The 144,179-nt window shown below is 33.4% G+C and overlaps 1 protein-coding gene across 1 annotated transcript; it reads right to left on the bottom strand.

The window, feature by feature from the left end:
* Nucleotides 1-29,111: 29,111 nt before the first annotated feature.
* LOC123655399 (tachykinin-like peptides receptor 86C) lies at nucleotides 29,112-115,214 on the bottom strand. Its single transcript, XM_045591213.1, has 10 exons — nucleotides 115,118-115,214; nucleotides 111,517-111,628; nucleotides 103,032-103,133; nucleotides 94,477-94,611; nucleotides 77,951-78,028; nucleotides 61,546-61,696; nucleotides 54,818-55,014; nucleotides 46,739-46,879; nucleotides 37,234-37,374; nucleotides 29,112-29,196 (listed from the first exon to the last, which is right to left on the bottom strand). The coding sequence occupies exons 1-9, from the start codon at nucleotides 115,212-115,214 to the stop codon at nucleotides 37,269-37,271; spliced, it is 1,119 nt and encodes a 372-aa protein (XP_045447169.1). The 3' UTR covers nucleotides 29,112-29,196; nucleotides 37,234-37,268.
* Between the last annotated feature and the right edge of the window lie 28,965 nt (nucleotides 115,215-144,179).

Raw genomic sequence — 144,179 nt, 5'->3', positions numbered from 1 at the left:
TAGAATATCACAAAATTATTATTTATTTTTTGGGACACACATGTAACGAAAATAAAATTTAGACTAGACTTTGACACATTTTTGTCACTATACACAACATTATTATATTCATTAATTAGTATAAGTAAAGCTAAATAAAGTTTTAAAAAAGTAAGGTAAAGTTTGAAATATTTATTTTTAAAAACTTTGTCAAATTGATCGAAATTCTAGTAGAAATTCTGTCTTAGTTAGATTGGCTGTTATTGAGAAATGTTACATAATCACGGTCTAATCAACAGAAGCAGAGTAGTAGCTTACATGTCAATTAATCTGATTGCATGACAAATTGAAGGCAATCATCGAAGCAGGAATGGAAGGATGGACGAATTAACCTAGCCTATTATTATAATTATATTTATGTTATAGTACTACATGATGAAACTGTATCGTTAGCTTTTTTACTTATTTGATAAACACTATGGTGCAGTGTTGCGGGGAAGCGCCTAAAAACTGGCGGTAGCAGGTCTAATTTTGGGTGAATATCTGTTTAAAAAAAAATATATATATAAATATATATTGTCCGGAAGTCTGTCCTTGAAGGTCTTTACCTAAGTTCAGCAATGAAACGTTACAAGCCAAATCAAACAGTCTATTAATTTGAAAATATTAATGCCAAAACCCATAAAAATAGATTCTTTTTGTATGAGACAATATGCTTGTAGCAAACTTTAAGGAAAAAAAGACAGCGCAACTTATACTCGATACTATAAGTATTCGATACTCAAGCCGGTAATGTTGCACGTGTCGAATATATAAAAAGAAAAGGTTTTATTAAGAAATAAAAACAATTTTCTGTACGCCCGAACAAAATGATACAAGTAAATTGATTTCAGGAATACATGCCCCAAGCTTTTTTTTTTGCAAAATACATTGTATCTCGGTCTATAAAAAAAATATCTTAGCTACTACCACGTATTTTATATAACATTATTTTTTATCATAGTCGCAAAAAGGATTTTGTGGTAAAGTAAGACGTGCAGTGATCGTTAAATGTTAAAGATATTTTTAAATCTTAATATAACGAAGTAAGTTCTCCGGAGTAAATTTCTTAAAAAAATTCGTCAGATACCCGTAATAAAACTGTTTCCAATACAAAACAATAATTTTAATTTTACGATACACTCGTTTTAATGTTTCAATATAATTAGCAGTCAATAGAACAATAAAGTTAATAGCGTATTAATTCTGTAACATCTCAGTGCTGGCAATAGGCCTCTTTCTCCGTATAGGAGAAGTATTGGAGCTTAATCCACCAACGCTACTCCGCTGACGGGTTGGCGGACATGCTCATGCTATGAGTAACTATCGCTATCAGGTATTTATGATAACAACCGGGATCGAAGGCTTTACGTGCTCTCCGAGGCACGGTGGTGAGACCCATAAGGACAAACATCCAAACCGCACAGAAATATTTGTATATCCATCCCGAGCAGGAATCAAACCCGCAAACCATCGGTATTTTAGGCGACTACTCGCACCACAACGCCAGAGTGGTTGTCACTAACCGTACCGATACTAAAATAAGAATAATGCCATCATGACCGTTGCACTATTTAAATCAACTGTCGCTTTACAATGAAACGTACAACATAGAACGAAACATATGCACGTATCACTCTTTTTGCTACTGGAGGAACATCATAGCCAAAAGTATACGTAAAAATGAAGCACTAGTAATTACAGGTCATTACTTCGTAATTTTAATATCAACATTTGAAAACAAACATTTAAAAAAAAATGTTATGAAGACATGGGACAGAGGCTATAAATAACCAACTTAACTTTAAAACTTGGGTAACCCGGTCATTGAGAATACACTAACATTGTGTGTATGTTAATGTATCGTAGTGTACTGTAATTTTATGAATAATTATTTGATTTTCAATTTTATTACATTTATCGAAACGTTAAAGCAAGTAAGTTGCATATTCTGGTTATATTAGGAAGAATGTCAGTTAAAAAACACGTTGTATATATAATAACTATCTGTGTCCGTCCGCGCGACTTCGTCCGAGTGGAATTTAACAATAAAGTTATTTTTCAGTTCGCAGAGTTATAAAATAAATAAAGTTCTGAAATAAAAGTAGCCTAAGTTACTGCTTATAACATCAGCTATCTGCCAGTGGAAGTCCCGTCAAAATCGGTCCAGCCGTTTCAGAGATTAGCCGATACAAACAGAGAGACAGACAAAAATTGTAAAAAATGTTATTTTGGTTTATATACCGTGTACACATCAGTATGCATTCAATAAAAATCGGTTATTTCAATATTCCAAACAGACACTACAATTTAATTTATTTGTACAGATGCCAACATTTTCATGCAATTGAAATCACGGACGCCATCTACCATACTCATGGGCATTATGTTTGCCGATATGCCTTTAAAGGCCTTTTTTCCCATCTCCTCAGGAAATATATGTATATTATATTATGTTACATAGTAATTTGTTTTGGGTTTAATTTTTATATGTATCTTACAGTTAAAAAAAAGCCAAATCCGAATAAGTAAACAATTTAGTAATAAACATTAAACAAACTGTCGTACATTAGAGTTATTTACTGAAAAATGTGATGATCGTTAATGTAATTAGGAATCCTGTATGAGGTTGCTAGGCGCTTAAGAGAATTGTAACATTTTATTACAGCGAATAAAATGTTTATACTACTTGGCTTCATTAATTGTATGTTCTTCCGAGTTCTTTAACAGCTGTTACAAGATTGTATTTGTATTTAAGTTAACAGAAATTGAACGTTTTGAAGTTTTGTGAATCGTTGAATGAGTGTCGTGTTCAAATTGCCAAAAGGATGTATTTTGAAAAATACGAATCATAGTCGTTACCGTGTTACTTGAAAATTAAAATGATCTTTTAAATGAATAAAATTATATTTGTTTAAAATAATAATACTATAAAATAAAGACATAAAGTGACGCTTGCTCAGCTGTATACTATGTTGTTTTTGTTATTGTTATTGGACACGGGCTGTTCTCTCGCAACTCGACGTCTTTATGCGCCTATTTTGTGTGACTGGCTGTGGACACTATTCGTGCCAGCCTAGCTCCTTAAGGAACCCTAGCAGACCCTTCGCGTTGCCGACGACTTCCTGGAGCGGCCTCGATGTCCCGAGGTGTAGTGGCCTGTAGTTCGCCACACTACCGCATTCCAGCAGGATATGTGAGGCCGTTTCATCTGCCTACATGCACGCTCTGCATAGGGGGCTATTTGTAACACCTAAACTGCGTACGTGTTTGTTAAGCAATGCATGTCCGGTAAGAGCCCCGACCAGTAGTCGGAGCTGGGCTCTCCCATAACCGCGAAGTTTGCGAAACAATCCTGGGTTGATCGGAAGAGCTTCCTTGGTCTGCCTGCAGGTAATTAGGTTTGTACCATATTTTTGGTTCATTACCTTGGTGTTAGCTGTATACTATTATACCTATACCTCTCATAAACAGCCAAATAATTGTGTTTGCTCGCAAACGAAAAAAAAACCGACTTCAATTACATCGAAGAGTAATACAACGTAGATCGACGAAAAAATAGTAATACTTTGTTCGTATTCCATATAACGCGACATTATAAAATTGTAGAATTATATAATGTTCTACTGTTATTTCTAACATTTTGTTAGCGATTGTAGGCAGAAATTTCATAAAAGGCCCGTCGTCGATTCGCGCGAAGCGCTGACATCGCTTATTACGGCGGGTTTTTTAGTTGAAGCGGATTTATATTGAATTACGGTTTATGTCTTTTTTATTAAAAATATGTAATGTTCATGTTTTCACACAGCTCCGATGCACGACTGGAGTTTACCCCTTCAGATCAACTGTCTAAATAGGCACAAAAAGGCTTACTAGTCTAAGAAATATATTATTACTATATCAAATTGTAAATAAATGAATGCAATAACGCCATCTATCGGAACCTAATTGCGTTATTAGAAAACGTCTGAACGCCATCTCTAACAAGGTCATTCGTTCAGTAGATTTTACTGTTCAATTTTTTCATTCCGGGGCCTTAAATGAAAATCGATTACTAAGGAGAAAACTCCAAAAACAGTCAAGTAAATACGCCATATCAGATATAGTTCAAAAAGTTCGAGTCAAATCTCGATTATATTTAAATGGGACCACATGACAAGCACCACCTATCGATTAAAAAAAGAATCATCGATATCGGTCCACCCAGTAAAATAGTAATGAGGTTAATATAACGTTGGTCGACGTAAAATAGCCAAGTAAATACCCAGTATTAGCGATAACTCAAAAATTAATAGCTCAAATATATTTATAACGAATAAACTGCTACTCTCTACTCTAGTGGAATATTGTAATTTGATCGATAGTGAACGAAGTAATTTCATAACATTTTGATAGATGGCGTTGTAGCAAAGTATTGAACATGACCACAGTCGTCTTAACATCGTCATGTAAATACGTGTCATCAAAGATTACTCAAAAATTGCTCATTATATCTCAATCATATTTAAAACGGACGACATGACAAGTATTAGCTTTTGATTTATACAAAAAAGATCAAAATCAGTGCACCCAGTAAAAAGATATAACGTATAATACAACGTAGGGTGACGAAAAAACCGTCAAGTAAATACGCAATATTAGATATAACTCACAAATTACGAATCAAATCTCAATTAAATTTGAATGGGACCACGTGACGAATAGTAGCTTTTAATTTATATAAGAAACGTCAAAATCGGTGCACCCAGTAAAAAGTTATGAGGTATAATACAACGTAAGGTGACGAAAATAATGTCAAGTAAATACGCGTTATCAAAGATTAATCAAAAAGTAGTTATCAGATCTCGATAAAATTTATATGTGACCACATGATAAACATCAGCTTTCGATTAAAGTAAAAATTATCAAAATCGATACACCCAGTAAAAAGTTATTGTGGATTTTCAAGAGTTTCTCTCGATTTCTCTGGGATCCCATCATCAGATCCTGATTTCCTTATCATGGTACCAAACTAGGGATATCCCCTTTCCAACAAAAAAAGAATTATCAAAATCGGTACACCCAGTAGAAAGTTATGTGGTATAATACAACGTAGGTCGACGAAAAAAGCGTCAAGTAAAAACGCATTATTAGATATAATTCGAAAAGTAGTTGTTAGATCTCAAATAAATTTAAATGGGACCAATCGGCACACACCACCTTTCGATTAAAACAAAATTTGTCGAAATCGGTCTACCTGGTCAAAAGTTCTGATGTAACATACATAAAAAAAAAAAAAAAAAAAAAAAAATACAGTCGAATTGAGAACCTCCTCCTTTTTTGGAAGTCGGTTAAAAAACACTGTAAAACATCACTCGCAGCGTTACTAAGCCTCAGAATCACTCAACGACAGCGTCAGTTGTATCTATTACTCGTTTCGCTCCCCGTGTTTTTTAATACCAATACCACAGACCTTATATCAACTTTTAAGGAGTAAAACGTTAATAATGAATTATAATTAGTGAAAAAAATTTATGCGAGGACGTAGAATAAGTGATATGTATAATAACTATTTTAACTATTTAATACATTTGTAGCTCATAGCAATGCGTAGCATTACGACGTATGCTGTGTAATGTGTGTGTGTGTATGACGTGTAAATATAGGAAGTTTAAATTCTAATTCAAATCATTCTATTTCATTTAATATTGTTTTAGAATCTCTTTTTAGCAAGTATAAATAAATTTAAAAAAAAGTTATGAAGAAAAGTGTACGTTTTGTTGTATACTACATCATACATTACTCAAACTTTTATAAGGACAGAATTATTTGAATGTAAGTATTAGCTTTTCATTGCAAAAAAATAGTAAAGACAGGCTTACATTGGTTAAAAGTTAGAAATGAGTTACCTTAGTTCTAATGCCAACCAAGCCGGTGTCATTTTAATGATCTGAATTTTAAATTTGCGAAAAATTTTCACAAGTTTGTAAAACAGTTTTATAATAATTTTTAGGTGTACTACGCACCGGAAAAATATTAATAGGGTAACGTTTACGAAATATGTAAGTTGTGCTAAAGTAACGAATACATATATTCAATTCAACACAATTGACAAAGCCGCTTGGAACTTTATTACCATACTACTATATTGACATGGTCGCCAGGTTTGGTTTTACATTTGGGTTGTGTTCTAGTTTTGATAGATTATTTTTAACACACATCACCAGCAAAATCACCAATAAACAAAGTTAACAAATGATATAAAACATTATAGAAGTACACTATATGTTGTCTCCTTTTGGAACAATGTTAGCAAATCGATAACACTGGAGCAAGGTGTGAATTTGACCGTCTAGTTTCGTTAACGCCACGCGGTAAGGGTAGTAACTGCGGCTAGCTTGAGTGAATTTTTCCTGATCACATACATTTCTATTGCCGTATTGTATCAATCATAGTACTGATTTATTGCTGACACAATCAAACGAGTAACATCTCCAATAACTTTTTTTAGCTTTCTTTTAACATACATATACATATAATAAATTATGCATAAAAAGTACATTCAATCAATAAAAAAAAAAACATTACACACACTACCATGTATTTGACACACACACACGCTTATTATACTTTTTTGTCGATTGTCAAAGTCTGTAGTCAACTTGAAAATTTAAAAAAAAAGGTTCTCTATTTTCATTATATTTTGGTTTTCTTTAATTAAATTTTTAATTATGGTCGAATTTCCACCTCTGGGTGACCACTAGTAATAATAAATGCTTTCTCTCTCTACTACTATATTACTCTTTTCTCCTGTTTCTGGTCCAAAATTACACGATAAAGAGGCACAAAACCCCTTAAAAAATAATTAATAAACCTAATTCTAGGACGTGTTGGTATCCTTCAGAACGTGTGGCTTAAAATATTATCCAGTTCACTATAGATATTAAAAAAGAGAAAGTTTTTAATGACGAATGGCAAGGTCATTATTGCTACATCTCAGGCTACATTTAGTACAATTTCTTACTTTTTTTTCAATATCAACAGTTGAATATTTAGTTTGACATGAAAAAAAAGTTACCACCAAACTACCATAACATAGTGTTTTGAATGGTTTTAATATTCAGGATTGTTACTAACGTGTATTGAACACAGAAGTAAAGGTCTCTCGAAGTGCATATTAAAGTGATAAAATATGCAAACAAGACACGTTGCTACAATTATATATTCAAATGGAATTGAAAATATCAAAAACTCGTAATTATTTTATTATTAAATTTAAATTATAAATTCTGTTTATATTAATTACACAATACTAAATTTAAATTAAATCACCACGACTAACGACGACTAGTTTTGTTTTATTATTGTATGCTACATGCTAATTCAATACATGTCATTACTCTGTGATCACGTGTATTAACAATCAACAAGAAATAGAATGAAAATCAAGAATTACGTAAATATATGTTTAATAACTTGTTTTTGCTTCAGTTGAGTTTTGTGTGCTTTAGTTGATTTAACGTTAATAGAGATCCAGTAATAATAGAAGTAAAATTCTATTGTATCAAAGTTCAATAAACCGAGAATAAAAGGGAACACTTTCAGTTAAAATATATGAAAATGTTATTTTAAACTAAAATCTGGCTTGAATGCCGTTTGTCGAATATAATATAGCCTAGTTGAGGATTGTCCAGCCAGCCAGCGATTTATTTTTAACATACCAAAGTAGATATAAAATAATTTTTAGCCATTAAGCAGATGAGTGAAGGTTATGTCTAGTCTTAGACTATAATAGTGTACTAAAACACAGTTTACATATTATTTTCAAAAGAGTAACTGCGGAGTCTCTTGCCGATTTTTCTCTGCAGAATCTACATTCCGAATCGGTGCTAACTTCACTTTTACAAAAATAATAATTTATTTTTAAAGTTTTAATTTGTAAAATGACGATTCGAAAGTGCTCATGGCCTATTTGAACAAGGTTGTTTTTGATTTTATTTTAAATAAATAAATAAATATCTACACGTGTTAAAGATAAGAAGAACGTTTTCTTCATACTTCATGCTTGATAAATAAAAACATACTTAAGAAACATTGCTTTTTTCTGATATCGTTCAATTTCAAATTCATTATAGCGTCACGTAAGTTGAGGTGATATTTTCAGTCTCGTCAACATTTTTTTTTTTCACTAGAGGAAAGAAGTAGATATTCAAAAACCATTTTCACTAAATTTTTTCAAAGATGTTTCCAATTTATATTTTGACAAAAATATCTCTTAAAACGTTCTTTAAATTTCATATTGAATTAATTTTAAATATTTACCCAAAAATTGTAGTTTATTATAAATGGTTAACGCTTGAAATTAATTAAACAAATTCGGCTTATTTATTTAGGAAAATTCAATTCGTAGATCATTTGAATAACAATTTATGAGCTTATTTCGTTCCTTTATTCTCTTTTAATAAGCTTTTGTAAAGGTGCCCTTTGTAGAGTTATTTTATTTTATACGATTTTTCTTTTGTTATATTTTTATTTTTATATTTTAAGTTTTTATTTTTATCTTTTAAGTTTTTATTGTATACATAGCTACATGTAATGACAGTAATGGCATAAAATGTTGATAGTGTGTTATGAGTTATGATGAATAATCGTTTAATGATAACTATATTATTATTCTACGTGACATTGGCGAAATCATCTGTGGTCATTTGGCACAATTGAAAGCCATTAACCCTGAAGAAGAAGAAAAAAAGAACTATATTATTTACTTATTATTTATTAGGGTAAGAAACAGCAGGATATAATATCCTGCTCAAAATTTGTACACCTGGGGAATTACTTAAGCCTTAAAGAAGGTTACAGCTAGATAATACTGCTCTCTTGCTCTCGCTTGGTATACAAAGAGGTGAAACACTAACTTCATACTTTAATCAGGTAATATATTTAAGAAACTCTTTGTAATATAATTGATAGTTCACAAGCAAAGATGCGGGCAACAGCTGGTATCGTAAATTTAATGTGTCACTAATCACGTACTAGCTAAGATATTTTTGGCTCTAACTTTAAACGACTACGCAAGATTGCTACCGTTAATTATTATACGCCACAATTTCGCCAAATGGTCAATAAATAATCCACTTATTTTGTTAGTCGTTAAATTCGATAGACTTCTGGGATCGTAAATTTAGCAGCATTTACGTTTTAGATTCTATAACCGTTATAAATAACATCTGGCTACAACTTACGAGGCTCTATCGGCTTACCACGTAAACCATTAATTTTTCAGAAGTGCCTGTTTCTAGTGTTATATGAAAACCATTGACGACGCGTTGGCACAACGGGCACAGCAGTGGTTTGCGGCTGTTGCGCTGGCGGTTGCTGGTTCGATTCCCGCACATGAAGATTTGTATCGGCCATCCAATGTTTGCCGTAGTCTGGGTGTTTGTGCAGTCCTTGTGCCTCGGAGAGCACGTTAAGCCATTGGTTCTGGTTGTTATTATGTACATCTGATAGCGATTGTTACTCATAGTAGGGAATATATCCGCCAACCTGCACTGGAGCAGCGTGGTAGATTAAGCTCTGGTCCTTCTCCTACATGGGGGCGCCTCTCCCAGCAGTGGTATATTAGAGGCTGAAGCAATAACGCTAGCGATGAAGACTATTATTATTATTGCAAAGCGACAAACAAGCGTACGGTCTGTACTACCTGGTAATTGGTTACATTATAAGCGCGTTTTTGACCCTCACACGACCTCCTTCCTTACTCACCACAAGACAACAATATTAATTGAAATCAGTACTATGTAGCTAAAGTATATTACAAAAAGTTTTTAATACAATGAATAACACCATAAAATTCTTATAATAAAATATATATAAATTAAATCCTATAAATCGAAAAATTTAGTTTAAAGTGATAATTGTTTTATTATGTGATACTAAGACGAAATGTAAATGACAAATAAATAAATAAATATTCCAACAAAATGCGTAAAAAGAAAGAAATGAAAATTACCCGTTCATCACGTAGTTGGTGATCCCGGTATAGTGACTCCAAAATTCTATAATTCGTAGTCGCATGGCTATTGTAAAACCGTGATAGTTAATATAATGCTCCTGCGATCTGCGCAGAGAACCATCGCGGTGGGATGATCCGCGGGTACCGTACGGTATCGTGGGCTGCAGCTACTGCTCTAGCCGGCGACCCCGTGGGAGCTCGTGGCGGAGGTCCTTGCCGAGACCTAGACTTAAAAAAAAGCTAATATAATGCTCGAAACGGCGAAAAAAATTGTCCAAAATAAAACAAATATTTGTTGAATCACCCGATTTTCAGACCCATTTAAGAAACTACAGGGTAATTATCATTTTATAGTTTCAAGCAATCGTTTTTGATGATAAAAATTGTAATGGTTTGAGAAGTATAAATAAGATGGGTAATAAAAATCGGAATCAAAGGTTGTAGCCTCGAAAACTTTAGCAAGGCTTAATTTTATCAAAAAATGTTACAATAAACTTATCTGAATAAAATGTGAAAAATCTTAACCATTTTTAGTAATTTTAGTATACCTATTGTTTTTTTTTTTTTTTTTTTTTTGACTGAAGACGTTTTTAGTATAGGTACATAATAAGAATATGTCGGCGGCAGCGATGGCTGAGCGAAAGAGCCGTTCTCGCCTATGTTCGGTGATACGGGATCCATCGCGATGCTGTATCCAAAAAAAATATGTGGTGTCATGGGACGCCAGGTAGGAACGAAGTTCCTTCGGATAGTATAGAAGCAACACAAGTTGGAAAAAAAATGTTGAATTTTATATATATTTTTCTAGTTCTTGATTTTTTTTTTGTTGATTGGTTTTTAATTAATAAAAGTATTTAGGAAATTTAGTATTTTAGAAAATAACAAATACCGTAAAATAAAATAAATCAAAAACAAAATAATAATAATAATAATAATTCAAACTAAGTGAAATAAAAAACAACATGTCTTTATTTTTGTTGATCGTATAAAATTACATAAATAATTTAAATAAAAGTTTACTAGTAATATTTTAGTTTTACAAACGTCATATGATACAGTCTTATGACTGATATTACGTCACTTCCGTTATATATTTTTCTTACGGTTTTAGTATCACATTTTTTTCAGTTCGGTCGCCCAGCCAAATGTCAAGCCTGCCGTAAGGAATTCGTTCCAAAAAAATAAATTCAATGTAGGTAATACAAAGATTTATTAATATAATGTGCTAGGTAAGTAAACCTTGGAGTTTCGCCTTGGAGGTGTAGACTGCTCGGCTGCTCAAACACAAGTGTCGGTTACTCGAGCGCAAGTGTTTTTTATACAGTCACCCCACTCTCCAACATGACTCTGTCCACGTAACTTCAACAAATGACGTCACCGCGATTACCCGTTACTACTGCGAGTATAATCAATTCAGCTGTTTTTAATTAAAATTCCTGTTTTTCCACGACAAATATATTTGTTAAGAAACGATACATTCGCGTATTTGAATAACAACATAATTTACTGTACAATATAATATAGGCATTATTATTAAAGTAAAAAGAAATGGAATAATTCCTTTGTTTCTTAACTTTCTCCTTTATTTTATATTTGATGACATCTTAAATAATTATACAGCCCTGTAACAAACACGTACTTTGCCTTGTTCATTTATCGGATTCTCTCCGAACAAAATACTGACTACAAATTATTAATTAACATCTTAAGTAAAATTGTTTAGATATGCCTACCGTTTTCATGCTTGTAACGCTCTGTACCAATTAGCTAATTAAACAACTCTTACTCTACGAAACATCAAAGCTATCGTGTTAAAACAATTAGCTGTAGCTCTATTTTAGCTAATTGTTTTACAATTTATAATATATAACGGAATTATTATTTGAAATTTCGCTACATTTTTGTAATGTTTTATTTATTGGATTTTCAACGTATCAGATGTATGTATGAATAAACCTAATAAAAATGTATATCTCATTTAAACTTGTAGTAGGTAGCCTTATTATGTTTGTTTCTTGTATTAATTAAGAAAACTGTAATTTTTTATTTTGTTTGGTTAAAATTTTACTTCGTCAAATACCCGACTAGAAAAAAGGTCAGGCTCAACCAGATCATGTATCTGGACCGGATCAGGATAAAATGAGGCATGCCAGCAGGGCTATTCTGTAAATAACCATTTCGATATCGAGCTTCACCTGAGTGACAGCGCTCACTTCGAAAGCGAACCCACTTGACCTTGGTTTGGAATTCTGTAAACATTCCGTACGCACAAGCGATGTGAAGTGAGTGTCGAATCGAAGAGCGGCAATTTAGAGCTGTGTTTATTTTATCGATATTCTTTTCTTATGACTTTATTTTAGAATATGTGCATGAAGTCAAGTGTCGAATCAAGTCTCGAATACCCCTTACAGAATACCGAATTCATACTATTAAATGTCAACGTTCTCACGCAACAGGGTTCGACTCGTCGCCGCACTCACAAGCGTGGCGCTACGGGACTGTCGAGTTTTAATGAATACGAATTTGATATCTTACCGCGGATTCCGCTGCGAGATACGAAAATGTTCATACAGAATAGCACTACTGATCCGGCAAGCTCTATCAGGACCAGGTCTGGTCCTGACAAGGATAGCCTGATGTTAAATATAATCAAGTATGGTAAGGCATACTGGATCAGGACCCGGTCCGGTCAGATCAGGATAGCCTGAAAGAAATTACGCGAGCTGAGCCTGAATCGCGCTATTAATGTTTTTAAGCGCACTTATAGGGAGTCCATATCTACACAGTGGAGCAGTCGTAAGTAATAGGAAATTGTTACTTAGTAGTTAATTATTAGAAGTTAATAAATAAAATTTAATTAATAATAATAATAATTAATTAATAACATAAAAATAAATAAAAATAATTAATATTTAAAGTAAAAGCATAAATAAATAATACATTGGAAAAAATAAACGGAAATAAATATCATAATAATTATGTAAAGTATCATATTTATAATATCAATTCGCTTTTTTTTTTGTTAAACAATTTTTTCAAGAATATACATTTGTGGTTTTTAAAAGACCTAACCGGCTGATCTGGATGAGATGAGATTTCCTGATCTGAACCCGATCAGGAAATCTCATCTCATCCTGATCAGGTCCAGGCCAATCATCTGCGTTACATGCCTTATCTAGTCCTGGTCAGGCATTCCTGGTCCGGTCCTTCTAAGGAAGACGAAAAAATTTCTACTCGGGTAAGCGATTCAACGGGGAAATGCTACCAGTATCCTTGGCATATTTCCACGAGGATATGATTTTTACCAAAACTCTATAAATATTTAGTTCTTAAGTTGTTAATTGTAAATATGTATAATGTTTAGTAAAATTTTGTCACTCCTTACTTCTCTAAAAATATAATTGATGATAGTTGGATATTAACAATAGTGGTAACACAATGTCGGTGATATTAGATATATATGACTTTCTCTCGTGGATTTTGTCCTGAACAATTTATCGGCGGAAAATACTTTTTTCATGCGCTGATAATAAATCACTCATTCCGTTAAGTGTTTTGGTAATTTTATGTCTCTCTAGTTGTACTGAAATAAAAAAAATAGTTATATTACTAGTAGACTAGGGTATATTAGTAATATATAGTTTTAGTTTCTTTATTTATTCCGGTACAACTATTTCAATTTTAGAATCAAATAAAATGAAATAATTTTAAAAATGTTTTTGAGTCAAATTTAAAGTTATAAGTATAGACAATAATATAAATTTAAAACCTTACTCCATGGGTAAAAATAGGTTAGTGATCGTTCGATTACTCTGGATTATTTTTCCTCAGTAAAGGGAGATCAATGCATCACACGAAATTTTTGTAAATATATCCTCGTTACGTTCTTTCGTCATTTGAGATTAAGCCCACAAAAATACGAGTATATTTTGAACGTTGACATTTATTAAATCACTCTCGTTCATTCATTCATTCAGATTAAAGGCTTACAAAAGTCGATGTTACTATTTTAACAATTAGGAAAAAAAATCCAGAGCCATAAAGATTTTTCGTTAGTATACCGTTTTTTTTTTCTTTTATATAAACTTTGTCCTGACAGGAATAAAAAATTATAATAAATAATTACCACAACTAGCAAGTTCATTTGGCAGTTATGCGTGTACATTCACTTGGGCTTTTTTTTAAAATAATTATGTTGTTGGCCCAGCCTTTTAGCAGCGTCACCAGTTAGGTTATGGAGACTCATCCAAGAAAAAGCGAGCCCTTTTAAGAGGAATCACAAAGTGGTATATTTTGGCGATGCATTTTTATTTATTCGCTTTACTAACTTACTTGAATTCAAAATTAGACAACCCAACAAAATTTTAGCCTATAATTTCTGAATACAAAGGTTTTTTCTTTAGTATACGACAGCAGCGTCTTCGGTGCGACAAAGCCAGCCCTGCGGTCACCAACCCGCCTGCCCAGCGTGGTGACTATGGGCAAAATAAATGAATTCACGCTATTTTTGGCGTGAACTTTTGAAGGCCTATGTCCAGCTGTAGACTGTGATAGACTGAAATGATGATGATGATACGACAAGGGCTAGAACTCCATCAGCTTTACTGCCACGTAGACAGATAGCTTTATTGTCAAGAACAACGACCATCTAATAATCCTTTTCAAGTTTTTATGATAATGGAGACAGCTACGGATGCGCGTTCAGGCAGTGATCGGGAGACTCATGAGGACAAATAATCAAACCGGATATAAATACTTACACGAAAATAAAAATCTGCTAAAGTGATCGAACTATACTGAAATCAAATTCTTGAAAGTTGCCCGTAAATAAATTACGACTTTGTCAATGATTATCAAAACACTGAGACTATTGTCAAAGATATTTAAAGTCTACATTATGGCGGTAGTGAACGCAGTATTAATCCGACACAACTATATTGGATTAGTTTTGTTTGAGCCGGCAGTTATTATTACAGATGAACATTTTTTTCGATGGCAAACATTCATTTTTATTAAACAATAGCTGTACCATGCACGCGTTGGTACGTTTTTTAATATTTTTTTTTGGTCCTACTAACTCAGAAACCTTTGTGGTGTCATGCACAACACTTTGCTGAAGATCATGACATGATCAAATGCATAGTTTACGATTTATAAAGGACATACAGACAAACATTTATTTGTATATATAATATAGACTTTGTTGACATATACATTGGTCGTTTAATAAAAGAGAGTATTGTGGAAATATTTGACGTTGAATATGTATTGTGGGAATATTGACGCTCACGTGCCTTATCGATGGATAGCCGATGGATTAAAATTCAATGAATAATCAATGAACCTCTACTAATTAATCGTTTCAAAAAAAAAGGTTTAGGCTTAGATTAATTATTTGAATAAATCAATATGTTCCCCATGTTGTATTTTTTTGTATTATCATTCAATTTTTGATATTTTTCCTATGATTCTACTTAAAGATTATCGCCTGTCCCTATGAAAACATGGAACTTTATGTCAAAGTTATCTTATAATGTTCTGAAGTTATGTTTTATTTCAGACACAAGCTACAACAAATATAACGACAGGATAAATTTGAATCTCAATAATGATTTAACCTAGGTAAATCGTGTTTTTTATTTTGGAAATTTGAAAATTTGAAGTGATGAAATATGAATAATATTATTCAATCTTACCGACATAATAAAAAATATGAACTGATTAATTAAATAAAAAATCACGTGTGCAATTAGATGGAAAAAAATATAATGAATATGGAGACATGTGACCGCCCGATTTCCCAACTGAGCTTTTATAAACTCAAAGATCGTGACGAAACTTACCCTCCTATTCTTATAACATTGTGCCTTTCCTTGCCTGAAAACACGGATAAATCAACATTTTCTAAAAATGAATACTAGCTAGATCGGTCTTTGTCCCCCTAAACCCCCTACTAAATTTCATAAAAGTCGTTGGAGCCGTTTCCGAGATTCAGATTATACTCGTATATACAAGAATTGCTTCTTTAAAGGTCAGATTAATCAAGGTTTTTGCAGGGTTTTGTAAGATTTTTGTATTGATCTCAGAAGTACAAAAATTTATACACTTACGAGTTAATGACGAATCTGCAAGAAGTTATTCTGATGGCAATGTATGAACCATTTTTTATTATTAAGAAGTAAGGAGGTTGTTTGAGATGAACTTTTTTTTTTAAAAATGAAATGTATCATGTAGTCTTAATTTTTTTTTTTTTTTTTTAAATTTATTTAAGGTCGTTTTCTAACAACTAAGGTCATTAACGACCACAATTTATAACAAACAAAATATTATATTATACTAAGTTATAAACATTAATCATTTTTAAGAATTTTAATGTTTGGTTACAACCATCTTCATTCAAGCAATCTTTAAGACAATTGGGTAAGTTACATACTTGTTTTTCATTATTATATGCTGTGCATTCTATTAAAAGATGAGTGACACTTATATCCTGCCCACACTTGCATTTATTTTTTGGAGTTTTAGTTATCAAATGTATGTGTGATAAGTTAGTGTGTCCAATGCGTAGTCTCGTTATTATAACTTGATCTTTTCTGTTACTGAATGAAATTGGGGATTTATCGAAAATAGAATTTCTTACATGGATTAATTTACTTGTATTACCTGTTTTCCAATATTGATCCCAAAAACTTTTAATTTTATGTTTGCAATATTTTTGAATTTCTGACGGGGGTGATTTTATTGTTGTGCAAATATCATTTTCATAAGTTGCATTTCTAGCTTCTAGATCAGCTTTTTCGTTTCCAGATATCCCTTGATGACTTGGGATCCATATTATTTGAAAGTTATAGTTATTACTTAGGAGGTCTAACATTTTTTGTTTAATTTCAATAATTAAGGGATTTGTATTATTTCTATTTTGCAAGGCTGTAAGACATGATTTTGAGTCTGTATATATTAAATACATTATCGTATTAGGTTCATTACATATAATTTCTAATGTTTTAAGTATAGCTAATGATTCACAACTAAAAATAGAGTGGTAGTCGCCAAGTCTGTATCGATAACTACTATTACTTGAGACAACTGAAAAACCTGATCTTCCATTCATAACTGACCCATCAGTAAAGAAAAGCTTACAATTATTATACCTACTATTTATTTCATGATATAAGTTTTTGTAAAGTTCTCGAGGGGTGTCATCTTTTAAGTTATTAGCTAGTTCTAAATTTATAGGAAATTCTTGGTTTTCCCAAGGACCACATGACAGCAATTTCTTATTTAAGATAGATGGTATGCTAACGTTAATTTCCTCGAGATATTTAGCAGCTCTTATTCGTAAAGGTTGAGGAAGTGTAGTTCTGGAATCATACTGTGCATTTAAGAATGTTATTTTAGTAAAATAGTTAAAAATAGGATTTTGAGGTTGAGATAGTATGTTAACAATGTATACGATTACCAGTTGCTTCCGTCTAATTTCTAAAGGTATTTCTCCCGCTTCAGCTAAAATACTTTTTGTAGGACTAGTCTTAAATGCACCTATACTAAGGCGAAGTGCAGTATTTTGGATACTTTCTAGGGAATTCAAGGTTCTCTTTTTTGCAGAATCATATATAATAGAGACGTAATCTAGTTTTTGTCGAATTAACGCATGATATATATTAATGAGACATTTTCGGTCAGATCCCCAAGTAATTGATGATAAAACCTTAATTATGTTCAGTCTTTTATAACATTCAGATTTTAGTTGATTTATATGAGTTATCCATGTCATTTTTCTATCGAATGTTAAACCTAATATTTTTAAGTTATTGACTTCTTTGATTTTCGTATTATGTAAAGTTAATTGTAAATTTCTTGCTTTATTTCTCTTTTTAGTTAAAATTAAGAATTCAGATTTAGTTTTTGAAAATTTAAAACCAGATTTGTCAGCCCATTGTTGAAGACTATCTAACGTTTTTTGGATTAATGTAAATATGGGTTTCAGTGTTCTACCACTACATGTTATTGTCAAGTCATCAGCAAATAAAAATCCTTTTACTGGCTTGTCAATACAAGAGAAAACATCATTAATAACTATTAAAAATAATATTACACTGAGCACTGAGCCTTGCGGGAGACCATTTTCTATAGAAACAGAGTTTGATAATGTGTCATTGATTCTTACTTTTATTGATCTTGCTGTCAGAAAGTTTTTAACAAATGCTAAGGCATTTCCTTTAATATTAATATTTTGTAAAGATTTTAAAACTTTATGCTTCCAAACCATTTCATAAGCCTTCTCAATATCAAGAGCTACTATTACTGTGAAATAATCATTGGCAAAACTGTCAAGTACTTCACTCTCAATATTCATTAAATGGTCTGTAGTTGACCGAAATTGACGAAATCCATATTGAAATGGAGATAAATAGTTCTTTTTTTCAACGTACCATCTAATTCTTTTACTTATAATTTTTTCCAATATTTTACACATATTACATGTTAGGGATATTGGTCTATAACTAGTTTGTAAATTTGGGATTTTTCCAGGTTTTAATATTGGCACTACTAAGGCTTCTTTCCAGCTATCTGGGAAAACCTGCTTTTGCCAAATAAAATTATATAAATGAAGTAAAAAATTAAGGGCACTTGTTGGGAGGTGTTTTATTATAATATTTGAAATATTATCTGGCCCTGGACTTGAATTCCCTATTTGAGATAGAACCATTGTCATTTCGTTCATTAATATTTTACCATTTATTGGGTTGGAATTGTCAAATATTTCAAAATTTTGTATAGTTTCCTCAGTATTTTTGTAGTGAATAAAATTATCATCATAGTTATTAGAGCTAGAGTTATTAGCGAAAGTCTTTGCTAATATATAGGATGTTTCTTTTGGGTCAGATGCAAATGAACCATCAGGTTTCTCAAGTACAATTTTGTCAAGTCTAATGTTACGGTGATTAAGATGATGTATTTTTTTCCATAGGTCCCCAATAAGAGTGTGATTGTTAATAGTGGATACCCAACTCTCCCAATATCTTTTCCTATTTTCTTTTAGAAGTCTTCTATGATAAGCTCTCTTTTTTTTATAGTCAATTTTATACATCGAATTGGGATCATTTCTCGCATACTTTTTAAAAAGTTTAAAGGCTTTTCTTGTTGCCCTAATTGCGACATTACAGTCATCGTTCCACCATGGTAGATTATTTTTCCTCATATGACCTGTAGTTTTTGGTATGGATAAATTTGCTGCTTGTAAAATTATTCCAGTAAATTTTTCAATAATATCATTTATAGGGTAATCGGGTAGGGAAAGTGGAGATGGTAATTCAAGAATATTTTGATTAACCAATTCAGAAAACATTAACCAATCAGCTTTGTCATACTTCCATTTTTTTGGTAAACATATATTATTATTTTGTAAATTTTGGCTTATTAATGTTTTAATAAAAATTGGGAAATGATCACTGTCATATAAATCGTCTAAGACGTTCCATTCAAAATATGATGATATATTTTGAGAAGCCAAAGTTAAATCTATATTGCTCGTGTTACCCGTATTACCATTAAAATGTGTAGGTTGTCCGTTATTTAATAATAATATATCACTATGATTATCGAGCCATTCAGCAATTAATTTACCTCTGGTGTCGCATTTAGTAGATCCCCAGTAAAAATGGTGGCTATTAAAATCACCCATAATTATAAAAGGTGATGGCAGTTGACATATCAAATTATTTAAATCACTAATATTAAGTGCACTGCTATTTGGAAGGTAAATATTGCATATAGTAACAGTAAAAGGATATTTGATTTTAATTATTATTGTTTCTAAATTGGTGTTTACATTTATAATTTCTGGAATAGTATATGGTTTGATAAAGATTGCTACGCCTCCACTAGCCCTATCACATTGTAAACGGTTTTTAAAAAAGTGTACATACCCCTTAATTGAAGCACAGTAATTAGAAGTGAAATTCGTTTCCTGTAAACAAATGCAAGTTGGACTAAGTCGATTAATCAACAATTTTATGTTTTCTAATCTTTTAAAATACCCATTAACATTCCACTGTAACACATCCATGAAATAAATTGATAAATATGTATTATATTTATATTAATTAAGTATAAAGAAGTAACATACTATTAATTCTCTTTTTAAGTAGGTACAATTGCATCAGTAATTAATATTTCATTTAATTTTTTTGACAAACGCGAACATCTGTTTTTTAAACTCTTATTTAACTTACTATGTATTTTATTGCACATTATGATTAAACCCCTAATATTATCTGTATAAGTATATGTTAATTCTTTCACATTTTGTTTTCCTTTTGCATTATCCAATAAGCTAATAAATTGATCTAAATTAATAGGGAATAAGTTGTCACTGTTTATTTCTGCCATATTATGTTCAATATCTTTCCAAACTTCTTCTTCAGTTCTCATGTCATCTTTCTTCAATTTCTTTTTTGTTTTTGGTTTAACGACGATATATTCCATTGAAACATTACTTTCTGTTCCATCTGTTTCCGATTCAATTATATCAGATTCATGCCCTTTTACATATTGTCTTAACTGTATATCTGGTACTGATAGTTCACTAGTTGTTGGGGAATGGATACGTTTCTTTCCTTTCGAATTTAATGGAATCGGTTGTGAGGGTGGTTCTTGTACAGTCTGCGGTGTGTTGGGTGGGTCCAATATACGATCATCGTTTCTTTCAAAAATTTGCTTAATTACCTCTTCAAAATGATTATCAGATTCCTTGATATCAGAAACAGCTGCTTGGGGTACTGTTCTATTCTGTGGACAATTTTTCGCTAAATGCCCTATTGTGTTGCAGGAAAAACATTTTAAGGCATCATTTGAAATGTATATCCAATAGTTTGTCCCTTCATAGGATAGTTGAATTGATTCTGGGAGGCGCGATTCATCATCAGGGCTAACATATAGCTGTCTTCTAAAGCTTAAAATATGAGAGAAACCTGGGTCGCTCACCCCGATTTTCATAAAGGAGATAGGAGACATTATTTTAATCTTCATCTCTTCAAATTTTTCTTCAATAACCTTATTTGGTATAACTGGGCAAACATTTGAAAGAACTATTCTTTTATTTCTAGAAATCAAAGATTTAATTTCAAATAATTTTTTATTTATAGTGACGTTTTTCTTTTCTTCAATAAGGTAATCAGCTGTTTTCTTACTATCTAAATATATACATATTCGAGCATTCGATATGCGAGATATAAACCGTATAGTTGAAGCTGGAGTTATAGATGACAGCGCAATAAGGTACTCCCTGAGAGTTATACCTTCGATTGAGTCCAAAATGATGGCTTGATCCTTTTTGGGGAAACATGTTGTGGATGTCACGTTGGCGTAACTTGATACATTTGGACCTTTAGACATTTGAGACTGAGTGGGTAATTGCGACATTGGGGGATTTTGACACGTTTGGGGGGAAAACATTTTAAAATAAAGGGCCTCCTGTTGCCAGGAGATACCCCGTTCTCGTTATTTTAATCTTTTAGTATTACGTAAATGATCACGCGTAAATGAAACACGACGGTTCGATCGACCTAAGAACGGCACGCGCATCCGCTGTGACTGCTCGCGCAATACTGGTAGTCTTAATTGTTTAAAGGAAAGTATAAAAGAAACAATAATACAATTCGGATTTTTAATGGTCAATAATAAAATATTCACATGTCAATATTTTACAAAAATAATTTAACCTGATATTATAATAACATTTTATTTACAAATAACGAATAAACAAAGTCAGTACAATAATATTTACATTTAAAGATAACACCTAACATTCGTTAAAATTTATATTTAATATATAGGTTATATGTAATAATAGGCTATATAATTATAATTATTATCATCAAAAATACCCAATAGATTTTGAAATTTGTAATTTATATATAAATATAAAATAAATTTAGTTTTAATGTTGAGCTTTGCGTTTATATTAAAAAAAAAACTCTAAATAAGATTAATTTTATAACAATGTTAAAAAATATCAATTTGAACATTAAACTTATATAAATTTGAATGAACCCCTACATGCATAACTGTAATGAAATATTTAAAATTGACAGCGATACCGATATAAATATTGATATATTCATCCATCCATTCATCATTATCCATCTTTCATCATTCATCCATTATCCATCTTGGACCATGGCGTTACATATGTTAATAGATATCTTAAAAAAAAACTTTAATATACTAATACATTTTTTGGAAAATTAAATATGTGAAGTATTCATATCACGACACATTCGTATTTTCATTTTCGAATAATACAATAACAAACATTAAAATAATAAAACATATTGAAATAAGTTATAATAATGTTTGTTCACAAACTAAAAAATTTGATTTCAATTTACATCAACAAGTAATACTAAATATACATTATTAACCAAGAAACTGCTCATCAGATTTCGCACAAATACTGAAAATAAATATAACAAAACAAGGTGCTAAAGGTGGTTACCTTTAGGATAAAACATAATCATCAAAATCGATACACCGAATAAAGTTATAAATAAACACATTAAAAAATTCAATTGAATTGAAAACGTCTTCCTTTTTTATACTTGTTTAAAAAGAGCATATGTATATAACTATCTTTGCCTACTAGATGTCAAACAAAGCCGTTTCAATCGAATAATTGTGTTCAATACTACCTTTCCGCCCCAATACATTGTAATATTATGATATAACATACCTTAAAATATATCTTAATATTAAACATAACATAAACATAAATGCCTCACATCCAACGACCCCCACTTGGATTAATTCCAGTGTCGAGGGTCCAGAAGCACGCACAATACACAAGTACTAAAGCCTTTATGGCTAATATAAATGTATGCCAATAAAATGAGCGCGGGGAACCAGCAACCGCCAATGCAACAGCCGTAATCCAGCGCTATGACCGCTAATGCCTTGTCATACGATATACTTTTGGCTAACGTTATAACATTTCAATTGGGTTCGGAAAATAGGTTAATACGTTAGCACAAACAGAATTTAGTCAAATACTAGTTCTACTAATGTACGGGTTACCTTACATTCAGCAATGTGATTGGCTTGCAAACTAATAACCTCCTTTAATTTAGGTTATTTCTTACGAAATTGCTTTTAGCCTAATGCGGGTGGTACCTGTACTTCTTCCTGTCTATATATACTCAAAATATTCTTATTAACTTGGTTTCCCTTATGACCTTCCCTCACGTGTAATCTCACTCAGCCATATACTGTACCATCATCATCATCATCATCATCATCATCATCATCATCATCATCTCCATCATCATCATCATCATCATCATCATCATCATCATTTCAGCCTATCGCAGTCCACTACTGGACAAAGGCCTCCACAAGTTCGAGCCAAAAATGGCGTGAACTCTTGTGTTTTCCCATAGTCACTACGCTGGGCAGGCGGGTTGATGACCGCAGAGCTGGCTTTGTCGCACCGAAGACGCTGCTGCCCGTCCTTTGCCTGTGTATTTCAAAGCCAGCAGTTGGATGGTTATCCCATCATCAGTCGTCTTTATAAGTTCCAAGGTGGTAGTGGAACTGTATTATCCCTTAGTCGCCTCTTACGACACCCACGGGAAGAAAGGGGTGGTCATATTCTTTAATGCCGTAGCCACACAGCTACCGACTTAACCATACAACTAATAATTCTTTAGAGCAAAAGCAAAGAGAAGATTAAGTTTAACCGTACCTATTTTTTGATTGTACACTTGTATTGTGTATCTGTATTGTTTTTGTTTTGAAACGTTTTGTTCGATTCAAAAGGAACCACCGTAATATGACAAATCGCACAAGCTTTAAATTGGACCATCTAATATATACATTACAGTAATAATGGCTACACAGACTGAATTCAATCTTAACTTACTATCAACATTGTACCATTTGTCAACTTGATTGACCGGGAACTAATGGAATAAATTTCCAACATCTGGTGATTGGTTGAATGTGATACAATGAATATCTTATCCAGTGAACGTATTTATCACTCACGTTCATTAGGGACGCTACATACTGAACATGGTTACTCGTGCAGCGAGTTTCATAGAAAATCGTTCCCCATTATGTTTAGATAGATACTTCTTAACGAGACGTACATACGATAACACCATTTATACCCAGTATCTGTACAGACTGTAATATACTAACTGAACTACTGAACAAAGCTGCAATATACTAACGAAAAAAAATATATATAATAAAATATAAAATGACTAAAATTATAATAAATCGTTGGTTTTCAATTGAAAAACGGTGTAAAATTATTAATATTTACTATGATATCATTACATAGTATAAAACAAAGTCCCGCTGTCTCTATGCTTAGATCTTTAAAATTACGCAACGGATTTTGAAGCGGTTTTCTTTAGTAAAAGGAATGATTCCAGAGAGACATAGTAGAGGAACACTGATCGTTTTAAAGGTTTCTCATGTGATGACGTAAATAAACACATTTTTGCGCTTAAATTGCAAATATTTATTTTATATTTTATATTTCAGCACTGCACCCCTGCGACGCCGGGGCGAATCGCTAGTATAAAATATATTTAAACAAAAGTTTTTATAGATGATGGCAATGTACAAAAATAGCGCCAATCGTTTTGTTAAAACCTTTTAGCTTATGTGAGGTTACCTTCAGGAAAAAACAACTTATGTTGATGATTTATGATGTTTTTACATTAACGTCTTGACTATTAACTGACAGAAGGTACTTATTTTAATATATATTTATGTTTTACGATGTTTAAGCAAACATTTCTAAAATTATTTTGACCAATATTAGATTTGCAAGACCAATTAAGTTTAAATCATCGTCTCAATCCGTTAATGCCATCACGTGTAATAAATGTTTCAAGAATATAACATTAATAACAATTATGAGAAAGAACAGATGGCAATAGTTTATTAACATAATTAATTTTCGCTTTGAAATTAAATTCTGTTTAGCAAAATTAAGTCTGAATAAATTATTTGATTTAATGGCAAAGCATATTATATGTGAATTGGATTTGACATAAGTTAGGTATGTGACAGTAAAAGAGGAAAGCAACTGGCCCTGACAAATTAAACAAGGTATGTCGGAATCTGTTGGAAATATTTCCGGAACTTGCTTTAATAAATTAGTTTCCTAGTAAGAATATCCTGATTATTATTGGCATCAAAGCTATACTAAAACTCCCTAGAGATTTATATTTGTGTTTAAACAACCCACGGAACAATCAACCGTATACATAACGTATGATAAATTTGTAATTAAATGTAAGAACATATTTTAGATCTAACGAAAGGGTATTTAAAAAAAAAAATACCAGGCATTTTGCAGTCTTCACGTATCCGATGCCACATAAAAATCATAAAAAAAAGATACACTATTTCCATATATTTAATCTAATTCTTGTAAAGCCGAAGGATAAAATATAAGATAGAATATGGCCTAATAATAAATAGCTTTTTATTCCTAATATGCTAATTTTAGGGCTGGTGACCTGATTTGTATATTAAAAATACATTTATACGAGCGTAAGAACAGAAAGCTGTTCCCCTTCTTTTTTTCTGGCAGTTACAGTTTTTTTTTAATGACCATTTAGACGAAAACGTTACGAATCACAAGAAATGTTAAGAATTATTTTTTGTCAATTTTCAAATTTGATAATAAATAATTTCTTACAACGGCACAACTTCGGGAAGAAAGCTGATAAGAAGATTCGGTTGAGCTGAGCGACTTTTGGCAGGTTTCGCTAAGTCCTCGCTTCGAAGATTCTACAATGCTTAAAGATAAAATTCTTCGAGCAATGTGTACTGCTTATGTTGACCTATGGTGTCCATGTAAGAACACTGACGAAAGGACTAGTTCGTAAAATGAAATTCACTAAAACACAAAACAGGTCTTCTGTCACTTTCAAAGGTTGTACATTTAGCAGGAAAAAAATTTGTATCATAAACCCGGTGCGTGACACCGGTGTCACCCACTACGCAAATAAAATTCATCAGTGTTGACGTATGATTAACCACACTTTTTCTGCGATTTTTATCTATGAATACAACGTTACACAATATCTTCAAAAATCGGACGCATAGTAAATACGATCAAATCTTAAACATATTAAAATTCAATATTATATAAGTGTTAAGATACAATGCATATAATGAAAATATTCAATTAATTATTAAGAATATAATAATCTTTGATATTCGGAGTTTACTTTTTAAGAAAAGCCCGTGGTATTTAAAATGATATTGGCAGTGAAACCGTGTGAAACACTAACGCTGAGCAGTGTAGCGACTTTCCCCGAGAGTGACGTTTTATCGCACAACGTTTCTTACGGGACAGAGATAAATATATTTTTAAATATCACGACAACCGTCAATAAATAGTAAAACCCTGGTTACGTTTCAAAACTGACAAAAAACACACACACACACACACTTTTTATGAAACACTAAGTAGGCATTACATTGCATTGGCATTACAGTATCGCGCCAAATTTAAAAACGAAGATACGATGACATTAACATAACTTAAATTCGAGTTTCATGTTCTCACTTCAAAAGTTTTTACATCAGCTCTCCAGAATTTCTGAAGAATATTAAAGTGTATCAGTATTCAGCACAACCAACTCGATTTTTTAAAAGCATCGAGCAGATATTTGACATTTGGCAAACCTATTTTTATTTTCTAAATCAATATATAAATACATATACGAAACTGAAAGTTAATAACAAGAGATTCAAAAATGTTAACAAGAGATTCATTTAATCTTTATAGGATCATAATGATATTGCATTTTTATCTTTTCCATTATACAATTTTTAGGGTTCGTTTTTAAAGTTTGATGTGAGATTACGAATACGAGTATATCTAAAGACATGTTATTAACCTATAAGTTTTGTAGAAATGAATTAAATGAAATAAGAATATTCATACAATAATTATTTAAAAAAAATCAATTATTTAATAAAATTTAAAGCGATTGTGTCTTTAATGTTACACTAAAATGACAATAATATTACAAGAATGTAAAATTGTATTAACTATTATAGATAAATACCTCGCTTCAAACTATCGCAGTCCACTGCTGGCCATATGCCTCTCCAATCGGCAAAAATCCCGTTTCTCTGCAGTCCTCATCATGTATATACACAATTTTTTTAAAACTACAATGCTTATTTGATATTGACAGACTTATTCATACAACATGGAAATTTTAATTATACTAACATCAACGCTTAAATTATCATCTGACCTACAACTACAAATATATTAAACCACAAATTAGGGTTTGCTAGTGAAATGTGCCCATAAAATTGACATAAATTGAAATGTCATAATTTTCAAGTTATCGACTCGACACTGTTCACTAGCCCATTTAAACATATAAATGTACATAACAACATCGACAATAGTGTAAACAGTGAGTCTATTAATCTTTACATACAGATAATATAACCGCCAGTCTCGTACATTTTTCTACTGAACCCTTTTTTTACACATCAATAACAATCCATCACAGTAAACCGGTCCACAGATGTATCTATTTTTTAGGCAGAAAATATTTTTTTATTTTTAATATATAGACTAGCGCTTGACTGCGATCTCTCCTGATGATCGTCATCATACAAAAAACATGTTTATGAACACCTTGATAAGAGACTCATACTTCGCTGTTGCTTTGCTATTTAAGCTATTCTTCAAGTTATAGAAATAGCAAAGTATTGGTGGTAGGTAAGATGCGTCATGGCAAAATGTTCAGACCTACTTTTTAGTACAATGTCTTTACGAATTAGTAAATTATTTACAAGTTGCTTTAATTAACTACAAAATGTATGCAACAACATTCAAACTTTGTTTCACTGGATTTTTAAGTTAAAATTACATATTTGTTTCACATTGCACTTGTGCATTTCAACGTTATTCTTAATACAATATTTACATAGCAATAAAAATTCAGTGCGAATATTTACACTGTTTTTATCAACTTTCATAATAGATATTAATACACTGACGTTAAAATTACTCATTCATAACTTTGATACATTTCACAACTTCATTATAACAAACTTATAAATATTTTTCCTGTAAAATAATTATTTATGTGACCACGTTTGAACAGTAAACGTAGTAATAATAATAATGGGGCCGTTTATAAAATACGTCATCATAAATTTTAATTATTATGACCGTTTCCCCCCACCCTTGTCACTATCTGCAAAATATAATGTAACAAAAGCTCCTACCCCTTCCCCACAACTCTCTTTCACCCCCTTCCTTACACTGGTTCCTTTTCATGTACATATTTCGTTTCCATAACAAAATCAAATTATGAAAAAAGAAAATGTAATATGTAATATAAATAAATACATCAAAAATCAACGGTTTCGGTCGCGTTAAGTTTAAAAAAAAACCTCTTTTCTTTCAAAATTATATTATCATTGCTTTGTTATTGTCAGTTGTAGAGTTGTATGATACAAATAATTTCCTTCAAAAAAAAAAAACAAATACTCTTCCGATTTAAAGCATTCGGAATAAGCCTTTGAAAACACTTTATTGAAATGTGTCATGTAAAAAATACAGTCGAATTGACAGCCTGTTTTTTGAAGTTATAGTCGAATCGTCTTGAACAAATTATAATTTTTTTAAATACAATAATTTTACAATTACATATATCCGATTGTGACGACTTTGTATCCTAATTAAAATATGAAATAACAGTAGCATGAAAGATATAAAATTAAAATCTCTGATAAACCGTGAATATCGATTTTCATAAGTTTGAATTTCGATTACATTTTTTTACAGCAAAACACTTACTTTGATGTATTTTATAAACGACCTTCTTGTAATGTATTTTAGTGTACTATTTAAGCATTTTTTTTACTTATTTACTTAAAAATTAAGTAATTACTGTATGATTATTAGATACAACCATTTTCTTAATATAACAACTAAATCATTAATTCATTTATAATCACATTTAGTCACATTCATTATAAATTTTTAAGACCCTTTTTGTATATGTACATAATGTAGTAGTCTATTACTATATACTAGACACCAATAATTATTTTATTTTCAGTATTTTTTTTAAGTTGAAGTTTTATTTCTCCTTAAACTTTACGTCCGTGGATAAAGGCTGAAACAAATGAAGATTTTTTTAATAATACGTATAAATATTTGAATTTATTCATTATTATTACATATTTATCATCTTTAGTTATAAATCATGTAAAATATGCCTGTAGTAATTTATAAGAAAACATTAAAAAAATATTATTAAAAACAAAAAACAAAAAACTGACTGCAACAAATAACCACTAAAAGGGGAAAAACAAGCTTTACAAAGTATATACAGTACACTGTGTATTATAATTGAATATCTATTTCATACATACACAAATGACAGATATTTTAATATATTAATGATATAATTATATACCTTAAACAATTGTTCGCTAGAACGAAAAGGTTCTACAAAACACAGATTCTACTATTAATCGAACATTAATAAACCATGAGTAAACTACTACCAATTGCCTTTATTTGGGTTATATTGGGTTAGTATATCAATAAATATTATCATAACTTTTCGTCATTAGATATAAAAGTGACACATTTCATTAAGATAAGATAAAAATTAAGATAAAATAGATAGCAATATTAATATGCGTAAATTTTATTCTAGATAATAATTTTAGTGAAAAGGAAAAAGGAACACCTTATATTGCCAATAAATATTTTGTACCAAAAAAAAAACAATATAATTGCTAATAAATTCTTATCTATCTAATATCACGGAAAGCAGGAAAAGTACTGCAATGATATAAAAAGATACGATACGATACAACTCACTGCTGGGCCTATGCCCAGCAGTGAGTTGTTGAGTATACCTCTTTCTCAGTGTACGAAAATGTTCGGAGCTTAATCTACCTGCTCCACCGCGGGTTGACGGATATATTTCCTACTATAAGTATGTATATGATACTATAAGTATATACATAACTACTATAAGTATACTACACACATACACATACAGTACTACTATAAGTATATACATAAGTATATGTATATGATAAAAACAAGGACCGATAGCTAACGTGCTATCCAGGGCACAGTGGGGAGACCCACTAGGACAGATGTCCAAACTAGAAAGATATATTTCTACATATACAAATGGTCATCCTGAGTGGCATTCGAACGCGCACCGTCGATGTTTAGTCGCTTATATGGCGCAACGACCACTACACCAGAGAGGACGTTAAAAATAAAAATAAAAAATAAGTAGAAAATATTCGAAAAGATTCGTTTAGAAACGAAATAAATAATAATGTTAAACAGGTCAAGAAAACGTGGTATCGACTCCTTAGTTTTGTTCTTACAAAACTATAGAAGTAACGGTCTTCACAAATACTACTAGACACAGTCATGGATCTTAATTATGATGACGTAAAAACTTGTAAAAGTTGGCGTATGGATCGATGGGTGTCTGATTAATACATCTGAGAGTTGTTCAGGATTTATTTAGCTGAAACCAAAGTTGACGTAATTTATGACAGCCAATAATCCAAAATAATAAAGAAGTTAGTCGAGATACAATTTTAGCCAAAACTTCAAATAGCAAAAATTCTATTAGTATTTTTTTTTTTTTGTAACATTCAGCTGTTTTTGTTTATATAGTCCATTAGTGCTAAGGAAATTGTGATTAATTGGTTAGCACCTTGCACAAATAAATCTTTGAACGTCATTCTCTGATTTACCAGTTGATGTAAACCATTCAGAGTTTTAATTCACAACGATTGAATTGATCTAAGGGCATGGCTAAGCTAAGTGACAGCAATGATTCATAATTTCCTTAACGCGATTGAACCATAGTTACAGTGCTCCGAGATTTTGGTGACCCAAATAAACACATTATCCTTATAACAAATGAAATTTCTGATGTCACATAAATTCAAGGGAAAATACCGCATTCTTGTAAATAGTAGGTCAAACTATTTTTTTTTTAATATTGGCAAGAAAAAATAAAAATAAAAGAAATTGAATAGACGTACATAATCTTGTTTTTTTTTTTTATAACTTGGTATATTTTGTTTGTTACGATCAAAAAGGGCTTCCATTAAAATTAGAATGAAAAGAAAACGCTATACAATAGTGACCTTTAAAAATTACATGTTTATTTCTTGAATGGTCATGTCAAGTAACGCTATTTAAAATACAAAATTCAGATCATATGAGATTTTGTCATAAGTTACACTAGCAACATAATCCTAACTAATAATAGAACATTACACTTTTAATAATAGACTACTAAATATTTAATATGTAAATATTTTTACGCTTTTGGTTGTTAGACATTAGAGTCAATAGCATTCGTGTAAACGTTATAACGTTTTGAAATGGCTTTTGGTTAGGATGAACATCTTAAATTTATTTATGACTAGATCGCCGTAGCCTATAAATGCTTGCAAGACCAGAAGCATATCAAGCGCGTTGCCGACCCTACCCAGAGAGCAGTGTTGTCTCTTGTATATCGTTACAAAGACTAATGACCTTTAATGTTGTTATTTCACGCCGCCAAGGACGACGCGCCTTATTCTCATAAAATGAAAAAAGGAAAGTGCTTATACTTAAACCTCTATATTTTTATAATAAAGCGTTAATATGCTATAAAATACACACTTTTATACATATTACATTTAAACTATATATTAAATATAATTTGTCTTTTTTATCACTTGTCTTTTTTAATACTATTAAAGCAAAAAGAATAGGTCAAAAAATTATGTTAGATATTATGTTATGTGGATGATTGTAAAATAATGCGAAGACCACTTGACGAAGTAAGCTGTTTTTTTTAATCTGTAAGAAATCTATTAACTAAAAAGCCTATTGAATATGAAACTAGCCTAACCTAAAGTAACTAACAAAATAAATTATCAAAGACAAATATATTTATAATTTCTAAAATGACGGTTTAAAAGTAGTTTTGAAGCTTACAATTACTAAAGAAAAAAAATTTCATTCATTGAAAATTCGCCTATTTAATTTAATAATATAAAGCTCGCTTATTTTTATACGTCAAATCTAAATCTAAAAACAATTTACCGTCTATTCCACCTTTCAACAGAAATCTTTCGCTTTACAAACTCCCCAGGAGTACGGTACTTGAATATCAAATATGACGTTTTAAGTAAAACAATTCAACAAAGGCCCTATTTTAAAGTGGGTTTTAAAAGTACTAACTAGAACATTAAAATTTTTTGAAATGGAAATTATTACAAGTGGAATAAGATTTAGAGGTAAATTTTCCTTTCTTTAAATGACGTAAACTTAGGAGAGATCATAATTTATTATGGGAACTTTCCAGTGTGACAGGCCGAAAAATCGCTGTTTTTCGCGATTTTTTTTAAAGAAAAAATAATCTAACCCGTCTGGTTTTTTTTTGTATATTAATTGGGTATTGAAGAATACAAAACAATTTTTTAAAGATCGATTTATTTATTAATTAATATCTATAAAAATGATGAAACAATTGTTGCAGAAAATGCACTTGGATGTGGTGTCCACGTTGGGGGTCACAATTTTGATCTGAAACAAAAAACACAATAGGATTATTGATCGGTATATAATTGGCTTTCGTGCTATGGAGGCTTTTTTTTTGCAAAAATGGCGCCGGTTTGAACAAAAAGTATCGATTTGAGCATTTTTTTGGCAGTTTTTTTTTTTACAAAAAAATACGAAGATGTCAAAAAAAAAAGCTTCCATAGCACGTTAAACAATGACGTTAAGAATTTTGTGTAAAAAATTCAACTCAATAGCTTTAAAACTCTGCCCTCCAAGTTGGACACCGTTTTGAAAAATGCTGTTTCGAGAAAAACGCGTTCAAAGTTTCAAGTGAGGAAATTTTAGGTAAATCGTTTACTTACGGTCAATCAGCGATGCCAGGTCCATACAATATCCCTTCTGCTTCTTCGAAAAGATCGTGCTCAATAGATTGTTCAGTCCGACGAGCTGTCCTCGCCTCTTTGCTATCCAGGGACGCCCGACGGTTTGCTTGGGTGATGCGCGCATTCTCGTACTTAGCGGCGAAATCTGCGGCGCTCGGCCCTATCGTGCATCCCATAGTCTCCAAAATTTTTAAAATTGGGTCGTAACCTTCATTGAAGGTGCACACAGCACACTGCGTAGCGATTTCTACTATCTGCTTGCCGCAGAATACTAATAATTGGGGCTAGTTGCCACACACAGTGATTGAAGCTCTCGTTATTGTTTTGAGTGTTCGCGCCCGTACATCGTTCTAAGAGATCCTCCGTTGTTAGATCATCGTAAATCGGCTTTAAAACTTGTTGTACGTCTTCGTCGAGTGCTGGTGGATGGTGTACTCCTTTCCTGTGGCCTCGGCCTTGCGCCATTCGCACCACGAATCTTCTCCCGGAGGGCAATACTCATGCTGAGGATTTTCATCAGTTGAGCTTTTGTGATAAAATGTAGTCCATATGGCTTTCCTCATATTTTCCACGGAATTGGAATTTCGACGAACTGCCAAGCCATAATATTCGGAGAGATTTGTCAATAATTTTAACGTCAATTGCGCTCTTTTCGGTTCAACAGCAGTTTTTTTTTAGTTTTCGGAGTACTCGAACGAGATCCTTTTTTTTTCGGTTCACTCTCCATTGCTTTGTCTTCGATTTGCTTTTTGGCCTTTTTTAGTTGAACTAACCTTTTTATTGCTTCGTTTCCCCTTTTATATACTCGTTTTTTCACGTGCAAAACGCATTCCTTTTTTTTTACTGACAAATCGTCACCGTACGGCTTGGCTTCTAATAACATCTTGAATGTTTTTGTATCGCCGTTCCCTATATAGAAACCGTATTTCGCGTTGTGCAATTCTTCTGATCTCTTGAATATTTCGATTATACCGTCGACTTCCATTTTTCCCGCGCTGCCTTCGTGATTGACGTTGCATTCGGATTCATGCGTCTCAAACCACGCCTCGTACTCGGGTGTTCCCTCTTGTCCTTTCCAGAATGCACAAGCCTTGCAGAAGCTTGATTTGACAGCAACATCCAAAACTTTGTTGGTATATTTTCCAATCACGGACACGATACCCATGCGCGACGTGAAACCGCGTTTCGACCACGATCCATCACCGGACACCGTCAGAATATCGCCCCGATTTTCTGCTTCCAAAGTTTTTTCCTTCTCTTCGGTACCTACTTTTTTCACGACGGCCTCGTATATTGATTTCGCTGCAATCTGCATGATTTTCACGATTCCATAATAGGTGTTAGTGTTGAAGTTTGCAGTTAAATCCATCAAGGCGATAAAATTTCTAATGCCATTTATGCCGATGCCGACCATTCGCATGGCAAAGCAGAAACGACGATTAATTTCATAAGCATTTTTTATCAAAGGACAAAAATCTATCTCGGCCGGATCTGGACACGAACACTGAACACAAATTTTAAATATGTACGATTTTTTATTTTTGTGTTACCCACAATTAGGAATTCTAAACATTTTTGAATATCATATCAAAAATTGACCGCTCCAGCGGGATTCGAACCCGCGTCTTCGACATACCGTGTCGACGCTCTAGCCAATTAAGCTATGGAACGATATACTCGCCAGAGCGAAACTTTTTGATATGATGATTTTTACTTTCGGTTTAAGCGAACCGTGGCGCCGTCTATAGTGAGTTCTTTACAGAGACTCGTAACTATTCAAAGTTTCATATTACAATGAAAATCTTTGACAGGAGACGACACCATGCTATTTTTAATATGTACGATTTTTTATTTTTGTGTTACCCACAATTAGGAATTCTAAACATTTTTGAATATCATATCAAAAATTGACCGCTCCAGCGGGATTCGAACCCGCGTCTTCGACATACCGTGTCGACGCTCTAGCCAATTAAGCTATGGAACGATATACTCGCCAGAGCGAAACTTTTTGATATGATGATTTTTACTTTCGGTTTAAGCGAACCGTGGCGCCGTCTATAGTGAGTTCTTTACAGAGACTCGTAACTATTCAAAGTTTCATATTACAATGAAAATCTTTGACAGGAGACGACACCATGCTATTTTTAATATGTACGATTTTTTATTTTTGTGTTACCCACAATTAGGAATTCTAAACATTTTTGAATATCATATCAAAAATTGACCGCTCCAGCGGGATTCGAACCCGCGTCTTCGACATACCGTGTCGACGCTCTAGCCAATTAAGCTATGGAACGATATACTCGCCAGAGCGAAACTTTTTGATATGATGATTTTTACTTTCGGTTTAAGCGAACCGTGGCGACACGGTATGTCGAAGACGCGGGTTCGAATCCCGCTGGAGCGGTCAATTTTTGATATGATATTCAAAAATGTTTAGAATTCCTAATTGTGGGTAACACAAAAATAAAAAATCGTACATATTAAAAATAGCATGGTGTCGTCTCCTGTCAAAGATTTTCATTGTAATATGAAACTTTGAATAGTTACGAGTCTCTGTAAAGAACTCACTATAGACGGCGCCACGGTTCGCTTAAACCGAAAGTAAAAATCATCATATCAAAAAGTTTCGCTCTGGCGAGTATATCGTTCCATAGCTTAATTGGCTAGAGCGTCGACACGGTATGTCGAAGACGCGGGTTCGAATCCCGCTGGAGCGGTCAATTTTTGATATGATATTCAAAAATGTTTACAAATTTTAAAGCCCAATCCGCGAATCGATTTTTTAAAAAACTTCACGTCGCTATTACACTTTTTGCACTTCAACAGTTCCTGAAGAGCGCCGAAAACCAAAAAGAACTCCAAAATCACATAGCTTAACGTTTGATCGATTCGGACTTCAAATTCTGGACTCTTTTTCAAGATTTTTGCTGCCGAAGTGCTCGCAAACGTTAGATCCGTTTCGATATCGTGTCGATTTGTTCCCTTGAAACCCGCGGATCTTTTTCGTTCATTTCGCGGATGTCCGCTTCTCAAGCCTTTTCTATCCTGCCACGCACGTTTCTCTTTCGTAGATCTATCCATTTTTAATGTCAAAACCGAACTGAAAGACGAAGCGGACGCACGTAGGTACACGAGCAGGTAGGAACGAGACAATAGAAATAACGGTCGCGTCTGCCTGTCTGGCCGACGCGGCAGCTGTAACGCTCCGTTGCCTTCTTCCAAGAAATACTGTACAGTAACCGAAATAATCTGAATTTTGGCATGAAAATTTCAGGGAATATTAGGAAGAGTGTATACTATTCGATAAAGCAAAAAAAAATCCGATGCTTTGAAAATTTCACACTGGAAAGCTCCCTTATAAAACTTAAGCGTCATATTTTTGAAGCATGTCTGTTTGTTCACCTATACTAATAAAAACCATTATTTGTTGATATCTTTTAGCTTCTAATTATATTAAATACTGCTTAAGAGATTTTGTACTGCAAAAATATTCTTCAGAATACAGTCGTAGACATTAAGTTTTTACAGTTGAAGCAAAAAAACATGAGAATAGAACGATTATCTCGTCATCATTAAGATACCACTCTGATGTACAGAGTGCCTAGTGCGAGTTTTATTCACAGAAACATGAGAGAAACGCGTTTACACGGGAAGATTATTTTGCATGGGAATTTAAAGAGTGCAGCCTAGACGATAAATAATAGTATACGATGCAATCGATACAGAGTCATCTAGCGGCAAACGCGAGAACTAGGTTGAAATGCCGAATTTCCCATACAAAATGAAGTTAAAATTTACGCCCGTTATTGCGAGACGGATTAAACAAAACTCGCACTAGGCACTCTGGTGAGTGTGCATGCGCGTCGCCAATAACAATGGTTGCGGGCTCGCTTCCCGCTTGAATGAGATCTCTGTATTTATGCCACCAGCCCACAGTGGGACAGCATGGTGTATTAAGCGCCAAGAGAAGAAGGACCTCTTACTTGGAGAAAGAGGCCTATGTCCGGCAGTGGGATGTTATAGGCTGAATCAATTAAATCTCGTCGTCACAGGTATAGTACTTCAAGACGTTTCATGGAAAAATAATTATATAAATATAATAATATAAAAATAATATATTAATATACAACTAGTATAATAATATACAACTAATAAAATAATGTATGAATAATATTAGTCTCAAATTTTTCAGGCAGTGTCAAGTAAGTATAACGTTTTCTCACCATCGTAATAAGTCCGATGTGGGCACCGTGGACAGCTAGCAAACGAAGGCGGTCTCTGCAACCGCGGGCCGGGTTCTTGACACGACGAGCGCGGCCATGCGACTACTGCACTTTCTCTTGAATTTCTTGGCTTCTCTGCGGCTATGGACATAATTGAATTTAGTATGTTTAATTTTTACTAGATTTGACATCTCTAATTTATACGATACATAATTTTTATTTTTTTTGTAGGTACTTTCAATAAAATTTGTATTATCCATCCTAATATTATAAATGTGAAAATGACTTTCTTTGTTTGTTTGTTCCACTTCCACGGCTCAATAGCTTGACCGATTTGCATGAAATTTGGCACGCACGCATAGAGGTCCAGAAAGGATAAAGGCTACCTTTAATTTCGGAAAAATACGTAGTTCTCGTGGAATTGCGAAATGTCATCTCAGGCTTAACAGTAACTTGGGTGACACTTTTATGGACATAATTCAACAAAGATTAGTGAAATAATCGCTAAAGTATCTCAATAATTAAGTTACGGAGTTTTGAAAAATCGTGAAAATGGACAAGCATCTGCCCCAGTGATTCTTGTGCAACAATACGTGTGGTCCGGTTTTCAATTTTATCGCCTTTGTTCTTTCACTTTAGTGTTGAAGTCTCCCATTACAAAGATTGGCAACAATGGTGAGTCTATGCATTTTCAAGCCAGCCGATAAAAGGTTATCATGCGGTCCGTCGGGTTCAACAGTTTCAAGGTACTTAGTTAAGTTACAAGATAGTGGAACTTTGCTATCCCTTAGTCACGTCTTATGACGTTCATGGGAAGGGAGGGGGTAGCTATATTCTATTATATATATATTTGTAACTATTGTGTAAGTTTTGAATTAAGGTGTATAGTATTTTGATAGGATCAAGGAGAATAGACTTTCAGTAAGAACTAAATAAACTTTAGATATTTATTTAGCTCTCTCATATATGAATATATATAATTAAATAATTATTCAAAAACATCTGTCTAATATTAATAATAAAACGATACAAAAATGTTACAATTGAACTAGAAATGTAATCCCTAATTCCTTAATTAATAATACTAGAGGTCGCCCAGTAGTCGAAATTCGGTCATAATTAATTTAAATTATTACTTTGAACATTATTAAGGTTTTAATGAATTTATTATGATTATGTTTGACATTCAGTATAGACAAACAATATTAATCTATAATCTATTTTCAATTTGACGTCAGACAGTATAATATGCGCGTGTGTGTAATGTTTTTTTTTATTATTATTAAATTGCTGTATATTTTATGTATAATAAATTTAAAAAAAAATTAGCACACTGCACTCTTTTTCTATATTAACTATAAGTGTGCGAAATTTCATACTTCTCCGTCCGCGCAATTTCCGTAAAAAGGGGTACAAGGTTTTTGCCTCACGTATTAATATATAGATAAATGTGAAAATTTGTTTGTATGTTACGCTTTCACGCGAAAACTACTTAACTGGTCATCATAAAAACTTTGTACACAGTTCAGTTATTAGAAGTAATATAGGATACTTTTTATTTAAAAATAAGTTCAATGCGAACGAAGCCGCGGGTAAAAGCTAGTATTTAAATATCATAACTAATCGTGACTAGAATCGTCATATATGTATTTCATAACACATAAGCATTTCGATACACTGTTCTTTCTCTTGAATTATGTCTACATATCAGACAATAATTCCTGGTACGCCTTACTTAATTTATGTTTCAGTACATACGTTTTTAAAATCGTGAAACTATTACCATGAACGCCGCCAAAACGCAGGCCTGTTTATTCTCCACCAAACGGAGTCCTTTCAACTTGACTCCTACTTTCCGTGGTACACCTGTCCATGTGACCGATACCCTCGACCTCCTTGGCATAGAGTTGAATTCTAACCTCAACTTTGGCAATTACATTGAGTCCAAAGCGCAAACTGCGGCCAGAAAGCTTGGCATCTTAAATAAGGTTAAGCCATATTTCACGCCTAAACAGCTTCTTACGCTATACAAAGCTCAAATCCGATCGTGCATGGAATATTGCAGTCACTTGTGGGATGGCTCAGCTAAATATCAACTCGCCACACTGGACTCAGTGGAACGCAGAGCCAAGCGGCTAATCGGTAATGCCAGTTTGGTGAAATCTCTTCACACTCTGGCTCACTGAAGAAAGGTTGCCAGTCTAACGATCTTTTACAGGTTGTACTTTGGAGAGTGTGCCCTGGAGCTACACGAGCTCATACCCCCATCTCCTTTCTTCCATCGGACTTTCAGACGTACCGCAGGCTTTCATCCCTACCTGATTGATATACCTTTCATACGTACAAAGCGCTTCGAATCATCTTTTTTAATGCGCACAGCCAAAGAATGGAATTCCCTGCCGGCGTCTGTATTTCCGAGTTCATACAACCCGAACATGTTTAAAGCGCGAGTGAACAGGCTTCTTCTGGGCGAACTCGCTCCATCTTCGACCTCGTCTGTGCTCTAGAGCTAGACTGAGGTCAAGAGTAAGCCCATATCATAATAATAAATAAAAAAAAAAAACTGTTGATTCTACGGATATTACCACTATTGTCTATTTGAACCTCCCGATATTTCGTCGACATTACTACAACGTGATTATTGTGACATTATTTTAAAATGACAATCAACGTAAGACCCGAGATCACAAACCCACAAATGTATACATAACTAATTTAAAACTTATAAATAGATATAGGTACCCTTATCTATAATATTAATGAATAGGTTGTATAAGCGGAAAGCGTAGCCTATGGACAACTTTATAATTAATAAGCCAGCCGGTGAATGGTTATCCTGCCATCCGCCGGCTTCTACTGTTCCAAGTTCGTAGTGGTAGTAGAACTTTATTATCCCTTAATCGCCTCTTACGCGACTCACGGGAAGAGAGAGGGTGGCTATATTCTATTCGACGGTAGCCGCTCTTCATTAAATTAAATCAATTAAGTTAATTTTAGAATCCTATAAATCTGAAATCTGAATGTACTTTTGTGATGCTTAATCCACTTTTGGCTAAAAATAGTACAAAGTAATTAAGTCTCTGTTTTAAAGGTAATAAAATATAAACGTTTCAATGTCCATAAATTTAATTTATTCGATGCTTTCATTTCAAATAACATTGCTTTTCCATTTTTAATTACACAGAGTATAAAATTTCGTTAAAAATATTAAATTTAAAGTACGAATCATCAATATAAAAATCAAAATCAATAACAGCTTTATTCAAATGGCCCCATGCACACTTTCAAATCGTCATTTTACAAATTAAAAGATTTAAAATAAATTATTATTTTTGTAAAAGCAAAGCTACCACCGATTCGGAATGTAGATTTTGCAGAGAAGAGTCGGCAAGAAACTCCGTAGTTACTCTTTTGAAAAATAATATATAAACGGTGTTTTAGTACAAAATTAGTAACACGTTGCATAAAATACAGCGTCACTAAGTCCATACATCTTTATCAGTTATAAGCTTAATCTTTAATTTTTTTTAAATAAAAACTTTAAATTTATGTTGAGACAATTCCAAAATTGTTTGTGGTATTTTATTATACATGCGAATACCATAACCCAGAAAGGAGACGTTTACTTTGCGCAGTCGGAAACTTGGAGTTACAATTTTTATTGTTATTCCTTCTCATGTTTACAATGCAATTATTATTATTAATTTCAAAAAAATGAATATTCTAGTGAATATACATAGTATTGTTATAAATATATCGCGACACAATTGTTAATACGTCTACCTTTTAAAAATATCCCGCAGGGAGACTCGAGCTCCAAGATCGTAAATGCCGCGAATAGCCCTTTTTTTGCAAGATAAATATAGTCTCAATATCTGCAGCATTACCCCACAGTAACAGGCCGTAAGACATAATACTATGGAAATAGCTAAAATATATTAAGCGTGCAGTTGCAACGTCGGTCAGTGGTCGTACTTTTCTAACTGCGAATGCTGCGAAGCTAAGTCTATTATTCAAGGATGACAAATGGGAATTTTGAGTTCAAATGTATCCCTAAGAAAACAGTAGTATCATTGACAATAAGCCTCTCGTTATTTATTATAAAATTATAATTTGGGTGCTTAACATTAGGTAACGTAAACACAATGCATTTGGCGTTCAAAACCAAGTTGTTTATTTTAAACCAATCTTGAATTCGCAACAAGGAAGTGTTCACATCATCATAATTTACTTTTTTCCTATTAACTTTAAATATAAGAGATGTGTCATCTGAAAATAGCACTAATATAGCTAGTGTTTCGGGTTTTCGATATCAAAGGCTCACGGATGATAAACTGTGTTAGGATATCTAAAATTTATTTTAATAATAGAGAGGGTTCTTGCTAACAAAATGATTATACAGGGTGGCCCGTTTACAGTGGTCCAAAAAATTTTTTCAGCTTGAGAGCATCATGAGTGATCATTTAAAACAAACTTTAGTCAGGCGAAAACTTATGGTTTAGAAATTATGATTTTTTTAAAAAATAATCCGAAGTTTCAATGTTTTTGACACAAAACCACTCTGTTATGAAAACTACTGGACCGAATTGAATGAAATTTGGTATAGATATAGCGTAATAACCTACCTATCGCGCTATAGGCTCATGTAGTGTAAGTAATTAGACTGCATTTTTTTATTTCACTTTTTCTGTAGTTTTTTTTAACTTTTCGGCAAAACATTGACTTTCGAAAAAATCCTGTGAAAAAAAAATGTACCACCAAGGTTTTGCTGGTACTGCTAAAAAGTACCTTAACATAGGGTTATTCTTTACACAAAAAATTATAGTTGTCCTTCGATTGTAACATCTTCAAAAACAACATCATGTACATTAACACATGAAAATCGAGAAATTACGAAATTTACCATAATTTTAATCATTTGAAACGGCCAATTATTAATTAGATAATCATTCATTGGGATAAAAATAGTTACAAATCAGTATTCACATGGCTATAAAATGTTAACCTGCCAGCTAAGATAACTTAACTTTATTGTAATGTCAATTTATTGAGTTTTTTGTTGTTATTTAGTTTTTAGTTTAAATCTTAATAAAAAGTTTGGAGAATTAATAAAACAACAAAATAATTAACATATTGTTTATTTTTTACAAAAGGTTTTCGAAATGCCGTCCGCCTTGCGCTAAACATAATCTGCATCTGCGTAAAAAAATTCTTCGCAGCCTATTAAATGGCTGCCGGTTTTGTTTAATGGCTGTTATAGCCACTTGAATTTTTCTTCTTACATCTCGCTCTGATATGCTCTCCCGTGCGTACACAATCTCCTTAAAATATCCCCAAATAAAAAAATCTTCGGGGTTCAAGTCGGGTGAACGGGCTGGCCAGTGGATGGTACCACCACGACCGATCCACCTCTGCGGATACGTAGCATTTAAATGGTTTCTTACCCGCAGAGCAAAGTGGCAGGTAGCTCCATCGTGTTGTAGCCACATGCGCTCCCTTAAATTATCTGGCAGGTGTCTCAACAGACCGGGTAATTCATTTTGAATGAAATTTAAATAAATGTCAGTATTCAACCTTGACGGTAACTCGAACGGGCCCACAAACTCTTTATTGACAATTCCGCTCCACAAATTAACGCTATAGCGTTCCTGGAAATTTGACTCTCTCACTAAATTGGGATTGGTCACTGCATAATAATGCGTGTTATGCGTATTAAATAATCCAACTCGCTCAAACCGACTTTCGTCGGTCCACAAAACGCTATCAAAAAAATTTGGGTCCTCCCGATCTCTCCTCAACATTTCTCTACAGAATGCCATTCTTCTAGGATAATCTTCTGGTTTCAAAGCTTGAACTTTTTGATAATGGTAGGGATGAAGTTGGTTAGCTCGAATAGTTCTATGAATTCTAATCCTGGGTATACCCGTACGCCTTGCCAGTTGTCTTTGGCTTGTAGTTGGATCACGACGCAACTCCTCCAGGATAACATCTTCATCATCTCTATTTACGCGTCCAGGTTCACGACCACGGAAGCCAGGGATAACTCCTTCTAGGAAAGAACTATGCAGCCTCACGAAAACGCGATGGTCCGGAAACCGCTGCACAGCCGGACCTGGCTGGCGTTCAGCAAATTGCCGATAAAGCCTGGCCGCTTCTCGCGCGACGCCTTGTGCGACACCATAAAAATAATGCATCATCGAGTATTCACGCGGTGAGTAGGGTGCACGTCTGGAACGATTTCCATCCATTGTCAACAAAATGTCCAAATCAAGAGCACAATCAGTAGTCCAGTTCACGTAAGCCAAGTAGTCAGATGAGCGATCAGATACAAGTCAATAAACGAAGCCAAAACGTTAAAATACAAGAAACTAAATAGAATAACTGCAGTGAGCGCAAGCGACAAACGACAACTGAAGATCGTACGTGCTTAATAACAAGCGCCTATCTCTTTTTAACAAACGCACGACATAATTAACGTTCTCTGTAGTCCAATACCGGCCCGCTTTACCTGCTTTTTTATGACACTGTTTTGTATACTTGTGAGATGTTTCACATCAGTATCACCGATGAATGAAGACCACTTGGAGTTCAAATAATGTTATTTTTGAAAAATTACGAACGGATAGGTTTAAATTAAAACTATGGTAAATTTCGTAATTTCTCGATTTTCATGTGTTAATGTACATGATGTTATTTTTGAAGATGTTACAATCGAAGGACAACTATAATTTTTTGTGTAAAGAATAACCCTATGTTAAGGTACTTTTTAGCAGTACCAGCAAAACCTTGGTGGTACATTTTTTTTTCACAGGATTTTTTCGAAAGTCAATGTTTTGCCGAAAAGTTAAAAAAAACTACAGAAAAAGTGAAATAAAAAAATGCAGTCTAATTATTTACACTACATGAGCCTATAGCGCGATAGGTAGGTTATTACGCTATACCTATACCAAATTTCATTCAATTCGGTCCAGTAGTTTTTATAACAGAGTGGTTTTGTGTCAAAAATATTGAAACTTCGGATTATTTTTTAAAAAAATCATAATTTCTAAACCATAAGTTTTCGCCTGACTAAAGTTTGTTTTAAATGATCACTCATGATGCTCTCAAGCTGAAAAAATTTTTTGGACCACTGTAAACGGGCCACCCTGTATATTAATATTTTTATTTTAAATTTAATATTTATTTAACTATATCACGTTGTGCTTAGTTACTTTACTGATATTTTCAATCACCCTACTCCCGGAAATGGAGACATAATTGAATGTACTATTTAACCATATTTACTTTTATACCACTACTTTTTTTACTTAATCGGTTTTTTAATGTACTAAAATTAGCAAAAGTAAAATTTGAATCTTGAATAATTTTGAATGCACATTGTTATTAAAATTGTAATATGAATAAGCAATAAATATAAGGCTTTTATTTTTATTCTATTTTTTCTTATTAATCATAATATCAGGGTAATTAATATTCAAATTATTTGGGGTATGACACTATCGGATATAGCCCCAACCTTACAGAAGATCGCAGCTAAATAACACTGCTCTCAATCAGAGTTGTGTTCTTGTGGTGAGTAAGGTAGCCAGAGCTCCTGGGGAGGGTCAGAGGTAGGATCAGCAACGCGCTTGCGATGCATTTGGTGTAGCAGGTGTCTATAGGCATGACGTTTACCATCGATCGTTTGCCGACCTAATTCTAAAAAAAAATCAGCTTCATTCGGTGCTAGTAAATTGTTTACAACACTACATTTATGTGAATAAAAGTAACACCCACTCGTTCACATTAAATAGGCACTCGCCAGTTAGAAAACTCTTAATTAAGTTCTTAACAGGCTTTACGAACAAAAGCTATTAAAATTATTTTGTGTAGTATAATATACGAAAATGTATCTTAATATGTTTTATATGTTTTATATACATAACTGTTTTGGTATAATGATGTGTGTAAGACACCAGCCGTCGCGGATTCGACTCCTGCTCGATGCCGATATTTGTATTTGCATAAAGTTTTATTTCAGATGTGTTCTCGTGCTTTTTCATTACTGTGGCTTGGAAAGCACGTAAAGCTTTCGATCCCGGTTATTATCATAGATAGCTGATGGCAATTGATACTGGTGGTTAAGAACATAATTTGCAGTGGAGCAGTTACTGTGTGATGGAAACGATCTTAATCTAGCTTTGGGACCTCATCATTACGGCTGCAATCTTAAATATAAATTATATAAGACGAGGTATCACTGATATAGGTGGCGAATGCTAGCGCGACCCCACCCAAGCCGACGATTGCTCACACGTGGTGGTTTTTTAGTCAGTAAGAGTCTGACATAACCCTCTGGTGCCCGCGCTGGAGGGTATCCATGATGGATTTTCCCCACGTAAAAAAGGTATCACTGAAGTGTCAAACTAATTCCACATTTTTTACAGTTTTTCATGAAAAATACACACTTTTACGTATGTTTATTGTAATAATTATTGTCATGTTTTAAGTAACATATTTCTTAATAAACACCGACTACTTTCTACGGTAAAAATTTTGTTTAGGTTGTAATCTCACCACACCGATAAATTTCCTTCGTGATGTCTTCTTTCTACGTGACGTAGGTGAAATATAAATATATCCGTGCTATTTTTGTACTATTGAAAGCCATCAATTCAAATAAGTGAATACATTTTTTTATCGTAGCAATCTTGATTAGACTATTTGTAGCGAATATATATATTACCTATAAATATACTACCTATATATAATTAATACGTGAAGCAAATACTTTGTACCCCTTTTTACGTAAATTGTGCGGACGGAGGAGTATGAAATTTCGTACACTTATAATTTATATAGAGAGGAGGAGTGCAGAATGCTAATATTTTGTTAAAATTATGCATAAAAATATATTAAATCAATTAAAAAAAACATTACACACACTACCACGTATTTGACACAACACGCATATTATATTTTAAACTCTTTTGTTGATTGTCAGTCTGTAGTCAAAATGATTTTTTTTAAAAAGGTTCCTTATTTTGATTATTTTTTGTTTTTCTTTGATTAAATTTTTAATTATGTTCACATTTAGACATCTGGGCGACCACTAGTAGGTATTAATTAATACGTGAAGCAAATACTTTGTAACCCTTTTTACTTTTCGAATAAAAAAATAATCACCAAAATCGGCACACCAGTAAAAAGTTACAAGTAACACTCTCGAGAAATACAGTTGAATTGAGAGAGCCTTCTACTTTTTTTTAAGCTGGTTAAATTCTACAGAATACTGACCAAGAAAAACATTAAAACTAAATACGAAAAACACAATATAATCAAGAAATTTCTTTGTACTATAAAGTGTCCTGTTAGTTTACGTCGAGTAACGTGTCCTATACCTCAAAATTTAGTACTTATTGTATTAAATTATTTAAAATATTGTTAACACTATCTCATTGCTTAAGGAAATTTTTCCTTTATACAAATATTATATTAAATTTAAAATCACTTCAAATATAATTACGTTAATGAGTAAAAACCTGATCTGGATCGGCTGCCTGACTGCGAGATGCATTCTGGAGGTGATTCGGGCATTGGTCGTTTTCTTCTGAAGCATGTGTCGCGCCAACGACATAGGATAGCAGTTCGAAAATACGATCTAAACCTGTGGAATAAAAATTGTAATTGTAGTATAGGAATATTTGTTATATACAGCTTATTTGTGTGCTATTGACGTGTTATTTCATTCGTCATATGCACGGTTCCTATATTCCGTACAAAATGAATTGTCCTACTCATCGTTCTACACAACATCAGCGGTTCAATATTGTACGTGCTGTGACAAAAAGTATGGCTATAAAACTAATTATACCGACACTTTGTAATGACGAGAGGTAGGAATACAGACGTGCGGGCCGTAAGAAAAAATGTATGAGAGGAGACTATGAGATGTTCGTACAATAATTAAACGTGAAACGTCTATCAAGAAATGACCAGTCCTACATTTTTTTACTGTCTGATTAATCGTTCATGTTCTTCCGAATAGTCGACTAAAGTAATATAACGATAGTCAACCAGCCTTTATTCGAACATTTGTTGTTTTGCACTTGTAATTCACTAGAAATATCTACAGGAGCACTACTTAGTGATAACATTACCAAAAATCTCTCCTGTACAAACAGTGGCAAGGGAGTAAAAAAATCGATGTACTATGAAATTGTTACAAGTCTATTATTTAAAGTGTTAAAACTTAGACATACAGATTAATAATCAAATATATAGAACTCCATATTTCTAAAAAACTTTCAACAACGTGAGATATATTCGAACACTTCAATCGTATCGTAAAAAAAAGCGAAAAAAAGCTGACGGCATTAAAAATAATGCAAATAAAATTACGATAAATTTTCTCAATAATTGTTTAAACTAGGTTTAATAAAAATGATTGATACTGTTGTACTTATAAATGCGGTTCAACCACTACGAAGAATACGCAAAGCAAAGGCGGACGTTGCTAAACCATTACAACCTAAACCAATAAAAAAATACTAATTTTCTTTTTCATCCAATAAAAATACTATCATTTTTTATTGCTTTAGTTTACAGTTAGTTTACTTGGTTATTTCTGTGTTATATTTTTATTAGATAATACAAAAGTAGAGTCAGGAGTAGAGTACACTGCTTAATCTACATATTATATTTTGTATAACACTAGGGTGACAAATAGGCGCATAGCTAACTAATGGTAAGTGGTTACCGTAGCCTATAGACACTTGTAACACCAGAGGCATCGCAAGAGTGTTGCCAACGCGACCAACAATGCTACTTGAGATCAATGTTATTTAGTTGCGATCTTCTGTAAGGTTCAGCTACTTCTCCAGTCGGGCTACTCCAGATTTGAGCAAGATAATATTCTACTGTGCCTTACTACTAAATAAATAAATTTATTTGAAAAGCCGCTTAGTACACGTAAATTAGCACTGACGTGTCAATAAGATCATATCATTATCATTACAGCCTATACAGTCTATTGCTGGACATAGGCCTCCACAAGTTTACGCCAAAAATAACGTGAACTCGTGTGTTTTGCCCATAGTCACCACGCTGGGCAGGCGGATTGGTGACCGCAGTATTGGCTTTGTCGCACCGAATACGCTGCTGCCCGTCTTCGGCCTGTGTATTTCAAAGGCAGCAGTTGGATGGTTATCCCGCCACCGGTCGGCTTTTTAACTTCCAAGGTTGTAGCGGAACTGTGTTATCCCTTAGTCGCCTCTTACGACACTCACGGGAAGAGAGGGGGTGGCTATATTCTTTAGTACCGTAGCCACACAGTACAATAAGATCATAGTTCAAAATAAAAAAAAGTAGTTATAAATTTTAAGTATGTATTTCTTTCATTTTCTAATTTCAGATTACCACCAAAAAAACTGATGACACATATAAAGTAAACATTTTTATATACTGTTTTTATCGTTTTTAAGTAAAACGAAATTAAAGTTTATGAAAGTTTAATTTCACCGAATATACCAGGATACATCAGGGAAACAATGCAAATTCGTGTGCTAACACACCGTTGTATAACATATATTTTTACGTTGTTCTAATACGGCACCCGTAGTAAAAAAACCACAATATTTTTTTTTTACAATACTTCTGTCCTAAAAAAGTTTTGGTACCATTGCGTACCACTCCACTTTCGTGATTATTTTCTTATACTATACAAATCGATACATATAAGGTTAAAATTAATCAAAAGGTAATTTTACTAATACTAAACTGTACAGCGTTTACGACATATTAACAAACTAAATAAAACCCAAAACAGATATTTTTTTATGCAGCTAGTATAGCACAATATACATTATTAGGGATAAGTCAAAAAAGTACTCGTCCGATCTCGCTTAAATTTAAACGGGACCACAAAACAAGCAACAGCTTTAAAAAAAACTTATAGTCTAATTGAGGACATCCTCCTTTTTTAAGACGCTTAAAAAGTAAGTAATTCTTGTAAACGAAAAAATAACTACTACTACACTAATGAAATGATCTTTTCATCAAATTTCCAATTTTTATAGAAAATTCAATAGATACTATAATGTTTTGGAGTTTTTTTTTATATAACTAGGTCGGCAAACAGGCGTATGGCTCACCTGATGGTGATGATGATTACCGTATATGAGATTACCGTAACTTATAGACGCCTACAATACCAGAAGCATCGAAAACGCGTTGCCGACCCAATCCCCAATCGCTACCCCAGTCGGGCTGCTCCATATTTTGAGCAGGAAATTCCTGCTGTGCTCTACCTCAGTTCAAGTTCTCAGTTCTCAGTTCTCATATATATATATATATATATATGTTAGGGGATGACTTCCTTTTTGAAGGAAGTTATGATTTGAGTTTATGAACCGATTTTTGCTTATTCTCTTTTCGTTGATTTACGAGGTTAATAACATACATTACATATGGCAAAACAACGTTTGCGGGGTCAGCTAGTAATTATATATACCTTGCAGTTTTATACCTTGTAGAAAAATATATACGATATTATTACATATATTTGTTTATTTATTATTTTAACAAAACCCCAACAGAATTACTTGTTTAAAATAATTACAATCAGTTATATATATGCTTAGGTATTTTTTATACATATAATTTCTCTTAAAGATAGTTATTGCACCAAGTCAATTAACTAAGTCGTCTGCCTATTTTAAAAACTTTAAACATTCAAGGTTAAAAAAAAAACAATTAAAAAGTACCTATTACCATTATAAATTAATATTAATGCTGTTACATAACTTTTGAATTGAGGAATCAAATTACTTTAAAAGTTTTTAAACATTTTTGAATATCATATCAAAAATTGACTGCTCCAGCGGGGTTCGAACCCGCGTCTCCGCCATTTAATCAGTAATGTAAACCTATCTTGAAGTCAAGACTATTGTAATTAACATTCACATTTACGTCGACAAAAAAGATTTCTAAGTGGGAGTATCATTGGTATTTAAATTCAAAGTGAAAAGTGACTCCAACAATAGATAGCATAAAACTTAGTTCAACGAATTACCTTCTAGAAAACAAATGATGTTAAAAGAATCGTAAAAGTTCTGTACCATTTCATATGATGTTGCTCGATCCTAGATACTTTTTTACTAATAATATCACACTTGTCCTGGACTGAAAAGCGTGTGTTGGACACCATTCAAGTCGCTGGACTAACGATCTACGTAAGGTCATCGGTGGAGACTGGATAAGTACTGCGGAGAACCGGGAAGTTTAACACGAGCTTGGGAAGACCTATGTTCTTCAGCAGAGGACTGCGATAGGCTAAAGCGAAGTGACTAATGGTAAACGGTTACAGTAGTCTTTGGAAGCTTGTAACATCATACAAACATAAGTTGATAGCAGTTCATTATGCTGTGGTTTTCTGTACTGTTAAGATTACTTCTCCAGTTGTTTTTTTTTTTTTTATATCGAAATAGGTCACCAAACAAGCGTACGGCTCACCTGATGGTAAGCGATCACCGTAGCTTACAGACGTCTGCAACACCAGAAGTATCGCAAGCACGTTGCTGACCCTATCCACAATTACCACCAGGAGCTCTGGATACTTTACTCACCAACAGGATCACAACACTGCTTGATGACAGTATTATTTAAGTGTGATCTTTGTAAGGTTGAGGTACTTCGCCAGTCCAGCCACTTTATATTTTGAGCAGGAAATTTCCTGCTATGCCCTACCCCAGTTAAAGGGTTTTTCAGAGTCCACTTCATAATTTAATATTTCAAATTTTATAAATATTTTTGTGTGTTATAAAGTTTTCAACATAATTTAGTCTACCTCTGTAGGTACTCCGTATAAAAGCGCCTGGATCGAAGCCAATAAGAGGCTTTTCTTCAAACGGTAATAACGGGCTTAAGTTCGGGCTTGCAACGAGTTTCAAAATGAGTTATCAATGCTAGATTATGAGTATTTTAAGTTTCTTTTTTCCAACCCTGTTTATTGAAAAATTGACAAAATAAATTACCTTTAAAAAAATGTTAAGTAAAAAGTTTACACACGATTTCACTTCGAATACTATTTATACCCCGGGCTTTTAATCGTTTCTTAAAGAGTAAACTCTAATAATTGTAGTAATAAACAAAATTTCTATATTAATATCGAAAAACTCACGTGTCGTTTGAAAGCTTAATTTTAATTAATTATAATATTTCTTGAGTTACAGTTATATTTAAAATTATAGAGCAAAACTGCATCCATTCGTGTGTCAAATTTAACTATTTTGTTAGTGGCATATGCGCAAACCGCGCGATGCCAAATATATAAAAAAATAAAAATAAAAAATTTAACTATAACCGTTCTACGATTTTAGCTTTACAATAACCATATGTAACGCTGTTCATCCCAAGTGTCGAAGAAGTCTATTCTCATTTTCACTTGATCAATTTTCTGATACGTCAAACAATTTTGTTTTTAGTTCATCGCCTACGTCATTATAATTTACTACACGTTTTTACCTCGCAAAGCTAAATACAATGAGTTCACGTCAAAACGAATTAATTGCTTATTTAGATTCTCTTATTAAAATAAGCATCTAATAACTTCGTAATCTAATCAATAAAACAACCTTTTTGCAGTTAAATATTATATATACAAAGATTATAATAAACAAAGAATTTCTTTTTGCATTTTTCTAAATATTCAACTTTTAAGGTTGAAAACATTAAAAAAGAAATTATGTTTTTCAAGGATTTTTCAAAAGGATTTTTTTCAAGAAGAGATTCTTTCTGACATAAGAAAATTATATTTTTTTTTAATAAATAAACAACGGCAGAGACGTATTCGCATTTTTGGTTATGTGACTCGTAAGGGTAATTATCTGGATCCTTATATTTTTTTTTTATGGGAGTTATGTAAATATTTATTATGTAAAAACTAGCTGACCCGGCAAACGTTGTTTTGCCAATAAACTATCTACTATAAGTGTGCGGGGATTTACTTGATAGAAAATAGGGGTTGATCGAGAGGTGGAAAATTCAGAGTAATATAATTTTTTTTTCTAAGTCATGACAAAATAAAAATAAAAATCTTGCCGAATCTATTAAATTTAAAATTAACTAATAAAATATAGGGGTTCATCGTAGCGGGTTGAAAATTTAGGGTTATATTTATTTTTCAATGATGTATCATAAAAAAAAAAAAAAAAATTCTAAAAATTTTTTGGGGTGATCTACCCTTAACATTTAGGGGGATGAAAAATAGATGTTGTTCGATTCTCAGGCCTACCCAATATGCACACAAAATTTCATGACAATCGGTCTAGCTGTTTCGTAGGAGTTTAACTACAAACACCGCGACACGAGAATTTTATATATTAGATAACAAATATCTTCAGATTAAAACAATAACCGCCTTCTTATATGTTTTTAAGTAAAGGCAGGCATTGTTAGTTAACTGACATACTAAATTGGCAATCACCTAATGATTATAAGGTTTTTACAACAAAAATTCATTCTACTTTTATCGTTAAGAAGCAAAAGTTAACTGACGATCTTCCATCAACTATGTTGAAAGATGCGGTGACCATTTTTCAAGAAACTAATTAGCCCTTTAATAAATAAATTTATATTTAGAGTGCGTACAAGCTTTGACAGTGAGCCATTTTTAAGAGACAAGTTTCATTCTTTGACAGCCAAAAACAAACTGTATTTGTTCAATTTCTCTTCAGAGTATATTTAAATAGTTTTAGTCGTGATTGTTGAAGGTAAATTTTATTGATTGATTATTATCAAATCAAGAAAACATTGTAAAATATTTATTTTTTTCTCTATTACATGCATACATATACGAGTATTATCAGAAACAATGTCATTTGTGAAGGAAATTTAGGGATAATTAAATTTTTATTATAGCTCGCCGCAGTGGTTGGTACTATAAAGGTTATCCCCTATGTTTAACAAATATTTGTTTAGGTTATAAGATATTAATGTAGCTCTCTACATTTTACCTCTGTAAGTTTCTAAAACAAGGACATTGCGTTCTCTTAAGTTAAGTGAGACAAGCGTCAATTTGATTAGCCACTTTGCTCTATTGTGAATTAAGCACACAATAGTTAATTAATAAATTAGCTATGTAGAACAGAAAAACAGATAATAAAATATGCTATTAGCATAGATTGTAAATGAAAATTCTTTGAAAAAGGAAAAAAATAGTGCACAGACGGCAGAAAGTACGCAGTAATAACAATAAACAAAAGAACACAACAGTGTAACGTTTATGAAACGAAATAAAGAAGGAGGCCTCGAGTTTGAGAATGCGTATGAATTATGTTTGGATATGAGCTGGGAACGGGGAAATGAAAAAATCGTTGAGCAGTGATTCAAGGGGTCTTTGGCTTATTTAATAATTAACTACATGATATTACTGTCAGTTTGTTTATTAAGCTTACAGCCCTAAAGGGTAAATATAAATAGGGGCGATTTTGGGATATTATAAAGGGCGTACGTAACAAGCGAACCACGTGTGGAAAACATTTGATAGAAGCTTACAATGTTGCGTGATATTTGATACATTTTTTATCAGTTATAAACAAATTCTTTATTCTTTCATTATTTTCATTTTGTAATACATCAAAAAATTTACAAAATAATATCATGAATGTTTTATGTTTTATTTATTTTACTAGCGACCCGCCCCGGCTTCGCACGGGTAGAATGCTGATACTAAATATACTACAGAATGTCTTTATTTATAGTATGAAGCTAGCTTATAGCATGGTTATTAGCATAATAACAACAACATTCAAATATGCGTCGTTAGATTACACGTTGTTACAGAATGCGTTGAAGAAATAAAGGTTCACTGCTCGTTCCCCGATAATTTTTAGCCTATACGTTGACCCGACTTCTTAATAATATTCGTGCCAAATTCGAAGTAAATTCATGCAGTACTTTTTGAGTTTATCCCGGACATACATACAGACAAACAGACAAAATTCTAAAAACTATATTTTTGGCTTCGGTATCGATTGTAGATCACACCCCAAGTATTCTTTTAAAAAAATACTCAATGTACAGTTTTGACTTTCCTACCATTTTATTATATGTATAGATTATTTATAAGACTGGTCCTAAAATTTAAAGAATCTCATCATATATATTTTTTTTAAAATTATATGTATAAATTATTATAACTTATCGCTTATAGAAATTTGAATTTGTCTTGTTGAAATTTAATCAAAAATAATAAAGACGATTGATCATAAAATTACAAAAATATATTATAGAAGCGTACAACAAGGGCATTGTATATCACGAAGCCTCAATAATAAATCGAGCATTACAATACAAAGCATTTATTGCGTTAGATATTATCTCGATCTCGTTTATAACATTTCGTATTCCTAGAATTTTGCTACCAGTAAACATATTACTTACTACCCTACGAAAATAGAATGAAAACAGCTATTAAATGTTTAATATTTTATCCCATTTCGATAAGAAGGATAAAAATATTAGTATATTGAAATCTAGAGGTCTAGATGGTTTATGTATATCTCATACTTATACTATGTAGCTTTAGGAAACGAGTTTAACTTACTTTGCATTCATCCAGTAGTAAATGATGGGATTAACCATCGCATTAGCCATCGCCAGCCAATAGAATCCAAGGTACACGTGCTGTATGTACTTCATGTATAGAATAGAAGGGTTGAAGTGGGTGTAGATGAAGTACGAGTGGTAGGGCAACCAGCATATGCCAAATATTATGATGACAAGGATAAACATCTTCACGACCTGCCAAGAAAAAAAATGAATGCATAATTTAAAAGAAATAACTTCTTAGTTGATTAAAAATGTAGTTTTTTATTTCTAAACGACTTGAAAAAATGAGGAGGTCACTCAATTCGACCGTATATATATATACTAGCTGTGCCTGCGGCTTCGCCCGCGTTGAAATGAGTATGTCACAAAGTTTTCCCGGCAAACTTCCAGTGAAACTCTCATCAAAATCGGCTTAGCCGTTCCGTAAACCTTCCTCTTGCCAATGGTGGAGCCCTTTCTCCAATGGTGAAACCGCATGAAAATCCGTTCAGTAGATTTTGAGCGAATCGATCACATACACTTTTGGGGAGTTTGTTTTATAATACACTAACTGTTGCCCGCGACTACGTCCGCGTGGTTATGAAGATATGCATTACTATTAACCTGCTTGACAAAAACAATTTTTTTATTTCAGTCACTTGAAATGCTTATCACTCTGAGTAACTTTTTGAAACGCACAATTTAGTATAATTTAATAGTTATTTTTATAAAACCTCTCTATACACCACATTTTTAGTTCTATTTTCAGGCTGTATATGTTTCATACAAACTATCAACCCCAATTAAACCCCTTTAGAGGTGGAATATCGTAAAATCCGTTCTTAGCGGACGTCTGCTAACTATAATCTACCTCCCTGCCAAATTTTATCTTTGTCCAACCTGGATAGATAGACCATCCAGCGGTTTTTGAGTTCTCGTGATGAGTGAGTTAGTGACCTTTCTCTTTTATATATGTATATAGATTACGATGCATTATTTGGACACCTCCTCACCGTCTATATAGCATACATTTTAAATTTCAAGTCTCTTACTTCAAAAACATAAGACTTTCATACAAACTTCCGACCCCCGTTTTATCCCCTTAGGGGTCGATTTTCGTAAAATCAGTTCTTAGCGGATATCTACGCTCTATAAGAAACCTACCTGCCAAATTTCAACTTTGTAGCTGTTATATTTCGGAGGTTTCGTAATGAGCGAGTCAACCTACCATCCCCCGTTTTAACCCCAAAAGGGAGTTGATTTCGTAAGATACATTATTTGGACACCTTCTTATCATTTATAAGGTATACATTTTAAATTTCAAGTCGTTTACTCCAAAAACATAGGACTTTCATACAAATTTCCAACCCCCGTTTTATCCCCTTAGGGGTCGAGTTTTGTAAAACCCGTTCTTAGCAAATGCCTACATCTTATAAGGAGCCTATCTGCCTAATTTCAAGTTTGTAGGTGTTATAGTTTCGGAGATTTCGTGATCAGTGAGCCGACCTACTATCCCCCGTTTTAACCCCAAAAAGGGGTTGATTTCTAAAGATACATTATTTGGACACCTTTTCACCATATATAGAGCTTACATTTGAAATTTCAAGTCTCTTACTTCAAAAACATAGGAGTTTCATACAAACTTCCAACCCCCGTTTTACCCCTTTAGGGGTCGTTTTTCATAAAATCCGTTCTTAACGGATGCCTACGTCTTATAAGGAGCCTACTTGCCAAATTTCAAGTTTTTAGGTGTTATAGTTTTGGAGATTTCGTGATGAGTGACCTTTCGCGTTTATATATATTATAGATATATAGATATATATATATATATATATATATATCTATATTTTTATACCACTAGGTCGACAAACAAGCGTACGGCTCACCTGATGAACACCAGAAGCATCGCAAGCGCGTTGCCGACCCAATCCCCAATCCCCCCCAGGAGCTCTGGTCGCCTTACTCACCAACAGGAACACAATACTGCTTGAAAACAGTATTATTTAGCTGTGATATTCTGTAAGGTCGAGGTACTTTTGTTTTTTTTTTTTTGATATCGCAGGATAACCCATTTACGGGTGATATCCAGGATGCCCGGGTAGGCATTCCTAGACCGTATGTCGGCTTAGCACTTGGGGGTGCACTACCGACCAAAACCCCTGCGGGAGCCTTCAGCCGCTTTAATTGGAGGGTCCCGGATCTGCAGGCAACAGGATCCCTCCAGCGACAGGCTGGCCTCGGCGAAAAGACCAGACTTCTCCTCCATGGGACAGTCCGGCTCACCTCTGAACAATCCCGACGACACCATGTCTAGCAGGACCGGGTTCCCATCCCGGCCCGACATGGGCACAGGGGCGTTACTGGAAACGCATTAAGTAGCGCCTCCTACGCACCCCCGTTCGTCGCCTGCGGACGGAGGCCTCGTTGGCGGCCCCCTCCCTCATCCGCTCGTCGTTCTCCTTCTGGGACATTACTGTCTCGCAGAAGGAGACCATCGCCTTCCAGGACTCGTCGTCGCCGAGCATCGCGGTGGTAACGCTCGGCAGTGACAAGTCCCCTCCGAGGACTGTCGTCAGATCGCGACGTAGCGCCGCCCATCTCGGGCACACCTCGAGGGTGTGCTGGGCAGAGTCCACCGCCGCGCCACAATCGTGACATTCAGTCGTCGGCTTCCTTTGGGCCGTCCGACACAAGTATTCACCAAAGCAGCCGTGCCCGGTGAGAACCTGCGTCAGACGGAAGGTGAGGGGTTTGCGCTTACGGCGCATCCACCGCTCAAGGACCGGGCGCAAGGCAGCCGTTACGCGTGTGCCATACGGCTGCTCCGCCAGGTCCTCCCCCCACCTCCGCATTAGTGCTTCTTGCCCCATCCGGCGCACCCGTAGGATCCCGTCCAACGTGGGGTTCTCACCGAGAGCCCTCCTACCCGAGACGTATGAGTAGGTCTCGGCAAGGACCTCCGCCACAAGTTCCCACGGGGGATCGCCGGCTAGAGCAGTAGCTGCAGCCCCGGATCACCCTCACCGCGATGATCCTCTGCGAAGACCGCAGCGCGGCCTTATTCCTCGCAGTGAGGCGATCCGCCCAAACCGGGGCACCGTACGTCGCCATACTCCGGCAGACTCCGGAATATAGCTGCCTGCAGGCGGCGCTGGGTCCTCCGAGGTTCGGGAGGAGTATGCCCAGTGCACTCGCCACCTTCACGACCTTCGGTCCCACCACAGCGAAGTGTGGGCCGAAGGTCCACCCTCCGTCAAGGATGAGCCCCAGATATTTGATTTGGGAGCTCATCCTGACCCTCCCCTCTCCGATCTGCAGGGTAGCCCCCGGTGGGGGTCCCTTACGTCCGGTCCCGCGGAAGAGGAGGGCTTCGGTCTTGTCAATTCTGACCCGAAGCCCCAAACTCTTTATGCGGCTGATCACGAGGTCGAGTCCGACCTCGGCCAGCCGCGCCGCCTCCTTGTAGTCTCGTCCCCGAGAGTAAACGAGGGTGTCATCCGCGTAGCAGATGACACCCATCCCGGGGAGGAGACGGCCTCGCAGGACCCAGTCGTAACCAATGTCCCACAAGATCGGGCCCAGCACCGATCCTTGCGGGACACCACAGCCGACTCGCCGCCACTCCACGGACCCTGACCGATTCTCGAGGCCTACTTTCCGATCGGAGAGGTACGCCTCCAACAGCCTGCCTAGATACGGGGGCACTCCGAAGAATTTCAGTGCCTCCCGTATCACTGCGTGCGGGAGGCTGTTGAAGGCGTTCGCGATGTCCAACGACACCGCGACCACTACCTCCCTCCTATGTTCCGCCTCACCCGTCACCGCCCGCAGGCATTTGAGGGCATCGATTGTCGACCGGCGTGCTCGAAACCCGAATTGAGATTCTGATATTCCGGGTCCCGAGCCTTCCTCCAGGTGCTGAACGAGCCGGGAACCCACTATTCTCTCCAAGAGTTTCCCAGCTTCGTTCAGCAACACCACCGGTCGCACCGACGAAGCCGAGTCCGGGGTCCGCCCTGCCTTAGGAAGTAGGCAGAGCCGACCCTCCTTCCAGGCCCCCGGGAACTGACCAGACCGCAGACAGCGGTCAAAAAGTTCCCGGAGGCTGTTGCCGAGGTGCCCGAGAGCGATCGCAAGTACTCTCCCGTGCACCCCGTCTGGACCCGGTGCCCTCTTCTTACTCCGAAGGCGGGACAACGCCGCCTCCATTTCAGCCTCGTGTGACGGGTGGGGGAACACCCTCCTCCTCGTCCGGCGTCTGCCGAGCCATCCTGGGGGGCACGAAGCCCTCGGGTTCGTCGGGAAAGAGTTCCCCGACGATCCTCCCGAGTTGCTCCGGCTGGAGCGTTTCGCTGATGGGGGCCGAATGGGCGCGGAGCTTGTTTCGCGCCCAATTATACGGTCGGCCCCAGGGGTCTCTCTCCAGACCCCCAACTAACTCCAGCCAGGCCTCTTCCTTGGCTCGGCATATGGCTTGCTGCAGGATCTTCCTTTTCTCCACGTAGATCCTGCGCAGCCTGTCGTCCCTGTCCACGTCCTGAGGGCGTCTCCGCCTGCTCCGAGTATATTGCCTCCTGGCCCCGTTGCAGGCGGCCCGGAGACCGGCTATCTCGGCCGACCACCAGTAGAGCGCCCGCCGCAGGGGTGTACGCTTCGCGAGTGGCATGGCCGCTCTGCTGACAGCAGTAAATGCGTCGCAGAGCCGGTTAGCCGCCTCATCCACCCCAAACTCCATAAGCGGCGGAAGACTCCAGCGGCCGATGATTGCGGCCTCCTCAGCCAGTTCCTGGTTGAGCTTGGAGAGTGCCTAACGCGGAAACTGACTACGCCCACTGGACGACGTTGATGACGACAACAACGCCGGACGTACGGGAGCTGGAGACACCTCGAACCTTATATATCGATGGTCCGAGAGAGTCTCCACCTCCGTCTCCACCCTCCACCCCTCCACTCTGCGTGCGATGGCCGGCGTGGCGAACGTGACGTCAACCACGGAAAGGTCGAGGTACTACCCCAGTCGGGCTGCTCCATGTTTTGAGCAGGAAATTCCTGCTGGGCCCTAGTTCCTGTTAGGGCCTGCTAGTTCAAGTTCTCAGTTCTCATATATATATATATATATATATGTTCGGGGATGACTTCCTCGTTTATGAACCGATTTTTGATAATTCTCTTTTTATGATTTACGAGGTTAATAACATACATATGGCAAAACAACGTTTGCGAGGTCAGCTAGTAATTATATAGGTATACCTTGCAGTTTTATACCTTGTAGAAAAATATATACGATATTATTACATATATTTATTTATTTATTATTTTAACAAAACCCCAACAGAATTACTTGTTTAAAATAATTACAATAAGTTATATATACCTATATGCTTAGGTATTTTTATACATATAATTTCTCTTAAGGGTAGTTATTGCACCAACTCAATTACCTAAGTCGTCTGCCTATTTTAAAAATTGTAAACATTCAAGGTTAAAAAAAACAAAGTTTAAAGGTTTTTTCTTAAATGTAGCTAGGCTATCTGCAAAGATTTCTAATGACTCGTTTTTAGCTGTAAATTCTCTGTAGACCCTACTCAGTCTAGATATGAGGGAATAATAATCGAGGTTTATTCTCTGGGTTTTATAAAGCAAACTACTTCGTCCGCGTGGAATTAAACAAGAAAATTATATTTCAGTTCGCAGTTATAATATAAATAAATTTCTAAAATAAAAGTAGCCTAAGTTACTCTCTAAGCAGACAGACAGACAGATAGACAAACATTGTAAAAAAATATTATTTTGGTATATGTACCGTGTATCCATCCACGTGCATTTAGTAAAAAAGTGGTTATTTTAATATTACAAACGGACACTCCAATTTTATTTATTTGTATAGATGACAAAAAGTCTTCGGAGAAAGAAACCTGATATTGAGTTTTCGTAGGTAGCCTGACAGAAACAATACTCAATATCCTTAAATGAAAGATTGTAAGCTCGAAGACTATTCTTTGAATTTTTACGTGACCTAATTTAAAAATATATAGGTATATTTCGCAATATTTCGTGATGATGCTTGTAAAACTCATGAGGAAATTGCACGTATGTAAATAAATTTTATTACATGTAGATCTTCCCCTATTTATAGAGAGTACGCGTAGTAAGCGTATTAGACTATAACCATTCTCCTCAACAGAAACATTGTAACAAGTATACATTACTATAGGTACCACATAACGTTGTAAATACTCAAAATGTAAACAAAATCAACTTATGTACTCGTGAATTCCTGAAATATGTGTGTGTGTGTGGGGGTGTGTTTGTGAAAAATTACTTAGTTTTTTAAAAAGAAAATTGAAACATTTTTTTTTTTCTAAGCAGAAAATCCAAAATTAGCCTTCTATATTTGTGTTATCATTCGTAATGTGATCAAGTCAATATATACTATGTGCGTAGACATACACTGTTTCGACGAACATCATTGTTCGACATACTTCTAGAACCATTAAAAATTTGGTTTATACTTAAGATAAGAAACATGAGAAAATATCATAACATAAAAAAGATTTCGCGAAAAGAAATTCATTGCGTTCATACGAATAATCTTTTCAGATTTTTAATAAAAACAAACATATATCACTTTATCTTAAGAAACGCAAAAATACTCGAGGGATATTAAAGAAGCACTCCGATATCATATTGCTGTCTTAGTTTTATATAACAGGAACAGATGGAATAGAAAATTGGTTTGCTTACTTTTCTTTTCGATCGTATAGAGTCTGCCTGGCGCTGTGTGAGCTCACCGATTGATCTTGATCCCCAGAGAACTCTACCCATCGCTGAATAGAAAAACGTCATTCCCAGCATTGGAACTGCGTATGTCACCACGAAGAATAGTACCTGATATCTGTAACAAAGACATCATAACTAAATAAAACACATTTTATATTCTATAGATAAAGGATAAATGAAAACGATGTATCTATTAAGCTATCATCATCATCATCATCATTATCCTCATCATCGTCATCATCATCATCATCATCATCATCATCATCATCATCATCATTCCAGCCTATTGCAGTCCACTGCTGGACATAGGCCTCCACAAATTCGCGCCAAAAATGCGTGAACTTATGTGTTGCCCATAGTCACCACGCTGGGCAGGCGGGTTTGTGACCGCAGGACTGGCTTTTTCGCACCTAAGACGCTGCTGCCCGTCTTCGGCCTGTGTATTTCAAAGCCAGCGGTTAGATAGTTATCCCGCCATCGGTCGGCTTCTTAAGTTCCAAGGTAGTGGAACCTTGTTATCCCTTAGTCACCTCTTACGACACCCACGGGAAGAGAGAGTGTCTATTAAGCTAATTAAGGACTTATTAATCAGGTTACTGGTGTAACTTAACAGGCACATTAATTATTGATAGGCTTGATTAGTAGGAGCTGAAATTGGTCCTTAGGGTCTGCTTCATTACGACTAATATACTGGAATTTTTGGATTTACAGATGGCGCATAGAAATATCTGACAGTTGTGGAACTTGGTGATAAAAAAAAATCGAACTTAAAGTTTTATTGTTGGTTACCGTGATACGTCAGATAAGTTATCATCAAATAGTGGATCGGGTTTTGAATAATATACGTGGACACTAAAACAAACAAGGTAAACAAATGTATGGCCAATCTGGTGGTAAGCGGTTTCCATAGTCCAAAGAAACTTGCAACCGAACATACTTAAAGGTGTGCTAGGGCATTTTCGACCCTACGTCCAACGCTCTCCAGGTGCTCTGGCGTGGTTACTCACCACAGGAACACAACACTACACATTTAGCTGTGATCCTCTGTAACATTTAGGTATTTGCCCAGACGGTCTGCTCCGGACTCTGAGAGAGATATTTTCTGCTGTTCTCGGCTTGAGGTACCACATTTATGTGAATAAGTCATAAATCATTAATGAAATGAACATTGAACCAGCGTTGAGGATTAATTTTTAAGTTCTTTTAATAAACATTCTACTAGATCGTTAAATAAGTCCCGAGACTAACCTGGAAATGGCGCATATATTAAAAACTCTTTTGATTTTTAAAAAGTACTGGCTATCAATACAAGAATATGTGTCAAATTTTTAAAAATGGAACAATAAAATTATTGATTTTGAAACATTTAAGTGACGCTACGGTTGTAATTTCGATACAATGGAAAAAAACGAGTTTCGCGTGTTGATAAAACATTGTTTTCTAATGGGAAAAAATACCGTTGAAGCACAGCAATGGCTTATAAAATGTTATGCAGGATCAGCTCCTTCTAAAGCAACCATTTGTCGGTGGTATGACGACTTCAAACGCGGTCGCATGGATACCAATGATGGGGAACGCTCAGGTCGTCCAAATGAAGCAGCGACTCAACAAAATATTAACCAAGTCCTCAAAATCGTATTGGAAGATCGGAAGGTAAAAGTGCGAGAGATAGCCGAGATAGTGAAGATTTCAGCTGGTAGTCTTTTCACTATTTTACATAAAAATTTGGCCATGAAAAAGCTTTTTTCTAAGTGGGTGCCGCGTTTGCTTACAACTAATCAAAAGGAACAACGTATCAATGATTCAGAGCGATGTTTGGCGCTGATGAATCATAATAAAAAGGATTTTTTACGTCGGTATGTAACAATGGATGAAACCTGAATATACCATTTCACTCCGGAATCCAATCGGCAGGCAGCGGAGTGGAGAGCGGCTGGTGAAAGCCGCCCGAAGCGTCCAAAGACTCAGAAATCGGCCGGTAAGGTTATGGCGTCTATATTTTGGGATGCGCATGGAATACTTTTCATCGACTACCTTGAAAAGGGGCAAAATGACTATCACATGTGCTTATTGGAGCGATTGAAGTACGAAATTGCGGATAAACGGCCTCACATGAACAAAAAGAAAGTGGTGTTTCACCAGGACAACGCGCCTTGTCACAAGTCCGTGAGAACGATGGCCAAAATTAACGAATTGGGCTTCGAATTGCTTCCTCATCCCCCTTATTCGCCAGACTTGGCCCCCAGCGATTACTGGCTGTTTGCAGACCTCAAAAAAAATGCTTCAGGGTAAGAAATTTGACTCAAATAGTGAAGTTATCGCAGCAACGGAGGCTTATTTTGAAGCCAAAGACAAATCGTTCTACACACATGGGATAGAAAAGTTAGAAAAGCGTTGGAGGGACTGTATCGCTCTTGGAGGAGACTATGTTGATGAATAAAAATTAATTTTATAAAAAAGACCTTTTTTTAGTACTTAGTCTCGGGACTTATTGAACCTCGTGTTATGTATGCAATTAGAAAAAAACGGCACTCAGAATTTCTTACTGCTATATTGTGTAAAGAAATTCATGAACTATTTTGCCATATTCGATAGCGTAATACTATATACAAAATTAAGCAAGCGATATCAATTGCAAAAGCAAACAATATCTGAATTCAAAATCTCGTTTTCTATATAATTATATAACCAGTAAAAATTACGTCTTCTCTATATAAATATATACTGTATTCAGAAAATAACTATATATACGTAGCCATGTTGTGATGAGTAATAACTGATATTATTTTCAATCAACTGCATAGTTACTTATAGAACACTTTGAATTAGAAGGGTGCTTGATCCTTCACGCACGCCCATTGGCCGATGATTGATTACTATAATTATTATGGCTGTATTAAGCCAGGATGATGATACATCTAGAGTATCCCACGCTAAGACTATCATAAAAAGTATTTCTTATTACTGTATTGGTTATTTGTTCATTAACAACTAATCACTTATTTATTTCACAAAACAAAGATACGATATATGTGTATTCAATCATACCAAATATGTACCAATGTATGTGTGCTGCTCAAAATTTTGAGCCTGGGCAAGTATAATACTATACTATACTGCCCTCAAGTAGTGTTGTATTCTCGTGGTGAGTAAGGTGACCAGAATTTGGGGAGGGGTCGGCAAATTGCTTGCATGTATGCAACATGCACTCTGGTATTGCAAGCGTTTATAGGCAACGATAACCGCTTACCGTCAGGTGGACTTGTTTGCCGACCTAGTCGTATATATTTTTTTTAATTAAAAAATTAGGAAAGTAAAACTATGATTGAGATTATATTAAGGTTGTTGCTATAATAAAAACATTAACTTTTTTTATCAAATGTGTTTTTGATCTTTTATCTTAAAAACACAAATATAAAACTATGAACGTAAAGTTAATAGAACTAGCATTATAAATAATTATAGAAATTTATATCAGACACAACTCATTACATTTCATATTTCAGGCACTATTAAGTATAAACTCGTTTTATTGCTGTTATTTCTTCAACTTCTTTTTATGTTATGATATATTTTTAAATGAACTTATTCTCTGCAAAATTTCTAGGTCATGTATGTTATATTCTAATAAAAAATGTTGGTTGAAATATACGAAAGAGCTGACTTTGAAACTACCATAATGACCATAAAAATTTTGATTGCCTTTTTCCCTTATTTTCAGCTTAGTTACACGGAAACGGATGCGCTAAATTTTCGTTTATTAAAAAAGTATTTATACTTCCTTTTGTTACTTATACATTGTGTTTTTTTTTTGTCATTTATTTTTACAGATTACCGAGGATTGAAAAAGTGTACTAGTAGAATAATCTTATATAAGAATAAATCTCAAGCGTAATCCAAAACCCCCCGCGGTCACCAACCCGTCTACCTAGCGTGGTCATCGAGTTTTAAGTAAAGAAAGTTTTTGGATTATCATGTTTGACCCTCTTGAGAAACTTCCTCTGTATATTTACTTTATTCTTTAATATATGAATTGGATACTCGTGTGTTACGAAACGCTCAATGCCGGGATTTGCTGACCGGAGTTTGCTTCGAAACATTCCCACGTCTCGAATCGGTAGCCGGAGCTTGTTACGAAACTTTCCCACCATGGCATCGCACCTGAGCATCGCACCTGGGCACCGTGTAAAACGACCCAACATGAAGAACACAAAACAACCCGATGCTCCGACTGTGCGATCTTTAATTTTAAGTCACTCTTGTTTCTTACATCGAACAATTGTCACGTGTAATTAATTAATCATAATTTAGTAATAATAAATTTAATTTTAAATTAAACTTTGCTTTTTTTTTGCAACCTTCGGCTATCGCTTTTATAATTTGTGTACACTTTGTTTCTATTTATTTATTTATTTTGTTACAAGATTGCTTATAATGAGACGTGTTAAGTACGGAACCGTACTATCTATCATACAGTACCCTAAGCTCATCCATGAAAATGCCGAGCATGCATTTAATATCCATATTCAATAAACAACGGAAAACCGATGCAGCCCATGTCGCAACGTCCGTCCAGCCACGAGCCGCCGACGCAGCGATTTCGTCATATTTTAAATTTAATTTCATTATTAATTTTTATACAAAATTTTGTCATTCCTAATTCTCGCATCGAATAGGTTTCACATCTCTTAATTGTAATTTTATTTTAATTAATTAAAGTATTTTTTAAGTCATTTTGGTTTTTTTTCGATCCATCGGCTGCAGTAAACGTAATTGGCGCAGTCGGTAGGATACTCGCGGGCCGGTTCGCGAGCATTAGAATTTTCTCATATCGATATTCGCGTTCGCGAGTCGCCCGGGAGGCTGTCAAGTCACGCTACGAGTATCCAGAATCTACGGAGCTGCCAAGCTGAGTGGAGAATCCAAGCATCGATTCACGAAAAAGAGCCAGAGATGAAACATATGTAAGTACACTTGAATCTTTCTCGTGTTGCTTCCTTCTATCCTAAGTCATTTTATCCTCAAGATTTTTCATCACGAAAAGCCTTGTCCCCGGGAACCTGCATCCCGTCAGGCTCGCCGTTATATAGTAGATAGTTATAGAAATATAGACAGTAAATTAGATTTTAATTTAAATATTTCATATAATTCAAACATGTCATACGATCCCGACGTTATTTTTAAGGCCTTACGCCTGGTGCCAGAGTTCGATGGTAACCCGAATATATTAACTAGGTTCATAAATATATGTGATCAAATAGTTTTGCAATATGCGAGTGCCGAGCCAGGTAGTGAATTAAGTAATTTATGTCTCTTAAACGGTATACTAAATAAAATAACAGGGTCCGCCGCGTCAACTATTAATTCCAACGGCATCCCTGACACTTGGACTGGTATAAGATCAGCATTAATTAATAATTTTTCGGATCAAAGAGATGAAACGGCTTTGTACAATGACCTCTCCTTAGCTACGCAGGGTAATAAATCCCCTCAGGAATTTTATGATCAATGTCAAACCTTGTTCAGCACTATAATGACATACGTAACGTTACATGAGAGCTTACAGACGACAATTGAAGCTAAGCGGACACTTTATAAAAAGGTTACAATGCAGGCCTTCGTACGAGGTTTAAAAGAACCCCTAGGTTCACGTATCCGTTGCATGCGCCCGGAAACTATTGAAAAGGCTTTAGAATTCGTTCAAGAAGAACTAAATGTAATTTATTTACAGCAGCGTAATGATCTTCCTAAGCATAATACTCAGAATACGTCTAAAGCTACGTCACATAACATAGTATTAAATACGCCCAGCGCTATGCGACCCGTACCTAACTGGCCCGTTCCAGTAGGACCGCGTTATTACCAGCCGGAACCCCAAGGTTTTAGATTTAACTCTCCTATCGCACAGCCCCAAGCTTTTAAGTTCAATAGTCAACAAAATCGTTTCCCTAGTCGAACCCAACAAATGTTTCGCGCACCACCACCGAATTACAACCCCCAAAGTAATGTGTTTCGCTTACCACCCCGATCAAATCCACCACAAAATTTTAATGCGAAACCAATGAGTGGAGTTCAACATTATACTCCTAAGCCTATGATGTCAGGTCATGATTGGCGTAAATCTGGGAACCCACCACCAACTAATTATTTTAAAACACGCGCGGTCAATCTAAATGAATTTTATTCACCCGACTGTTCATACCATACTGACTATCCGGACTATGACTATTATACAGACCCGAATGACTACTTCAACCCCTATGATTATGCTGCCAACCCGACTTACTGTAACGATAGTTATGACAATGAAATAGTAAATGAGTTAGAATCTCAGCCAGGCCCTAGCGGTGAATCCCAACCTCAGGATTTTCAAGTAGACAAAAAATCAAAAGAGCAAGGATAGACGTTAATTTACAGACTCAACGACAGTTGCCCTATATTGAAATCTCACAGCCACCTTTAAAGTTCTTGATAGATACAGGTGCTAACCAATCGTTTATTAGCCCCGAGGCCGTACAAAATTTTTATCCTAATTATCCTTTAAATTATGACCCCTTCGAAGTTACAAACGTACATGGTATTAGTAGAAATGATTATTCCGTAACACTGCCCTGTTTTAACGAATTCAATGAAGATAATAATATAAAGTTATTCGTTTATCGTTTTCATGATTATTTCGATGGTTTAATAGGGTTAGATTTATTATCTGAGTGGCAAGCTAAAATAGATTTAAAAGATTTCAAATTAATTACACGAAATGCAACAAACTTTATTAAGGTTTACAATTCCCGTAACGTTAATTTATACGAAGATATTATCCCAGGTAGAAGTTCAAAATTAGTAAAAATACCCATTAACGCCCCGGATGGCGAAGTTTTTATTAACGAACAAGTTCTATGTAATTGCATTATTCACGAATGTCTTACAACTGTTACCGGTAGTCGCGGATTTGTAGAAATAGAAAATCCTTCACCTAACGACATCATATTTTCATTAGATCAACCCGCTTACGCTGAGATATTCAATTTTAATTGCAAACCATTAGGAAAATCAAACCGAGTAAATGAAGTATTGTCGCGATTACGTACCGATCATCTTAATGAAGAAGAAAAGGCTAACTTGTTAACACTTTGTGCTCGTTATGCAGATGTGTTTTATATAGATGGGGAGCCATTAACTTTTACTAACAAAATTAAACATCGCATACGAACGAAGGACGAAGTTCCTGTATATACTAAAAGCTATCGATATCCTTTTATTCACCGACAAGAGGTTAGAGACCAAATCTCAAAAATGTTACAACAAGGTATAATTAGACCATCAGACTCTGCATGGAGTTCACCCATATGGGTAGTCCCTAAAAAAATAGATGCATCCGGTAAACAGAAATGGCGTCTTGTAGTCGATTTTCGAAAACTTAATGAAAAAACAATAGACGACAAGTATCCTATACCGAATATTAGCGATGTCCTTGACAAGTTAGGCAAGTGTCAATATTTTACAACCCTTGATCTTGCTAGTGGATTCTATCAGGTCGAAATGGACCCTCAGGATATTTCTAAAACCGCATTTAATGTGGAACATGGCCATTTCGAGTTTCTTCGAATGCCAATGGGTTTAAAAAATTCACCATCTACATTTCAAAGAGTCATGGACAATGTCCTTAAAGGTCTTCAAAATAACATATGTCTAGTTTATTTGGACGATATAATAGTTTACAGTACATCCCTTCAGGAACATATGGAAAACCTAGAAAAAGTTTTTCAACGTCTTAAAGAATCCAACTTTAAAATACAGATGGACAAGTCCGAGTTTTTAAAACTTGAGACCGCCTATCTCGGTCATATTATTAGCGGAGAAGGTGTTAAACCTAATCCTGACAAAATCTTAGCTATTGAAAAATACCCTATACCTAGTACACCCAAGGAAATAAAACAATTCTTAGGTCTTCTTGGTTATTACAGAAAATTCATCCCTGACTTTGCCCGTATTACTAAGCCCCTCACGTTATGTTTAAAAAAAGGTAGTAAGGTAGTCCACAGTCAAGAATTTATAGAAGCTTTTAATAAGTGTAAGACTCTTTTAATTAACGACCCCATCCTTCAGTATCCAGACTTTAACAAAGAGTTCAATCTCACCACAGACGCTTCAAATGTAGCCATCGGAGCTGTATTATCTCAGGGACCCATAGGTTCTGACAAGCCTGTTTGTTACGCGTCTCGTACATTAAATGATAGCGAACTCAACTATAGTACAATAGAGAAAGAATTATTAGCAATAGTATGGGCAACGAAATACTTTAGACCTTATTTATTTGGCCGAACATTTAAAATAGTTACTGATCACAGACCATTACAGTGGATGATGAATCTAAAAGAACCTAACTCACGACTAACAAGATGGCGACTTCGACTGAGCGAATACGACTTTACGGTCATATATAAGAAAGGTAAATTTAATACCAACGCAGACGCTCTATCTCGTGTTCAAATTCACATCAGTGAAACTGACGAAATTAAATCGGTAATGGATAGTATTAGAGAGCTTGAGTCAATGATTAATAACCCATCAGAAACACCCCCATCTCAACATAGAAGCTCTTCAACTGACACCGTACACACTAGTAATGAACAACCTATATTAGAAGTCCCGATCACTGACGTTCCCCTTAACAAGTTTCACAGACAAATTTACTTTACTGTAGTTAGTGATGTAAAACGACGACCGATTATAACTAAGCCATTTGAAAACCATACGCGGATAGCTATTCAGTTGTCGAAATCTAGTTTAGAAAACGATGTTATCAATTCTATTAATGAATACGTTAACCCGAAAGTTAAAACAGCTATATTGATAGATCCTCCCTTAGAAATATATTCGATAATACCAATTTTACAAGAAAAGTTTAAAAGCTCCTCTCTTAACCTCGTATTAAGTAAAACTGAGCTCGAAAATGTTAAAGATTATCTTCAACAACAAGACATCATTCAGAATTATCATAACGGTAAAACGAACCACCGTGGTATTAACGAATGTTACCTCGCTCTGTCTAGGAAATATTATTGGCCGAAAATGAGAGAGCAGATCACTAAATACATTAATGAATGTACTATTTGTGGTCAAAGTAAATACGACAGAAATCCCATTAAACCTCAATTTAATATAGTACCCCCTGCTACCAAGCCATTTGAAATTATCCACATGGACCTCTTTACAGTTCAAAACGAAAAATATGTCACCTTCATTGATGTCTTTACTAAATACGGTCAAGCGTATCATTTACGAGATGGAACCGCTGTTAGCATCTTACAAGCATTATTACTTTTCAGTACTCACCACGGAATACCTTTCACTATAATAACCGATAACGGTACGGAATTTACTAATCAGCTTTTTTCAGAGTTTATTCGTCTCCATAAGATAATCCATCATAAAACTTTACCTCATAGCCCTAATGATAACGGTAACATTGAACGATTTCATTCGACCCTATTAGAACACATAAGAATTCTTAAGTTACAACACAAAGATGAACCAGTAGTTAGATTAATGCCATACGCTATTATAGCATACAACAGTACTATTCACAGTTTTACAAAGTGTAGACCTTTTGATTTATTGAACGGACATTTCGATCCTAGAGATCCCGTTGACATAGATTTTACCGAACATCTTTTGCAACAATACGCTCAGAATCATAAACAACTAATGAAACAGGTTTATGACATAATTAATGAGTCCTCACTGAGCAATAGAACAGCCTTAATTGAAAATAGAAATAAATCTCGCGAACCAGAAGTAGAATATGTTCCAGGACAACAAGTTTTTATTAAAAATCCCTTTGCTTCTCGTCAGAAAACTGCACCTCGCTACACACAAGACACAGTCTTAGCTGATTTACCAATTCATATATACACGTCAAAAAAGCGAGGCCCCGTAGCTAAGTCACGTCTAAAACGCGCCCCTAAAAATAACCGATTGTTGCAGGATTCTGCTACTGCTGACAATACACGTGACGCATCCTCAAACCATAAGACTTGAGAGCTTAGCCGATGGACCTGGACTTTTGCCTTACAAATTAGGACCGACCAGACTAATATCACATTACCACTCCTTTATACAGTATGTAAAATTGACTGATATTGAAGATAAGATAAATTCTGTACAGACACAACTTAACACTTTTAAGACCAGACTGAACAATGAAACTTACATTCTTTACGAGTACCAGATTAATTATCTTACAGACAAGCTAAACAAGGTACTAAGTCAAGTTAAATCTTTAGAACCCATTAGAGTTAAAAGAGGTCTTGTAGATAGTCTTGGATCATTAATAAAAAGTGTTACTGGTAATTTAGACTATCTTGATGCTCAAAAGTATAATGAGGCTATTCAAATATTGCAAAACAACCAGAATAAAATTATTTCCGAATTCAATAGTCATATTAGTCTTAGTAAAGAATGGATGTTACAACATAAAGGTATTTTAGATCAGTTAACTATAAATCAAGAAAAAATTAATAACACATTAGAATTTCTTATAGAAGTAAATACTCGTAGAGACAACAGTTTAGTCCAGTCTGCTCAGTTTGCCCAATTATTAGGAATTATAAGTAATAATGTAGAGGATTTAGTGCTAGAAATAATTAGATTAGAAAATATAATGGCTTTTATTCGTGCCTCCAGCACTCATCATTCTATGATAGATATAGGAGTATTAAAAACGATGCTAGATAAGTTAATAACTATATACAGTAAGGAGCAAATTCCTGATTTAGAATTACGGGAATATTATGACTTAATCAAACCAGGTTCATACTATCATGATAGAACAATAGTTATAGTTTACAAATTTCCTATAATATACATAGACAGGTATAACTTGTACAAACTATCCATCGTTCCAAATGAAAAACAACTAGCCCTTATTCCTCCCTTTCCTTATATAGCAACAAACGAAAAAGCATTCGTGTACATAGAGGCTGAATGCCCGAAGTATAGCAGGATATTATATCTCTGTGACCAAAAAATAAGTCATCAAATTCGTACAGAACCAGACTGCATTCAAGAGCTTATTACCAACCAAAATCTTAAGGAAACCTGCCACTTCACGAAGGTTATGTTGTCTGCTGTAGCAATAGATAAACTGGATGATCAACACTATGTTATTTCATTACCTAAGCCGGAGAAAGTACAGTTAGCCTGTGAGAGAAAAGAATTCAATATACTACAAGGAAGCTATTTGGCCACTATTCCCATGAACTGCCTGTTGCGAACTAAAGAATTCACCGTTATCAACGAAAATGATGAGATAAAAGGCCAGCCGCTGAAGCTATCAAGGATCCCATACAACCAAATTAACCAAACGACTACCTATACCCATACCGGTTCCAAGATGATTAGTCTAGATGATCTTCACAGCATCCAAGATAAATTGTTACTAGAAACCCCTATACAGATTGACAAGACACAATCAATTGTTTTATACCATACAACGATACCATTTTATATCTTAATTTTATGTGTATCAGTAGTTATCGTTGTATTAGTAAGCCGAAAATATAGATGTTGGCCCTTAAAATCAGAAAATGAAGAGAAGCAGCAAACGCCTAAGACACCAGTATATGAAGATGTGGATAAAGGCATCAAGAGACGAGATGAACTTCCAGCAACATTTTCTCTGAAGCTGACAAAATAGTTGCTGTTCTGCGGGTGGAGGTGTTAAGTACGGAACCGTACTATCTATCATACAGTACCCTAAGCTCATCCATGAAAATGCCGAGCATGCATTTAATATCCATATTCAATAAACAACGGAAAACCGATGCAGCCCATGTCGCAACGTCCGTCCAGCCACGAGCCGCCGACGCAGCGATTTCGTCATATTTTAAATTTAATTTCATTATTAATTTTTATACAAAATTTTGTCATTCCTAATTCTCGCATCGAATAGGTTTCACATCTCTTAATTGTAATTTTATTTTAATTAATTAAAGTATTTTTTAAGTCATTTTGGTTTTTTTTCGATCCATCGGCTGCAGTAAACGTAATTGACGTGTACTTCGGGAACGCCTGAATGTGGTTAAAAAAACTTTGAAATGTTTTAAGTATAAAATTCAGGCACCCAAAAGTTACTTGAATAAAATATAACATCAAATATGACTAGAATTTTTTTCTTATTAAAGAATAATATATTTAATTTTTGCGGTGTAAATGTATATGTATAGTAGGTAATTTCGCAGAGTCAATGTTGTTGATGTTGTATGGTAACATAGATAAAATCCATAATATATCAAGAACTTACCTACTTAACATACTGTAAAGTTATCGTGTATCGTGTATCGTGTATTATGTGTATGTGTATGTTAACGTGTATCAGTTCAATTTTCAATTAAATAAACACGGATCACAAAAATATTCAATGATTTATTTCACTATTCGATCTGTTCATATTGAAATTTTCTCCAAGAGATACACATTGAAAGAGATTCACATTGAAAAGTGATTATTTTTACATCTAACCTCTTATTTCAATCTACCCTACAAACGTCATTCACTTTTAACGTTGCTACATATAAATAATCGATACCAACAATTATTCTAGTTTTAGCATTGATATTATTACTCAGTTACAACAATATTAATACTTGATTCTAATAATTAATTATACTCGTTTCTAATAAACGGGAACGAGAAAACCTTCAATATCTAGGCTATTCATGCTTCTCACACAAATGTTTTGGCAAAAGTAGCCCTTAGTGTTGCACGCAGCTTTAAAATAATTATAAGACTTGATTTCGCCAGTATATGTCGTATGTTAGCATCTAAATTTATTATTCTAAGAATGATTAAAATATTGGTTTTTGTCAATATTACTCTTATTATTTATTCGCTTAATACCGGAACAGTACAAAGATGGCGAAACAATCTTCCGAATAGTTAATATTCATTTACGATTAGTCAGTCACCATCTTTGCTACCTACCTGTTTTGCAGGGTAGTTACACAATAAATATTACTATCTTTTAAAATTTATACTGTCCTATAAATATGATCATTTGTAAGTGAAGAGCCAGTTATTGTTTAATTATTGTGCGGCTATTGTTTGCTACTCGATAAGTGGTGTATAAGTGGTTAGTGTGATAACGTATTCAATGTTGTGAAAAGTGTGTATTGTGAATGTATAACTATAGATTTTGAGTGAGAAATAAGTGTTCCGTTGAGTGTTTTCATCTGTGTTCTACACGTAACCGTACCTCTTTCTCCATATGGGATAGAGTTAATCCACCCCCGGAGTTTAAGCCACTACGCTTCTCTACTGCGTGTTGGCGAATGATTTTGCAACACCCAGTAAAGGCTACTATCAGGTTTGTCTATATCTAATACTAATTATCAACCGCCACCGACGGCTTTAATCAGAGGCATGGTGGGGAGACCCACGATAACATTTATAAAAGACCAGTAACAAAAATATTTATACAAATAAAAATGTCCACTCAACGCGGTAATCGATCTCGCGACATTCGATGATTAGACGTATTTACACACTACTACTTTTTAATAATCCATTTAAGTCATAATGAAACTGCCGAATAATAATGAATACTCGGCGTTTATTCTTATTAGTTTAATAGCGAGAATTCCTATTTTTTTTTTTTTGTATTTTGAGTATATGCGATGCACAACTTAAGAACTAATTAATTACGAAAGGAAAAAATTGAAAAAACTAAACGGTACAAATATTTGTCATTTGCTCTTTGGAATAGCATTGATAAAAAAAATTACAAGGTGTAACTCCTCATCTTATTGTCCACTGGCAACTACAGCCTTGATTAATTTTTGCTCTCGAAATCGTTATGGCAGTTAAATGTGGGAAAGTGGCTAAACGTGGGTTGCATTCTTGGTAAATACACGAACATTATTTGTAATTTGCATTTTTAACGGATAATAAAAGAAAAGCGAAGTCACCTGACAAAGCTAGTTGATAAAAATAGAACAAGCGAATTATATTTGTAGTTAGTGAAAAGTAAAACATAATTTATTTATTTGTTGAATTTAAAATGGATTAGCCAAATTGGAACAGAATAAAAAAAATACAGTGAAAGTGAGAACTTCCTCCCTTTATGATGGAGATTAAAACTTAATTTAATTTAAAGTTGTATACTTTTAAACATTTTATTAATATCATATCGAAAATCGACCGTTCCAACGGGGATCGAACCTGCATCTCCGACTGACCGTCTCGGTGCTCTAGTCAATTAAGCTATGGAACGATGTATCCGCTATATCGAAATTTTTGATATGATGATTTTATATTCGGTCTAAGTGACATATATTTTTTACAAACTGATTACTTTGTGTTATTTTTATTTAAGTTACTTACGAGTTCTTCTTATCTTTTGTTATTATATTTTATTTTAAGTACAAAACATAAATGATATCGTTAAACACCTTTCATAAAAGATAAAAAATTTAAACAAAAACTCTTGAAGGTTTTTGTTAAAATAATGTCGGTAACTTTTTTGTATTTATTCATTTTGCGGAAACAGTAAATAATATAAATTTCTCTTTCGGAAGAATTCAATTTACGTTCGCTATATTTTCCATTGCAGCATTAATTTAAATTCTCTGTCCCGCCCGAAGCGGACCGATATTGAACAACGTGATACACTTCTGAAACTGGTTTGCTCTTATATTTTTTAATATTGTCATGTACTTATAGATGTGTTATAAGAAGTTATAACATAGGTCTTTACATAATAGAGAAAACCGAATAATACATATATATATATAAGTATTTAGTATATTGATAAAAAAATTAGCTAAGTCAAGATGACACAGTGACAGAATACGTACACTTTTACATTATAGTACGTAATAATTTTATTTACTTAAGCCTTCTTAGCAATTTCATAAAAGACCTTAAAAAATGTGCAAGATATATAAACAAAACAAATAAATAAAATTGGGGTGTCTGTTTGCAATATTAAAATAACTTCATTTCACTAAATGCATATGGATTTATACACGGTACATATAGCAAAATATATATTTTTTACAATTTTGTCTGTCTGTCTGTCTGTCTGTCTGTGTGTTTGTACCGGCTAATCTCTGAAACGGCTGGATTTGATTTTGACGAGACTTATGCTGGCAGATAGCTAATGTAATAAGGAGTAACTTAGACTACTTTTATTGTAGAAATTTATTTATTTTATAACTGAGCGAAGTGAAAAATAACTTTTTTTTGTTAAATTCCACGCGGATGAAGTCGCGGGCACAGCTAGTATATCTATATAAAATAAATACTGTACCTTCAGACAATTTAAAATTACATTACTTGTTAAATTTATTCGATGTACACAAAGTTATAAGTTTAAATTGTTTTACGCTTGAACTAAAACCCGGACGAAGCTCTCTGAATACCCATAAAACACCAAGTCAGAAGTGAAAATAAGATTTATAAAAAAAGATAATTAAGGTAATAATTAAGGTAAGGCACAGCAGATAATATCCTGCTCAAAATCTGGAGCAGAACGACTATTCGTCTCTTCGTCGACATTCAAAGAAAGTTGCAATCTTAGAAACTAAAAGACGTCTATTGAATTGCAAGTTACAAACGGATAAATCGATGTGTTATTTGAAAAGTAATTTAAAGAGAGTCTTACTAGGTTTATTAGAAAAAGTCGACTTAGGTATTTTTAACAATGTCTGGTTCACGAAATATTTTTACTAAGATAGGGCACAGCAGATATATCCTGCTCAAAATCTGGAGCAGCTCGACTGGGAAAGTACCTCGAGCGTACAGAAGAACACAGCTAAATAACACTGTTGTGTTCCTGTGATAAGTAAGATACCCAGAGTGACTGAGGAGGGTCAGCAACACGTTTGCGATGCTTCTGGTGTTGTAGACGCTCTATAAGCTACGATAATCGCTTACTATCAGATAAACTGTACATTTGTTTGTCAACCTCTATGTATACAAAAATACATATATACATTAATATTTAGACTTACATGTTACATTTTTTTAGCCAATAATAACTATTTTTTTTAGCAAATAACCGTATTATATGTATGGTCCCGTTATATATATTATTGAAAGTCAATGTTTTATTAAAATCGCAATAACATCACGAAGTGTACAATAATTCTCCTCATAAAGTTTACGCTTATAATATTACCTAAATAATTATAAGAAAACAAATATTTTATTATATAACGAACTTCATACCACAAAATTATTATTTTTTTAATATATCGATATATTTTTAGATTATCGACTATACATACCTTATCCTAACAATAACACACATACAAATAAAAATATCTATTAGTACTTAATTTAAAACTGTAATTTAATTTGTACTCACACAAAATCCATATAAGAGACGTCGGGTAAACCGTCCGGCCACGACAGCAAGCACGCTGTCTTCAATATGCCTTTTGATCTGAAAACAAAAAAGAAATGAATCACAAAAAAAAAAAAAAAAATATAATTCGAATTACCCACAGTATGATAAGTTTTTTTTTGTTATGCCTTACATATATAGAGACGCGTAATAAGCAGATCTGTTCTTTATTTACTGCTATAATACGTACTGCATCTTTCTACATTATCATTCATTAACTCTTGTAATAGCTGTCCAAATATCAAAACTGCTCAAAAAATATATATAGAAAGATATTTATTTCAAGCTTTCATTACTTTTAAAAATACTTTTCAATCATACGTAAAAGAGCAAATCCATTTTCCAAACTTGTATTGGATGACACTTTGTGTTAGTATAGTTAGAAAATAATTAATTTTGGTTGTTAATTTGGTAACATAACTTAAGTAGAAATTGACTACAGTTTGTTGTTTAATATATTGCACACCTCCAAAAAGGCTAGGCTTTATTCTCACAAAATCAAACGGGAAGCGCTTACTCTTAAACCTCTATATTTTCATAACAAAGCAAAAATACACACTTTTATACAGAATACTGGTACAGTAAAGGTAATGAGTCCGATAGTCATTAAATAGCCCACCAAAAGTATCTGTGTATTTCAAAAGACAAATCTTATATATAAAACTCATTCTTAAAATATGTTAACGATAGCACATACACCTGCATACATTAATTTTTACTTTATAGTTGAAATCGATTTTTTTTTTTCTATTAAATTTAAAAAATTCCAACGAATTTCACAACTATAACAATAGTCGTACTAAAATTACATTAAAAAAAAGTAGTAATAGAGTAAGACAGATTTTTTTTCACTATTCCTTTTATTAAATAGAATTTACAACTTGAGCTCCAAACTCGTTCACAACTACAATTTTTCTTTCTTACAAAGTTCTATGGAACTTTTCAGATTTTCTCGCTCAGTTTTCTTTTTTTTTTAAACAATGCGAGAGTGATGGGAACTTCGTTTATTGTTGTACGTAAATATTGTAACTTAATGTGGAAGTGCAAAACAAAAAATCGATACTCAAAATCTGGGTCAACACGACTCAATACCTTACAGAAGATAACAGCATAATAATACTGCTTTCAACTACTGATGAGTTCCGGTAGTGAGTAAGGAAGCCAGAGCTGCAAGTGAGGCGCTGTGTTGCCAGTGAGGATAGAGTCGATAACACGCTTGTTATACACCTGGCGTTGCATACGTCTGTACACTACGGTACTTGCTTATTGTCAGAAGGATCACTTATTTGCTAGCAACTCCAATGATTTGAAAAACCAGTCATCATCATTACAGCCTTTACAGCTCCACAAGTTTACGCCAAAAATAACGTGAACTCGTGTGTTTTGCCCATAGTCACCACGCTGGGCAGGCGGGTTGGTGACCGCAGGGCTGGCTTTGTCGCACCGAAGACGCTGCTGCCCGTCTTCGGCCTGTATATTTCAAAGCCAGCAGTTGGATGGTTATCCCGCCATCGGTCGGCTTTTCAAGTTCCAAGGTGGTAGCGGAACTATGTTATCCCTTAGTCGCCTCTTACGACACCCACCAGAAAAACCAGTATTTTACACTAAATGTCAAAATTATATGTCGACGATTTGCAGTATCGACAAGTACAAATTTGTGTAAAATTTGATTAACCAAGTAAAATTATACTTTTATAATACTTCGATAAATGCAAAACTATTAGGGTGTTTTTTCTTATTATTTTTTACACAATATCCAGGAGCCCGCGCCTTTTTTAAGAACGTCTAGTATTTTACTGCTTATGTATTTTATCGCGTACGATGAAACAAATTTGGGTTTTGATAGTTCGAATTGCAGATGGCGTGAGGTGATTTCGGCACGGTCGGTAATTGAAGACATTTTTTTTTCGTTTGCTAGAAAATACGATTATTATTATAAAGAAAAATGAACCAAGAGCCGCAATAAAATCGAAAAAAAATGATGTTTGATCTGAACGCATAGAATTTATTCTCAAAAAATAAGAATAACATTTTCTGTTTAATTTGAGAAATAGAAATTAATCCTTCATTTCTTCCATAGTTTTAAAGACAAGTTGAAGGTACATCGATACAAATAAATAAAATTGGAGTGTCTGTTTGTAATATTAAAATAACCGATTTTTACTAAATGCATATGGATACACGGCACATATACCAAAATAACGGTTTTTTTTTTACAATTTTTGTCTGTCTGTCTGTAATAACTTTTTGTTAAATTCCACGCGAACGAAGTCACTGGCACAGCTATACTGTCTATAATATTCACACTGAAAAATATCTTCGAAAAGTTTTGAATCAAAGCGTAATTACAAGACTTTTTTATGTAATTAAAATGACGACGACTTCAATTATGTATTATTGCAGAAACTGTTTCGCATTTTGAAATAAAATTAAAAGAGCCTTTGTCGAAATATCTGATTTTTAGAGCGTAAGCTAAGTTTCGATTACAAGTTTTTAGGAAAACATAAATAACTTAAAGTGTTCTTCTATGTATTATTTTAGTTCTTATATTAGTTTTCTAATATATTGGTCATTTATTGTAGGACGAACCTTGCACAGCTGATTTAAAGTCATGCTGATATATACATACATATATCAAAATTAGTTTGGGTTGGTTTCAGTTGAAAAATAATAATATATGTAAGTTTGTTTTTGACAAGACTGTCATAAAGCATGCCATTTAATTACTATGATAATTCCATTAAAGCATAGCCTGCCAAAATACTAACTCAAGTGCCGATACACTTATTTATTACTAGCTGCCCGGACAGACTTCGTTCTGTGAAAAGTTATCTAATAGTAAAAATTAAATAAAGCGATTTTTGTTTTTAATTTTTTTTTAAGTATTAAAACCTTTCGTGGGCCTTAAGGAACATACAAAAAAATAATTGGAATTGGTCGAGTCATTCTCGAGTTATGCGCTTAGCAATGTTCATTTTTATTTATATAGATTATTTTTTGTAATTTCATTAAACATATTTGTAATATTTTGACTAGCCCGTTAGTGCAGTTTATAGTAGCCATGCTTTCTGCACCGTGGGTTATAGGTTCGAATCCCGAATGAGTCTGGGAGTAATAAATAAATAAATACCTCACGCTCAATGCCCCCTCTAAGATTATCTAGCGACAGGGGTCCGGAAACACACACAATACACGAACACAAACGCCCAGACAATGGCAAACATCGAACCCGCAACCGCTGGGCAACAGTCGCAGCACTGGATTGTGCCTGTTGCGCCAACGCGTTTGTATTTATTTATATATATGTATTATTTCTATGTATTTTTATAACAAATATATATTTGGCTGTATCAGTCGGCCGAAGCCGTAATACATTTATTTATTTATTATAAGTCCTGTGATGTGTTTTCGCTATCCCTCGGGAATTACATATATTCACGGGATGAAAGGTAGCCTATGTTCGTTCCGGGTCTCTAAGCTATGTGTATTTCAAATTTATTATGATTAATCAGGCCATTGAGCCGTGAAAATGGAACAAACACACATAGTATGTATGGATAAATCAAAGAGTATCTGTCAAATTTCGATCAAATTTTAATGAGACTATATGATAAGTACAAATTGGTACACCTAGTAAAAAGTTATGGGGTAACACATAATAACAATCAATCATAATTAATTACTTCAAAATAAAATTATTATAAAATTTAAGTTATTTAGAGAATAATTCAATTCAGAGTAAAAAACGTGGGGTGCATTTTACTATATTGTGCATTTTAGTTGGAAGTAGAATAATTGTTACATTTAATTAATCAAACTTCTGGAAATTGGTGAAAATTATGCTCAAAGATTCCATTACATATATACATATACATACATACATACATCCCAAGCTAAAATAATATAATATAATAATAAAAGCGTGGTAAAAATCAGTTTACAGCCTCGACCACACCGTCGTTATCATTTTCTTTCGTAATTTTACTATCCTACGAAACATCGAAATCGACAGTGCCCGGCACACATTAAAAACAAGAACTAATTAACCTCAACCATTATTTTTTCTTCAAAAGCGTTTTATTTCACGTGTTTAAGCACAATTTTCATTAGAGTTCCAGATTCAAAACTAGGCAAAGCTTCTTCGTCGATAAAAACAATGTTTGAGCCTGACCCACTGGTTCTTTTATTAAAAGGAAAGTCCGCAGCTTTTAAACATTTTTAAACGACTATTTCACTTATACACATTGATTTTTAGACATGCTTTTTTCATTTAGAAATAAAAGAGGGACGAACGAGCCTTTGTGGAAATACCTCTGATTTGATAGAGCGTGACTACTATCAATGTAATAGCTTTTGAAAATATATATGACACAAGGGATTGTGCTTATGTCTAATTTTTTAAACTTTATTTTTTAAGAGCTGAATTTTAGGTAATACTACTAAAAGATATCAACTTACGGCTCTTCAAAAAATTGTGAGTTTATGTTACATTATATTATCATTCTATATTTTGCGTTCTAGAAAAGTGAAATTCCAAGTATGAAATTTGTATTCAGAATGTATCTCGCAATGAATGACAGTATCCTTTACTTTACTTATAAAAAGTTCTGAAAAAACGTTCTATCAAATCTTGCTCTATATAAAGCCTTTTGGCTATGCTCGGCTCCCGCAGGGGGTTTGGCCAGTAGTGCTGAAGCCGACATACGGTCTAGGAATGCCTACCCGTGCATCCTGGATATCACCCGTAAATGGGTTCGCCTGCGATACAAAAAAAAAATTGGCTATGCTCAGTTGTAACCCAGTGTGGACAATGCAAATCTAGCTAAGTTATATTTCATTTAAAAAGTATAAGTAATTTTATTTCGAAATTCAAAAATGTTTAAATCTGTATTTTGCGTAATTCCTTTTTTCTTTCTTTTTCAATAATGGAAAAATATTAAGCTCATCTCAACTGGAAAAACTGATAACACACTAAAGCTTTTATTATTGTTACATTATGCAAGATACAAATATAGAACACGATATCGTACAAAAAAGAAATAACATATTTTAGACATTATTTTTTTTTTTTTTTTTTTTTTTTTTTTTTAAATATAATAATAAATAATAAATAAATAAATATCTACACAATACACACACGGTCGTCTGTTCCTAAAGTAAGCAACTTAATGCTTGTGTTATAGGTAACAGCCGATTGGTATATAGCTACATACATTTTTTTTTTTCGATAAACATACTTATAAATAATACATATATAAATATATAAATAAATATTTATATTACACCCAGACTCGGGGTGGGAATCGAACCCACAACCCTCGGAGCAGAAAGCAGGGTCACTACAAACTGCGCCAACGGGCTAGTCAACATTATGAAATAAATATTACTTTGGCACGGCTTCAATCCGGAATTTCGATGCCGTAGCATTTCTCATTCACTCCGCTTTTATACCTTGCGATTTATTGCAGTACATTTGTAGATTTGATTTGCTTATTGTTGTGAAATCAATTATAAAATAGTAGTAATCCTGTTTGTAATTTAACGTAATCGTAAAAAAATGTATTTAATTAGAGACAGTTATTTCCGTATAGCAGAATATATGACTCGATACGTTATATTACCATAGTAGCAGGCTAAAGTAGGCAGGATAAAGTATTATTTATTTATTTATTTATTAAGAAAACCAACAGCGTATCAGTTAATACATACTATAACCAAATTACACAAAAAATAAGGCCAATAACAGGTTTCCCTTTATAATATTTATAAGTATAGTTACATTGTTGCATTTGGACCGATGGGATGGCGCGCTTACAATAGTCACAGCAATGGATCAATTTTTTATTATTGTTCAATAAATTTATACGAGTATTATATATAAAGTACAGCGTGTTTGTCGATGTTTCAATATGTATAATATATAATAATATTTTTTATAATATAATAAAAAGTTATTGTAATATCATTATATTTATTATAATCATTAGATAATTAAATAGGTATTAGGCAGACATATTATGTGTGTCATCACATAGTGTATTGTGTGGATTAGGAATTGACGCCCTAGCCCTACGATGTCAATATCTTGGGATCGGTATATGACCACTAGGGAGCTTTAGCTTGCAATAATGGTTATTATCACGATAGCTAAATATTCAAAAATATTTAGCGAGGGTCGCGCACATTTATTTACTTTTAGTTTTTAGTTTTAAGATTAGTTTATTTCTAAAATTAACTTTAGAGAATGCAAATAAATCTATATCGTTGAATGATTCATTAAAGATACGTGGTAATCTAGTCAGTGCAGAATTGGCAGAGTATTTTCTGCTACTACAAGGAACAGACAACAGAGGCGTATGACGCGTACGACGTTTAGGTGCACAATATGACAGTGTACCCGCTAGCTCCGGGCAATCCACGTGTCCATTAGCTATATCATACAAAAAACACATATCTAAGACATTGCGGCGTTCCTCGAGGGATAATATGTTATTTCGGTGGCAATCTTCAATGTAAGATTTGGAGAACTGTTGACTGCGATAGAGAATGTGTTTTAAAAACCTTTTTTGTACCCCTTCAAGTCGGTCCTTATAAATATTATACATTGGTGACCAGATAGGACTTGCATATTCGAGAACACTGCGAACGTATACAGTTTTGATGGCCTCAATATCAGTAAAATATTTACAAATCCGAATTACAAAACCCAAACTCCTAAATTCTTTCTGCGTGATCAAAAGATTATGATTGGAAAATGTCATTTTGTCATCAAAATATACACCAAGGTCCCGAACGATGTTGACTCTTGCTATCGTATTGCCATCACATTCATAAGAAAACTTAATGGGATGTCTCCTACGTGTGAATGTTATACATTGACATTTTTTAACGTTGACACTTATTTTGTTTCGAGTATAGAACGCATAAAGGGAGTCAAGGTCGGACTGCAACAAGTTACAATCTTCAAGGTTTTTTATTTTTAAGTATACTTTTTTATCGTCCGCATACATTACGTGATTAGCATGCTTGAAACAGGTTTTGATGTCATATAAGTACGAATTGTAGAGAAGTGGCCCCAAGTGGGAGCCCTGTGGTGCGCCTGTAGGTACGCTCACGTAGTTAGATCTATAGCCACCTACGACTACTGCTTGGGACCTATTTGCTAAATAAGATTTTATCCATCTCAACAGATCCCCGTATATTCCCAATTGTTGAAGTTTACTTAAGAGTATTAAGTGGTCAACACGGTCGAAAGCCTTCTCGAAGTCTGTGTATATAACATCAACTTGACCACCATGCTCCATATTAGATAATATATAGTCGGAAAAGTATGCGAGGTTAGTGATTGTAGAGCGATTTTTAAGGAATCCGTGTTGTTCATTCGGTAAACTCTTGATAATAATAGGGTAAATTGCATCGTAGACGCATTTTTCCAGTATTTTACCAAGTGTGTTAAGAATAGATATACCTCTGTAATTTTCGATTTTAGTTTTAGAATCTTTTTTATGAATAGGTACTATGTGTGCTTTTTTCCATATAGTAGGAAATACTCCTTCTTTAAGAGACATATTAAAAATTAAAGTGATTGGACTCGACAAGTACTTAGCACAGTTACGCCAAAATAGTGGTGGTATTCCATCACTACCGGCCCCCTTATTAATATCTAGTCGTGTAAGTAATTTTTCAACAGTGCTTTTCGACACAGACAGGTGTGAGACCGAATCCAGGGTAGAGATACCATTCGAAGAAGCCACAAAATCAACGAGTGGAACACCGAAGACACTTTATGATTATCAGTAAGGGAATCCAATACAAAGCTAGACTTTAAATAATATGAGACATTCACTAAATCTTTTAATCTCACGTGGATGAGTGTATTAAGTTTTAACCTATCTTTTTTACAGAAAAATCATTGAAGATTAAACAACAGTGAAAATCTTGAGAGGTGTAATGATTTAAACAGACAGACACGAACATAACTTAAGAAATATTTACACATTTTTTATCTAACTTTGGGGCAAAAAATAATTATACTGTTCGCTTAGTAGTAGGCGTTCGCCTTTACAAGTGCTTAACCGACCCTACCATCATCTGGAGTTGTGACTAAATTACTCACCTCAAGAACGCAACTCTACTAGAGAGGAAAAAGGTTGAGAGCTGAAAGGATTAGGTACCGCCTCAGTGGAGCTGTTTCATTTTGAGTAAGTCATTCTCAGTTGTGTCCCGGCTTGATAAAACAATTGGTAAAATAACTGGTATAAAAAACATTCAGAGATAAATTAAAAGAAGTTTTGTCTTTAATTGTTTGGCTAAATTTATAGGAACTACTTAATAAAGAACACGAAACTTAAGTTTTCTAAGTACGTCTAAATTGCTCTTGGCGATACAACATTGTACAACTTAATACCTAACTTTAAATTACAAACATGTCTACATAAAGTGGTTAACACATGTAATAGCAACTTCTGAAGTTCTGTGCAGGGCTGTAATTTAACAATCTGTATATTTTCTTGTCAGGGAAGTCTCTTCTTACGTTTTGTCTTAAAGGGTTACATACATTTATTGCTCAAAATATGGAACAGCTCGTCTGGGGTACCTTGACCTTACAGAAGATTACAGCTAAATAATACTTTTTTCAATCAGTGTTGTGTCTCCCGACGCGATGACACTTGGAAAATAAAAATATTTGAACTTACATAATATAATCTGTGACGATAATAATTATAATAGGTTTAAATATTATTTGCTATTTTTTTGAGTTTATTTTCAGTGTCGGGGGCTTTTTAAAATGTTTAATTTTACTTTTATCTGTTCTTTTTAAAGTAACTATAAATATTAGAAAGGCGTTTTTAGTGTTTAGTTAGGTACTAGGCATCATATTAGTTTTAATTTACTAGATTAAGTTTTAACTACCTACTCTAAGGCTAGGTTAAGTATTAGGTAGGTATTTGTGATTAGTTTAAGCAATTTAGTTAGGTATTAGTTTCAGTTTAGGTAGGTATTATTTTTATTTTGCTAGATTAAGTTTGAACTACCTACTATTAAGTAATTTTTTATAATATTATAACTGCATAAATAAATAATCCGTAGCAATAAAATGGGTCATGATGTAAAGCCAAAATTGCTCGAAACGGAGCCAAAAGGCGCAGATTTAATCAATGGTAATTGAGTTGTATTTCCTAAAGCCAAAGCCCACCCTTCGAAATCTAAACCTTACCCTAACATGTAGTGACGAAGCGAGCTTAGCTCGCATCCGGGGCACAATAGCTTTTTAATTCCTCCATCGCATTTGAAAACCATATAATATGTCCAGTAATTTTTTGTTTTGCGAACCATTTGGCGCCCCTTTGTGAGTAGCACCCGGAGCATGATTGTCTCTCTTGCCCCTCCTCACTACGCAACTGCTAACATGCCATATTTAAATCCACGGGTACCTTACCATATACTTTCAGTATCATTAAAGTAACATGGTACCAAATTTCGAATCGATAGGACATATGGAAGGTAGTCAGATCCCCTCATCAACTATTAAAGAGTTGATGATCTTCAAACGGATGATCGGGTCATGGTTACCTTAATATATACTTTCAATTTCATTGAAGAAACACGGTACCAAATTTTAAACCGATCGGACATAAGGAAGTTAGTGAGATCCTCTCATGACCTAGAATAAAGCTGATGATCTTCAAACGGCTGATCAGGTCATGGTTACCTGCCATATACTTTCAGTATCATTAAAGTAGCACGCACCAAATTTCGAATCGATCGGGCATAAGGAAGTTAGCCAGATCCCCTCATCAACTAGAAAAGAGCTGATGATCTTCAAACGACCGAACAGATTTTCATGACACAGGGCAAAAACGCTCTGGGTAAAATTATCTATGATACAAAAAAAAAAAACTAAACGAAAATCGGTTCATCCTTTTGGGAGCTACGATACCACAGACAGATACTCAGACACGTAAAGCTTATAGCACCACTCTTTTTGCGTCGGAAGTTAAAAATTGTATAATGCTGTCCTGAAAAATTTACAAAATGACAAACAATGTTTTTCATATCACAAGTCGATACATGGCCTTTATTAATTCACACATCAAAAAAAATATATAAACAACTTTTCAAGTTTATTCCTTTGCTTAACTGTGCAGACTTGACTACTACGTTGTAACATTTCAATCTCAATTTGTGAGTAGAAATGTAGAGATATCTTGCGGATGTAAATAAAACATTTATGTATTACACTTTACTCACCGCTAAAATAAATCGAACAGCGTCCTTGGAAAGCGCAGACGGTAATCCCTTTACCTCCAAACGCTCTGACACGTCTTTACAAATAATGCGTCGAACTTGTAAAGTAATCACCGAATATTATGAAAAAAAATGATTTTGAAAAAAAATCTAAGTGTATGTAACCCCTTAAGCTATTCTTTACTCCTATTTTTTTTTATTACTTATTTATTTTAAAAATTAACAAAAAGTTTTAAGTAGTTAATTTTACAGACAAAAAAAGAAAATGTATTTTGCTTTAAATATTTATTGATAACCAATTAGACACGTAAGCCTACTTATAAAACATGTTGCTATTTATTCCATCTAAATTGTACTTAAGTGCAAAAATATGTATTAATTAAAAAATAAAGAAAAATAATACCACATTAGGAGAATTAATAAAATCCCCTACGTACCCCTATTTTACTAACTAAACATATTTGTATACCATAAAAATTGAAATCGAAACAGAATTAATACAGAATCTTTTATTTTCAAAGCAATCACATACCTCATAGAAGAAATTCTTAAAAGGGCAACTATTATATATTATATATAAATTTCTTATCAGTTCTTCACGATAGAATTCACACTGACTCATGGCTCACCTTTGCGGAACTGACATGACAGGTTCATAAAGTGACATTGCAAAAGGAAGTATTAAAGTATTTATTTGAATTTTATATTTGCACTTATTATGCATGGAATATAAATTGTATTTGTACGACTATATTGCAAGAACATATTGGAAATAAACAGACGTCATTTTATAGATTATGTAATATTGGTGCAGCCTAAATCGTGCCACGGCTGGGCATAGGCCACTTTTTTGGTTGGCGGATATATTCTCTACTACAAATATTGCTATGAGGCGTATTTCATAACAACAGGGACTGAAAGCTTAACGTGGTCTCCATTGTGGGGAGACCCACAATGGAGATGGAGAAATATTTGTACTAATACAAATGTTCACTCATTGCGGTAATCGAACTCGCGACAGTCAAAGTTTAGGCGCCATTACACACAACTACTTTTTATATATCCATTTTAGTTATTATGAAACTGAAGCAAATCGACAGTTCCTTTATAAAAATGTCAATGGAACACGAAATCATTAAATATTCAGTCATTGATCCTGCTGAAAGACAGCGCCACTAAAAGCAGACATGAAATTTTTCTGACTCAAATATTCAGTTATAAAATCTATGGAATATGTTGGTTAGTTAAAGACTTTTTAATATTAAATTTAAATTTACTTGATGAAAGCTGTAAATTATTTACAGGATTTTATTGTAATTATTTTTATGCGCATATCTTGGCCAATTACAGTTCAAGGGCGGAAATTTCAATTATCGATATTATTATTCCTTCTCGCATTTAAAAGCATTATCGCGTTATGTACTGTATTTCAAAGTAATAAATACTATATTGGTAAACACTGATAAAATTTATTAGATTCAAATAATATGCGATGGCACAAATGATGATTTTTTTACTTTTTTTTTGTTTCTTAGGAAAAGATTTGCAAGGGTTATTTAAACATTTAGTTTGCCAACATTATCTATACAAGTACACCTATAATTATAAAATAGTTAGGTCATTCACTCATCACGAAATCTCAAAAACCGCTTAACTTATGATTATTAAATTTAGTGAAGAGATAGTTTATAGTCAGTAAACGTTCACTAAGAACGGATTTTCGAAAGGGCCTGATTAACTAGGTCTACAAGGACTTTCAAAATTGTTTAAATTGTTTATGCTACAAGCTTTAAATTTGCCAGAAAGATAAATAGTATACAGTTATATATAGAAATATTTAGTTAGTAAAATTCCATAAAGAACTAATTTTGCAACAGGGCCCCATTTGGGTCTAAGGGATCTCGAAATATTTTATAAAGTTTTATAAGAAATGACTAATTTTTTTAAAGCTTAACAATTGAAATGATTAATAATGAAAAATAATATATAACATTGAAGAAAAATACATGTGGGTAGAAAAAATATAAATTAAAAGAATCAAAATAGGAAGAAAGAAATTATAAATTTAATGAACATATGTAAAGGTAATATAAAATTCTGGTTGTGATCGTTGTGTAGACATTGTCAGTCTTTGATGGTTTTGTGTGTACATATATGATTGATGTTTTAGATGCAGTTCAATAGTCAAGTTCGGAGAATTTAATGCCTTGAAATTGTAAAAACCAAAAACTTAATAACTTAAAATTGTGCATATTGTTACCTATCAAATTCAAATGTTTTAGTTTAAATTTTCAAAATTCATAGAATACAGCTTAAAACATAACTTAAAAATAATATATAATGTATTTGGATTTAGAATCTTACATAATGAAAGAACTTTGACAAGGAGATGTCTATTGACTACTACATGTAAAGGTACTGATGATGTGGTTCTTTTTTTAACCGACTTCCAAAAAAGGAGGAGGTTCTCAATTCGACTGTATTTATTTATTTTTTTTTTTATGTATGTTACATCAGAACTTTTGACCAGGTAGACCGATTTCGACAAATTTTATTTTAATCGAAAGGTGGTGTGTGCCGATTAGTCCCATTTAAATTTATTTGAGATCTAACAACTACTTTTCGAATTATATCTAATAATGCGTTTTTTATATATATTATACGTTCAATCTTTTTACTGGGTGCACTGATTTTGATCTTTTTTGAATAAATCAAAAGCTAATACTTGTCATGTCGTCCGTTTTAAATATGATTGAGATATAATGAGCAATTTTTGAGTAATCTTTGATGACACGTATTTACATGACGATGTTAAGACGACTGTGGTCATGTTCAATACTTTGCCACAACGCCATCTATCAAAATTTAATGAAATTACTTCGTTCACTATTGATCAAATTACAATATTCCACTAGAGTAGAGAGTAGCAGTTTATTATTTTTTTTTAATTTTTGAGTTATCGCTAATACTGGGTATTTACTTGGCTATTTTACGTCGACCAACGTTATATTAACCTCATTACTATTTTACTGGGTGGACCGATATCGATGATTCTTTTTTTAATCGATAGGTGGTGCTTGTCATGTGGTCCCATTTAAATATAATTGAGATTTGACTCGAACTTTTTGAGCTATATCTGATATGGCGTATTTACTTGACTGTTTTTGGAGTTTTCTCCTTAAGAATCGATTTTCATTTAAGGCCCCGGAATGAAAAAATTGAACAGTAAAATCTACTGAACGAATGACCTTGTTAGAGATGGCGTTCAGACGTTTTCTAATAACGCAATTAGGTTCCGATAGATGGCGTTATTGGATTCATTTATTTACAATTTGATATAGTATTAATATATTTCTTAGACTAGTAAGCCTTTTTGTGCCTATACAGTTGATCTGAAGGGGTAAACTCCAGTCGTGCATCGGAGCTGTGTGAAAACATGAACATTACATATTTTTAATAAAAAAGATATAAACCGTAATTCAATATAAATCCGCTTCAACTAAAAAACCCGCCGTAATAAGCGATGTCAGCGCTTCGCGCGAATCGACGACGGGCCTTTTATGAAATTTCTGCCTACAATCGCTAACAAAATGTTAGAAATAACAGTAGAACATTATATAATTCTACAATTTTATAATGTCGCGTTATATGGAATACGAACAAAGTATTACTATTTTTTCGTCGATCTACGTTGTATTACTCTTCGATGTAATTGAAGTCGGTTTTTTTTTTCGTTTGCGAGCAAACACAATTATGTTTTGTTGTTGTTGTGGATTAATTGGTTGTACAACTTTCTTCAATGTTTGTATTTTGTAGATGCCTGATGATGGTCCAATAAAGGATCGAAACGTCGCATGAATTTGCAATTGGTGGTTTGATTGGCACCTTATGTCCACTTTCCTGCTAACCGTCAAAGAATTTTATAAAAGTTTTTAATTGTCAAACTTAAAATTCGACACAGACGTAATTTATACCTAGTAAATCTCCTTTACGAATGGATTTTGCAACGCAACCAGATTAAAGTGGTCTAAGGGTTCTTGCAAGTGATTTGGTACTTGTTTTAAATATAATCCTTTTCTACGCGAGTGAAGCTGAGGGCAACAGCGAGTTGAGACAATTGAGACAATTTGAGACAACATGTGAGTTTTTTTTAAGTTTAGAAGCAGGTAGTGCAAATGATTTAGGTTGGAAAGTTATCTTCTACGGGTATTTTTATTTAAATTATTATATTAATTTATTATGCAAATTTTATTTATGACGTTTTCAACTGCTAATGATAGAATATGTGCAGCTGATTTTAATATCGAAATAAATAAATTTATTTGTAATATTTGATGGCAGTTATGGCTTTTTAAGCTGTGTTAAATATTTTTGAAGCAATCTTGATAAACAGACAATTTCATTACAATTACACTAATCTTATAATCTTCAATTAAATATTTTAAAAATAATAGTGTAAGTAGATTTTATATCGCTTAAAGAACAATTCTTCAATAGACGTTGAAAAATATTATTGAACATTTATATATCGTGTCTCGAATAATTAACAACCTACCCTTAGATATCTGAAGTAGTACAACGTAAGTAGACGCAAAAAATTACCAAACGCACTAGTCGTTACTACGATTTTCGAAGGTTTCCCTCGATTTCTCTGGGATTCCATCATCAAATCCTGGTTTTTTTATCATGGTACCATACTTGGGATATCTTTTTTCCAACAAAAAAAGAATTATCAAAATCGGTTTATAAACGACGAAGTTATCCCCGAACATACTTTATTATTATTATTATATTTTTTATGAGTATACGGTGCTGTGTGGCTACGGCACTAAAGAATATAGCCACCCCCTCTCTTCCCGTGGGTGTCGTAAGAGGCGACTAAGGGATAACAAGGTTCCACAACCACCTCGGAACTTAAGAAGCCGACCGATGGCGGGATAACCATCAAACTGCTGGCTTTGAAATACACAGGCCGAAGACGGGCAGCAGCGTCTTCGGTGCGACAAAGCCAGTACTGCGGTCACCAACCCGCCTGCCCAGCGTGGTGACTATGGGCAAAACACATGAGTTCACGTTATTTTTGGCGTAAACTTGTGGAGGCCTATGTCCAGCAGTGGACTGTATAGGCTGTAATGTTTGATTATACGGTCGAATTGATCGAATATATATCTAATTGAGTAACCTCCTCTTTTTTTGAAGTCGGTTAAAAACTAAATTAAAACAACATTACTTAAATATTTAGAGTTAAAAATTACTTAAATTGTATAAACATTACAAATGGTTTTCGTATTTTTAACCGACTTCCAAAAAAGGAGGAGGTTCTCAATTCGACTGTATTTTTTTTTTTTTTTTTATTAATGTTACATCAGAACTTTTGACTGGGTGAAGCGATTTCGACAAATTTTCTTTTAATCGAAAGGTGGTGTGTGCCAATTGGTCCCATTTAAATTTATTTGAGATCTAACAACTACTTTTCGAGCTATATCTAATAATGCGTTTTTAGTTGACGCTTTTTTCGTCGACCTGCGTTGTATTATACCGCATAACTTTCTACTGGATGTACCGATTTGAATAATTCTTTTTTTGTTAGAAAGGGGATATACCTAGTTTATTACCATGATATGGAAACTAGGATCTGATGATGAAATCCCAGAGAAATCGAGGGAAACTCTTGAAAATCCGCAATAACTTTTTACTGGGTGTACCGATTATGATAATTCTTTTTTAGTTGGAAAGGGGATATCCCTAGTTTGGTACCATGATAAGGAAACCAGGATCTGATGATGGGATCTCAGAGAAATCGAGGGAAACTCTCAAAAATCCGCAATAACTTTTTACTGGGGGTACCGATTTTAATAATTTTTAATTTAATCGAAAGCTGATGTTTGTCATGTGGTCACATACAAATTTCATTGAGATCTGATAACTACTTTTTGAGTAATCTTTGATAACGCGCAGTTACTTGAGTATTTTTTCGTCGATCTACGTTGTATTACTCGTCGATGTAATTGAAGTCGGTTTTTTTTTTTCGTTTGCGAGCAAACACAATTATTGTACATATTGTAAGTATTGAATAAGAAGTTGTACATTATCTGTGACCATTAATAAATAATGTTTATGTATAATTAGGCTATGATAACACATGTTGGAACCTTAGTGGTTTTTTGTTACAATTTTTTATTATTTTATGTATCGTAAATTTAGAAACAATAATAATAATAATATTAAAAAAGACTTACTTATATTCCTTTGTAGTTGAGTAAAGCAGACACGGTATAGCAAGCAGCATTCCGCTAACCCATATGCCGGCTATCATGATGAGAGAACAGGTCTTCGACATCCGTGGTCTCATCGGCCTTACTATCGCTTGATACCTGATAAAAAATAAAGACTAAATAACATAATTTATTATTTTCATTTAAGCCATTCATTTCTTAAATAATCTGATAAGAACTTGGCATTTTTATTGAATAATATTACGCCATCGAATTGAATTATTCGTTAAATTTATTTTTCAAATACGAACTGTATATTAGTGCCAATGAAATATAAAATAATTGTTTCAGAATTTTGTAGTATAATTGTTTGTAGACAAACAAAGAAAAATCGACTTCAATAATATCGACAAGTAATACAACGTAGGTAGACGAAAAAATAGTCAAGTAAATACGCATTATCAAAGATTATTCCAAAAGTTGTAATTAAATCTTGATGAAATTTAAATGTGACCACATGATAAACATCGGCTTTCGATTGAATTAAAAATCATTAAAATCGGTACACCCAGTAAAAAGTTATACGGATTTTCGAGAGTTTCCCTCGGTTTCTCTGGGATCCCATCATTAGATCCTGGTTTCCTTATCATGGTACCAAACTAAGGATATCTCCTAACCGCTTTTTACTAAATGCATATGGACGTATACACGGTACATATACCAAAATAACATTTTTCACAATTTTTCTCTGTCTGTCTGTCTGTTTGTTCCGGCTAATCTCTGAAACGGCTAGACTGATTTTGACGGGACTTTCACTGGCATATAGCTGATGTAATAAGGAGTAACTTAGGCTATATTATACTTAGGCTATATTATATATATATATATACGGTCGAATTGATTAAGCTCCTCCTTTTTTGAAGTCGGTTAAAAAATTACATTTTTTTTTGTTTTAATCACTTCAAAATTCTTCGCTACATTCTTGAAACGTCATTTAAAAAATCCGAGATAAAAATATTATAAAAATATTAAATTAATAATTAAACAAAGGTTGTTGTTTTGTTAGATCATTTTTATTAATTTCTTTCACTTTTATATTTAAAAATAACCACAAGATGCTAATAAAAAAAATGTCACTGAATTGATGCTAAGGTTCAAGAGGGTTTAAATATAAATAAATATCTTATAACATACACACACGGTCGTCTGTTCCTAAGGTAAGCAATTTTTAATGCTTGTGTTATAGGCATCACCCAACTGTTATAGCTAAACATATATGTTCTGATAAATATACTTTGAAATAATATATATTATTACTTATATACTTAGAAATAAATATATTAGAAATATAAATATATATGTATATGAATACAAATATTACACCCAGATTCAGGCGGGAATCAAACCCATAATGTGGCTAATGCATAAACGTGTAGGTCGACTTATATAGGCTAGGGAATGTCTGAACCTGAAATGTGTACTGCGCAAGACAGTCTTAATACTTTGTGTATATTTTTATTACCAAGTTTGAGTGTAGTATAAAATATTATTTGGAAAATGTCCAAGCCATTGGTTCAAAATCAATGTAGCTTTATTTATGTATTTACTGTATTGAAATTGTGTTTGATTCTGTTTATTTATTTTTTATTTTAGTAATTATGAAAGATATCCCTATACCTCTGTTGGTTAAGCAGGACCCACAGAAAGCAGGGCCACTACAAACTGCGCCATCGGGCTAGTGTAGATTTATTATTTAATTATTAAAAAATTACACAAGTGTCTTGGCAGGTTAATAGGGTTATTAATTTGGAAAGGGTAAATATTTTCAATAAACTTGGTAAAGTTAGCCATAACAATAAGCATTTTCTAAAAAATATTAAGAAAAAGTATTAACAAATAACTATTTCAAATTTTTGAATTTTAGGAAGTACTTATTTGATAGCTTCACTTGGCCCAGATATAAATAAGTTTTATTTGAGTAACAATAATCTAAAAAAAAGTAAAGAATTTATTTGCCTTAAGCTTCTTACTGAGGCAATTAACGAACTTATATAATGGCTATAAATAACCTTCCGTTTTAAATGGAAATATTAAAAAAAAAATGTGAAAAAGTACTGTGACTTTAAAAGGATAACAAATTTAAACTCATGAATATTTTTTATTTACGAAAACGAAAAAAAAAATGTGTCCGTTTTGTTGATTGATATTAGTTTCACAGATAAATACTTGTTCACATTCACACAAACATTCCAGATGTTAGCCTTACCAATATTAATTTTGATATTCTTACAAAGACGCTTTCTCTTTATTTCACACAACTTATCTCGTCCAGACGCTCTTTCCAATAAACCACTAAAGCCCTATATTAGGTATATTATAACTAGCCGTGCTCGCGACTTCTTCCGCGACTACATGTTCAACGTGATCGAACGATCTTTAAACTGGCATAACTTTTTTATTTATGAACAGATTGACAAAGAACGAACATAAAAGGTTAAACGAAGCCTACCACAATATATTAATGAAAACCACATCTAAATCGGATAAGCCGCTTCTGATATTAGCGTGCACAAACAAATAGATAAAAATTGTAACAATCATTGTTTTGGGTGCTATTTGCGTTGATTAAGGTCCAATAATATTTATTTTTTTCATATATCTTCCATGTACAGACAGCAATCCGTTACAATTTTATTATATGTATTGGTATATAATGGTTTTATATCTTACAAGTAAAGGTTACCAGTAATCCCCGAATGATCGAAACCCCATTTCACTTTCTTGCTTCATCACTACACTCTGATTACAATCAAACATATTTACACACACATACACATACACACATTTATTAATATCGTTTACGGGTAAAACTTGTGAATTTACTTTTAAAAGATTAAGTAATAGGTTTTCACAATGAATGCAGAAAGAGGACAAATTACTCTAATAATTTTCACATCTTTTTTATACTAGGTCGACAAACAAGCATACGGCTCACCTGATAGTTTATTATTACCTTAGCATATACACGCTTGCAACACTAGCTGCATCGCACATGCGTTGCCAACCTTAACCCCAATCAGTAGCTCTGGTCACCTGGGCATTGGCGATTTTTTTTTTACTTTATTGTCTCCAAACTTTTCATAATAATAATTCAAGCATGTAACATCCCACTGCTGGGCATAGGACTCTTTCTGAAGGGAAGGATTGGAGCTTAATCCAATACGCTGCTCCTCTACTAGGTTGGCAGATAGATATGTTCCCATGAGTAACGATCGCTATTAAGTATTTATGACAACAACCGGAACCGACGGCTTAATGTACTCTCCGAGGCACTAGTAATAACGAACAAAAAATACAGTTTAGTGCAGTAGTTCGAAAGTTATGAATGATGATTTCATCATCAATCATTATTTATTATGAAACGTATACACGTGACATACGTTTCAGCGATTCACTTTTATTTACATTGATATTATACCATCACCAAGAAACAAATATTATATCACGTTTCTGAAAGTTTTGATATAGTTTTGTGAAACCAATAAAAAGACACAAATAGACTAATATATTTACATACCTATACAAATAAATAAAATTGGACTGTCTGTCTGTAATATCAAAATAACCACTTTCTACTAAATGCATATTGATATACACGGCACATATACCAAAGTAACATTTTTTACAATTTTTGTCTGTCTGAACAGAAACAGCTAGATCGATTTTGACGAGACTTTCACTGGTAGATAGCTGTTGTAATAAGGAGTAACTTTGGCTACTTTTATTTTAGGAATTTATTTATTTTGGAACTCTGCGAACTGAACAATATTTTTTTTAAGTTCTACGCGGACGGAGTCGCAGGCACAGATAGTTTTTTTAAATAAGTAATAACTGTGTAGGTACATAAGTTAAGAAGTCTAATAAAGTAAATTATGAGTTTTTTTTTTTTTGGCTACTAATCTACTATTTCCAAACAATCATCTGACATTCATTATTATATTTAGTTTCAGACTTAGTATCTTGTGTGCTAGAGCGATAAAAATAGTGTTTAGACTTAAAGCATCACTTCCCCTAGAAAATAAGGAATAGTTGGAATAGAATAGTAGTTGCTGTTAGCAATGATTTTTTGAGTTTATTCCCACTATAAGTAAGAAAACTGAGGCGACAGATTCAATTAAATGTAAACGTGGATCCTTATTTACAAATAATTGTAAATATTTAAAAATATACCGGAATATTCTTAGACTCCTTTCAATATATATTTAGGTCAAGGCACTGTAGTGGAAACTATGAATCGGGACAGTCTAAATTATTCCATTGCTTACACTTACAATAAATAATACATTGTTGACTAAAACACATTTTTCACGTTCTTATATATTTCGTTATTTGTTTATTTTTATTTTTTTACTTTAATGGTACACCAACAACAATAAATATTACAAATAGAAAAACATGTCGGCACCAGTGCTGTCTTACGCAATCAGCAAGGAATTTATAAATAACAGATGCACCGATAACGCCCCATAGCACATCGTTCAATACTCACCTACCCTCGCTCTTCATACTTGAGTCATTTTGACCTGTATATAACGACCGAAGCAACCGTGGCTAAGGGAGTCTAGTCTCTGGCTTGGCACGGTGCACTTATTATATTGTGCTAGTAGCTAAATTTAGACGTTTAGAATAATTAATTTGTGCAAACGAATAAATTGTTACATATTATATATATTACGATATATAGTTGTTAACTAATAACTATCTTATGTTACCTTACATTGTAATTGACCAGTGTGACCTTTTTCCTACAAATACATATTTATTCGATACATTCTTGATATGTTTGTCCATAACAGGTATACACAACATCGAACAAAAACATTAGTGATAAAATTTTAATTACAAATGTTCTAAAAAAAAACAAACAACTGTAAAAAAAATCGAAAAAATATAAATAAAACAATACAAGTAAATTTTCCTACTCATTGTTATTGACCTTTCCACATTATTTATAAGAGTCTTTAATTTGCCGTTTATCGTGAGTACGTAAGGTTGTGTTGTTATATCAGACTAGAACCTTTTGGTAAGGCATATTAAAGAAAAAAACGCTGTTGTATGTTTTAGTACAACATCAAACAAGTACATCACAATTATTCGTACAAATATATGTATCAATAGAAACAAGTTCATTTTAATTACCAGGACCAACACGCTCATGTGAAAATTATTATTTGAAAAATTTCCCTCTCCTATTATTGAAACTGACATCGTTCGTAACATTTCGTTTCTCATCTTTTAGACGTAAAGTTAATGAGGTGAAAATCTACACATTGACATACATTGTTGAGAAAATATTTTAACGTGACATTTTCAGAATACGACATTTTGTGACATTCTTCGAAGGCCTCAATAATAGAACAACTTACAATTATTAAAAGCGTCTTTACTCTTTCCTTAAATGTCGCACAATTTCGCATTACAGAGACAAGGCATGCCAGAAAATGTTAGGCTAAAATTATGGAGTAACTCATGGAAGTACTTTAGAAAATCATAGCCAAATAATACTGGTGTCAAATGTGTGGTAAAAGTCAAGGGCAAGATTGAAAACGCATTCGTGATGATCGCAGTCTTTTATAAGCTATGATAACCGCTGACCTCAAATGGGCTATAATTTTTAATATGAATATTTAATATGAATTATTATTATTTCTCGCTTGTTTCTTTTTAACCGACTTCCAAAAAAGGAGGAGGTTCTCAATTCGACTGTATTTTTTTTTTTTTTTTTTTTTTTTTTTTTTTTTATGTATGTTACATCAGAACTTTTGATCGGGTAGACCGATTTCGACAAATTTTGTTTTAATCGAAAGGTGGTGTGTGCCAATTGGTCCCATTTAAATTTATTTGAGATCTAACAACTACTTTTCGAGTTATATCTAATAATGCGTTTTTACTTGACGCTTTTTGCGTCGACCTACGTTGTATTATACCGCATAACTTTCTACTAGATGTACTGATTTTGATAATTCTTTTTTTGTTGGCAAGGGGATATCCCTAGTTTGGTACCGTGATAAGGAAACCAGGATCTGATGATGGGATCCTAGAGAAATCGAGGGAAATTCTCGAAAATCTGCAATAACTTTTTACTGGGTGTACCGATTTTGATAATTTTTAATTTAATCGAAAGCTGATGTTTATCATGTGGTTACATATAAATTTTATCGAGATCTAATAACTACTTTTTGAGTAATCTTTGATAACGCGTAGTTGCTTGACTATTTTTTCGTCGATCTACGTTGTATTACTTGTCGATGTAATTGAAGTCGGTTTTTTTTTCGTTTGCGAGCAAACACAATTATTCTTTTATGTTATTTGTATTGTTTTTGGTTGTACAATAAAGTATATTTGTATTGTATTGTATTGTATGAAGAAGGGAAAAAACTAGTGAAACATGAAGAAAAAGATACTTTAAAATTTTTCTGTTTCGATTTTTCAGAGGTCAATGACGAATAAAAGTATAAATCTAATATATAAAATTCTCGTGTTTGTAGTTAAACTCCTCCGAAACGGCTTGACCGATTCTCATGAAATTTTGTGTGCATATAGGGTAGGTCTGAGAATCGAACAACATCTATTGTTAATCCCCCTAAATGTTAAAGGTTGTCCACCCCAATTTTTTTTTTTATTTAATTTTTAAATAATTTTTTATTTTTTATTTTTTTTATGATACAACATTAAAAAATACATACAACTCTAAATTTTCGATTCTCTACGATCAACCCCTATTTTTAAATAGCGTTTAGCGGCAAGACAACGTTTGCCGAGTCAGCTAGTATACTATAAGAAGGATTTTTGAGTCTTTTGAATTGTCGTTTTACAAAATTTATATTTGACGAGAAAGAACTAACGAATCCGAATGATGACAAACAGTAAATAGCTTTGAAATACGTGTAAAACTCAATTTGTTTACGTTTTATTCCTCTGTCTGATACTACTGTTTATTAAAAATGAAATAAATTACTTTTTTGCTTTTCTGCCACAGGTTATAAAGATAACGTTTTTTATAATATATTAGTGGTAATTTAATTTCATATAAAACACCTAACAAGCAATTAAGGTTTAGATTACAATAGATATTTTAGATACTTTCTTTTTACTCAAGTATTTTTATGTATTAAAAAAAATACATCATAAGTGCGTTACGTTATGAATACCTACTTGGTTTCGTTGTACGACTGTAAAGATAGAGTACATTGTAGCGACATGTACTGAATACAATTTTTAGTAACCTGTCACCGTGAATATGCTGGCAACGATATCTCTAAATTTAAAGACGATTTATCTTTCAGTAACAAAGCTTTGCGTAATAGCTAAAGCAATGTAATGTCTAAAATGTACAAAATTAATATTACGAATTTAGTATCATACGAATAATTCTGTTTACTAGCAGACGAAAAAAAAACAGACTTCAATTACGTCGACAAGTAATACAACGTAGGACGAAACAATAGTCAAGTTAATACTCATTATCAAAGATTATTCCAAAAGTTGTAATCAGGAGACTTGTTAGGCTTTTTTTGATCTCACTCTCATCACGCTCCGTGTGTACACCGCGCGATAAGGAACTTCATTCAAAAATATAGTTTCATATGTTGTAAACATTATTAATATATTTTCGTTCTCTAGAATCATTTATTCATGTTACTTATGCATCAACGCTCGGACCTAATCACAGCTAAAGGAATCGCTATAATATTATGTTGGAAAAATACAATATAATACCGTATAAAATAAACCATTTCGACTGATAATGATGTACGTAGTGTTCAAAAGTATCCAATTTATAATTCAAGATGTCATTTTTTTATTTTATAATTTGATCGAGTGATGCCTAATATAATAATTAATAAAATGTAAAACTGAATGTTTAATGTCTGTTTACCGTGTCTAAATTGTAATTTAAGTGAAGTCTACACTATGAATAGAATTTTACACTGTTACATATAAAAATCAAACAATATTTTTTTTTTTTAAATAAATAGATAAAGCTTATTACTAGGTGCAGGATTACATAGTTGATAAAGATGTGTGGACTTAGTGACGCTGTATTTCATGCAACATGTTTCTAATTTTGTTCTAAAACACAGTTTATATATTATTTTCAAAAGAGTAACTGCGGAGTTTCTTGCCGATTCTTCTCTGCAGAATCTACATTCCGAATCGGTGGTAGCTTCACTTTTACAAAAACAATAATTAATTTCTAAAGTTTTAATTTGTAAAATGACGATTCGAAAGTGCTCTTGGAGCCTATTTGAATAAAGCTATTTTTGATTTTGTTTTTTTTTTTTTTTTGATATATGTAATATTTGTTGTAGTAATAATTGTTTTGTTTCTATTTTTAATAGTATCTCTATTAAGTTTTACAAATTTTTTTAATTATTTATTTTTAAATTTCGTTTTATAAAAATCTTAAGCTCTAACCATGTGTTCTTAATGGAGTTACCACTTGTAGTTAAGGTAACATAGTCTTCATACTTTAAATGTATTTAATACTTAGGATGATATACTGATAAATAAATTACCTGTCAAAAGAGATTCCAGTGAGAGTAAACACGCTCGCCGCTACCGTCACGTTCGCGATGAAGTTGCTCAGCTGACAGTATCGTACGCCGAACACCCAATCACTGAAAACATATTTCAGTTTCAGGTACAACTACAAATATTAAAATTAAATAATAATTAGCTAATAAAGTATTTTTACTAGCTAGTCAACGAAGGAGAAGTTAATAACGTGAAGTTAGCTAGCCGATGAAGTATAACTTCTTACGTGCGTACATAAGTACACACATACTTTTTTTTTAGATTGGTTTGACCACTTTTACCCGGTGAAAAATACTCATATATAAACATTTTTGAATATCATATCAAAAATTGACCGCTCCAGCGGGGTTCGAACCCGCGTCTCCGTCTGACCGTGTCGGCGCTCTAGCCAATTAACCTATGGAACGATGTACCCGCTAGATCGAAATTTTTGTTTTCTCATATATAAATTAGGTGCATGCAATAAAGTTTTAAAGATCTCAAGGTTACTTTTTTTGCTTTTACTTATAAGGGACTTATTGTATTCGTGTCGTGACGTCACTCCTAACCGTGGAATCTACAACGTCGCCCAAAAATCGAGAACCTTCAAATAACAAGAGATATACTCTTAATATTTATCTGATATCAAAGCTTAAAAAAAGCATTAAGTTACTAAAAGCACGATTGATATTAATATCCGTTTATAAGGATTTTCATATAATTTCAACATCCAAAGATTATTCGAATTGTGGAAACTAGACATCGTTTGTTAATGTAACTACAATTTAATAACGAAAACTTTTAAAAAGCTAACGATCGTATCAATTAAAGTTATTTGTATCAAGCGCTTTTATTACATATTTCGCATGACACATCTTTTTCATAGTTCCTAAACCATAAAACCGTTTTTTACCTTCGAATTTCTAAAGCTATTCAACGACATCATAAAATTTTAAATGAGGTAGGGCACAGAAGAAAATATTCTGCTCAAAATTTGGGGCAACCGGACTGGGGAAGTACCACCTTACAGAAAATTACAGCTAAATAATACTGCTTTCAAGCTGTGTTGTATGTCTGTGGTGAGTAAGGTGACTGAGCTCCTGTGGGAGGGTTTGAGGTAGGGTCGGCAACACGCTTGCCACGCTTTTGGTGTTGCAAACATCTATAAGTTACGGTAATCGCTTACAGGTGAGCCGTAAGCTTGTTTGCCGACCTATTCGTATAAAAAAGTATTTTCGTCATAAATAAGTTACGGTATTTTTTCTTGAAAATCAAAGATAGGAGTCGGCGGCGCTTTAAAAATGTGTCGAAGAATTTTGATAGAATCTATTTTAAAGTTAATACCGCGTTTTGCTGTGGCGTTTTCTCAAAAATTTTACCGTTTCTTAAAAAATAAAAGATTACCTTTCAGTAAGTAAAGTTATCCTTAACACGACGAGCATGTCCACAAAGTGGGTTTTTACACGCCATAACTAATAAATTACTGGTCGTCAAAAGGACATCCTTACAAAATACTATGTTGTTATTTTCATGTATGTACATAATTTATGACGAGATCTACAAAAGTTATGATATGAGTTATTACAAATATTTCAAGGACAAAGTTTGCGTAAAGCACCTCTTGTAATAAATACTCTTGTATGAATATTTCGTTGTTATTTAGTACTCGTACTGACAGTTTTTGTGTGATCCCTTGAAACTGCGACGTAATAACAAGACCCAATTTTAAAAACTTCAAAGCCAATTTTATCCGCAGAAAATTCTTTAAATATTAACTTTGTCACATGTTAAACATAGAAAATGTGACATTATACGTCGGTTTTGTAACGCCGATTTTCATAAAGAATATTTAATAAGTACAAAATTTAAAATGTTTGTAAATAAAACCTAAAAAAGAGCAGTTGTATATATTTTTTCTTGTAACAGAGAAAAGATTCGACGAAAAGTTCTTTTAGCGATTGTATTTGCTCCCAAAAAAAAAAAAACAAAATTACTTCAATTTACATCGACAAGTAATATAACGTAGATCTAAAAATTATCAATTGAATATGCTTTATTACGGATAACCCAAAAACTACTCATTTGAACCCGATCAAATTTGAACCACATGACACGCGCGAGATTTCAATTCAAAAAAATAATAAGAATACCAAAATTATTACACCCATTAAAAAGTAATGAGGTAGTACACACACATATATATAGTCGAATTAAGAACCATCTCGTTTTTTAAGTTGTTAAAAACTATATAAATCGGGTGCTTTCGGTGATAAATAAATAAAAATACACCAATAGTAATATATTCAACGATGGTTACTTACTTATAAAAATCATGATGCGTAACAGTTTTTTGATCATAGAAATGTAAACATTTTTGAATATCATATCAAAAAATGACCGCTCCAGCGGGATTCGAACCCGCGTCTCCGACTGACCGTGTCGGCACTCTAGCCAATTAAGCTATGGAACGATGTACCCGCTAGAGCGAAATTTTTGATATGATGATTTTTTTATTTTCGGTTTAAGCGAACCGTGGCGCATCGTTCCATAGCTTAATTGCTATAAGAAGGGGTAGAATTCCTAATGTGAGGGTAACACAAAAATTAAAATCGTACATATTAGAAATAGCATGGTGTCGTCTCCTGTCAAAGATTTTCATTGTAATATGAAACTTTGAATAGTTACGGGTCTCTGTAAAGAACTCACTATAGACGGCGCCACGGTTCGCTTAAACCGAAAATAAAAAAATCATCATATCAAAAATTTCGCTCTAGCGGGTACATCGTTCCATAGCTTAATTGGCTAGAGTGCCGACACGGTCAGTCGGAGACGCGGGTTCGAATCCCGCTGGAGCGGTCAATTTTTGATGTGATATTCAAAAATGTTTAGAATTTCTAATGTGAGGGTAACACAAAAATTAAAATCGTACACATAGAAATGTATTTGGAAATGATTACATTCCTTTTATGGCGGTTTATTACGAAAAATACAAATTACGAGAAATACAACTGAGGTAGGACCCAGCAGGAATTTCCTGCTCAAAACATGGAGCAGCCCGACTGGGGTAGTACCTCGACCTTACAGAAGATCACAGCTAAATAATACTGTTTTCAAGCGGTATTGTATTCCTGTTGGTGAGTAAGGTGACCAGAGCTCCTGGGGGGGATTGGGGATTTGGTCGGCAACGCGCTTGCGATGCTTCTGGTGTTGCAGGCGTCTATAAGCTACGGTAATCTCTTGCCATCAGGTGAGCCGTACGCTTGTTTGCCGACCTAGTGATATAAAAAAAAATAAAAAAAAAATGACCACGAATGGCGTAAATGATAGAGTTACATTTAAATAAATAATTTAGTAATCATAAATGACGTAGGGCACAGCAAGAAATATCCTGCTCAAATCTGGAGCAGCTCGAGTGGGGAAGTACCTCGACCTTACAAAAGATCACAGCTAAATAATAATACTTTCAAGCACTGTTCTGTTCCTTTGAGGTCGGAAATGACTCTGTATTCTACAGTAATCGCTTATCTTTAGGTGAGACGTACGTGCTTGTTGCCTAGTTGTATAAAAAATATACGTAACGTGCACTATTAAAGCCAGACAGTTTCCCTTTCGTTAAAACTTCTTCAGTTTCTCTAATTCCAGCATAATATAATAAATTAATGCATTTATAAAATAGTAATAGATATAACATTAATTACTGAGTAGTTATTATTTTTAAATTTAAAAAATTTATTAATTTATATTTATCAGCAAAGTAAGTTTAATTATAGTGATCAGATTTTAATATTGTTACAAATTGTTTCTCTCTAATTCTTTGATTTTTTTGTTTTAATCTTTTACTGTAGCTAATTGTAATCTTAAGTTCTAGCCATGTGTATGTTATTTATGTATGTTGTTAGTGTATATTAGTTAAGTTTAATGTAGGTACGACCTATAATTAAAGTTACACTTTTGTTATTGCATGATGTACTTGAAATATGTTGTATACTTTGTTGTGTTCTATAAATAAATAAAATACGTGTTAACTTTTTCACATTCCTTTCATTGTCTTTTTTACACGATATTTCTGGAATAGTATAATAATTTTATATCGCATTATTTCCTAAACAATCTATCGCAAATAACTTTATTTTGATAAACTGTAAAATTAATATCACGTACACCTGAATCTTTACACCTACAGAGATTATCATATAAGGGAATCGTGTTCATACGAAAATTATTCCAGAAATTAAATCAGCATTATCGCCTTTCTGTAATATCATGTTATTAAATGAATTCTGAACATTTTCCTTATCATTACGAATATACGTTAATACTAAATTTTGCGAACTAATTACGTGCTAAATAAACCAAATATGCGGTTATGTAAACAAAATGTTCCATTTTAAGCATTGTATTATTTCAATATCCTAATGCTTAAAACAAGAGTGAATAGGCATCTTTTAGCCGCCATCTTAGGCTGCATCTTACTGACTAGCCTGTTGGCGCAGTTTGTAGTGAACCTGCTTTCTGCTCCGAGGGTTGTGGGTTCGATTCCCACCCCGAGTCTGGGTGTAATATAAATATTTATTTATATATTTATATATGTATTATTTATAAGTATGTTTATTGAAAAAAAAATATGTAGCTATATACCAGTCGGCTGTTACCTATAACACAAGCATTAAGTTGCTTACTTTAGGAACAGACGACCGTGTGTATATTGTGTAGATATTTATTATTATTATTATTTTATTATTATCTTCACCTACCGTCAGGTGAGATCGCAGTCAAGCGCTAGTCAATAAGTATGTTATTTAAAAAAATACTAAAATTGTAAGTAAAAATATATTAATACTGGTATTCTATATATATTAATATAAATAATCTAATGGTACGTATCGATACACTTGCATAGGACTCAAATCCTATTGGAGGTCATTGCATGTGATACGTTTATATTTCTTGATTCAATCAAGTTGATTGCGCCTTTAACCTCTCACTACTGGACCAGACCTTTTTATTTATTTAACTAATTTTTATTTATTTATTTATTTACTTATTAATCAGTACGGATTTACCACTTACACTAATTAACATTTCAAATAAGTCACCTTAATTAACATTCCAAAAAAAAAAAATAAAAAAAAAAAAAAAAACGTACAATAACAAGTTAGATTAATAAATTGATCATAATATTAAGCATAAAAACAAACCAAAGAAGAAACAGAAAAAATAAAATAAATAATAATAGTAAAATTAAGATTCAGTCGAAATTAAACAAATAATAAAAAGCAATAAAAAGATAAATTTCATGTCAGTTTATATAGATGTAATAAGAAAAAAAAAAAAGTAAAATAATAATTCACATACAATCTCATTCACTTATATTTTAAGACACACACAAATCACGCATTCACTTCACAGTACCTCAGGCACTCCGACAAAATCATCTTCCATCCATCAGCAAACAGGTCACAGTGTGGATCAGCGTCCAGGAGAGCGTTGAACGCGGTTAGTGACCGCGGAATGGGCGACCTCGAACGAGCCACTGTGCGACACATCGGAACAGCAAACAACGAGTGCTTTCTGTTTCGAAGGTACTTGTTAGGCGCAAAAAGTCTACATAGCTCCTCGTGTAAATCTGGGGCATCAACCAAACCTCTCAATATTTTGCACATTATTGCCAATTGGTCTCTCAATCTTCTTACTTCTAAGGAATTATATCCCAGAATACCAAGTAGAAATTTTGTCGGGTACATGTTAGGGTAGTACCCAAACATACGCTTGAAAAGATATCTTAGGAAGGCTTTTTGAACTTTTTCCAACATAAGCGCGTATTTAGTCTCATGTGGATTCTATACACAAGCACTCGCCTCAAGTTTGGCTCGGACCAAGGCTCCAAAAATTATTTTGATCACTGTCGTGTTTTTGAACTCCTTTGCATTCCGTAGAACAAAGCCAAGGCGTCGAAATGACTCCTTAGCTACCGCAGTGATATGGTCATGAAATGTGAGCCTTGAGTCGAATGTCACACCCAAATCCTTCGACGTATCCGGTCTCGCTATGGTGTCCTTGTCAAGTTTATAATCGAATTTGACTGGGCGCCGCACTCGTGAGAAGGTCATAGCCGAACACTTCAAGGGGTTAAACTCCATCTTGTTGTCCACACTCCATTGAAAAACTGAGTCAATGTCACGCTGAAGCAATAAACAGTCCTCCTCCGTTCCAATCTCCATGAAAAGCTTCAGATCATCAGCGTAAAGGAGGCATTTCGCATGTTTGATGACTGTGGGGATGTCGTTGATCATTAATATGAACAGAAGAGGACCGAGTATTGATCCTTGACTGACTCCGGAACGCGTGTGATAGGGCTGCGACTCGTAAATGCCGAGCCTGACATACTGCTGACGATCATGCAGGTAGTCAGCGATAAACTTGAGGAGTCCAGGTGTTAAGCCCACATCGCTTAGCTTCTCCAGCAGTACGTCATTATTTACTCTATCAAAAGCCCTCCGAAAGTCAAAATATAAGACATCCACTTGGCCTCCATGGTCAAGTGTCTTAGAAATATAGTCAACAATGGTTAACAGGTTGGTGTTGACTGATCGTCTCCTTCTAAATCCATGCTGCTCATTACATAGAAACGGTTCCACCTGCTTGTAAATCTTAGCGTGAAGAATATGTTCGGTTGATAGTATAGCTATCGGGCGATATTCTTCGACACTAGCTTTGTTGGAACTCTTTGGAATAGGTGCCACTCTAGTCAGTTTCCACCGCGAGGGGTAATGCCCAGTTCTTAATGCGACATTGAATATATGGTATAGAGGTTCAGTCAGAAAATCCTTACCCTGTTTTAAGAACCAAGGAGGAACACTATCAGGACCCACGGACGTACTTGATTTTAGCGCCCTGAGTCCCGATGCCACATCCTCAGGTGTGATTTCATTTATGCCAATGTACCTACCCGAGAACAGCTCATTCTGATTCATTATATTTGTCGTATCAAGTTTAGGCAGTTCAGTTAAAAATACACTGGAGAAGAAGTGAGCAAATGCTTCAGCAGCTTCAACTCCACTCACAGTGTTGCCACTGTATTCAACCGTTGGCTCAAAACCACCTTTGGATCGCAGGCCCGAGATGTGACGCCAAAACCGGTGTGGGCTGCTTTTAATATTTTTCTCTATATTAGTTAAATACGAGTCATATGCGAATGAAATTCGTATCTTCAATTCCGCTCTTAAATCAGAAAAAGCCTGATATGCATCATCCGATTTGCTACGTTTCCAGTTGCGGTGCAATTTTAGTTTCCGGTTTGTATCACTAATTATGTCCCGAGTAAACCAAACAGGATATCGGCTGTTTTTGTTCAATTGGCGTCTTTTTTTTTTGGTATGCATACATCAAAGATATTGTATATTGTGTTATAAAAATATGTTGTACATAACTCCACACTCCTCAATTTGACTAGGTCAGACCACGATACCTTAGAAAGCATACCGAATATTGCATCAAGGTCTGCTCGCCTAAAGTTCCAGTCCCTGGTAGTTTCAATGTTTGTGGGCTCGATTCGATCCGTAGGACGATATGTTCTGATCTTAATAGTAATATCTAGGGGAGGGTGATAATCGTCAGGTGGTACTATTCCCTCTGTTGCCCTAATATGAATCTCCCGCACATCCGTACTCTCCTGAACCAGAACCACATCTAACATTCCACCTCGCACATTCGTCACAACATTATTTTCAGTTAAATTACAATATGTCAAAAAGTAACAATAATAATTAACAATATTCAGTGAAGCACTATTTAAATTAAGGTCACCATAAATTAAAACAATACCTTTTAAACTATTAATAAAACTTTCTACTTTAAAAAACCATGTCATATAATCGTCATCACTAGAAGTAGGTTTTATGTACACAACGCACACATGGACATTGCGGCCACGCCATGTAAAACACGCCCACAAATCCTCACCACTGTCCGTCTCAAGATCATGTCGTCGCCGTAATTTAACTAAGTCGGCAAACAAGTGTACGGCTCACCTGATGGTAAGCGATTACCGTGGCTTATTGACGTCTGCAACACGAGAAGCATCGCCAGCGCATTGCCGACTCTACCCCTAATTCCCCCCAGGTGCTCTGGTTACCTTACTGATCAACAGGATCACAATACTGCTTGAAAGAAATGTTATTTAGTCGGACTGCTCCATATTTTGAGGAGGAAATTTCCTGCTGGGCCCTACCTCAGTTAGCTATTTACCTATTTTTTCTATTACTTATTAATCTATGAATTGATTTCGTTTAGTACATAGTATTAATGTTAAGTAAATTTACTTCCACCAATTTACAATTGTGTGAAGTTTTTATAAAATATGGCACATATTTTATAAACTTATATTTAATAAGAATGTGTACATTTGATAGCGATAATTATTGTCACTTTACCTTACTGGAATATTATTAATTTGTAACGCAATAGAACTTATAACATAAAACATACCTATGTAGCATGTAGATGAAGTTAAAAAGGCAATTCAAGGACGCCATCATCAGATCAGCAAACGACAGGTTCACGAGGAAGTAGTTCGTCACTGTCCGCATCCTGCGATGAGCTGAAAAGAAATGTACATCAGACAAAGTTTCGTAAGCACTTTTCATAACGCTCTCGTCGCTTCGCATTCACCAGCTTACTGACCAAGTCAAGCGAGCGTAAAAAATTTTTACTTCAAAATATCTTGCAAACAATTTATTGCCGCCTGACTGTAATTGTATCTTAACCTAATAGAAGATATTGCTCTCAAGCGTGTGTTCCTTTGGTAAGTAAAGTAGGGAGAACTCTTGAAAAGAGTCGAGGCTACAGTTGACAATGCACTCGCAACACTTATCGTGTAATTGCAGGTGTCTGTATGCATACGCTTAACATCAGGTTATTTGTACGCTTATTTTCTTTCTTGTGATTTAGCATAAATCTACTTTTGCCATAAAGTACGTATATCTAATCAAACGTCTGATATCTGACTATAATCAGTTATTACAAGCTTCTAAGAACTTTTGTTGAATTATTGAATAACTGTTGTATTTAAAAGACTGATATCAGGTTTGATCATATTTTTTAGCTACATGCTAATAATATATTGTAGATTTCAAAAAGTTTCTAAGTTGATACGACCAAAAAAAAATTAAAAAAAAATAATAATAATAAAAACGTATCGACGCGCGCAGGGTACAGCTAGTAGTAAAATGGTTTGTGCCTATATATATAGTATAGTAAGTACCCTTATATTTTCTTTGATTATATAATTTCTTGTTTATGTTGGTCTTAGAATTGTCGGCGAATTTTTTTTAAATAAAATAAAATAAAAATATGACCGGTACTTCTACATAGCTACCTGAAAACATTTCAAGATTAGACCTTTAATAACAATATAAAGTTCAGTTTAATTTTGTATTCCTGGAAGCGTTGAATACGTTGTTATTATGAGAAAACAAAGCTTTATATAACGTCTAACAATATTCGCTAATTAAAAGTATTCACTTCAAGTTTTTGTTGTTTACGTTTATTTGTATAAGCTTTACAAATCAGAAACAGATCTTGAGTGGATTCAACCTCTTTGTTACTTAATAAAATACAAATAAATCTTTATAAAACCACTGTTTCAATACAAAAAGCAAGACTTTATTTAGAGGAGATTTTTTTATTCTTAGAGGTTTTCACCAATTTATAGAATTATTCACGCGGAAAATTTTAATGTACCATTTTTTGGTTTGGTTTTATGAAAATCGTTTGAAATATATTTATCTATTTATAATATAACAATTACATATCATATACATTTTAGTACAAAAATGCTATCAACCTTTTATTAAGTATTACAGGATGTGAGTGATCCAAAGAATAAGACACAACTTTACAACAATTTCAAATGCAAGTAAATTACAACTAATGCAATTTATGTGGAAGAAACAGAATTTGAGCAATAATATACAATATTTCTTAACTATGAGTACCTTAAAACTGGAAATATCCCTGTTATGTTCCCCATTGAGAAGTGCGATTTTATTACACGGTGTTATTAGGGGTTATCAATAACAAAATAGGAAATTTCGTATCAAATTTAGACGTGCGTCAGGTGCAAAGAGGTGAAAGGTAATTATTTCAATTGGTAATATTTTGATTAAGTCTACTTAAAAGGTTTAGATGCGCAGGTGCACTCAGTAACAAGCCTTGTGTAGGTAGTCTTAATATTTTATCTGTAACTAAGTTAATGACAATCTAGCAAACGTAGCTGACTTTTGTGTTTGAATTGTTGAAGTAATAATGCTTTTAATGTAAATTCAGACTTATAAAACCTTGGAGGTTATCCTCCATCATGAATAATACGTAGCTACATTAATATTTTTATAATTAGTGTAGGAAAACATAAATAAGACATTCTATTTGTTGCATTCCGCCTTTTATGTCCACAAAATTTACTTGTGAACTATTTGCACCCTTTTAACTTTCGAAATAAAAAAAGCTTAAGTTAAAATTATTTTCACAATTGGTTCCCTGGGAAAGGGGATGGGTGTTTTTGTGGGACGCAACCTGCGTTGACACACTTGCTCCGTCTCATGTCAGGGAAACCGCCTTAAAAGTGGGAGCCGCAGCGGAAAAAGCTGAAACGACTTAATGGCACAAATATTCGTCACTAATTCCAAATTACATCTTTTTGCCGTTTGCAATCGAAACACTTGGACCTTGGAATAACAGTGCTAAGTTTTTTTTAATGAGATAACTCCTCGCCTTATTGTCTCCACTCGTGACAAGAGGGCAGATGCATTTTTTGCATCGGTATAGCAATTCAACGGTGAATTGCTGCCAGCATTCTTGGCACAATTCCACTCGGACATGATTTGTACCAAAACTATCTGTAAATGTTTAGTTCTTAAGTTGTGAATTATAAGCATATATAATGTTTATCCACAACCATATTTATTTAAAATTAGATAGACTTTATCTCCTCCTATAATCTTACAAACCTTTTTTACTTTTTTTTTGTTTCAAAATAAAAATAAAAATAAAAACACTTTGGTGTACTTTCAAAAGTATTTTGGCAACACAATATCTATAAAACGGTTTTAACCGTACTCGTACGTGACGATGTGATGCCATTCAAAGTCAACGAACAATAGCGCCGTTCAAACATGATATTTTTAATATATGTATATATATTTCTTTTTTTTTTAATCAAATCAAGCGTATTCAACATTATTTTTAATTTTTATCTGTTGTTAACGTGAGAAATAAAATATGTATACCGAATTTATATTAAATGTTCATGGAATTATACCTTAACACATTAATCGTGCTTCATAGCCTTTGAAACTATCACGTATACTAGTGCTAATTAGCTAATACCCTCTTCATTTTAGAATACAAGTTTTTGAAGTAAAACCTCTTACGCCCGAGTAAGCTAGTGAATACATCACGAGAGCGTTACGAAAAGTGTGATCGGGTGAGGCGAACGGAAATTGAGAGGGAGATATAAGTTAGTGAAGATGGAAAGAGAGAGAGTTACGTTTCGTATATTACTGTAGTAGCTAAGTAAGTGTTACTTCAGTCGCGTAGTCTAAAGCACACTCGATTTTTTTTTCTTAAAAGGTAGTAAGAAATAATAAGAATATGTTAGAAATACTCTTAAGAATCTTTCATCGAAATATATTACAAGCTTTCCGCCCACGGATTCACTCGCATCGATTACGCGATTTCAGCTTTTCCATTTTCTCCGTCCGTTATTAAAATACGTAGATATTGTTGTGTAAGAGTTTTCCCTATCAGTCCGAATTTTTTAATTTATTCATTACAGACAAGCAGAAAATAAAGTCTTTGCTCAATCCAATTTTAGCATAAATATTTAATATTGTTAATATTGAATTGTATTAATGAGTGAGACGCTCTACGGATCGGTGATGTAAATCTAAACTACCACTAATGACATCATCGTAGTACTACAAAGCTACCAACATAGTAAATGGTTACCTAGCTGAGTTGAAATTTGGAATAATTTTTTTTATTGATAGTAATAAAAAAATGTTTTTCACAAAATAAAACAGAAAGGTACCTGTAACGATCCAAATAACGATAGCATTGCCCCCGATGGCAACAGTCAACATAGCGGTGAACAAGCAAACCCACGAATTGTGAGCCCACACAGGCATCGTTGATGAATTGGGCGGCGGTGTTGGCTTTTTAGGTACCAGGAGAGTAGCTGCGCCGAGGAGACTTCGATTGAAGTCCATTTCCCAAGTATAAATGACCTGAAATAGAAATCATTTATATTATTCATGAATGTGATGTAAAACGATACCTAAAATATATACCAAAATCTAAAAGGTACAATTGTATCATACATTAGAATAAGAACTGGTCGGTGGACTCACGTCTCTGTTGGAGACATAAAGTTAGTCTAACTTAAACAATGATGTTGCTGAGTAACGCCTACCTTGATTTAAAAAAATAGCATGATTTAGAAAAAATAAAAAAGGGCATGGGTTTAAAAGCCCTTGGGTGTATATTACGTATATATTTAAAAAAAACCTAAGAGGTAACAAATTTGTAGACTTCTCAAAAGTAATGGAAAACTATCATATTATCTTAGTGATATAATATAAAGAGATCGTCCTGCTACAGGGTGCTTATTAACACTGACGACCTTTAATTTGATACAAAGGCAATTATACTGTCTGCTCGTCGACAGACACGCGATTGTTTTTTCCATCGCGGTCGCAGACACAAAATATTTTCGTTAAATACAAAAATAATAATAAATGAAATTTAAAATTACTTAGTGCACATTAATTACATTAAATTTTTAAGTATTCCTATGGCCCATCGCGAACTGACAGCGACAAGACACGGCGTTGTCGTTTGCATCTTATCTGGCGTCTGGTCCCCGAGCTGTCGTTGCGTTGTCGCGTGTCGCCTCGTGTACGCCTACATTAATACGCTTTCTAATTCCAGGCATGTTAAACACTACAACACTAGCGCGGTTTCCACGCTTACCACGTTTTTTTTTTATTTTCTGTACTTGTTTTGGTGTTTTAAAAAAAGTTTTTCATATCCTTATACTTAACAGATCTACAAATATTTATTTATAATGTCTTCAATATAGATAATTGGTCCCGTCATTATCAAATAAACTCTAAATTTAAATACAGGACTCATAAGATCAAGAGCCCCGTGTGGCCAGACTTTCGTCATTACATAAAAGCTGAAAAGTTCTCAGCGCATGCTCCTAACACCGGTAGAAGACCGGTACCGGTAGAAGATTGACAAATATGAAGCTTAAAATACCGGGTATCAAAGGCGTGAAGAACGTTAACGTGAAAAGCCCTACCTTTAACCCCAGTCCAAAAAATTGGTAATTTTCTGGACTCGGGTTAAAGGTACGGAGTTTTGCTGATTGACGGCATCAACAAAAATATTTAACACAGGAATAAATTTAGTATTACTTTGAATACAGTTCTAGTATATTTTAAACCTTGGTCTATGTAAAAATATTGCGGTACTAAAATTTTTAAATTTAAATCAGCAGATGTACAAACACACACTAACAAAGTTTTACTATACTATAATTACTTCAAAATAGTGTTAACTTTATATTTTCTATTCATAGAATCGGTGATGTTGTCACCGCCTCATAATAAATTAATGTATTAACTTATTGAATGCCTTAGATTAAGTTTTTATTAAAATTAAATGAATGCTTTCTTAAAATTGAAGAAGGAGGAGGAGAAGGAGGAGAAGAAAATGGAGGAGAAGAAGAAGAACAAAGAGAGGAGGAAGAAGGGGAGAAGAAGAAGAGGGCGAAGAAGAAGAAGAAATTCGTCGATTATATTAGTGGCCAATTATTATATTAGTTCATACAGATATATACTTCACTTAATACGATTGTAGTTCATGAAAACAATTTACACGTGCATTATTAAAAATAAATATACATATATACATATATGAATCTAATAAATAAAAAAAAAAAAAAAAGAACGGCTATATGAATAGACGGTAATCTAAGCAGACGTTGTGTAGTAAGTGATATGTCTTTTGAGGTAGATGAAATTTTAGTAATGACAACTGCTTCACTCTTAAAAAGTCTCTTAGTGAGTACAGTCCTAATGACTGTAAATCCAGTTACGTAGCGAGCTTAACTCGTACCAGGGATTTAGAACCCCTTCCCCCTATTCAAAAACTATATAATATGTTCAGCAATTTTGCCCATACTTGCTCCCCATCCCCCTGCTACACCACTGTGTTAATCATAGTGCCAATGAGTTATTTTCCCAGTATACGCTTTCCTTCACAAACCTTTATTCGGTTCAGATTTCGAGAACTACTAAGAAAACCATCAGTTTTAAGTTTTGTTGCGGCAAGCCAGCGTTATTCACAGAGTTTGAAGTTTCAGTTGAATAGTTGCTTGCTTGATTTTCCGTTTATGAAACTGTTAATAGTTTTGAAGGAATGTAGTGGACAAATACTTTGATTTTGAATTTGGGATATTTCGAGTACATACCGAATATTCTGATTTGAAACGGGTTGGCTGGGAGCTAGACCAGTAAGTATGCCTGATGCCTGAGTGCAATAGCCCACTTCAATTGCTTCTTCTTTGTCTTACATAATTTTTACACCTGAAGATTTTTTTTAAGTAAAAGATAATTATCATATATTATCATATATCATTGTATTGTTATACATTTCTCGTTATTTTTCTACTGACTCAAAAATATGCAGTCACGGTGCTACGCAAGAAACTCTCAGTATGACAATCACATTAATAAGATTTAAAAAGTTCGAAAAATATAAATGCTTATTGTAAAAAAATACTGTTTTGCCAAATAAAGCCGTTATGTTTTAGACCAAACATTTACATTTGAAATGATTAATACCCAGAACAACTCTCCGTTTTTACTAATTCACTGTTGAAGTGTAATGATGCAACGGTGAAGGATAACGGTTTGCGGGTTCGAGTCGCTCGAGATGGATATTTGTATTTTTACAAGTATTTCTTTCCGGTTTAGATATCTGTCCTTGTTGGTCTCTCCAACGTGCCTCGGAGAGCACGTTAACCCGTTGGTCCCTGTTGTTATCAGAAATACCTTATAGGAATTGTTACTCATAGTAGGGAACATATCCGCCAACCCGCAGTGAAACAGCGTGGTGAATTAAGCTCCAATCTTTCTCCTTCGTGGAGAAAGAAGTTTATGCGGGATATTACAGGATGAATGCGTTATGTAATGATTCATGATCTAGCTTTTAACTTCCGAAGTGTTTTCATCCACCTAATTTTGACACCACCTAAACGACTTATAGTGTGTGCTCACTTGTCTTTATTTAGAGCTTGTCGTGAATGGAAGAATCTTTTTGGGAATTTTTATTAAATTCAAAGATCTTTGAATTAAGTAAATTTGAAAATGAATTGAACTAACATTTCTAATCACATAATATAAATATTTTATGTAAACATAACTGATGTGTTATGTACCGACGATCTATGTAACGCTTGCCGGTGTAGGCTGGATGAGCGGACAACCGGGATGTCTGGCGCGAACTTGAGGACCTATGTCCAGTAGTGGACTACGATAGGCTGAAGTGAGTGAATGTTATGTTGTTGTTTGTTTCGTGTTTGTTTCCCTAATTTGAACTAAAAAAAAATTTCAGCCAACTACAACTTTGTGTTTACTCATCATCACTCATCATCATCACAGCCTATCACAGTCCACTGCTTTATATATGCCTCCATAAGTTCGCATCAAAAATAGCGTGAACTCATGTATGTTTCCCATAGTCACCACGCTGGGCAAGCGGATTGGTGACCGCAGGGCTGGCTTTGTCGCACCGAAGACGCTGCTTCCCGTCTACGGTCTGTGTATTTCATTGCCAGTAGTTGAATGGTTATCCCGCCATCGGTCAGCTTTTTAAGTTCCAAGGTGGTAGTGGAACCGTGTTATCCCTTAGTCGCCTCTTACGACACCCACGGGAAGAGAGGGGGTTCATTTGTATAGATGTGTTGAAACTTGTGTAGTTGTTGTGTTGTACTTGGTGTAGTCACATTTAAATTTAAGTAAATGACGTGAAATTTTTGAGCTATCCTTAAAAATGCCTATCTATTTGAGTAGTTTTTTGACTACCTACGTTGTATTACTTGTCGATGTTAATTGAAGTCGGTTTTTGTTTCGTTTTAAACTGAACAAAACACATATTCTAAATCTTTGACTCTTCCAGCGCTGTAGTACAAAAATAATAATCATTAAAAAGCATCCTGTTCGTAGAATGTCGTTTAATTAATGTAATATTTTCTCCGCTGTAATTTGAGTTACAGACCTTTCGAACTACAATTCGGGGAAATCTGTTTAGTACCAACAAACACTACTAAGATAAAACGTAATTCATTAAAACCTTTCATTAGTTTTAGTGGTTTTTAAATGAGTTTCTGCGTAAGAATGTAACTTTTAAGGTACTTTGTTAACCGACCTTCAAAAAAGGAAAAGTTTCTCAATTCGATTGTATTTTTTTATTTAGGTTACCTCAGAACTTTTGACTGGGTAATTCGATCATTTTTTTTTATTTGAAAAATGCTGCGTGTCATGCTATCTTATTTAAATTTAATTGAGATTTGGCAAGTAGTTGTCGAACTATATGTAATAATGCACACTTATTTTATTATTTTTTCATCGGCTTACGTTGTATTCTCCCGCATAACTTTTCGCTGGATGTACTGATTTTGATGATTTTTATTTTAATCAAAAGCTGATGCTTGTCGTCTGGTTGCATTTAATTTTGAACGAGATTACTTTTTGAATAATCTTTGATGATGATGATGGTGGTGATGTTAATTTACGTTGCATTTACTTGACTATTTTCGTGTACCTACGTTGTATTAGTTGTCGATATATTTGAAGCCAGATTTTTTTTTCGTTTGCGAGCAAACACAATTATATATAGCGAGGTTTTCTATATCGAAGCTGGGATAGACTTAAAAAAAAATCATACTATAAGCTATATGAAATTAATTTGTGAAATTTAAACTGATTAAATAATAAATTAGTTTTAATTGCTCGATTGACATTAAAATCATAAAATCTAATCAATTAATGTGTATTTAACAAAGTAACGTAGCTATAAAAAAATTGTTACAATCTCCTTTTTTTCACTTACTTTGATCAACGATTTTATTTGTCCAAGATTTTATTACTTACGAATGAGTCCCGAGTAAACGTCGCTCTGCTCGTAAAATATCTTAGAAGCCTACGCAGTGTCATATGTTGGGTCCAATTATAAAAACCAACCATTCAGAAATCATACAAATACATATAAAAATTTCATTGAATACTTTTGCCGCTATGAGGATGTTCTATATACAAAATAAATATAAGCATTTCTTATAATTGTTAAGTTATAAAATTATATCGAAATGGTATTGAAACTTAGGTTATTCGATTCTGAAACAGATATATATAAGACTTCTGTTAACTATTTCATTACTTGTTTCAAAGTCTTTAAATTTAATATAAATACTATTTGAAACAGATTGGGATCATCCTCTGTTCCAACTAAGTTTTATAATTTTTAATTAACATCCAATTCGAGTAGAAATGTTAATATTTATTTAAATAATTTTCGGAGCTTACTATTCAATTAACTACCAAGTTCTATTACAGTTAATTAAACATTTGTGACAAAGAAATGTATTACTTTGTCATATTTAAACTAAGAAAGTTTTCGCTAAGGATTTTTTATTTTTTCTTAGAATTTACAGTTTTCTAAAGGTCCTCCGTACGGTCAGAGCGTTTCTTTTCATATAGAAGATGGATGGTAAAGGAATTGTCTACCAGTATTTTTGTTGCGGATTTAAATTGATGAAAAGATCATATTTTATTTTTGTTACAAAATTGTTCCTTTTTTTATCTACAACAAACAATTAGCCTTTCTAAATTGAACCTAACACGTCACAGAAACAAATTATCTATACGTTATTAACAGTTCTTGGTTTTGGCGATATTCCAATAGGATATATTTATTTATTGTCTTCGTGTTATGAATCATTAAGTAATGCATTTTATTATGCTTTGACTTGTGTTTTTATAGCGGTACTTACTTTAGTTTTATGAAGCACTACTACATAAAGATTTATGATAGTCTTGTGTGGTAAACACTTTCCGAAATAACACAATTTCTCATGCTTATGTCATATCGCTAGAGACTATGTCAACAGATGTCAACACGCCACTTTTCATAGACGACCGTCTTTGCAATGTAGGTTTTTTTTTTTCTTATTTACTCTTATATATAAAATTCTCGGGTTGCCGAGTGTTGTGCCGACCCTACATAAGTGGGATAAGGGCAGGAAGAAAAAGAAGAGATATAAAATTCTCGGGTCACAATGTTAGTTACCATACTCCTCAGAAACGGCTGGATCGATTTTTATAAAATTTTATGTGCATATCGGGTAGGTCTGATCGGTCAACGTCTATTGTTCATATCTCTAAGTTAATAGGGGGTGGGGGGTTAAGGTGTTAATAACATATGTGGCAAAACAACGTTTGCGGGGTCAGCCAGTTTTATATATTTTGCTTCGAGATTAGGCTTAGTAGTCAAAAAGTTAATATTAATTAGTAATGAGTGAGCGAGCCTGTCAAAAAATATCACTACTGTAATTCTTATATTGTGGATACAAAACACTACTATTTATAAATGATAGAAAATCAAAAAAATGACAAAAAGTGACATACTTGCGGCAATTCAAAGAAAGTAATATAACATGGGTTTTCCTTTTATATCATAAGTGGTCGTACAATATACTTTTACTTTAAATGGGACCGCTCTAACAATACTACTCCCTATTATTAGATTACTTGAAAGCTTTGTTAAAATTGTATCTATTATCTTTTGATATCTTTAAAGCTACATATAGGTGTTTAAATTATTTTCAGATAAAAAGTTTAATTGAAAAATTAAATTAATTTTTAAACATTTAACATTACCATTTAAAAGTTAATACATTTTTTTTTATATCACTAGGTCGGCAAACAAGCGTACGGCTCACCTGATGGTAAGAGATTACCGTAGTTTATAGACGCCTGCAACACCAGAAGCATCGCAAGCGCGTTGCCGACCCAATCCCCAATCCCCCCAGGAGCTCTGGTCACCTTACTCACCAACAGGAACACAATACTGCTTGAGAACATATTATTTAGCTGTGGTCTTCTGTAAGATCGAGGTACTACCCCAGTCGGGCTGCTCCATATTTTTAGCAGGAAATTCCTGCTGTGCCCTACCTCAGTTAAATATTATATAACTGTTTCATCATTATCATCATCATTACAGCCTATACAGTCCACTGCTGCCTCCACAAGTTTACGCCAAAAATAACGTGAACTCATGTGTTTTGCCCATAGTCACCACACTGGACAGGCGGGTTGGTGACCGCAGTACTGGCTTTGTCACACCGAAGACGCTGCTGCCCGTCTTCGGCCTGTGTATTTCAAAGCCAGTAGTTGGGTGGTTATCCCGCCACCGGTCGGCTTTTTAAGTTCCAAGGTGGTAGCGGAACTGTGTTATACCTTAGTCGCCTCTTACGACACCCACGGGAAGAGAGGGGGTGACTGTATTCTTTAGTACCGTAGTCACACAGTACATATAACTGTTTACAAGTGCTGAATTAAATTTACTTATTACTGTGTTTTTGTAACAGAATCAAGTATTAGAGTATAGATAACATCGTAAAAAACACAACTGAAAACACTTAATGCAACGCAATGCATTATTTCTCACTTCAAATCTATAGTTATTCATTCACAATACAAACTTTTAACTACATTGAATAAGTTATCACACTAATCACATATACACACTATCACTTATCGAGTACCAACGTTTACCGCACAATAAACAATAATAACTACTTCTTCAGTTACAAATTATCATATTAATAGGACAACAATCCCGCCCATAGATGATAAATATGGCGACTGACCAATCAGAAAATTAGTATTAACTATTGGGAAAATGGTGTATCTATCTCTATGCTCGTCCAGTACTTCAACGAATAATAATCACGGTAACAACAATACAATCTTATAAAATTATTTGAAGCACCCTGCAAAATATAACAAAGATAGCGACTGACAAATCGTAAATGAATATTAACCATTAGGAAGTTGGTATCACCATCTTTGTTCCGGTATTAAACGAATAAATAGTAAGAGTAATATCGAACATAATACAATATTTTAATAATTGTCAGAATCACAAATTTAAATGCTAACATTCGCGTTGTTTATTGTTCCACTACATGATGAAAAGTTGAAACGAAATCGACTTTAGTTCCTTGGTTTATTTACATAACACAAAACGTGTCATCAATTAAATGTCTTAAACAAGTAACTTAATTTTTTTATTTAATCGAGTATATTATTAGCTACGATAAAAAAAAACCTTTGGTAAGATTGCGTGTATTAGGTGCCCAAATAAGGCTTAAAATATACACTAAATATTAAGCTATTTTAAAAATAAAACCATTACATTGTTCTCAATGTTAAATTTTCTATATTATTACTATCTGAGATTTAATTACAGATTTTATTGTTTTAAACGAAGCAGTAACAATCACGAAACGACGTTGGACCGTGTTATTTGCCTTTATATTGGTCTCCGATTTCAAACTAGCAGTTATAAGCCAAGGTCTTTTGTTAAGTACAATATTTATCGATATAATTTTACTTTATCCTAACTTTGTCAAACTCAGTTTAAAAAAAGTCTTCAAATACAAAATTATCTATTTTTTATTTTAGATTTTAAACATAATCGTTACGAGTTTTTGTCACATAAATAATCTTAATTATTTAATGAGTATCCGTTATAAACATAATACGTCAGGATATTTCACTAGGGGTCATCCATTGATCACGTGAGTCTCGAAAGGAGGAAAAGGGTTCGGAAAAATCACGAAATATCGCAGAAAGAACTGTAATGACATATCATGTGTATTAGTTTTTCGTTAAATGCGCGATTTCTAAAACAAACAACCAACAAAAACACTGTAACATATAAACATAAACTCTGTCAAGACATGGTGATGACCTGTTAATGTTTATCACACGTAATAATTTTTCGAAATTAAATAATTAGATCACACATGTATTATTAACCGACTTCAAAAAAGGATGAGGTTTCTCAATTCGACCGATCTTTTTATGTGTTCGCGGATAACTTCGTTGTTTGTCAACCGATGTTGATGATCTTTTTTTTTTGTTGGGAAGGGTGGGACCATGATAAGAACAAGGATCTGATGATGGCATCCCAGAGTAAGCAGGGTTAACCTTCGAAAATCGTAATGATATATGTAGATGATATATAAATAAATGCAGTTCATTTTCATCATTTTATCATTTTACAGAATAAGACGATATTAAAGTATTATCATCGTCACTTGCACCCAAAAAACCCGTAGAATAAAATGACAAGTAACGAGTGCTATATTCGACTCGGTTCTGGCTGTAAAAAGAATAAATTGATAATGGATATTGTAGACCTAAAATGATGACTTATTTTGATTATTATTTTATTTCTTGAATACTACCTGTATTTTAATAAATAGGAATATTTCACTAAATTGTAGAAATGATTGAGATGAACATACGAAAAATAATCTTTTTTCAAAGCTATCAATCAGAAGCCTGTGTCCAGTATTTAATGAGCAAAAGACGAAAGCATGTTTTTATTTTTATTTAATGCATGTTTTATTTTATTTTTTTCGGGAACGGTATACTTATACTCATACCTGATTTCGAGGAAGGTAATTTGTTTGCCTACAAATTTTAGGTTTATGTATTACTTATTTAACTTTTAATTATATAAATCTCACCTTATCTAAAGTCTATTAAATAGATTTTGACTGTGAGCGCGTGTAACGAAAAAGAAATTTTTCTTCTCATCTTTGTTTAGATAAAATTTTAAAAACATCAGAAAAAGATAGCAATTATTGTTAATGTTTTACATTTTTCTTTCTAAACAAAAGTCTTGTTTACCTTTAATTAGTAATTTTCTTTATCTAAATATTTAATTATTCTTTCGATAAAATATATAAAGCCGTTGTGTTACTTGAAAAACAAAAAAAAATGTCAATGAAAAAAAATCCTTTGATAATGTCTCATTTTTGTTGTTAAAATAATACCAAATTTCTTCTTGGAAATACACATTTATATATATCTATACAAATAAATAAAATTGGAGTCTGTTTGTAATATTAAAATAACCGTCTGTCTGTCTGTCTATCTGTCTGTCTGTCTGTTTGTTTGTTCCGGCTAATCTCTGAAACGGCTGGACCGATTTAGACGGGATTTTCCCTGGCAGATAGCTAATGTAATAAGGAGTAACTTAGGCTACTTTTATTCTAGAAATTTATTTATTTTATAACTCTGCAAACTGAACAATATTTTTTTTTTGTTAAATTCCACGCGGGCGAAGTTGCAGGCCCAGCTAGTAGTATAATATACAAAATATCATTAAGGCAACATCAGGCTTCACTTACAGGTCGGTACAAAGGTAGATTAAGTATGTTGTATGTAACAAAATTAAAGAATACAGTTCAGAAATAGCTAATTAAATACTTTTCTTTCTTCATATTTTTATCTTAACTCGTTGTTTTTTAAGACCGGAAGTATCTAAAAACTTCTACTGTGTAAGTGCCTTAAATTGTAGTACCTGCGTGACTGAGCTTAGCTCGGTATTTATAGTAATCGTGTTTTTTGGAAATCACATTTAAATACGAATTCATATTTATAAAATATGAATAATATTTTTTTTACCGACAATGTTAAAAAATATAAATAAATATAAAAAAATCAAAAAGAAAAAAATAATTAAAATAAAATAATGATAAAATATGAATCATGTTTTTTGATTTTACATACATTATTTAATAAAAAAATAACGAGCGCAATTAGAAAAAAAAAGAAAAAATAATAATCGATCGAGGATTTGAACTGTGGTATTTTCGGTTGATCGCGACCGGCCTATTTCCCACCTGAGCTATTACAACTTTTAATGACATTTGCGAAATTTACATTTTCTAAAAATGTATCCTAGCTAGATTTATTTATCTCCCTCGAAATTCCCTGCATGAAAAATAGCCAAATGAAAAATAGCCCATAATAGGCATGTTACAACAAATAGATAATTACAACCAACATAACATTTTTCCCATGAAAGATTACTATTCTGATGAGTACTCGTTCTGTCCCTAACACTGTTTTTACAGTTACTGCATATAGATTGCAATTAATGAAATTTGATGAAACAGCATATTTTTTGTTGTTGAAAATTCTTTATCTAAAAATAATCGCTCGCTTCAGTCTGTGATATCCAACTGCTGGACATAGGCCTCTTTCCCCATATAGGAGAAGGATCAGAGCTTAATCCACCACGTTGCTCCAATGTATATTTCCTACTATGAATAACGATCGCTATCAGGTTTACATGATAACAACCGTAACCGACGGCTTTAACGGGCTCTCCGAGGCAAGATGGGGAGACCCACAAGGACTGCACAAACACCCAGACCACGGCAAACATCTGTATGGCCAATACAAATGTTTTTAACTATCTAAACATAATTGAAATGCAAATGTTTTTACCTCAACACCATCCATGTCTGCCGACATTTTGAACTCGTTAGTGTAAACTGTTCCTCCTTCCAAATTAAAAGATTACGCAAACACTTGCACATATACCCATATAGGTACACAATACATAATTATGTTCTTGTAACCATCTTAGAAAAGTTTTTCTTTTTCTGCACTTATATTAATTTCTTCTTATTTAATACACATTTATTATTAATTGTTTATAAGACAATGAAATCACTAAAATTTATTCAAGTATCGATTTACGATTCTGCATTTCGTTTTCCACAAAACCTGAAACAAATAAACAGGAATAAGGTTTACGCACATTTCCATATATTAGAATAATAAGTAACATCGCAACATTATAAAAACAAATTTCATAAATTGTATACTGTACTAGCTTTTACCCGCGACTTCGCTCGCATTGATTTTTTTTTATGTATAAAGTAGGTACCCTTATATTACTTCTAATACCTCCAAGAAGTACAAAGTTTCGTGATGATCGGTTATAAAAAGTTTCGTGAAAGCGTAACAAACAAATTTATATTCATTTATAATATTACTAATTGACCCCGCGAACGTTGTTTTACTATATATATATATATTATTAACCCCCTTAATCTCCCCCCCCCCCTATAACTTAGGGGTATGAAAAATAGATGTTGGCTGATTCTCAGATCTACCCGATATGCACACAAAATTTCATAAAAATCTGTCAGCAGTGTGCAATATTGTAACTAACATTGTGACACGAGAATTTTATATATAAGACTAGCTGACTTGGCAAACGTTGTCGTGCCGCTTAACGTTATTTAAAAATAGGGGTTGATCGTAGAGGGTTGAAAATTTAGGGTTGTATGTATTTTTTAATGTTGTATCATAAAAAAAATTATCTAAAAATTATAAAAAAATCGGGGTGAACTACCCTTAACATTTAGGGGGATGAAAAATATATGTTGTTCGATTCTCAGACCTACCCAATATGCACACAAAATTTCATGAGAATCGGTCAGGCCGTTTCGGAGGAGTTTAACTACAAACACCACGACACGAGAATTTTATATATTAGATTAGGGATTAATCGAATGGAAAATGTTTTTCGTTTTACTTTTCAATGATAGTGATACAGTTACCAACAAGATAAAATGGTCATATTTAAAACGAATAAGTGTAAACAGGCTTGAAAGTATTTTAATGAACCATACAACATTGCTTTTATAATAAGGTATATTCATAATATACGAGTATGAAGAGTGCGTGCCTCGGAGAGCACGTAAATCGATCGATCCCGGTGGTTATCATAGACGATATATATGATATAGATATAGCGATCGTTACTTATAGTAGGAACATATCCGCGAACCTGCAGTGGAACAGCGTGGTGCCCTACATAAAGATAAAGGGGCCTATGCCCAGCGTGGAATGTTACCAACTGTATCGATCATTCAATAATTATAAGATTGAAATTAAAAACATTTTGGGATGTTTTATAAATTATTTTTAAGTTTCTTTAGTAATCACCTCAAAATATATAAATATTCTTATTTACTTAAAGTATTAAAGACGAAATTATGTATTAAAGAGGGTGCGAAATTTAATATCTTAATTATTTTTAGAAAGGTTCATTTTTGTTTCTGAAAAGGTCCCGAGACATTTGTAGCCGGAAACCAATTTACGTACGAGAATTTAGGTCGGTCGTCACATTTCATTCGACACTTTTTTTACGTCGAAAATAACTCAGTTTCTAAAATTAATTTTACGATAATTTTTCATCTATGATATAATTATGAGTTTTAAGAGTGCAGTAAGTATAAAAATACAGTTGAGGGGGTTCATATACATCCTGCAAATAAATTTCATAGCCTGGTTCGGTTTACAAACGCCGTTATTTCATAAATAATTAAACGTACGTAATATTCCACTACTGGGCATAGGCCTCTTTCCCCAAGTAGGAGAAGGATCAGAGCTTAAGCCACCACGCTGCTCCAACGCGGGTTGGCGGATATATTCCCGACTATGAGTAACGATCGCTATCAGGTATACATGATAACAACCAGGACCGACGGCTTAACGTGCTTTCTGAGGCACGGTGGGGAGACCCACAAGGACTGCACAAACACCCGTCATTACAGCCTATACAGTCCACTGCTGGACATAAGCCTCCACAAGTTTACGCCAAAAATAACGTGAACTCATGTGTTTTGCCCATAGTCACCACGCTGGGCAGGCGGGTTGGTGACCGCAGTACTGGCTTTGTCGCACCGTAGACGCTGCTGCCCGTCTTCGGCCTGCGTATTTCAAAGCCAGCAGTTGGATGGTTATCCCGCCATCGGTCGGCTTCTTAAGTTCCAAGGTGCATGTGGAACCTTGTTATCCCTTAGTCGCCTCTTACGACACCCACGGAAAGAGAGGGGGTGGCTAAATTCTTTAGTGCCGTAGCCACACAGCACAAACACCCAGACCACGGCAAACACCTGTATGGCCAATACAAATGTTTGTCATGTGCGTGGATCGAACCTGCAACCGTCAGCGCAACAGGCCACAATCCATAGCTGTGACCATTGCGCCAACGCGGCGTCATGTGTCATGTAGTCCCATTAAAATTTATTGCGAAATAATATAATAATTAATAAATTAAAAGTTTCGCGTTAGAAACTTTACTAATAACTTGTTTCTACATTTTTTTCCGCTGATAGTAATGACGCATATCAATAAAAATAATCACGTAGCTTTGCATTAATATTTGCAATTATATAACTAAATAAAAAATATTGTAGAAATAATATTCCTCGACGAATTTCAAGCAATAGGTATTTGTTTTACCGCTAATTTGCATACACAGTCAATGCGACAAACGTTTTTAGAACTATCGATTATTTTGCTTTGTAGGTTAACGGTATTTAACATTAAAAGGCAGACTACTTAATATTAGAAACCAAGAATCTTCGTATAAATCGATACATATTACTTTTTAATGATAACGGTAACCTTTGTAATTTTTTTTTTGTCATAACACAATTTCTTATTTCAATTAATTTTTAAGTTTTGGTTGAAATTTGTTTTTTTTTTTGTCTAAAATTGATATTAAACAAATAAATATCTTCCAACATACACACATGGTCATCTGTTCCAAGGTAAGCAACTTATTATTATATATTATTTGTGTTATAGGTAAAAGCCGGCTGATATTGCTAAATACTTTTTATAAAATATTACACCCAGACTCTGGTGTTAATCGAACCTGTAACCCGCGGAGCAGAAAGCAGGGCCACTACAAACTGCGCCAACGAGCTAGTCAGACGTAAAATTCAAGACGTAAGTACGATATATCGTACGATTATGTAGTACGATATATCGGTAGAAAATATAAAATTTTAAGACTGGCACCCAAGTTTTTGTCATAACGGGTATAACAGAACACTCTCAAAATATTTATTGAAGTGATAAATTTTTATACAAATAAATGATAAGCAAAAGTTAAACGTTAATTTTTTTCATCCGCCTTTTGAACTAAATTGATCTAAAAGATTCTTGATCAAAGTTTTTCCAGACTAAAAAAAAAGTTTCAGATCACCAGAATGCTGGAAATAAGGCCACCTGTTCCAACTGTAAACCTTGTTCCAAGTGTAAACCTTGTATTGGTGTGCGAAAGCGTAAATAAATAAATGTTGGTTCATTATTTGTCTAAAATCAAAAAGGTAATAAAGTCCAATTTTGTGCTTATGTTCGGTCCCCACCTATTGTGACGGTCGCCGCTTAGTCTATTAGTTTACTACTGTAGCTATATCTAATTGATTATGTATTAACGAACACTATAGATTGTACGAACCTCACTTAGTCTTCCTATCGGTCAAGATTGACAAATATCTACCTACGTAAACCTTTCACCTCACTATATTCTATTTCTTCTTGTATTACCCTACATTACAGTACCAAACATTGTAAAAATGTATGTTAAGGGGTTCTTTGTAACTGTGTATCTTTCATGTGTTTGCAGTGATGCATGTGCTGCGTAGACGACCAAATACTTGCGGTCACAGGTTCGATTTCCGCTCGGCACGGATATTTCTATTTGAACATAATAATATTTATTTTATGTCTCCCCACAGTGCCTTTCTGGTATATGTATATGCGTGTGTGTGTCAAATACATGGTAGTCTGGGTAATGTTCTTTTTTATTGATTTAACGTATTTTTTATGTATAATTTAAAAAAAAATATTAAAATTCTGCACTCCTTCTCTATATAAACTATAAGAGTGTAAAATTTCATATTCCTCCGTCTGCACAATTTTCTTAAGGGGTATAAAGTATGTGCTTCATATATTAATACTAGTTGACCCCGCAAACGTTGCTTTGCCAGATATTTTACTAATCTCCTTATCCCCAGTAAGGTATGCACAAAAAAAATCATAAAAATCGGTCTAGCCGTTTTGGAGGATTATTGTAACTAGCATTGTGACACGAGAATTTTATATGTAAGATTAATTGTGCCTGCAACTTCGTCCGCGTGGAATTTAACAAAAAGTTATTGTTCGGTTCGCAGAGTTATAAAAAAAATAAATTTCTTAAATAAAACTAATCTATGTTACTCCTTACTACATCAGCTATCGGCCAGTGAAAGTCCCGTCAAAATCGGTCCAGCCGTTTCAGAGATTAGCCGCAACAAACAAACAGACAGACAGACAGACAAAAATTATACTAAATGTTATTTTGGTATATGTACCGTATATATCCATACGCATTTAGTAAAAAGCGGTTTTTCCAAGAGAATCGGCATAGCGATTCAACGGGGAAATACTGCCAGCATTCTTGGCACAATTCCACGCGGACATGATTTATACCATGTAATGTATCTGTAAATATTTAGTTCTTAAGTTGTGAATTGTAAATATGTATAATATTTTGTATAAATAAAATTATGTTAAATAAAAAAAAGCAGTTATTTTAATATTACAAACAAACACTCAAATTTTATTTATTTGTATAGATATAGAAGATAAAGAGATTGATTTAAACGAAAGACTAAACAGCATTTATTTCATATTATTTTCTATTAATATACATAATAAATATGTAAAAATATTTAGTAAAGTTGCTTTAAAATCAATAAATGTTGTATTTCTGCATGATATACCTATAAAACTAATAGAAACAGACATTTTAATACAAGCTGGCAACATCAGGTGTATTCTGGCTCGCTGCCGGATTTCATGCGTCTGATCCAAGTCCCATATAGGATATTAATCAAATGTAAAACGGAGTCTGATAATAAATTATGTTATGAAAAGCCTGTAATTATTTCATAGCTAACCAAAAGTTACTTCATCCACTGAAATATGTATAAAGATTACGAGTCGCTTAATATGCGAGTTGTTAATATATATGTATAAAATATAATAACACCTCGCGATATCGCAAATAATTTACCTAAAAATGTATAGTATTCTAGCAGACCCCGCAAACGTTCCTTTGCCATATATGTTATTAACCCGCTTAATCCCCCCCCCCCTTATAACTTAGGGGTATGAAAAATAGATGCTGGCCGATTCTCAGACCTACACGATATGCCCACAAAATTTTATTAAAATCGGTCGAGCCGTTTCGGAGGAGTTCAATGTTTAACACCATGACACGAGAATTTTATATATTAGAAGATTTCTTCACAATACGGCATATTCAGAGAATTTTCCGTGTTCTTTCGGCAATCAAATAGTGATATTATAAAAAGCGTTAAAACAAAATTAAATGCGCTTAATTCTATTCGATTTTTGAAGGCAAACATTTAATATACATCAGTAATATTTGTATTCAAAATTGCTATTTACTAAAGTAACATTCCAATAAAATCAAAATTTCATTGAGTAATATTAATGCTCGTGACTTGTCCAATATTACTATTGGTTTTATTAAAACCTCTAAGGTACCTTATATACGCTGACTTTAGACGAGACGTCCTTTCAAAAGTTTCTATTCATTTTGCGTTCTAAGTTATTAAAAAAGAGATAAAAAATGAAACAAACTTTTTCGGATTTTATCGTGGTTTATTAAGTTTTTTAGATGCCCGACGTTTTGAATACTTTACAGCAACCATGGTCACGGGAAAATTTACAGAGGACGGTCAAAAGTTGTTTCACTCATTATGAGTGAAATTCGCGTTAACATTATAAAACAATAAGAGTAAGAAATTTGAAAAAAAAAATGTATTAGCCACTATATGGCGCTTCTAATGGAATATTTTACAAAGTCTTTTAAAAAGCATTATTGTTGTTTGAAAGAGTTACTACAAAAAGTTACTGACAAGTTTGCAACTCCAGAACATTACAGTACACCACTATTGACTAGATCATCCATAATTAGTCAATGTTACTCAATATACCTAAAATAATATAAACATGTAGTAGTATTTTATAAATACAAATAGATAAGTGTTGGAAACTATTTTAAAGTAATGATATACGTTATATCGGCGTCTAAACTGCGGTACTAAGTAACTTCGCTACTAGTTCATTTAGCTTATAGGAGTTTGGCGATAAACTAACTAAATATTTATGAGGCTGAACCATATTAATTTTTTTCTTTTTCGATTCCAGTCAAGTCCTTATTATCAATATTTTTAATTTTATCATTTATTTTAATCAATTATATTGGATTAATAAATACTTTGTAACTACGTCTAATATTTTAAAAATTAATTTGGTCCTTTCCTAACGTGTTATTTTTACTTAATAAAACACTTTACGCTCATAATGATTAATTGAAGTTTTCATTAAATTTATGTATTATTAAATAGCAATTTTCAGTTTTTTTTCTTTTTTATAAAAAGAAATTTATTTTAATGTATTTTATAACTTATAATTATTTTGTATGTTTATAAAAATATATTAGAAAAAAAGTTTTAAAATATTACTACGCCAAAATCCAAGTAATGTTTTTTACATTTCTTACACGATATACATACATTTTCATTTATTATTTAACTTTATGGCGACCGCAATAAAAATATTTATTCTGTGAAGAATCCGTGTATCTATATTTTATGATTCCAAAAATAGCAATAATACGTGGGCGAACGTACATCAGAATTTAAGATTTATATGGAGCCATTATCGACACATTCGACATGCTACTGTGTTGTACGATATTAGTAGAGAAATGCAAGTAAGTATCGCAGACATAGGTCACAGGCTATTCGTATATTCACTGAATACTGCACTATTACTGTACAGTAACTGTGTGTAAATAGCGTTCTGAACTTAAAAGCCTCTTTTTCGAAAGATTGGGCCTGAATCTTGATCTAATAACAGTTGAAAAACTTTATTTTTCTGGTTTGTCAGGAATGATTCTTATTCCAATTATTTTGTCTAAATATCCTACTGCAGACAGGGCCTTAAAAGACCTTTTTTTTCGATTTAATTTTATGTATAATCTTATAATAGCATGTAAATGTTAAGCTGTGGAAAAACTTACTTCCGGTTAGAATAAAACTGATTCTAAGCCTATTAACCAATTTAAATATGTATTGACTAGCCCGTTAGCGCAGTTTGTAGTGACCCTGCTTTCTGCTCCGAGGGTTGTGGGTTCGATTCCCACCCCGAGTCTGGGTGTAATATAAATATTTATTTATATATGTATTATTTATAAGTATGTTTATCGAAAACAAAAAAAAATGTAGCTATATACCAGTCGGCTGTTACCTATAACACAAGCATTAAGTTGCTTACTTTAGGAACAGACGACCGTGTGTGTATTGTGTAGATATTAAAAAAAAAAAAAAGTCAAATATATAATGCTAAAGTGTTCTGTAAGGAATTAATTTCAAATACTATACTTTTAGAAGCTAACTAGTTGTTGATTAATAACCTAAATCAATAATTATCATCGAGTTTTTTTGGCAAACGCGATAAAATTATGCCAAAATATTATGCGAATAAATGATAAAAAATGTATACGAACCTATTTGCGTATAAACATTAAATTTTTGAGCAATATAGAACGTAACTGTTTCTATCTTTTTTCAAATTCAAATTCAAATTTTTTTATTTCATGTAGGCCAACCTGTGGCTCTTATGACACTTCATAAATCTATTTATTATAATCATTTGTATAATTTATAATACATAAAATTACAGAAAATTGCAAGAAAAAACCACTAACATTTCAACATGTTCTATCTTAGTCTAATTATACAAGTAGACTATCAAGTGTCAAATTACAATTTACATAAGATTTCTTGATATAATCAACAAGAATGTTCTGAGATTAAAGTTAACTAGAGTAACAACTTGTTTCAAGCTCGAAAGCAAAAGTTTCAAACCTGTGAGTAATCTGAAATGAAGGGTAATTAGAAACGAAAACACATACACAAGAGCTATACAAGTTTCAAAGAAAGTTTAACTGTGGTAGGGCACAGCAGGAAATTTCCTGCTCAAAGTATGGAGCAGCCCGACTGGGGTAGTACCTAGAATTTACAAAATATCAAAGCTAAATAATACTGTTTTCAAACAGTGTTGTGTTACTGTTGGTGAGTAAGGTGACCAGAGCTCCTGGGGAAATTAAGGATAGGGTCGGCAACGCGCTTGCAATGTTTCTGGTGTTGCAGACGTCTATAAGCTACGGTAATCACTTACCATCATATGAGCCGTACGCTTGTTTGCTGACCTAGTTATATAAAAAAAAGTACGATTGGAACAGTTTTGCAGTCTTCGTGTTTCTTGTAATTTAAATTTCAGACGAAACAGAGCAGAAGATAGAAGAAGAAATTATTAGCAACCAGACTTTATTTTTCGTTACATTTGCTTTTACACTAGTTACTTTAGTCCAAAAGCCAATAAAACTGGAAAAAAATCATTAAAGCAATTACATCACAAATTCTCTTTGCAGGTTCAAATCACAGATTTAAAAAAAATTGATTCATTTTTATATAATTCAATTGATATGAGAAGAAGAGAAAATAAATGAAAAGAACTCTAGAAACACACACAAATCTAATGATTTAAACTTCCAACTATCATCCGAATGGAAAACTAAGAACAAAGAAACAAAAGTGATTAAGCGTAGCTGATGGTACGCGGATATGGTAGCTTATAAACGCAAGGAACACCAGAAACATGGCTACGCATTGCTCAACATATCCCCGACCCTCCCTAAGAGCTTTGGCTACTGTAATCACGAATATATATAATAATTATAATTATACATTATTATTAATAATTATACGCAACAGTAATTATTTATTTTTAAGTTTGAGGTGCTTCTCCAAACAGGGTGCCTAAAATTTTGAGCAGGATATTTCCTGTTGTGCTCTGCGTCAGTAAATATACTAATAATATCAATGGAAACCTCTTTCCTCAAATTGAAACACAAACATTATATTTCGATACATTTTGTGCAAATATTTTTAAAACAAAAAGCGTTGTTTTTACTGAAAGGTAAATCTTCGAAATCATAATATCAGCGGTGCGATAGAATCTGCTTTATACGGATTTACCTTTATTTTTCTTAGACTTAGCTACACGATATCGGAATATTAACAGTGACAGGTTTTCACTACTGGTAAATACCGATGTTGCTACCTCGCACGCTTTTCATAAATCATACAAATTTAATCAATATTAATGAAAAATAATGTAATAATTATTATAAAAAAAAAAAAAAAAAAACGCTTCACACTCAACGGCTCCAGTAGGATTTTCTCCTGTGTCGGGGGTCCGGAAATACACACAGTACACAATTACAAACGCCCGAACCACGACAAACATCTATATGGCCAATACAAATATCTGTCGTGAGCGGGGATCGAACCCGCGACCGCCAGCGCAACAATCACTAGAGTGTGACCGCTGCGCCAACGTGTCGTCGAAGATGATGAATTTGTTAAGGTTTTTATAGATATAATATATAGATACACACATATGCAGATAGAAAAATATTCAATTATCATAAAGAAAACTCTAATTTGTCATTCAAAAACCTATATAGATATTTGAGAAAAAAATTATTATTCTCTTCATGGGGCCAATTGAAGCCTAAATTAGAATTTTTTGGATTTTGATCTGTTTGTTTCTTTGTCCGCATATCACATGAAAACTACTTTAATGATACAAAATTTGATGTGGTTACCGCAGTTATATTGCTGTTTTGTTTTTTAACCGATTTCAAAAAAGGAGGAGGCTACTCAATTTGACCGTATATTTTTTTTGTATGTTCGGGGATGAACGTCGTCCTCGTTTATGAACCAATTTTAATAATTCTTTTATTGTTGGAAAGGAGATATCCCAAGTGTGGTACCGTGATAAGGAAACCAGAGTCTGATGATGTAATCCCAGAGAAATCGAGGGAAACCCTCGAAAATCGTAGTAACAAGTAGTGCATTTGTTGATTTTTTTCGTTTTTTTTTTTGCGGGCTCTTCGCACTGATTCATATGCTATCAGGGTGTTTCATTTTATAAAAGTGCGAAAAATTGCTTTCTGTTTATCGCTTAAATAAAAATCGCTTATAGTTATTCTTTACTATTTATTTATTCCGAATTAATATTTTGTTATGGTTTATTCCTTTACTAGAACCGAACTAGAAATCGAAAAATTGATTTAGATTTACACTTTCTAGTCGTACACTATTCGTTAAAAATTATTGATGTCATAATAATTGTGTTTGCAGGCAAACGAAAAACAAAACGACTTCAATTATATCGATAAGTAATACAACGTGGGTAGACGAAAAATAAGTCAAGTAAATGCGCATTATTAAAGATTACTCCAAAAGTTGTAATCAGATCTTGATGAAATTAAAATGTGACCATACGATAAACATCGGCTTTCGATTAAATTAAAAATTATTAAAATCGGTATACCCAGTAAAAGTTATGCGGATTTTCGACTTTGCCTCGATTTCTCTGGGATCCCATCATCATATCCTAGTTTCCTTATCATGGTACTACGCCAGGGATATCTCCTTTCTAACGAAAAAAGAATTATCAAAATCGATTCATAAAAGCAAAAGTTATCCCCGAACATATATTTAAAAAAAAAGATATATATATACATATATACGGTCGAATAGAGTAACCTCCTCTTTTTTTGAAGTCAACATGGCCAACACTGGCCGACAAAAAAATTACGAACTTGTTGGGTGACGTACACAGTAATTTGTATAAGAGCATCATACATCTTGGTTCTAAACAGAACCCTAAGAACCCAGAGTTTGAAACTGTAGTCCGGCTCTAACAAATGAAAATGGTGCTATAGGGTTTCCTACAATAATAAACGAAGAAATGTATAAAATAAAGGAGGATCAGATATTCGAGGACTTTTGGCACTTTTTCACGATTCTGAAAAATCTGTTTTGTTAAATTTCAATTTACTTCAGTATCCTTGATCACATTAAATTAATTTGCACGTGGCAGATTTTATAAGTGGGTAAGGTAAAGAAGAAAATTACAAACAATAAGAATACCTTAGCAATTGACTTCAAATTCAGCTAAATCTACAACAATAACGAAATTTCCCTACAAAAGTTTTCGAGAGATATAAAATTTTAATCTCTTTGTCTTGTAATCACAAGCTGTATAAAGTTTCTGCTAATTTAACTTTAGGTATTTTTATACCATAATACATAATAAGTAATTTGGTAATTAATTTGTGCATAGCACAATGTTTTTAGTGGAGGTTCACCTTGCTTTTTTGCTATTCCGCTTCTTTGAATTATTCCGTTATATATAATAGCCTATAAATAAGCTCGTCTACGTCTTAAATAATTTTGAAATAATGTTATATAAATGAAAGTGTCTAATTAATCAATAATCACCCTTTTTTGCCCTTGTCTATATTTATGACTAGCTGTGCCGCGGGGCGGTTTCACCCCCCCTAATTTGAGAAAAAGCATGTAGCCTTCTTCGGTAAATAGGCCATCTAACACAAAAATGTTTTTTTTTTTAATACAAATCAGTAGTTCCTGAAACTAAAAACTTTTCAACTTTATAGTATCATAGTATTGATATATAGATTTGCCCGAAGGAATTGTCGTATTTAGTAGAAAACATTTTGTAATTTTACATCTACCTGTGTAGTAACACGGTTTTTTTCCCACATGAATCCCGATTGTGTGGAAATTTCGGAATAAAAGTAGCCTATATGTCCTCCATAACCTCCTCTATCTTCAATTCACTCGTTTCAGAGATTAGCCCGCACAAATGAAAATACAGACAAAAATTTTAAAATTGTATGTGTTTTTTTATTGCAAATAATTTTAGCTAAAATAGCATTTGAAATATTTTAAAATTACAGACAGACACTTCAATTTTATTTATATGTATATACGTAGAAATGAATAGATAACAGCTCCACATAGTGGATCTTTAATATAAATATTTTTTAACGTGATGATACTTGATATGTCACAAAAAGAGATTCTAACGTAAAGAAAAAGATAATGAGCACTCGATACCTATTTGCTTACTGTAAGCGTATTTTCCTCTTCATTTCCTTGCAAACTTTTCCGCTGTGAATACGCCCCGCACGCATTGATTACACGATTTTAGATATTTCAATTTTTTTCCATTTGATAAAATAAAAGTGAAAGATTATTTATTCGCAAGATCTAGTTAGATTGAAAATTTTAAAAATGAAAATCAGATCAACTTATTTAATTTCCTTGTTTACCTACAAAGGTAAATATCGAGATAAGGTTTTATATCATAGAAATTGTCTAATGACGATGACTATATGTAAACCATAGCTGAAGCCTTTGAAAATGTTAAAAAGTGAAAAAAAATTATAGTAGGATGAAATCCGTTGGAAAAGGAAAAGTACAACGAAAATGAAAGGAAAAATAAATTACGGGCGAGCTGATGTCGAGAAGTGGGGGCATTTTCTGAAAACATTAACCATAATAATGGATATTTTTTTCACACCGTCAGAAAGTAGAGATTTTAACAAACAAAAAGCCCACCGACTTTTAAAAAAAAACTGATACTTTGACGTGAGAATTTTTAGTGTGAAAATTGAGATCGTCAGTAATTTATTTTTACTTTCAATTTTGTTGTGTTGTCTTTCCTTTTCCAATGGATTTCATCCTATTATAATTTTCTTTGGTTTCAAAAGTTGACCCTGATCATAGTAAAAGTAAAAGCTTTGAAGGAAAACTTAACTTTTAGTTATTATTTTTAAAGCATTAAAAAAATCAATTAAAAACTTTTTACTTTTAATTTATATTCTAGTTATCGTTGGACAGGCTTCTCAGTCTGGTATTCTTAGCAAGCCCTCTCACTTGATAAAAATATTGAACAAAAGTATAAAAAATTTAGTCCAAAATCTTTATAAATCCACCATGTTGGATTTAGAGTAACGTCACTTCATTTTTAACCGACTTCCAAAAAAGGAGGAGGTTCTCAATTCGACTGTATTTTTTTTATGTATGTTACATCAGAACTTTTGACCGGGTGGACCGATTTCGACAATTTTTGTTTTAATCGAAAGGTGGTGTGTGCCAATTGGTCTCATTTAAATTTGTTTGAGACCTAACAACTACTTTTCGAGTTATATCAAATAATGCGTTTTTACTTGACGCTTTTTTCGTCGACCTACGTTGTAATTGAATAATTCTTTTTTTGATACGTTGTAATTGAATTCTGATTAGAATAATTCTTTTTTTGTTAGAAAGGGGATATCTCTAGTTTAGTACCATGATAAGGAAACCAGGATCTGATGATGGGATCCCAGAGAAATCGAGGGAAACTTTCGAAAATCCGCAACAACTTTTTACTGGGTGTACCGATTTTGATAATTTTTAATTTAATGAAAAGCTGATGTGGTCATATTTAAATTTTATTGAGATCTGATAACTACTTTTTGAGTAATCTTTGATAATGCGTAGTTACTTGACTATTTTGTCGTCGATCTACGTTGTTATTACTTGTCGATGTAATCGAAGTCGGTTTTTTTTTCGTTTGTCTAAAAACACAATTATTTAAGTTAGTAGATCGTGTAATTTATGACAAATATTGTATTTACCTATATATATAATTGTGTCTGTTTGTAATATTAAAATAACTGCTTTTTACCTAAATGCATATACTTTGCTTTTTACTATATGTATACACGGTCTGTCTGTCTGTTTGTATGTCGATTTATTCCGGCTAATCTCTAAAATGGCTGAATTGATTTTGACGGGGCTTTCACTGGCAGATAGCTGTTGTAGTAAGGAGTAACTTAGGCTATTTATATTTTAAAAATTTATTTAGCTTATAACTCGACGAACTAAAGAATAACTTTGTTGTAAAACTCCACGCCGACGAAGTCACGGGCACAGCTAATTACTTAATAAGCTTCGACGTAAGTTTTAGACACTAATAAATAAGTTTTCAAGACACTCGCAGCCGTATATTGAGCCTTTGGAATAACTTAAAAAGTAATATCTCAACATTTTCAGTTACTACTTTGTTACTTATGAATTGAAAATATTAGAAGTTTTCAAAAATTATTTAAAAAAAAATCTATAAAGACTCTTGACAAATTAATAACTCTTATAAATGTCATATTTGTATCTCTTATGGTTTTTTTTTTACTCTAATAAAATTGCTTAAACTAATTATTTAAAAGTAAATTCATAATAAATAAAAGGACGATAAATAAGGATAAAAAATTGTTTTAATTTAAATAGTTATATTTATAGGTACTGCTTAAAAATCTTTATTTAATTGGGCTTCACATAATTTTAAATTTTCATTTTACAAAGTACATTGGTTTAATATTAAATTAATTAATTATAATTAATTTGAACATACTTTTGATTTACGACGAAAACAATCAGCAGATTCTTATTTAGGAACTGTAATTACATAACTCGATAAATATAAATTCAATCATTATAAAAAGGCTAACGTTTATAAATACGCTAATTTTGTTTGAAATGTTGATTTTGTAAAATAGCATCCATAATGCATATAATATTTTATTAAAAATTAAAATATTTTCTATTTATCTTATGACTAAAATGTTTAAAAAAAAATTCTATTATAGTGTTTGGCGCACAATTGCCTCGAATCTTTTATAAGTCGAAATCATCAACTTATTTAATTATCACGTAAAAGTCCTTGCTTTTCTAAAGTGGTGTTATGGTATTTAAATATATCTTTTGAAAAACAAAACTTTGGAGAACTAGCTTAATAAGTTTAGTAGTAGCTGGCTTTGAAATACACAGGCCGAAGACGGGCAGCAGCGTCTTCGGTGCGACAAAGCCAGCCCTGCGGTCACCAACCCGCCTGCCCAGCGTGGTGACTATTGGCAAAACACATAAGCTCACGCCATTTTTGGCGTAAACTTGTGGAGGCCTATGTCCAGGAGTGGACTGCGAAAGGCTGCTGTGATGAAGTTTAGTATTGTTGTTTAACAAAATAAATTATTAAGAAATATATATATTAGAAATATAATATTATTATTATTTAAGAAGAATTATTTTATTTTCAGATAAAACTTTTAGATGCCTCATATTCATTGTATTCACTTAACTCTCTCTTTATTTAATCTGTCTTATTTAAATCAAAACAATCAACACACAAAACTACTTTAAATTATTATTTTCACGTAAACTATAATAGTATAAAAATAATCACTCACCAATACACGTAATCACGAAATCCCAAAAACAAAAATGCACCATTAAATACTTTTCTTAAGTTCAATAAATAGTTATTGTAACTTATTTCAAATATTTACGATAATGTTCACAATCGCGACATCAACCCGTCCGCCTCTTTCGGGCTTATAATACCTACTGAGTGTAGGGGTGCGTTGGCCGTCGAATTTTGTACGTATATTATATGTATATAATATATAATAAGGAATTGAGTGTTCTTAAATTACATAGGGATAATAGATCTTATATGCATAGTTGCAGCGAATATTTTTACTTAATTGTTATAACTAATAAAGCATGTATATTTAAAATTAATTTAACTACGTTTGTAGGTAAATTTTAATGGACCTTTTCTGTATCTGCCTATATGCCATAAAATTTTGTTTTTGGGTGAATAATTAAAATATTATTTATTAGCAATACCCGTACGAATAATTCGCACTAAATAAGTAAAAATTTTACCGACCGTCAATCATGTTGACGTTGTTTCAAAATTAAAGTCGTCATATATATAATTTTAATAATTAATTAATTTACAAGCACAAAAGCAATATTAATTTTTTTAGTCGTGAATGTCGGTAGAGCAAACAATTATCTACAACATTATGCATAATTTATGTGGAGTAATTGTGAGGTTTTTTTCTAAAAAGGGAGGCAAACATCTCACCTTATCACCCTAGCGTATTAATATAATTATATGATTTTAATAAAACTCTTGCACGACATTTTCAGTTAAATATGTATGTAGATAATACTTTATTTCAAATTATATAAATTATTTTCAAAGAATTATATTGATTATTTAAGAAGAATATTGGTAGTGATAGTTTTATCTGTCATGTTATATTAGTTGATCATTTTTAGTCGATTGACGCAAACTTATGCTTTTCCGTGAAATTTCCACGTTTAATCGCAATACCGATTCTCTTGGCGAAATTGCACAGGAGATTTTCAGTCCTGTTTTGTTTTTATACATTACATGGTATTATTTCTTTGATTAATATTTTTTTTTTTTATAAATAAAGTTATGTCCACACGCTTAAAGTGCCCATGCTTTTGTTATTCAGATTTTTAGTTTTATTACTGATCGTTTACTTGTTACACTACTGCAGCTTACATTAAGAGACCTAATTATTCTGTCTTAGTATCCCTAATGCAGACGTGAGTCCACCGACCAAAATTATGCTAAACTTAATTGATATCTTACATGCAAAAAGACATAGAATTATATTGCGCCTTACTTTAATTATTGTTGTCACTATTATAATTATTACTATTGATTAATATATTTACATATTGGAGATATTTATGGCTAGCCCTTTGGTGCAGTTTATAGTGACCCTGCAGTCTGCTCCGGAGGTTGTGGGTTCGATTCCCAGCGCGAGTCTGGGTGTAATATATATGTTTATTTATATATGTAGTATTAATATGTATGTTTATCGAAAAAAAGATGTAGCTATACCAGTCGGCTGTTACCTATAACACAAGCATTAAGTTGCTTACTTTAGGAACAGATGACCGTGTGTGTATATTGTAAATATTTATTATTATTTTGCTGCTTTTTTTATTGTTAATATTTTGCGTTACAATTAATATTGTTCAATTCGTATTTAATAATAATGTATGTCCTTAAGTATTTATTTATATGAGGGCAAAATTTGCAAACATTACCTGTAAAAATACAAAAAAATTGTCGATTTTTGGTCTAAAGGCTGGCTCCATTTACTATACCATTATATATATGTTGTAGAGAAATGTCGAGACAGGTTCGTTAGACGCGTCTCGGTCTCGAGTCTAAGTCTAACAATAAGGTAATTCTATCCGAGTATTCTTGTTCATTAATCAAAAATCGAAGATAGTTTCTCTATAG

Source organism: Melitaea cinxia, chromosome 7 (genome assembly GCF_905220565.1).
Source record: "Melitaea cinxia chromosome 7, ilMelCinx1.1, whole genome shotgun sequence".
Taxonomy (NCBI): Eukaryota; Metazoa; Arthropoda; class Insecta; order Lepidoptera; family Nymphalidae; genus Melitaea; species Melitaea cinxia.
Note: the sequence above shows the minus strand (reverse complement) of the source record. Positions and strands in the feature narration are given on the sequence as shown.

Bases quoted from the DNA above. Each gene is read 5' to 3' on its own strand.
- LOC123655399 (XM_045591213.1), bottom strand. From the start codon at position 115,214: ATGCCTGTGTGGGCTCACAATTCGTGGGTTTGCTTGTTCACCGCTATG. The intron at 111,629-115,117 runs GTACCTTTCTGT...ATTTCTTTTCAG, and splicing joins CGTTATTTGGATCGTTACAG to CTCATCGCAGGATGCGGACA. The intron at 55,015-61,545 runs GTAAGCAAACCA...TTTTCTTGGCAG, and splicing joins CTATACGATCGAAAAGAAAA to GTCGTGAAGATGTTTATCCT.